General features: G+C 45.5%; 4 protein-coding genes across 10 annotated transcripts; 2 read left to right on the top strand and 2 right to left on the bottom strand.

Annotated features, from left to right (window-relative positions):
• Positions 1-17,317: 17,317 nt before the first annotated feature.
• Positions 17,318-33,188, bottom strand: NANS (N-acetylneuraminate synthase). 2 transcript variants are annotated; one of them, XM_054986668.1, is made up of 8 exons: positions 32,966-33,188; positions 30,986-31,201; positions 29,650-29,749; positions 26,690-26,844; positions 25,243-25,509; positions 22,886-23,083; positions 17,665-17,805; positions 17,318-17,530 (listed from the first exon to the last, which is right to left on the bottom strand). In XM_054986668.1, exons 1-8 carry the CDS (start codon positions 33,095-33,097, stop codon positions 17,489-17,491), a joined length of 1,251 nt encoding a protein of 416 aa, XP_054842643.1. In that variant the 5' UTR covers positions 33,098-33,188; the 3' UTR covers positions 17,318-17,488. The 2 variants fall into 2 exon arrangements, with proteins under 2 accessions (XP_054842643.1, XP_054842642.1); XM_054986667.1 differs by having other exon boundaries at positions 17,454-17,805.
• A 6,760-nt stretch (positions 33,189-39,948) lies between these two features.
• Positions 39,949-41,833, top strand: CCIN (calicin). Its single transcript, XM_054987480.1, has one exon. It carries the CDS (start codon positions 40,058-40,060, stop codon positions 41,831-41,833), a length of 1,776 nt encoding a protein of 591 aa, XP_054843455.1. The 5' UTR covers positions 39,949-40,057.
• A 5,048-nt stretch (positions 41,834-46,881) lies between these two features.
• On the top strand, positions 46,882-66,960 carry CLTA (clathrin light chain A). 2 transcript variants are annotated; one of them, XM_054986314.1, is made up of 6 exons: positions 46,882-47,258; positions 57,771-57,808; positions 58,708-58,825; positions 59,837-59,948; positions 65,360-65,395; positions 66,506-66,960. In XM_054986314.1, exons 1-6 carry the CDS (start codon positions 47,051-47,053, stop codon positions 66,675-66,677), a joined length of 684 nt encoding a protein of 227 aa, XP_054842289.1. In that variant the 5' UTR covers positions 46,882-47,050; the 3' UTR covers positions 66,678-66,960. The 2 variants fall into 2 exon arrangements, with proteins under 2 accessions (XP_054842289.1, XP_054842290.1); XM_054986315.1 differs by lacking the exon at positions 65,360-65,395 and having other exon boundaries at positions 46,886-47,258.
• A 6,617-nt stretch (positions 66,961-73,577) lies between these two features.
• On the bottom strand, positions 73,578-133,013 carry GNE (glucosamine (UDP-N-acetyl)-2-epimerase/N-acetylmannosamine kinase). 5 transcript variants are annotated; one of them, XM_054986329.1, is made up of 12 exons: positions 132,926-133,013; positions 101,287-101,495; positions 97,449-97,900; positions 95,983-96,135; positions 88,259-88,471; positions 87,044-87,131; positions 85,381-85,591; positions 84,972-85,101; positions 82,670-82,891; positions 80,548-80,730; positions 77,960-78,076; positions 73,578-77,106 (listed from the first exon to the last, which is right to left on the bottom strand). In XM_054986329.1, the coding sequence occupies exons 1-12, from the start codon at positions 132,977-132,979 to the stop codon at positions 76,871-76,873; spliced, it is 2,268 nt and encodes a 755-aa protein (XP_054842304.1). In that variant the 5' UTR covers positions 132,980-133,013; the 3' UTR covers positions 73,578-76,870. The 5 variants fall into 5 exon arrangements, with proteins under 5 accessions (XP_054842304.1, XP_054842308.1, XP_054842307.1 ...); XM_054986333.1 differs by lacking the exon at positions 132,926-133,013 and adding an exon at positions 118,099-118,209; XM_054986332.1 differs by lacking the exon at positions 132,926-133,013 and adding an exon at positions 118,200-118,209.
• Positions 133,014-138,464: the final 5,451 nt, after the last annotated feature.

Raw genomic sequence — 138,464 nt, 5'->3', positions numbered from 1 at the left:
ATAGCATGGGGGAGACTTGTCTTGGCAGTAGTATGTGTGAAAAGGATCTAGGGGTCTTAGTACACCACACACTGAATATGAGTCAGCAGTGTGACCAGAAACCTGAGGTTATGGCCTCTATCAACAGAAGTATAGTGTCCAGATCATGCAAAGTGAGGTCTGGTTAGACCTCATCTAGAGTATTGTGTTCAGTTTTGGGCACCACAATTTAAGAAGGATATAGACAAGCTGGAATGTATCCAGAGGAGGGCAACGAAGATGGTGAGGCCTCTGGAGACCAAATCCTAGAGGAATGGTTGAAGGAATGCAATAGGTTTAGCCTGGAGAGGAGACGACTGAGGTGATATGAAAACCATCTTCAAGTACTTGAAGGGCTGTCATATAGAGGATGGCGCGGAGTTGTTTTCCGCTGCCCCAGAAGGTTGGACCTGAACCAATGGGTTGAAATTAAATCAAAAGAGTTTTCGGCTAAACATTAGAAAGAACTTCCTGACAGAGCGGTCCCTCAGTGAAACAGGCTTCCTCGGGAGGTGGTGGGCTCTCCTTCTTTGGAGGTTTTTAAGCAGAGGCTAGATGGCTATCTGACAGCAATGCTGATCCTGTGAACCCAGGCAGATCATGAGAGGGAGAGCAGGAAGGGTTACATCAGTGCTTAGTTCTCGTGGTCCCTTCTTACATGCCCAGGGTAATGTCGATCGCCACCTTGGGGTCAGGTAGCAATTTTCCCCAGGCCAGTTTGACTAGGGATCCTGATGGTGTTATGCCATCTTCTGGGCATGGAACAGGGGTCACTGGATGTGTGTGGGGGGGGGGGAGTTGTGAATTTCCTGCATTGTGCAAGGGTTGGACTAGATGACCCTTGAGGTTCCAGCCGTATGATTTTATGATTCTAAGTGGTTTTCATCGGAGTTATTGCTGAGACACCACAGAGCAAACTGCCTTCTGGTCTCCAGTACCTCCCACACGTTACAAGGAAAGTGTTCTGTGTGTTTTACAGAAGCACAAAATAGACTAATCCCCATTCAAAGCAGGCTTACACCAGTGGCATCCATTTTAAAGCAGAGAAAGGGATTGGTAGCCAGCAATATTTTTTTTCTTTTCCAGAACACCTTTATTTTATTTTTAGAATTGTTTAACTTCCTTTATTTGTACTCCGCTGCGACTATACAAATAATGTAAAGGTAAACACGCCATTCATACCAACAGTTGATGTAAAAGCAAGTACATTCTGCTTTCCAGAATTTTCAGCTACCCAGCGATCCCCAGTATTGTCGAACTGGCATTTTGAGAACAGGAGTTTTGAGAACATCACAACAAAAGACTGCCATGAGTGCGGGACTGGGACTGATCCCAAAATGGGGGCCATGAAGGGTTGCTTTAAATGAAAAGAAACAACAATTGGAAGGCTCCACAAAATGTTGGGAGACTCCAAGCCAAGCATCCAAGTACAATGAAGGCATCTGTTTCAAAATAGTGATGCCTCCTGGGCTCTTCTGAAGCTTCTCCTGTTCCAGTGAATGGATGAAAGGCTGGGATCCGCTCTTTGGGGGAAGAAAGACATGGGGACCAGGAAACACTTTGACTGGTGTTACCGTGGCCAGTCACTGCCAAAACAAACACAAAAAAGCAGGTGTCTGCAAATCAGCTCACCGCAGGCCAATGCTTCGAGTGAGAGGGAGACCCAACCGCACACATTCCCTCTTCGGAGCTCTCACTATTGCTTTGGTTCAAGCTAGAGAGGGAACAAGAGACCCACCTGCTGCTCTGCAACTCACATTGGGGTAAATGAGAGAAATCCACCTTTCCCTGTAGTCCTTTTTGCGTGCCAGAATGGTTAGGTGGGGCTTATCTTGCTGCAGCTGAAGGTTTGGATAAGATAAGAAACAGCAGAAATCTATCATACTCACTTAGCAAGCACTGGAGAGAGAGTTCCCTGCCTCTTCCTGATGCCACTTGAGCTTGCCAAAGGACTTGGGACAGAGGCTGAACGTTCAATGTCAAGCACACATAGAGGCAGGCTAATAAATCAGATACACATTCCTGGACCCCTGCAAAAAGGCTTTCACTGATCATCTGAAATTGGCAGGTCTAATATGAGAAACGTGTTCCAAGGCTGCGGTGCTGCCACCAATGAGGCCCTGTGCTGAACACACAGGATCATAGAATCATAGAGTTGGAAGGGGCCATACAGACCTTCTAGTCCAACCCCCTGCCCAGTGCAGGATCAGCCTAAATCATCTCTGACAAGTATTCATCCAGCCTCTTCTTGAAAACTGCCAGTGAAGGGGAGCTCACCACCACCCTAGGCACCTGATTCCACCTTTGAACTACTCTGACCGTGAAAAAGTTTTTCCTAATATCCAGCCGGTACCTTAGTGCATGTAATTTAAGCCCATTGCTTCGGGTCATATCCTCTGCTGCCAACTGGAACAGCTCTTTGCCCTCCTCCAAATGACAGCCTTTCAGATATTTAAAGAGAGCAATCATGTACCCCCTCAATCTCCTCTTCTCCAAATGAAACATTCCCAAGGCCCTCAAGCCTTTCCTCATAGGGCTCAGTCTCCAGACCCCTGATCATCCTCGTCGCTCTCCACTGCACCCTCTCAATTTTGTCCACATCCTTTTTGAAGTGAGGCCTCCAGAACTGCATACAAAATTCGAGATGCGGCCTGACCAAGGCAGTATAGAGAGGGGCTATGACCTCCTGCGATTTTGACACTATGGCCCCTTTGATACAACCCAAGATTGAATTAGCCTTTTTTAATCTTGATCTTGCTGAAAAGAAAGTACAAGGAGCAAGGCCACTTCATAGATCTGGGGGCTTCCGGTGGTAAATACTGGAGTAGGTGGTTCTTCCACAAATATATTGGGCCTTCTCCCATGTATACAGACTATGTAGAACATTTATATAGTGCCTCTCCCCAGAACTGCTTGAGGCAGCTAACAAAATTAAAGTGGTACAATAAAATCATAACAACAACCAGGGATTTTTTTCAGCAGGCACACGGTGGAATGGAGTTCCAGCACCTCTTAAAAATGGTCACATGGCCAGTGTCCCCGCCCCTTGATCTCCAGACAGAGGGGAGTTTAGATTTATTGTCGAAGGCTTTCACGGCCGGAGAACGATGGTTGTTGTGGGTTTTCCGGGCTGTATTGCCGTGGTCTTGGCATTGTAGTTCCTGACGTTTCGCCAGCAGCTGTGGCTGGCATCTTCAGAGGTGTAGCACCAAAAGACAGAGATCTCTCAGCACCAGTGACACTGAGAGATCTCTGTCTTTTGGTGCTACACCTCTGAAGATGCCAGCCACAGCTGCTGGCGAAACGTCAGGAACTACAATGCCAAGACCACGGCAATACAGCCCGGAAAACCCACAACAACCATCGGGAGTTTAGATTGCCTGTCAGGGCTTGCCGCTGCTGCCGCTGGGCGTGGCACTGGGCGGTCTGCTCCTGACATCATAGGGGGGCCAGGGATTCTGCAGGACCCTGCTCTGTGGAAGGAGGGGCGGTATACCTCACCCAGACTGCCTCTCAGTCCACTCGCTGGCCTGCTCAACCTAGCCTGCTTACCCTCTGCGTCCTCCTTCATCTCCTCCTTCCAGAACTCTCCTCCAAGCCTCCACCCCTGCATCTTACTGCTCTCACTCCACATCATCACTCCTCACTCACACCCACCACCACAGGGCTCTTCCCAGCCAGCTTTTATAGGGGTTCCTTCTACTGTCCCACCCCTCTTCCAGCCTGGTCTTGGGCTGCACCAAGCAGTTGCAGCTGGGGTAGCTGATCTGGCCCCACTGACCAGCACCAGCTGTGCCTTGTTCCCTGGCTGCCCAGCCTCCCTGCCTTGGCTGATTGCTGAAGGCCTGTCCAGCTGCAGTCTCCTGGCTGGTTGCCCAGGGCTTCCTGCAGAGTGCCTCCAATAGCCCCACCTGGAGTGGCTTGGCTTTTGGCAACTCCTGGGCCAGGCTACTATTTTCTAGCTGGGGCGTGGCTTTGGGTTGTTGGGGCTGCTGCTGCTTCTCCTCCTCAGGTAAGGTCTTTGGGTGGGTGACTGCTGGGCTCCCAATCCCTCTGCCCTTGCCCCCTTCCGCCTTGCTTAGTCCCCTTTCCTTCCCTAGGGGAGTGGGACTCGCTGGCCTCTCTCTGTCTCCCCCTGCCTCCTGAGGCCCTGGGCTTTTGCCCCTTGCCCCTGGCACCGGCAGGTTCTGGCTCCATTTGCCCATGGGAGGGGTTGACCTGCTGTCCCCCGGCTGCCCCCTCTGCCTGCCAGTCAGACCGGTTGACCTGCTGTCAGCTGGCTGACCAGTTGACCTGCTGGCTGCCCCCTCGGTTTGCCCGTCAGCCCGGCTGACCTGCTGTTCCCTCCTACCAAGTCTGGGGGCTGGGACCCAGACCCCGGACATTGCCCTCCGCGCTGCTCTCGGCGGCGCAGAGGGCAATCTAAAGTCCCCTGTCTGGAGATCGGGGGCGGGGACACCGGCCATGTGACCATTTTCGCCAAGGGCAATTTAAACTTTAAAAAACTCCCCCCCCCTTGTTCCAGCTGACCCAAAGTGACGTCATTGTGCCGTCTTGAGTTCCACCACTGAGTTCCACCACCTCTTTTCCCAGAAAAAAAGCCCTGATAACAACAACATAAGAATGATCAGTATAAAAACAAGCCAGGGGCATAAAAACAGCATAACTCAACATTCAGCTGCCTAAAATGGGATCCATGAGGCTAGAAGATACCCTTTAAAAAGAGGAAACCCCTCAATTAGAAGTCTGAGTAAAAAGAAACATTTTGGCTTGGCACAGTAATGCCCGCCAAGCATTAAGGGAGAGCATCTAAAGGGGGGAGGGGCACCACTGAAAATGCCCTGTGTCTGGTTTATCTTAAAAGCAACCTGGTCGCCACCACAGAAAGTAATTTCAGAGTGGGAGGAAATGAAATGAATAATGTTCTCCCCATGTTTTATAAAGCAGGGAAGATGCATTCCAACCCTCCCCCCCCTTATAGTAACACCTTGATATGTCTACAAAGCAGGCTGCTGAAATAAGCTATCAAAAGCCCAGTTTGCCTGTGCCACTCCCTTTCACCTGGACCAAAGGGCAGGAAAGCTTCAGGTAAACAAGAGCAAACGTAGCCTTCCACCTGGTTTTCAGATTGGCAGGATGCCACTGGTGCTGCTTCGTTGCTGGCCTCTTAGCACAGTCGGAACAAACTAAACTGGCCTCTTAGCACAGGCATAACAAACAACCTCTAAACATGGGGTTCAGTTGCCACATCATTTCAGTAAAGTTTCATACCCACCCACCCACCCACCCACCCCCCGCCAGCATTTTCTTCTTTTGCAAGCTATATCTACAGAGGCTAATTCCTGATGGGCATTAGACATGGGCACAAATTGAAATACGAATCAGATTTCATGACGAATCAGGCTGATTCGTGTTTCACGAAACGCGTTTCATGGGGCTGCCGTTTTCACGAAATGCATGACTTTGGCGGTTAATTCATTCAATTTGTGAATGATTCGCAATGCCAGACAGGCTGGTGCTGACCCATTGATTCCGTAGGCAACGTAGGCCCGGAATGTCTGCAGACCTTTTGTTGCCATTGGAAACCTCAATCTTAGCTCACATAAGCTTAATAGGCAACTCTCCCTGCCAACTGGAGAGCTTCTGCCCTATACAGCAAGGAGCAGGGGGGTTAATCCCCTAGGCGACTGAGGAGTTGGGCCTTTCGTAGCCATGGGAACACCAATCTCATCCCTCCAAACCCTGTTAGGCAGGTATCTCTGCCAACCAGAGACCTCCTGTTCTGCTCTATGTGAGCATTTCTTATATAAGGCACAGCTCTCTGCCTCGTGCTTTTCAGTCCCAGTAGACAGAGGAAGATGGAGGACCTGTTGCTGGGATTTGGAGCGAGAGAGTGGAATTGGGAGCTTTTGGCTGGATTTGCTGCTGCTTTAAAAGAGACTGAAAAGCCTCTTTCTTATTTTCAGCTCTGGGCCTTGCTGGAGAGGTCGTTGGGTGATGGTGCCTTCTTTCCTCCACCCCACCCCAGTCTCAGGGCATTGCCTGGCTCTGGGTCCTAGTTTGACTACCTTTTTTTCCCTTTAATTTTCTTTGCTTATATTTTTATTTAGGCAAAAAAAGCTCACAGAGCACCGTGATATGCTAACTAGTCACAACGAAACACAAAGAAATTGAATATTCATTAGTGCAAGCAAAACATCATAATACAGCTACAGCTGCCAGTACAAACAAGGCACGGAAAAACAGTCAATTGAATGACAATAAAGTGCAAAGTGCAAAAATACAGTAAATGCAATTTAAAGTGACCGTGCCAGGTACAAATATATGAAAATGTAACAGTCAAACTGGAGATGTTCACAACATGGAGATATTCACAAAGTCCACCCAGGGTACAAATGAAGGTAAGTAAAAGAACATTGAGGCAATGCAAAGAACAATGATTGCAGTAACCACGACGATGGCGGTACCGGTGTGTCCACCTGTTGTTGCCAAGTAGGCCCCCTCTCATGCTTTAAGGCCTGCCATGAACTGTGTTAAAGTTTCCTGCGTTACTGTTTTACTGCTGCACAAAGATTGCTTTGCACGTGTGTGTTCTAATACACGTGTCAGTTTCCTGTCTGCTGTTTGACTACCCTGCTGCTGCAATAGACTGTGTAGTTTACTGACTCCATGTTTGGATAACTGCACAAAGGACTCTCTTCCTGGGCAAGCCCTGCTCAGACCTATATCTGGACTTCCCAGTGTGTGTTTGGACTTTATTACAAGTGTGCCCCGTGCCTGCAGTGCCATCTGCCACGGACTTTGCCTGTTCCCTGCTTTGGACTGTGTTTTAAGTGCTGTTCCCCCTGCCTCCATGGAAGCCTGCCTCATATGGGCCCAAGCCGCTGCTAGCAGCCGGGCGCCTGCCGGGGAAACCTCCAGCGAGCCTGGCTAGGCGCTCCCTGGTCAGTTCCCGCCTGGAGCCTCCCGCGGGCCGGTCGCCGAGCTTGCCCTCGCTACCGGGCAGCCTGCAAACCAGCCCCAGCTATGCCCAGCCGGCATCCATGTTCTCAGGCAGCCAGAAGACCCAGGGAAGAAGACTGCTTTGAGAAGCCATTTCGGCGAAGCGGGCACACCACGTCCGCAGCGAGAGTACCTCGCCCCGCTCTGCATATCTTAGGAGCCGCCCAGGAGAAGGAACTAAGTGCCGACCATCCCAAGCACTTAGAGAATGCATCTCAAAGAAACCTCCGCATTCCAGAGCTGATGACATCAGGACAAGCCCTGTCCGCTGGAACATCCTTTCAGCCCACTCGGATTTCCCCCTCCCTCTTTTGTCCCCTCTTCCTGAGGTGTCACTTATCACAATCTGATTACCAAAGTGGCCCATCCAAGCCATTCAGTAGCCCATTAGAACCTTTGTTTTAATCTGTGAGAACCACCAAGTACAGCACCAGCACCAGGGTACGTTTTGGGGTATTTAAGCTGGTCTCTCAGACCACTCGGTGCTTAGGCCATTCCTATCCAGAACCCCTCGCTGTCTGTGGCTCGTGCCATCCTATCCAGAACCCCTTGCTGTCCATCTGTGGTCCCAGTGCTGGCATTGGGCCACCTCGCTGTTGTGTCTTTGCTTCGCTCCAGGATTGTGAGTATTCCCCACCATCGTTGGGAACCAGCTAATGCGAAAGTCTCTGTATTTCCTACTCTGTATTTCTTAGACCTTGTATGCTTTCTTGTATGTATGTGCAAGTTCAGGCTTACGCCACACTATTAGAAAATACACGTGTTTGAACCTATTTGTAGTCTGCCTCTTTTTCACTAGAGTGTCTGGAATCGGGACCTCCGTAGACATAGGTTAAGATCCGCGCTAATTTTAAGTTACAGACTGCTAAAGCTAATTTCCCCCTTATAATAAAAAGCAGTTCTGGTAACACTGTTTCCTGTTCTCTTCTTCCTGGCAGTTACCACTCTATAAACATTAATGTAAACAATTAACAGCAATGTCTTTTCTTACAAACCCATACACATAACATGAAGTAAATAAAAACTTACATGTAGCAGTTCTATTCCAAGTGCATAGCATAACACATCATCTCCAAATAGTAAAGATTGAAGAGGCAGCCCTGCCGGGCACAAGCCCCAAACATTAATAAATTTGTGTTTCATTGTGACTAGTTAGCATATCACGGTGCTCTGTGAGCTTTTTTCACCTTGTTCTTCTGTGATTCTCTCTGTTTGGTTTTATATTTTTATTTAGAGCATTTGTTCTTGCTGGCTTGTTGGATGAGGGTGGGTGGAGGAGAGCCTGCAGAAGTTTCCCTGCGAGTTTGGCATCTCTGGGTATGAAGGGGGCCATTGAGGTGCCCTGGGTTCTGACGAATCACGAAACCAACAAATTGTTTCACGAAATGGGACAATTTTGTGAAAGTTCATGATTTGTGGAATGCGATGAAACACGAAACGCTCATTTCATTTTTCCCTTTTCGTGCCCATCTCTAATGTGTCAGGTCCAGTGTATATCTAAACTGTACTGACTCCATTTTCTAATGCTTCTAGTGTTTGAGTATTCTCTTCCCAGGCGCACCAGTTCCCAGGCAGCATTCCCACCGGAGGAGACTGTTTTGTCTAACACCGTTCCACCAAGCATTGGCCTTGAAGGAGAGCAGCTTCCCAGGACTGAGAGATGTTGTTTTGAGAACTGTGGGGGGAGGCTGATCCAGATGGGTATTGTTACTCTGTATCTTATGCTTGCTCTTCATTGGTAACAATGATCATGTACCATCCTGATTCTCCTATTCAGGACAGTGGACTATAATGGACCTTTTCTGCAGTAAAGTTTCCTTTTCCAAACAATGGACTTGTGTTTGCTTCTAAAGGGAACCCTGTAGTGAGTGCCTTATTTAGCCACAGTCTGACATAATGGGCATCAGCAGAATAAAACAAGAGTCCAGTGGCATCATAAAGATTAACAAAATTTATTCCTGCTTGTGCTATTGTGGCTCAGCGCTCACTTTATCAGATGCATTGCTCAGATTTTATCATGGGCAGAAGCAGAAAGGTCCTAGAGAAGAGGACTCGTATACGTTCTCCCAGCCCAAATAACCTTAATGCACCAACTGGAATAATGACCCAATGGCTAGTAATATGTAACAACCACCATGTGCTTATATACCGCTCTTCTGGATGGATTAGTGCCCACTGAGAATGGAAAACAAAGTCAGTGTTATTATTATCCCCACAATACAGCTGGGGGGTTGGGGCTGAGAGAAGTGGCCTACCCAAGACACCTGCAGAGTTCTTGGCAGTGGTGGGAGTCAAACCAGCAGAGTGCTCACAGTTTAACCACTATGGCCACGCATAATGGAAAAAATGAGCCAGAATTACACACAGGACACTGGTTTGGCTTATTAAAGCAGCTTCTGAAACTCTGAACCCAAACTGGGAAAGGAAAATGAAATGAATCCCTCCCACTAAAACTCATGTGTTTCCTTTTGTTCCATACCTTCCAGCAGCAGGCAGGCAATGGGCAGTCTTGCCTCACAGAGCAGCAGCTTATTTTCCAGAATAGCACCAATCAAATCCCAAGGGGAGAGAGACCTTATGTTATGTTGGCGGGAAGGGAGAATGCTACCAATGCCCATGAATGCATCTCCCTACCCCACCCCGTAACCCCCCAGCAAATGGCATTTTTTCCCTCCCTGCCAATCAGGTTCTTGCAAGGGGAGACACCCCCCTCCCCTCCCTCCTATCATCTTTGGAAATGTTTGGAAGAGACACTTCAACATAGGCTGCAATTTGAAAGACACTTCCCTGAGAGAAAGTAGTGCACTATTGAATAACATGGGACTTACATCTGAGTAGACCTGTTTAGGATTGCTTCCATAGTCTTTGAATGAGTCAAATGGCAAATCCCTTTCAAAAACAATCCTGCCTGTCCCCACAGCAAAAGGAAAAAAATTGGTCTGTTGGGGGGGGGGGGGGAGCTGTTCAGTCAATCATTCTGCCTGCCTGAACTTGGGCAATGGAGCAGATTGGCAGCGAGAATGCCCTCTTTTTCAGTGGAATGCTGGGCATCAGAAGGAAAGATTTGGAGGGAGGAACTAAAACGAATGACAGGAATGCCCATTGAAAACAATGGAAGAAGCATGTAGGCCCTTTGGATATAATGTAAACCACAAATGCCAATTGACTTCAATTGGCTCCATTGAAATACATTACAGTACTGAAAGGTTGCAATGAAAATATGGCATGGAATTAAAGAATCATGCTCTGACGACCACCAGAGTGGAATGATGGCCCCTGGGACCAGAAACCTGCTTTGGGGCTGGAAAAACAGCCATCGTAGTGGAAAGATGTTCCCAGGTGTCATCATTCCAGCCCCAGAGCAGTTTAGCTGGTCCCATTAGGGAGTTGTCAATCCAGCCCGAGAGCACAGTTCTTTAACTCCATTCCACATTCTCATTGCAGCTTTTTGGTACTGTAATGTATTTCAATGGAGCCAATTCAAGTCAATTGGCATTCATGGCTCCCATTATATCCAGTGGGCTTTCCAGCCTCTCCCATTATGTTCAGTGGGTATTCTTGTCCCTCATTCTAGTACCTCCTTTATTTGTATTTGCCTCTCATTGGGAATGTTCAAGGATACATGAAACCAACCGGCAACAGCAGAATGTGAAGGTAATGTTATTGGGACTACAGGAAAACAAAAAAGTGAACATGAAGTAGGATTGTTTTTTGCATTTGTTGCAGTGCTGTCCTACTTGGGAACACCCCACTGCTACTGCTTCACCCACTGACACTCACCTTCTGTGGGTCTGTTGTTCGGTGTGTGTTGTTATGCTTGAGGGAAAAGCTCAGTGTATCTATTGTTTCGACTGGAAGGGAGACTAATGCTAGTTTTGGTTAAGGACGAAAACGGCTGTCCCAGAGCCACGTTTCCCCACCCCACCCCTGAAAAGAACATGTGTTTGCACATGTGTGGCTAATGTGTGTGTAATGGACCAAAACAACAAAAAAAACCCTCAAATGGATCAGTTCCGAGCCAGGACTGGCTAATCCAGAACAAACTAGTAATGGAATAGGATTATTCTGGAAACCCGCCCCCCCCCCAGAACTGAAACTGAAACAGAAACTTTCTTATGCTACAGCAGTTGTGTAATATGGTTCCTTTGACTTAGCAATGAAGCACTTCTGCGAGTATAAGTCCCAAAGGAATATACAGAGAGCCTGTAGAGAGTAAAAATCAGTGATGAAAGGTTTCTTTTAGGGGAATAATAGGGTACATAAAAGCTGGGGAATTAGCTAGCTAGATTTGAGACTAATTTCAAGCAACGAATCAAGTTACTCAAGTAAAAGGGAGGAGAGGAAGGAGAAGTTGATAATACAGGATCCTTGGATCCAATAAAAAGTTCAACATCAACAGGTCAGTCCACAGGGGACAAAAGCAGGGCCTTGTATCAGATGAAGGTAGACAAAGGTGGTTTCAGGGCAGACACCATCTCATTTTGGAGGATGATTCTGTCCCTAGTTATAGGGCAAACAGGTGAAGCAAGAAAATAGTTTTTCTTGGTTTTAGAAACAAAGGGGGTCAGAGTCAGAGGCCAGGTCGGGACCAGAGGCCAGATCACACTTAAGTAGCTGGCCCAAAAGCAGGCCTGACTTCTTTGTGAGGCAGTGGGTGTACTAATAGCCAGGGCTTTTTTTCAGGGGAAACGCAGGGGAACGGAGTTCCGGAACCTCTGGAAAATGGTCACATGGCTGGTGGCCCCGCCCCCTGATCTCCAGACAGAGGGGAGTTGAGATTGCCCTCCGCGCCGCTGAGCGGGCAATCTAGAGGGCAATCTCAACTCCCCTCTGTCTGGAGATCAGGGGGCGGGGCCACCAGCCATGTGACCATTTTCTCAGAGGGCAACCCACTGAGTTCCACCACCTCTTTTCCCAGAAAAAAAGCCCTGCTAATAGCAATAAGCGAGGTCCAGCCAGAGTTATAAGTGGATGTGTCCTTGAAGGCAGAGAGGGTCTTTCTGTGGCAGTGCCCATTGATGAGATGATGGGTCTGTGATTAATGGTCTGATGCCTGTCGATTGAGAATGAGTTGGTTTTTAAAACTGCACAGAGCATTTCTTTAGAGACCTCTTGGCATGCCCTTTTCATGATAGGCTTATGAAGCTTCAGGGCTGTTCAGCGCTCTTAATTTCCCACTGTGATTTCTTTTTGCCCCACGGAACATGTAATTTATTACTGGCTAAAAATTCACCTTGAACTGAAGGGTTTGATTCCCTTGCTGTTCGTTTCTGACCCTTATCCTATATGGTGCTCAAAGATAGTTGATAAAATTAGATTGATTGGCCTGGACCCAGAAGCTCAGTTTGACATGGGCCCCAACAAAGCAAAAGCTCTAATCACCCAAAGATTAACTGACAAAGCAATACACCCTCTAAGTTATAAGAGCCTAAAAAAATGATTGAGCTATACCGTATCCCCGTATCTTTCGGATATCACAAACAAGAGATGTAGACGGGCTGTTTCAAGAGACGATTTGATGCATTCCCCTCTGCAATTCTATATAGGAGATTCTCTTGCCTGCCTTTGCAGCAGCACTGTTGTCCCTGCTCTAATAAAATGGTTGAGTCTATTATGTATGTACTTTTGCACTGCGAATTCTATCAAGAAGAAAGACTACAAATAATTATTCCACTACTTTCTAGATTTAAACCATTACAATATTATATTGACTTTAGCCCCGAAGCTCTTTGGATATATCTCCTAGCAGACAGCCAGAAAACTGTATCTTACGCGATTGCAAAATTTTGTGTATTAGCACTCAGAAAGTGGAATTGCTTGAGTAAAGAAATGTTAAATGCTGGGAAGTGAATTAGGAAAGTGAGCAAGTTTTATTGTTATATATATATATATGATCTTATCTGTTATGTATTAATTCATTTTAAATATTTAAAAAACATCTCTTTTATCTGTACTTAACTTGGCTGGTCTTTTGATCATATTAAATCTGTTGTATTGTATTTTTGCCCCACAGGCACACATGTCAGCCAGTAAAACTTGGTTGGTAGAGAAGTTTGCTGAACTCCACCTACTGTTTGATGAGGAAGAAGCATTGGCCAAGGGATACATAGATGAAAAGGGCCAGCAGACCCTGAGGAAGTATGAAGAGCAGTCAGAGGCAAGCAAGACTCAAATAAGGACCATAGACAGTTTGTCAGACAGAATCAGACAAATTCAGCTGCAACCAGATCCCCTTTATTTACTAAAGGTAGGCCTGTGTTCTCTCTCCATTTCTGAATAGCATGCTGAAACCCTCCTTTGGAGGTATTCTGCAAAACAATCCTATGCTTATAGCTACTCAGGGGAAAGCACCGCTACTGCATATCTGCATACAAGAGTGTAGCCATTGGCCTAGTCACCATATTTGGTGGGTGAAAGTCAGGCTTGGATAGAGTCTGCACCATTGAATTGCTATAGAAGTTGAACAATAAGGTGGCAAGAATACACCCCTGCTTAACTCCTAGTGGAAAAAAGAAAGAAGAAAACCGAAGCCTATAGTAGGTATCATGTTACATAAAAACCATGTTACATAAAAAACTTTTTTACCAACATTATAACCGTCTATCCATGTTACCTTGTATACGATGTAGCAACCAAACCAATCTCAAAAGTCTGCCTCAGTGGAAACGCTCATAATGGTTTTAATGTGGTGGGTTCCCCATCTATCCGTTGCTGTTATATAAGGTACGTCCTAAAGATGCTGAAGCCTCTTAAAGTGAAAGGAAGTAGATACTACATGGCTCGTATCCTGAAAGGGAAACAGTTATCTCACCGGCAGGTGGGAAAAAAGGAGAAAAGGGGGGGGGGAGCAAAGGAGGAGGGGAAGGGGGGAAAGAAGGGAGGAGGGGAGGAAGAAGGGGGAGAAAAATGCCAGTAGGAAGGGAAGGAAGGGAAAAACGGGGAAGAAAGGGGGGGCGGAATCTGTAGAGCATCCTAACCATCCGTCAAATTCATAAATAACACATAAGATCCACAGAATTATTCAGGCCAAAGGGTGTCAGTGTATTGAGCTTGTATATCCACCGCGATTCCAATTGCAGTAATCTCTGATGTGCATTACTAGAGTTGTGATCTAAGACTGTCAGCACTGACACCCTTAAATCTCTCTGACCCCCATGGGACTGCCAAAAGTGTTCAACCAGGGGGGCCTCCAAGATTTTATGCCTAATGCACGACAGATGTTCCTGGATGCACACCTTCAGGGGCCTGGTAGTACTTCCAACATATAACAAACCACAGCCGCACCTAATTAGATATACTACCATAGATGTATTACATGTTGAAAAGGTGTAAGGACATAGGGATTGTTTTGTATGAGGGTTTGTGATCTCTGATATCTTCATTGCAAATGGGCAGATGTTGCAATTTCCACAAGGAAAAAATCCTTTAGGGAATTGCCCTTCTTTTACCACCATGCCAAACGAAGAGTGCACCAGAATGTTTCAGAGGTTGCCGTTCTTCTGTACCCAATAAATGGTGCCAATTCGCAACCCGGAATATTGGCAACAAGATGCCAATGTTTCTTGATAGTTCCTACAATTTTAGGTGCTAGATGTGTGAAGTCTATCGCCCAATTAATGCGCTGATGATGGTCCTTATGTTTCTGTATTAATAAGTCCGATCTAGCAGTGTTAACTGCTTGTGATCTGGCTTCCTGAATGACTCCAAGGGGGTATCCCCTCTGACGGAATGCTCTATCAAGAATTTTGCTCTCAAAGTTGAAATCTGACAGTCTAGACGCGTTACGTTTAATTCTAAGATATTGTGACACAGGTATGCTCCTCTTAAAGTGGACCGGATGAAAGGATGAATAATCTAGATAAGAGGATCTGTCCATGGTTTTTTTAAACGGACGGACGCCTAGGCAGGCAGATGTCAGTTTAAAGACAGTGACATCTAAATAGTTAACCGAAGTAGTGCTCCCTTGCCACATAAATTTTATATTGGGATCGATGTGATTCATCCATGTGGCAAGGGGTTCAGAGTATTTTACATCCTCCACCAGGGCTATGATGTCATCTATGTACCTTTTGTACCAAATGAGATGCTTAAAGAAAGGATTGGCACTATCATTCAGTATAAAGTGCGCTTCGAGGTCAGCCATATAGAGGTTGGCTATACTCGGGGCGGCTGCGCACCCCATAGCCACCCCTTTGATTTGGTAATAAAATTGTGACCCAAATTTAAAATAGTTACGTTCTAAGAGGATGTCAAGAATACTTAGGAGGGAGTACTGGGATGTTGATCTATCCTAGAATACAATGCCGATTCCACCACTCCCCGCGCCTAACTCCTCTTATAACCAGATCCTTATGGGAAAGTTGTCCTTGTGGGTTACATCTCACTGCCAGATAGTTGTATTCATGTAATGTTTGTATAAGAGCAAGGAGCCTACGATCTATCATAGAGTCTTCGAGTTTTAGCCAGAGTGTGTTACGTGAGATACTGTCAAAAGCCATCCTGTAATCTACAAGGGCTACAAACAAGACCCCATGTGGTCTAGCTGTGTATTTCTCCCCCAGATGGCGTAGGATCAAGCGTTGGTCCAGTGAATGAGATGCTCCACTTGGGGGAGATTGATCCATCAGCGAGTGCATGGCGAAGCCCCATCATCTTAGTCCCTAAGCCAGACGGTTCCATCCACTTTTGCGTAGATTACCGGGGGATCAACCAACTTGTTAAATTTGATGAATACCTAATGCAACAACTTTAAATTGGGCTTACTCCTGGGTAAAGGTAAAGGTAGTCTCTTGTGCAAGCACCGAGTCATTACTAACCCATGGGGGGACGTCGCATCATGACGTTTTCTTGGCAGACTTTTGTTACGGGGTGGTTTGCCATTACCTTCCCCAGTCATCTACACTTTATCCCCAGGAAACTGGGTACTCAATTTACTGACCTCGGAAGGATGGAAGGCTGAGTCAACCTTGAGCCGGCTGCCTGAACCTGGCTTCTGCCAGGATCTAACTCAGGTCGTGAGCAGAGCTTGGGCTGCAGTACTGCAGCTTACCACTCTGTGCCACGGTACTCCCAGGTAAGCATTTATTAAATTTCAGCTTTAGACATCATCCATTTTGTAGGAAAAGTACGACTTAAGATGTTTTTAAACGAACAAACTTTGGTCATAAAGATAGCATTCATTTCTGGATCTCCAGGACTACACAACGATACAAAAGGAAATAGCAAAGCAAATCTCCATAGAGCAGTGGGTTGCCGTGCCCGTCTCATTTAAGCACCTTGCCAACCACTTCAGATGTTTCATGGGGACTCTTCAGTCCATCTTGCAGAAGCCACTCGAAACTCGGCTCAGGGGAGGTACGTGTGAAAACACCGAGCAGTTGACAACCTTCTGTAGAACCATGTGATGCCAACTACTCGTTCATTTGCTGTTAAGAATTTTTGGATATATGCTGGTACTGCAACCAAGTTGTATATTTATATATAAATTTTAAACAAATCCCCTTGGCATGAGATGATCACCCGCTGTATAGGTATACATTTCATTGATTCAGGTTGTGGCCCTCGGTCACCACATGGAGAATTGCCAGGGAGCCTCCTTGGTCTTGCCACTCTTTTGTTAAAGGAAGGGGGAGGGCTAGGACCACAGGAAGGCATTTTGAGGAGGTGGGATTCTACCCTGGGGTTTTTCTGCAGCAATAACCAGCCCTGCTGGATCATTCCAGTGGTCCATCTGCTCCAGCATCCTGCTTCACAGAGTGGCCCCTGAGGACCAGCAAGAAGGACGCAGAGAACTCTTCCCCTTGTGATGCCTCGTTGCACTGTTGCCCAGAGGTCTGCTGCCTCTGGATGTGGAGGTTGTTTCTGAAATGTATACCTATACAGGGGGTGATCATCTCACGCCAAGGGGATTTGTTTAAAATGTATACAGAAATAATTGACAAGTAGAGAGCCAGTGTGGTACAGTGGTTAGTGTCAGAATGAGATCTGGGAGACCTGGGACTGAATCCCCGCTCTGCCATGGGTGCTCGCTGGGTGACCTTGGGCCAGTCATACCCTCTCAGTCCCCACAGTGGTTACGAGGATAAAATGGAGGAGGAGATTGATCTAAGCTGCTTTGAGTCCCCGTTGGGGAGAAAGGAAGGGTAGAAATAAAGAAAATAAACAAGTAAATGTGTGCGTGTGTGTGTGTGCGTGTGCGTAGTGGTATATCTATATAGAGAGAGGTTTTTAATTTTTGTATTAAGCTGTTTTATTACTATTTTATTGAATATTACATTTTTGCATTGTTTTTAACCATTGTAATTGTTGTGAACTGCTTCGAGATCTTAACTGAAGAGCAGTATAAACATTGAAATAATAATAACAGTAATACACATTAATGAATTCCATCAAACACTGGAAATATACAAAAGGTTGTATATTATCTTGATATTTCACATTCCAATACGTAACAAAAAGCACCCCGTTCTCAGTGAAGATTTAAATTGAATTGATATTCTTCTTGAATAGCCTGTAACATAAGCAGACAGGTTTCAGCTTCAAGGTTGCTGTCATTCAAGGTTAGGCTGACAGTTAAAAGTAACGTTGTTTTCCTGTCCGTCCCCCCCCCAAAAAAAGAATTCTACTGGCTGCAGCAGCAAATACCTGCTTCGCAAAAAGACGTTGTCTGAACAGCCTTCCTTTTTGTTTATTTGTGAAGATGTTTTCAGCAGCCTTGACACCACATTGAAGAAGGAGCCAGGTATCTTGCTGAAAGTGAACTCTTGTGTCGATCGGTCGCTCTTTCTAAAATGTAAGTAAATTCGTCGCCTTAGCATGATCTGCAGTTGTGCTTCTTGGTACCTTTGGATGTTGCCAGAATGCTGAGCCCAGGCTTTGATTCAATAAAGTTCTGCAGTACAGTCATTTGTGTACTGGTTTGGGCATTAGCACAAGCAAACAATCATCCCAGACCCTATACAGACAAACCTGCCTTGTAAATTCAGCAGCAAGAGAGATCAGCGACAGAGGGAAGGAGGAAAGTTAACAATGCTTAGGCCTGAACTGTGTCATCAGGAGATCCATAAACAAATCCCCCACAGAAAGCAGGGAGAGATTTGGGCTGGGCCCATGACAAGGGCAGTGTTTGGGGTTTTTTAGCTCTCCCCCCCCCCCCCAACATATCTGCCATGTTTCCAATTCCCATCACTACCTGCACACAAAATGGTCTTTTGCTCTGTGCAGGGACATATAAGGCACCTTCTGACCGTGTGCCAGGCATGCATCATACGTTTGTAATTAATGTACCTGGTGGACACATTTTGGGGAGGGGGGGGGGTCAGCATGTGTTGTGTTGTGCTTGTGGTAGAGTGTTCAGATGATGCTTTCACCACAGGCAAGCCAGAAAACTCACATCCTGGACAGGAAATAGGTAACCCAGTAGTGTGACTGAGGAGCATGTGAATTGAACAGGCCCCTTCACCTTCTAGGTTAGGCAAATGCAAGACTGTTTTTTTCTGTATTTCTTAGGAGCCAGCCTTCTATAGAACATAAATGTAAATCTATAGGCACCACTGAAAAAACAATTAGGATCTTAGGATCCTGGCCAGTCTCTTTAAGATTGGGAAGTTGTACACTGAGGGCAGAATTAGATGTGGCAGAAGGCACAGGGCTGCTGCTTTAAATGGCACCTCTGAGTATACTTTCCTCCCTTCTTCCTAGTGACATTTCCCCATGTGACTGACCATGCTGGAGTTTTCCCAACGCTTGTTCTTAGGTGTGGCTCAGAGGGAAGCATGCATTATCATGATGTCTGTGAGCTTCACACAAGGGAGGTGCAGAGAAAAATACATGTAGATAGGATTTTTAGTGGTAGCCCTGTATTTGACATGGCTGCTTCATCCGTGAGCTCTGTTCCAGAAGCCAGCTCTTTGCAGAACTTGAGTTGCTTCTTTTTACAGAATGTGTAGCCTGTGTTTTTTCCCTTACAGATGCAAGATCCCCCACACTGGAGCTTGAGAGTTTGCACCCCAGGTTGATGTTGTCCGAGGACCGTCTTTCAGTGAGCTCATGCTGGAGGAGACGGTTCTATACCTCAAGTCCACAGAGGTTTGACAGACTCTGGCAAGTCCTGAGCAGAGATTCTTTCTTTGCCGGGAGCCATTATTGGGAGGTGGATTTGCTCCAAGCTCCACAAGGCTGGTGGATTGGGGCCGCTTACTCTTCCATCAAGAGAAAAGGTGACTCTGAACTTTGCCGGCTGGGGTGGAACCGAGCATCCTGGTGTATCAAGAGGTTTGATTTTGAATACTGGGCATTCCACAATGGGGAAAAAATCCCGATACGGACAGAAGACAATCCAGAACGAGTTGGGATTTTTCTGGATTACGAAGCTGGGATCCTGTCTTTCTATAATGTAACATTTGGGATGGCACACCTGCACACCTTCCGCTCCAAATTCACTGAGCCTGTTTACCCAGCACTGAGGTTGTGGGAAGGGACTATAACAATCTGTAAACTAACCTGATGGTGCAAATAAGATGGAACAGATTCTGCACTAACCACTTTGGATTTTGAAAACAAAAAAGTGCAGAACAGCCATTTAGCATCATCCTGCGTCTTTTCCTAGGTGGCAGGTTGTCCGGGAAAGATTGCCATGTGACTGGGGCTCTGTGTGTGTAGCACAGTTCCATTGCGAGAACAGACTTTGGTGCTGGTATGGCAGAATGCAGCATCCTAAGAACATCATTTTCTTCAGAACATGTTTCTAGCTCTAGCACAGACAACAGCAAATGCAATAGTAGTACAAGATTCATACAAAGCCAACCAAACATGGGGTTAGGAGGTCACCCTAGAGCCTACCACGGTGTCTGGTTAGGACAGGTTCAGATCTGTTCTTGGCCATGAAACTCTACCTAACCAAGGGAGAATGATGAACGTTTCTCTGAGCTTTTTAGAGGGTCAGTAAAAAAAAGTGCTAGATATGAAAAAAATGACACCCTTACTGGAATTTAAGTCTCTACCACTTAAGCAAAATCTTCCCTTCCAGGTCAAAATGCTCAAGAGAGTGATAGTGTATTAATTTCAGGGGGCGGGGGTGGTGGTATGTAACTGATACAGAGCTCTTTCAGTGTGGTATCTGTTCCAGGTTGTAAGAAAGCAGTTTATACCCTAAACACATGGCTGAGAGTTGTATTCCATAATGGTGAATCTGTGCACGCACGCACCCAGTGCAATTACTACTTACTATTCATAGTTTTCATGAAAATCAAGAATGTACTTGGGCCTCTGGCTTTATTAACAGGTGATCTGAAATGCTTTCAGATGTTTATGTGACTTAATGAGATCACTGTCTAGCGGTGGGTGGGCAGGGAGAAACAATCTGGTCTCTCAGCTTTCTTGTATATTTGTATTAAATTCTTCAGGGACGGGTTTTGTTGCATGTATGTTCTGCACTGCGTACAGTGGGGCCCAATCTCAGTTGTAATGGAGATGCTACAGGACAGGGTAGCAGCTTTCCTGCAACAGGGTGGCCTCGCCAGTCACATTTTTCAGATTTTGCCTTGGGATAATGATTTAGAAGAGGGGGATGTTTACTAGTAATTTGTCATACGCTTAACAACCATGTATAAAGCAGCTCTGTAATTCCCAGGATCCGGGAAAGATCGGGTGCTAAAGTCACAGTACTCCATTGGCCATTCTTGGCAGGGCTAAAGTCAAATGAGGGCTTGCACACAAGATCTGGCATGGTTCTCTTTGGAACCCACAGTCTTCAACTAGGAGATGCTTATTAAGAGTACTTTATTCTTGAAAACTGATGCACTATCTAGTTTATCTATGCCAAGAGATCCAGCTCAGTTTGCTACTCCAGACGACCTCCATTGACTAGAAAAATTACAGTAGTTTAAAAAAAAATTGTGGAAATCGCTGTTCTTATAAATTGTAGCCAGTGGGCTCTTTCATAGCCAGAGGCCTTCACTGTTCTTTGGGGCTGTGTACTACCACAATTTTAGGAAACTCTAGCATCTTACCAGTCAAATCACAAGGAACCTATGTAAAGATTCTGACAATTCATTCCTACTGTGAACTTTGAGGAATCAGAGGAGGAGCAGCCACATTGTTTTCCTGGAAAGGGCAGGGGGGACACTGGCGAGAGATAGCTATGTCTGATAACCTTAACTGAAAGTTGAATTAAAAAAAACAGCAGCCATTATTTTACAGTCATTGTTAAGGCAGAGGTATTATATAGTAGTCAGTCATCAATCATAAAAACATAGGAAGAAAGATCAGGATTACGCTTGTTTGCCTACCAACAGCAACATCAGAGGGGCTCTGGCGCCACTGCAATCCCAATACCCCTTCTTGCCAACTGGGTTCTGTTTAAAGCAAGTGTAGGATAATCTCCACCACCACCCCTGGCTTTCAAGTACAAGCACATGCTATCTTTGTCGTCAGTGGCAAGACACATGCCTCAAAGCGTTTATTTAGCTATCAAGTCACAGCTGATTTCAAGGCAAGAGATGTTCAGAGGTGGTTTGCCTCTGTAGAGCAACTCTGGACTTGCTCGGTGGTCTCCCATCCAAGGACTAACTAGGGCTGACACTGCTTAGCTTCTGAGATCTGACTACCCTGGGCTATCCAGGTCAGGCCTCAGAGCATACATATTAGAAGAGTTCAGATCAGTTGTTAGAAATCCAGATGGCTCCAGTCTTATTGCACATGATCATCTGAATCATAAACCTCTTTGTTTAGGCTGGCTCTTACGCATGATGCTCAAGAGATCTTGGTAGATTCAGTTTTGCACCACAGCGGCAAACAGCTGCCCCCAAGGACATTTCAGAGTGGAGAGAATGGTACAGGAATGGGAAGGCATGGAATTTGATTATTTTAACATCTGTTTATTTGAACTGTAAACTGATTTGGGTCTCACTGTGGAAACTTGCGGGCATGGCCTTGCCAGTGGTGGCACACCAGCATGTTCTCTCATGGACTGTGCTCAAGGTGGCAGCCATAGTACATGTCCTGACCCCCAATCCCCTCTCTGATTGCTAGAGTAGCCAATATAACCTTCTAGCAAACTGAATCCATTCTGCCTAGTGGATACCAGCTTTTATCCTACCACTCACCTAAGCAAAACTTGAAGATTTCTTTCACCAAGTGGCTCCTTAAACTTGAGGAGGGCTTCACCTTATCAAGCAGAATGGAAGGGTGCAGGCTCCAACAGCAGTGTTACATATCTCAAACAGCAACAACTTCCCATGAAATAATGTAATGGACTCTGGGCTGGTCATTTAAAAGTGTGTTCTATTCCCCCCTCCCCCATCTTTAGAAGAGAACGAGGACTGGAAACTATTTCGGAACAGAGACGGCTGCAGGTATTCCAGCTGGCACATCAAACGCTCTCTTGTTCTGAATTCTTTGAACTAGATGGAGGATGCAGGCTGCCTCCAGGGGGTTGGACTAGATGGTCTGTATGGCCCCTTCCAACTCTATGATTCTATGATAATGGTCTGCATCAATATGAAGTGCTCTACTACAGTCAACAGTTGCCACTCATCCGCTCTGCCTCCCTCACCCAAATATCTTCTCCAAAGCCCTACCTTGCACTTTAGAACACTCTCTCTGGCCATGCTTTAACTTGGATTCTCAGCAAGAAGTCTCAAAATCCTCCATATGTGCCATATTACCCAGTTTCTATTAGAATCCCCAGTACAAATGACAGAGGTGCTGTGCTTGCATTTTTGTTCGCCTGAAAGAAAAATCCCTTGGAGACTGGCATCCCTAACACCCTTCATTCATTCATTGTAACATACAATTCTGTGATTTCAGTATATTGTCGCGGTGGTTTCTGCAAATCGTTCCGAGACACTTGCATTTAACATCTCACTTTTTTCACATGATCTTCAATTGCATCTTCGGTGACAGTTTCGTCTTCATCGATGCTGATCTTGACCTTCTTGCCCACCAAGTCAAAGATGTCTTCTGGGGGATATCCTTTGGGCTCCCCCACCTTGACTGTGAGCATGTCCAAAGTTAACGTGGTGCCTTCAGGGATCCTCACTTTGGCAACAACAGACTTTCCCAACTACAGAAAGATAAATGGGAGATTAAGTCGTGCACGAGTAAACCTGTGGTGTGAGTGAAAGGGGCAGCAGCAGTGGGACACAGCTCCACAGGGAAGGGGCCCTACAGATGTGAGCAGGGCCGGATCTACGGTTGCCAGCGCCCAGGGCAACTGTAGTCAGGTTCTACACGTGCGCGCATAGCATGCACACGCTCCTGGTGCTGCATGATGACGTCACTCCCGTGATGTCATCGCGCTGGGGCGCCCCCCGCCCCCGTGGCAAGCTGGCTGTCTCGGCGCACCACGGAGCTGGCGGCAGCGCGGGTGGCTGGGAGGCTGCCCGCGCCATTCACCTGCCCCACAGGACAAGGGGCGGCTGGCTTGCCGCGTGCCCCTTGTCCTGGGGAAAGGCAAACGGTGCGGGCAGCCTCCCAGCCACCCGCGCTGCCTTTCCTGCAAGCTGGCCACCCCTTGTCCTGCGGGAAAGGCAAAAGGCAGCGCAGATGGCTGGGAGGCTGCCCGCACCGTTTGCCTTTTCTCCAGGCGCGCTCCCGGGGCTGGCAACTGTGCCCAGCACCCCCTCTTTGGCGCGCCAGGGGCAGACTACCCCCCCCCCCCCGTCGATCCGGCCCTGGATGTGAGTGTAGTATAGAGACACACCTGTGCTTCCGACAACTTCCCTTGCACAATGCCACACTCGGAAACAGGATCACGTATACACTAGGGTGACACTAGCTAATATTTTAGACTTCAGTACACCTACCAAATAGATGCCACCCCTGTGCTAATCACTGGACCAAAGCTGGGGTCAGTGTATCTTTATAACGGAAGAGCCAAACTAAGAGAGACCGTCTGCACGATCGAAGGTGTACAGCTTGACATGACTGGTCTTTCAACATGTTGATTAGTAAGTCCAAAGGCTGGTTGAAGCAGATCCTCTACCAGGAAGTGTCCGCGTGAGAGCCAGAGCGCTTTGGGTTGGGTTAGGACCCCGGAAACTCAGTTTCCACACTGCCATGGAAGCTTGCTGGGCAACCTTGGGCCAGTCAAACCAACCCACTGCACAGGATCGTTTTAAGGGAAAAACGGAGGAGAGGAGAACAACGTCAACTGATCTGGGTCCCCATTGGGGTGAAAAACAAGGTATAAACATGTGGCATTCACAAGGTTTCACAATAAGCAAGTAACAAATGCACACGAGCCCCGCTCCCCCACCCCCTGCCACGTGGTTGCTTCAGTGCACTGGCATAAATCTATGCATGGCTGGAACTTGGGTAACTGGCAACAGAGCACCTCTGTCACTTCCCTTTCTGTAAAGCATCTCTAAGAAGCCTATTAATCGGGGGGGGGGGGGATCTTTGCTTGCCGTTCCCTTTGCTTACTGTTACTCTGCAATCTAGCATCCCACCTACTCCTCCAAGACGCTTTAACAAAGATCTCATTTTCTTTTTTTAAAGGGCCATATTTGGTTCCACACTGAGCCGTGCTCTGCTCTGAAGCCACAGGCCACAAATCTGGGGACTAAAAGCATAGAAAAACGTGGCCTTCGCAAATAAATCCTTGTTTTTGAGTCAGTACAGTTCCCATTTTTCCCTCTAATAGGGAATGAGCAGCCAAGAATGAAGCTGGCTTTTCATTTCAAAACCAACTTTCTGTGCTACATTTAATATGGCAAAAAGGCACCTGACTAGACTGAAGTTCTGGAAATGTGCAATTTTACTTAAACATCATCTACTGGACTGATTAAAAGACAGAAGAATTAACTACAGTGTTTTATATGGTTGAAGGCCCCCACAAAACTCATTGATTCATCAACTGCCAAACCAGCTAACAACAGAATTATGGGTTGGATTCATCCAGCATTCCACTGGTGAAAAGGGGAGGAGGGAAACCCCGTTGACCATCCAAAATGGCTGCTCTATGTTAAGAGTTCGTGGGTCCTGTACAAACAAGGGCATTTGGGACATGGACTGTAGTGAGGAGGAGAACTGGAGAAGTTCGAGTGAGAAAAAAATGGCTGGACCTAAGCCTATGTATGTTATCATGCATGTGTTAGAAAGCAACCTCAGTTGCCTTATTGGCCGATCCTGTCATACAAATATTACTGTCATCACTGACCAGGACAGAAGAAAAAATTTGTTTCCCACTGGGTGTTCCAGCAACAAATCAAGAACATTTACCTTTTCATTACATGCCACTTCGCAGGGCAAGAGCTGCTTGATGGGAGACCCCATGGCCTTCTCCACTATACGGATACTTCTCACCAATTCTGCCAACTCATTTGGCTCCAGGGATGCCTGATGGTCACTTCCTTTCCAGGTCTTGTCCAGTGTGATGTGGCGCTCCAGTACTTTGGCCCCCATAGCAACTGCTGCGACAGAAATGGCTATGCCAGTCTCATGACCAGAATAGCCAACAGGAATATCTGGGAATGCTGATCTGTATGCCTGAAAGGATAGAAAACCTGGTGTAAAATGGCCAGTTTCGCAGAGGACAACTACCCATGCAAAGGCCTTTTCAAGACAACAGGATATGGGATACTTGTGCTTAACAAACCACCACTCCCCAAATCAACCGGCTTAAGCTGCGTAGGTCTGGGACCTCTGCTTACAGTTACAGTTAATGCTCAACGACCCTTAACATGTTATCATGCTTGGTGACAATGGAATTAAAAGGAGGCATCTAAGGAAAATGCCTAACCCTAACCCCCTCCCCACACACACACAAAAAGGGGGAAACCAAAACCCAACCCAAAATATACTGAGGATGCTGCAAGGGTCAAGCTACAGCAGGATAAAATATAATGAAAATAAATATTTATTATGTAGTGTATACAATAGAAAAATTAAAAACGTAGGTCCTAATCTCAGGCTATATTCTAAGTCCAAGCAAGTTTTACATAAGCTGTAATATTTTCCAAACACAGTTGATGAACGTGTTGAATGACCAAGATAAGTCCATACGTGTTTCAGCCTCAGGAGCCTTCCTCCGTGGTCAACAATACACTTTTACAAAAAAAAAACAAACCCAAACCTACACATCCAGAAAGCCATATGTATTGATTCTGACCACATGTAGTTAGTTGGTAACTGGCCATTTGATTTCAATTACAGGTTGATGACTGGAAACTTTACACCAGATTATGACATCAACGAAGAGCTTTGTGTAAGTGCAGTTACCATGTGAAGGAATGCATGGCTTGCTTTATAAATTTACATCATACCACACAATATATGAGATAACTACATCTGGTCAGAATTGATACATATGAGTTCCTGGGTGTGTGGGTTTGGTTTTTTGTAAAAGCGTTTGACTTATTATTATAACTTGACCCTTGGAGCATCCTCAGAATATTTTGGGTTGAGTTTTGGTTTCCACCTTTTGGGGGGGGGGGGGAGGTGCCACCAGCAATGAGGCCATTTTCCTTAGATGCCTCCTTTTAATTCTAATATCACTAAGCATGATAACATAGAAAACTTGCTTAGACTCAGAATATAGCCTGACATTAGGTCCTATGTTTTTAATCTTACAATTGTGTACACCACACAAATATTTATTTGATTATATTGCATCTGTTATAGCTTGACCCTTGCAGCAGCTACTGTCCCTCCAACCCCATTCACTGACCGCTATGACCCGAAGGTTGACGTCTTTGGGCTGAAGAGGGTACGCACTGGTGCACTGGAGGAAACAGAAATTCGGGTTGAGGGGTTTCACCAGCTGGTAGACGTGTTGCATTGTGTTCATTGACTGCATCCCACTAGAAATAACCATTGGGCGACCTGGGTGAAATGATCAGACCACCTTTGTGAGTTTTGCTTGGACCCTGTCCCAACTTGTTCAGCCACAGTTCAAAACATGGTGACATTCCAGCTGGTATCTAAACATCCCCCCTCAAATACAGTAAGAGTGGTTTGTTATTCTGACATCCAACTCACAGTGCCCTTTGAAGTCTGGACCCAGCATATCTGAAAGTATATCACTCCCTCCCAGATCTCTGAGATCTGCAGCGGAAAGATCCCTTTGCTATAATATATAAGTTCTATTGAAGGGCCACAGCATGGATATGGCCAGGAATACAGGGAAGCAGTTGCTGGACTTGCCCAAAATGATCACAGGGGATGGTTCTGCTCACCAGAGACAAAGCTGGTCTAGCCTCTCAGCTAAACCTGCCCAAAGGGAGTTTAGACAACCAGAAAAGAATAGCCTTAAAGAAGGGCAAGAAACAAAGGAATAACAGAGTTCTGTGCCCTTGTGTAGATCAGAAGCAGTCTAATCCATTATCAATAGGATAATGGGCTGTATTGGTAGAAGGTCAAAAGATATTCGTAAGCAGGGTTTTTTTTCAGCAGGAACACGGTGGAACGGAGTTCCAGAACCTCTTGAAAATGGTCACATGGCTGGTGGCCCCGCCCCCTGATCTCCAGACAGAGGGGAGTTGAGATTGCCCTCCGTGCTGCTGAGCGGCGCGGAGGGTAATCTCAACTCCCCTCTGTCTGGAGATCAGGGGGCGGGGCCACCAGCCATGTGACCATTTTCTCCGAGGACAACCCACTGAGTTCCACCACCTCTTTTCCCAGAAAAAAAGCCCTGTTCGTAAGTATGAGAAAATGGTACTTGCTATTTTTAAATAGATTGTGTGAAGATAAAAAGTAGCAAGAACCATCTAACTTTACATATTTTAAGAAGTCATTTCAAACACAGATAACTTTGTATGGTGTTTGAAGTTGTAAGATAATTAGTGAGCCACAAATGTGCGTCCTTATAAACACAGGATGCTGAATTGATTGGGAGCTTCTTCTCAGAGGAGACTCCTTGCTTGTAACCTACTTATTTTGGGGTGAGAGTTTTATGGACTCATGTAATTGCTGTTTTTTAATTATCGCTGTAACAATAATGGATGGTATAAATTTTTGTCAATTTAGTCAACGTTAAAAATATAATAGATATGCTTTAATGCAAGATTAAAATGAAAGCTGAAATTCTCTAATAGCATCACTTGTGTACTAGACCCACAGTGAACCAGAAACGTTATAGAGGTGTGCCTTTTGCCAGGAATTAAATGATCTGATATAAAGACAGCTAACTAGATGCCTAGGTTTTCTTAAGCACACACCTGTATCTGAATCAGGCCTGACTAGAATCTTCTAGAAGGACCCTCTAAGTTGTGGCCCCGACCCTTTGGAATTTCTTTGATAGACGGTCTAGCTTACTAAAAAGAGAAGGAGTTTTTTTAAATTCACAATTTTTTTAGCATTTGGGCACATATTTTCCTGACTTTGTTGTAGTTTCAAGGACTGATACAGTTGTCACCCAAATTAGGTTTTAATTGTTGCGAGAAATCCCTCCTGACTGCTATGGTGTAACAAACCCTGAATTCTGCTAGAATTTAGTAGGATTAAAATACCTAGGACGCTTGCGTCTCTCTATTCTCCCCCTGCATTTTCATGAAACCAAAGTACTTGGAAAGTCCAACAAACTTAAACTTATTTCTGAGTTACATTCTGCAAGCAAGCATTACTTGATAACCGAAGCCAGGAAGCATGGCGCAGCCCAATCTCATCAGACCTCAGAAGCTAAGCAGGGTCAATACCTGGACAGGAGACTACCAAGGAAGACTCTGCAGAGGAAGGCAATGGCAAACCACCTCTGCTGCTCTCTTGCCTTGACAGCCCCTTGCTAGGGTCGCCATAAGTCAGTTGTGCCTTGGTGGCACTTCACACACGTTACTTATTTATTCTTTACTTATGCATTTCCACCTCAGATTTCTCCCCAAAGAAGACCCAATGCAGCTCACAATGTCTCTCCCCGCTCCTCCATCTTCTCCTCACAACCAACCTTAGGCCGAGAGTGAGATTGAAGCAAGGTCACCCAGCGGGTTTCCACAGCTGAGTGGGGACTCTAACAGAGATCTTCCAGGTCCTAGTTTCACCCAAACCACTACACCACGTTGGCTCTCCCCACCACCACTCCATGTCTGGAAGAACACTGACATCAAACAAGTTCTGCATTTCTCCTTCCCCCTCAATGGCAACTCGGAGGAACGCAGAAGGATGTGACATCACAGCGTAAGACAATGATGTGTGATGTAAGGGTCGAGGAGAGAGACAATTTGGGGTGACAATTATATACTTACTACCCTAACTAGGCTGGGTCTAATACAGACCCACTGGGGGCACCTCCTTTCCTTCCTCTGAGGCACCAAGCCAAAGCCTCGCTTTTCATCCAGGCATTTAAGTGAGAGTCCATCATTGAAAGTCACTTCTAGCCTGAGGACTATTTCAAGGGTATCATTTTAGGCTGCTGAGGGTGTTTATTTGTATGCTATGGCTTTTTAGGGTTTGCTTGAATTATTGATATGTCTTATGTTGTTGCTTTTATTGAGTTGTATTGATTTTGTTTCATGAGCTGGTCTGAGCAGATCTATAGCAAAGCAGTAGATACATTTTCTAATTAAATCAATATTTCCTCATCAGGTTGGGTACCATGCAAATCAACTCCTTTTCTCACTAGATTATTTGCCAGTCACAACTGGATCTGCAGCCACTCCACTAAATTTATTCGTGCCACTTAAGGGAAAAAAATACCTTTTTTTGCCGTCTTCTCCAAGTAGGGGAAATTGTTTGTGTCTCCTGATCCTACTTTAAAAAATGGAACATCCAGTTCATGCAGAAATTCCACAGCCATCTATGAAGAGAGGCATGATTTTTTTTAAAAAAACTGATAGTCACTCTGTGTTCATCTAAATTGGATGAATGGTTCTTCTTCCACACACTACGACGGCTGTACCTAAGGAATCCAGGATTCAACCAGAAGTACAGAGATCACAGCCCCCCGCAAAAGCAACCAAGAGAACTGTTTTGACTATATCGGTAAAGGCTAATTCAGGAAAGCATCCAGCATCAACAACCAGGCCTTGATTGAGTAGACAGTGTTCTTTAAAAAGCTACCGAAGAGAGAGTTGTGTCTGCTCTGTTGACCACGCAGTGCTAAGAACCAGGACCAGTTTCCACCTGCCTCAGAGGCAGCCATGCATCCCATCACCACCACCTTGGTGTTAGTTCCACTCATGAAAAGCTTTTCTGTATTACAATGTATTCATTGTTTTATTTTGTGTGTAAACATCTCTATTATGCTGGTGTTAGAAGACAGCATGAGAACAAAGAAGCAGAACCAAAGAAAAGAATTTGCATTAACGCAAGTTCTTATTTTGTGTGATTCACATCTGGCGCTAAAGGGTATTGATTCCATGCCTAAAATAAATGTTTACATTCACACAAAAGCAGAGGGGGAGGGCCTCATCATATTCATAAATACACACACCCAGGTCTTTTTTTCTGGGAAAAGAGGTGGTGGAACTCAGGGGGTTGCCCTCGGAGAAAATGGTCACATGGCTGGTGGCCCCACCCCCTGATCTCCAGACAGAGGGGAGTTGAGATTGCCCTCCGCGCCGCAATCTCAACTCCCCTCTGTCTGGAGATCAGGGGGCGGGGCCACCAGCCATGTGACCATTTTCAAGAGGTTCCGGAACTCCGTTCCCACGCATTCCCCCTGAAAAAAAGCCCCGCACACACCCATTATCTTTTTAATGAGCTAATAAGGGCAGCGGGTAACAATGGTGAGCAGGGATAGCCTACGCAAGCTGCCCGCTTTCATTAAGGACTCCTGTTTATGGTCCTTACTAGACAATTCAGCCCCATTCCAGCAAGTCAGAACATGGGGGAAACAGAGATGACAGGAACCCCACTGGTGAGGAGGTAATTGTTCTGTGGAGGTGCTCTCTAGGGATCCAGTAGTCGTAGTAGGGCTGTAATCTCTAAGATATACTTAAAGGGACCATCTCCCCACCAAATCACGCAGCCCTACTTCACAAACAGCAGCTTCTTTTCAACCCTCCCCAGTCCAAACCTGCTTTGCATTTACCTCATCCATGCCGGAGGCTGTGAAAAAAATGCCGATCTCCTTTGCATAGCGCTGCAGCTCCTTGTACTGGTCATGGCTGAACTCCAGGTGGCGCTTGTGCTCTCCGTAGGTTCCCCCCCAGGAGTGTTTGGATGTGTATGGCCTCTCCAGGGCTCTCTTATTGAACTTGTGCTCCAGTTCACTCTTCTGGAACTTGGCACAATCTGCTCCACACTCCTATTAAGACACAACCATTGCACAAGGCCAATGAACATAACGTGCTAAACCTACACATGCATGTACACACGTCCTGCTCAGCACACACAAAAGTAGGCAGCTGGGCTGGTTCATCCCAAACTTCAAACCAAAATGCATGTAACATCTTTCATTCAGGCCAACCAATACAACATATCAGAATGGCAAGTTTTGGAGTTCTCCAGAACTCTTCATCAGGCCTCAATACTGTGCTCAAAAAAAGGTGTTTCTTTCCCTGCCCCTTTTTGTGTTTAACATCCACCCTGTTGAAGAGTTCTGGAAAACTCAAAAGTTTGCACCCTTAATCTGAATAAAAGGCATTACACAGCTTTTGACACCCACACTTGATTGTCTCTCTCCAAGGCAAGCAACAAAGAGTCCTGGGACACCTTAAAGAGGAACACATTTGTTGTGGGCTAAACGTTTTTAAAAAATAAATTTTATTTTATTTTATCAAAATAAGAAAGGATACAGAAAGAAAAAAGGGGGAGGGGAGGAAATAATAAGGTCTAGCAGATTTTACAACTCTTCACTACAAGAGTTAGAATACAGAGTATGCAAAAACTTGATCCTTTTCAATGTTTGTCAATATAGCAATGGAAATTACAACCTTTATTAAATCCAATTACAACACATACTTAACAAGTACCTCCTCCTTCTCACCAGTAATAAAAGTTAGAGATCAAAAAGACAAGCTTTCTTAATTTATTATTACTACAATATTTCAACTTATCTCTTAATATAACAGATTAACATAATTTTATTATGGAAATCATTTCTACTTATCCTTAACTTTACACCAGTATTTCCATATCCTACAATCTATTTCAGCAGTTATACATTCAAACATTTTCAGCTTTTATCAAACTGTGACCTCTTTTAAACTGTGTATATATCAGTGTATATTAAACTGTGTATATATCAGTGTATAATCTGTGTACATATCAGTGTATATTAAACTGTGTATATATCAGTGTATAATCTGTGTACATATCAGTGTATATTAAACTGTGTATATATCAGTGTATAATCTTGTTCAGATTTACAAGCCTATAACATCTCGTATATTCTAATCTTTATGAACAAAATAATTTCCCCATTTCTCTTCAAATTCTCTTATTGGTCTTCTATTTATATAACTCGTTTGGGGCTAAACTTTTTGTAGGCCAGAGCCCAATTCATCAGAGGCGCCAATGAGAATATGTCATCACAGAAACAAGAGACGGCACAGTAGATGGGTTCCCTTTTCCACCAAACCAGTTAAAGCCAACAGTGGTACAAGGCACTAAAAACAGTCTACTGAATTTGCAACCCAATCTTATTCACATTTATTAATTTATACTCCACTTTTTCTCCTCAATGAGGACCCACATTTCACATTTTCCTCTCCCAAATTTTATCTTCACAACAACCCTGTGAGGCTGAGGGTGTGTGACTGGCTCAAGGTCACGCAATGAGCTTCCGGGGCAGTGAAGGGATTTGAACCTGGATCTTCCAGATCTTAGTCTATAATTCCAACCGCTAGACCACGGCTGACTTTCACCGGGCGTAGTCTATAATGTACAGTGGTTAGAGTGCCAGGCTATGACTGGCAAGACCGAGATCCAATGCTAGGAAGAGCATAGATCAGAGCATAGGACAGACAGACAGATCAAGATAGATAGACAGGCAGATAAATTCGTCCCTTCAGCCGTCCCTCAAACCCCCACGGCGCGCCAACCGGCCCCGCCCCGGCCCCAGGCCCACCTTGGCCACGCGAATCATCCGCTTGGCGATCTCGAGGTCTCCCTGGTGATTCTGCCCGATCTCAGCTATGATGAAGCAGGGCTGGTCCCCGCCAATCAGCCGCCCGGGACACAATTCGAATTCTAACGGCATCGCGGGCACCCGTTAGTCGGTTGAGAGAAAGCCAAGGCCAGAAGCGGCAGCTGCCTTCAGACACACGCCTCTCCCTTCGCGCATGCGCCCAGGCCAGCGCCGACGAGCCTCTTCCGCCATTTCCTCCCTCTAAGCCGTCGACGTGTCCAGTTTGGCCAATCAAAGGGAGGCCGGCTCGAAGCAGCACGGCCAATCAGCGCCTGGCTTGCCACAAAGCGGCTGGCCAGGCGGTGGCGCCCGTGCTCCGAGCTCCGCTCCCAAGCGAGGGAAGTGGGACGTGCGCCCCGCGGAGGCTTTGCGCGGGCCGGGCTTGAGGTGGCGCCCAGGAAGGTTCAGCCTCTCAGCGGCCTCGTTTGCCGCACGCCGCCTCGTTCTAAGCGTTTCCTTTCCTTAGCTGTGGAAACCTACAGTGGCTTATTGTGAAAGAAGAAAGCAGAAACGCCACAAAATCTTTAGGTCTGATTGGATTAGCTCTGAGGCAAAGAGAGAACGGCAACCGGGTGCACTTCTCGGAGGCTTGCCAACCTCCACGGGGGGACCTGGAGATCAGGGTTCCCGCCAACGTGCACTCCTGCACTATGGCGCAGGAATTGTGTCAACTCAGCGCTGGAGGAAGAGCCACAGCAGGCGCCCACAAAGCCTTTCCCCGGCCCCTTGCCAGGATCTGGAAGAAGAGCTGTGGCGGGCACCCGCACGGCCTTTCCCCAGCCCCTTGCCTGGCTGGGGAGGGGGGGAGAGCCGCGGCAGGTGCCTGCACGGCCTTACCCCAGCTCCTCGCCGGGCTTTGGAGCAGGGTTCCCGCCAACATGCACTCCTGCGCTATGGTGCAGGAATTGTCACAACTCAGCACAGAGCTTAGAAGCCCCAGCGCATGGCAGGCGCCGGGCCCTGGAGGAGGAGCCGCAGCAGGTGCCAGCACAGCCTTTCCCCAGCCCCTCACCAGGCTCTGGAAGAAGAGCTATGGCAAGGCACCCACGCAGCCTTTCCCCGGCCCCTCGCCAAGCTCTGGAGGAGGAGCCTTGTGAGGCACCCACATGGCCTTTCCCTGGCCCCTACCCGGCCACAGAGGAGAGAGCCGCGACAGGCGTCCGTGCAGCCTTTCCCCAGCCCCTCACTGGGCTCTGGACTTGGAGATCCTTTTATTTTTCATTTTATTTGTTGGATGACCGATGTCTCCTCAAGAGGGCTCTGGAAGGCTCACATCTTAAAACCACCTCTCCAGGAATTACAACTGATCTCCAGGCTACAAAGATCAGCCTCTCAGGAGAAAATGGCTGGTTGGGGGGTGAACTTTATTGATAGGGTTGCCGGCTCCAGGTTGGGAATTCCTGGAGATTTGGGCAGTGGAGCCTGGAGAGGGTGGGGTTTGGGGAGGGACCTCAGCAGGGTATAATGCCATCGAGTCCACCCGCTAAAGCAGCCATTTTTAGGGTTGCCAGCCTCCAGCTTTCCTGGAATTGCAACTGAACTCCAGGCTGTAGAGACCACTTCCCCTGGAAGTTTATACCCTAATGAGGACCCTCCTCTCCTCAAACCCCCACCCTCTCCAGACTCCCCTGTCCAAATTTCCAGGAATTTCCCAACCTGGAGCTGGCAACCCTACATTTTCTCCAGGGGGACTGGTTTCTGTAGACTGGAGAGTAGTTGTGATTCCGGGAGATCTCCAGCCTCTATCTGGAGGCTGGCAACCCTATGGCACAATACCCGGCTGAGATCCCTCCCTAAGCCTATTTCTCCCGAGGCTCCACTTCCAGATCTCCGTGGATTTCCTAACCAGAGCTGGCAGTCCTACAATACATAAAGAAACATGTGGAACATGAATACAATGGAACTTGAGCAAGGCTTTCGTACCCCTTTTTCAAAGGCAGTGACAACATCCAAAGAGGAAGGCTCTAGTCCATGAACGCTTTTACTGGATTGGCCATTATAGGCTCAGGGAAAAGTCCCAGTCAGTCAGTGGCCAGGAAGGGGGGCAGATTTGCCTACACCTGAGTCACACACACACACACACACACACACACCCCAGTTGCTGTGAGCAGGGCAAGAGAGCCAACCTGGTAGAGTACAAGCAACAGCTAGGTAGAGAAAGGTTGCCAGTGCTTCCCTGCCCATCCCTGTGGGGCACCCCCCCCCTGACCCCAGCCTGGGCAAATTTTATAGTGGCTGCAGCCAGGCCTAGCCCAGGTAACTTTCTGGTTGCTATTATACTGGTATGTTGATTTATGCATTATGGGGAGATCGAGGGAAGGCAAATGGCTGCTGTGTGGCCAGGTCTGTGAAAATCCCCACTTTCCTGCCCCCGTAGTACAAAAGTAGGTCTGGAAAAGATTGTAGAAAAAACAAACAGGAATACCATGGAGGTGCAGAAGATAATCAGTGTGGAAAAGCCACAGGTTTTCAAGTTGCATGAATGGCTGCTTAGGCCAGAAAACAGCATGCACACTTTGTGAACCGCTTATATACCGCTCTCCTAGACAGATTAGTGCCTCACCCAGAGCGGTGAATAAGTGAGTGTTATTAGCCCCACAATACAACTGGAGAGCTGGGGCTGAGAGGAGTGGCCACCTACTAAAAGCATCAGTTAATCAAATTTTCTGCGGCATTAGGCAGTCCTATACCTGAGAGTAAACCCTATTAAACACAGTAGGGCTATCTTCTGAGCAGACATGCCTCAGATTGGGCTATAGGAGACACCCAGTAATTTGTAAGGCAAAGAGCAAGGAAAAACATAAATGGTTTGAGTAAGGCCTTGCACCAAAGTCCATATAAGTCCAAGGGTAATGTTACCTAGCGGTTAAAGCTCAATCTCTCTCTAGCTGAATCATCCTTTTAATGATTCATCTTATACAGAAATCTCTGTATATCCTCACATTTTGGGATGGAGAAGCAAAGCTTGCAGATTCTTAGTTTATCTATGTGCAAAAGAGAAGGGAAAATATTTAAACCTTTTAGTCTCTTTTTAAAAACCTTTTGTTGTGTTTTAAAACAAAAGCCAAACACTTCCTATTCCTCTTCATCAAAGTAACTCTCCTAGTTCCTGCCCAGGTAGTCCACCCTACTTTCAGCTAATTTGTAGTTGTGACAAGCTTCCATTAAATGTTAGATACTCAGCTACATACTACATTTATAACCCAAATCAAAGGTGCAATAAGCATTTGGACAAGTGCGATGCTAGAAGGGGAAATTATTTCAAACATGTGAGAACCTCTCTCATGTGACTGTTTGTCTGTTACTATGTACATTTTGTTACCTCTGTATTTTCAACATTTATTCAATAAATTTTTTTTAAAAAAACCTCCTGCATATCAAACTATTAAAGGGATAAGTAGAAGGACCAATTTAAAACCTGGCAACCAGAGAGTGATGAAAAATGCCTTCACTAGCTAACTGGCTGTATGGCAAACTCTGGAAGAAAGCATAGCAGCAGAACCTGCAACCTGGACCACCCAGGGCTTTTTTTCTGGGAAAAGGGGTGGTGGAACTCAGTGGCATAGCATGGGTTGCCAGGCCCTGGGGCAACTCTCAGCAGGAAGTAGCACCACGTGTGTGCATGTGAAGCGTGTGCACATATGCACTCCCGAGACCATGTGATGACTTCACTTCCAACCGGGGGGGGGGGAAGCGTTCAAGGAAGCAGCGGTAGAGGAAGCCCCTCCCCGGCAAGCTGGGGTGCAGAGCCCACTCCTGTTTTGCCACCACTGAGGCTCAGCATGCTGCGAAAAAGCCGGGCGCCTTGGGCTGTGTGAAGGGAGAAAACGGGATCAGGGCAGGGCCACCAGACACATGATTACTATCAAGAGGTGCCGGAACTGCGTTCCACCCTGTTCTGGCTGAAAAAAAGCTCTTTGGCAGCTGCTGCTGCCTGTCAGGAGCTTCTCCCTGCCCTCTAGGGCTGCTCTCCGCCCCTACCTCACCCTTACTGGCTCATAGAATCATAGAGTTGGAAGGGGCCATACAGACCATCTAGTCCAACCCCCTGCCCAATGCAGGATCATCCTAAAGCATCTCTGACAAGTATTCATCCAGCCTCTTCTTGAAAACTGCCAGTGAGGGGGAGCTCACCACCTCCCTAGGCAGCTGATTCCACTTTTGAACTACTCTGTGAAAAAGTTTTTCCTAATATCTAGCCGGTGCCTTTGTGCATGTAATTTAAGCCCATTGCTTTGGGTCCTACCCTCTGCTGCCAACTGGAACAGCTCCTTGCCCTCCTCCAAATGACAGCCTTTCAAATATTTAAAGAGAGCAATCATGTCCCCCCTCAACCTCCAAACTAAACATTCCCAAGGCCTTTCCTCATAGGGCTTAGTCTACAGACCCCTGATCATCCTCGTCGCTCTCCTCTGCACCCTCTCGATTTTGTCCACATCCTTTTTGAAGTGAGGCCTCCAGAACTGCACACAATACTCCAGGTGTGGCCTGACCAAGGCAGTATAGAGAGGGGCTATGACCTCCTGCGATTTCGATACTATGGCCCCTTTGATACAACCCAAGACGGAGTTTGCCCTTTTTGCCACTGCATCACACTGACTGCTCATATTCAGTTTACAGTCCACTCTTACCACAAGATCCCTTTCACATAAACTACTGCCCAGAAGTGTATCCCCCATCCAGTATTTGTGCTTCCCATTTTTGTGGTCCAGATGTAATACTGTGCACTTGTCTTTGTTGAATTGCATCCTATTCACAGCTGCCCACTTCTCCAGAGTATTCAGGTCTTGTTGAATTTTAATTCTATCTTCTTGGGTGTTTGCTACTCCTCCCAATTTGGTATCATCAGCAAATTTAATGAGCAGCCCTTCCACTCCTTCATCCAGATCATGGATAAAAATATTGAAAAGTACTGGGCCCAAAACCAAGCCCTGCGGCACCCCACTGGACACCTCCCTCCAGTCTAATGAAACGCCGTTGACCACCACTCTTTGAGTGCGGTCCTCTAACCAGTTCCCTATCCACTTAACTGTCCTATAGTCCACTCCACAGTCTTCCAGTTTGCCCATCAGAATGTCATGGGGGACTTTATTAAAAGCTTTACTGAAATCCAGATAAATCACGTCAACAGAGTTCCCCCGATCCAGTAAGCTGGTCACTCGATCGAAGAAGGAAACCAGGTTGGTCTGGCAAGATCTGTTAGGAACAAAACCATGCTGACTTCCCCGGATCACTGAGTGGTCCTTCAGATGCTTACAGATTGATCCCTTTAAAATCTGTTCTAATATCTTCCCAGCAACAGAAGTCAGACTTACTGGCCTGTAGTTTCCCGGGTCATCCTTCTTCCCTTTCTTAAAGATTGGGATAACATTCGCTCTTCTCCAATCTTGTGGTACATCCCCAGTCTTCCAGGAGGCCTTGAAGATGATGGACAGGAGTTCTGCAAGTTCTCTAGAAAGTTCTTAGAGCACTCTTGGCTGCACCCCATCCGGCCCAGGGGATTTGTATTCATCCAGTGCAGCCAGATGCCTCTCCACTACCTCTCTGTCAATGTCAATTAGCCAGTCAGGTGTCCTGCCACATTTTCTACTATCTCTAGATGTGCCTGAGTTCTTCAGGGAGAAAACAGAGGCAAAAAAGTCATTAAGCCTGTCTGCTTTTTCTCTGTCCTGCATCAGAGTTTCTCCTTCCACTCCCAACAGCAGTCCAATTGCCTCTTTTACCTTGCGTTTGCGTCTCACATATCTATAGAAGTTTTTCTTGTTGTAGCGAGCCCTCCTGGCCAGACCCAGCTCGTACTGAGCTTTGGCCTCTCTGATGGCTGATCTGCAGTACCTAGTAACCCTCATATACTCCTCTTTAGAGGTCTGTCCTTCTCTCCATTTCCTGAACATTTCCTTTTTAGCTTATTCTGGAGCTCTCTGTACATCCACATCGGTTTCTTGGAGCCCTTACCATGTTACCTCCTCCACTTTTGATCCTGGCCGGGTGAAGGGGGGGGGGGGTCGACATTGTCTCCTGCTCTGCACCTGATTCTGTCCAGGAGAAAAGGGGAGGGCATTGCTCCCTGCTCCATGTCTGATCCCAACGGGGTGGGAGGGGGGCATTTCCGCCTGCTCTGCTCTGCTCCTGATCCCAGCCAGGTGAAGAGGGGTGGGACATTGCCTCCTGCTCTGTGCCTGATCCCAGCTGGGTGAAGGGGGGTGGGCATTGCCCCCTGCTTTGTGCCTGATTTTGTCAGGGTAAAAGGGGCAGGCATTGCTGCCTGCTGCACATTGATCATGACTGGGTGAAAGGGCGGCGGGCATTGCCACTTGCTCCACTCCTGATCCTGGCTGGGTTAATGGGGGGAGCGGGCATTACCTCCTGCTCCGCGTCTGATCCAGCTGGGTGTTGGTGGGGGGCGGGCATTGGCACCTGCTCCACTCCTGATCCCAGCTTAGTGAAGGTGGGGAGTGGGTATTGCCACCTGCTCCACGCCTGATGCCTGCTGGATGAAGGCGGGGGGGGGGGGGGAGCGTATTGCCATATGCTCTGGTGCTTATCCCAGCTGGGTGAAGGGGGTGGGCATTGCTACCTGATCCATTCCTGATCCCAGCTGGGTGAAGGCGGGGTGGGGGAGATTGTTGCTTGTTCTGCACCTAATTCCAGCCTGGACTTCTCACGGGGGCGCACTCTCAGAGGGACGGGCTGCCTCTTCTGGGCTTCCCTCCACTGCAGCGCCCTCTGGAGGCGCACCAGGGTAGGAAGTGAGTTGTTTGGAACACAGCCTTTTATATGGAAGGATAATCCTTACCTCCAGTCAATGCTTCTTTCTTTTTGCACCATGTCAAGCTATGGCATGACTCCCGCAACAGGAGGAAGAATTTGAAAAGACTCTTTTAAAATGCATGTCACTAGTGATTGTGACCTGGCAGCTATATATGATGACCTCACTCCTATGTAGCCAGAGTGAAGTCTTCAACAACTGAGCAAAAAGTCCTCTATGCTGATTTCATCTTCCTTAATTCCAGACCAGTCTCGGCCACGAAAATGAGGATGCAGTTCACAGAAAAGAACCATAACAGCTTCATGATGCAGGCCCTGAACAAACAAAGAAAGAACAAGGAGTTCTGTGACGTGGCCCTCAGCGTGGACCAGAATGTCTTCTATGCCCACCTCAACGTCTTAGCAGCCCTATCCCCCCATATAAGGAACCTAATAGCTAGCAATGACATGAAGACTGATGATGAACTCTTTATTATCATCGATGCCAAGTTCTTGAGCTCTGCCTTGGTGGAACAGCTGCTGGACTATTTCTACACTGGGAAAATCCTCATTTCTGAGAAGAACGTTGAAGAGTTGCTGAAAGGAGCCAAGTATTTCAGTTCCCAGACTCTCAAAAGCCACTGCTCTGACTACCTCCTCAGGTCCCTCAGGAAGGACAACAGCCTATACTACATGTTCCTGGCTACCACGTACGAGTTGAAAGAGGTGGGGAATTCTGCCTACGACAGTGTGCGAGACAACTTCCACTTCTGGGCCAGCCCAGAGGGCCTTGAGGACCTGAAATATTGCCCTCCTCAAGTCTTTGGAAGGCTCCTGAGGGATGAAAATCTTCACGTTCAAAACGAGGATCAGGCCTTCCTGGCTCTCCTTCAGTGGGTGAAACACAAAACACCTGACAGGGAGAAGAATTTTAAGAAGTATTTTGCCTACATACATTTAACCGCTGTCTCCAGCAAGGTCCTGCTTTCTGCTTGCCGAGAAGTGCTGCTCCTTCAAGATCACTCCGGCCCCCTGTCCCGGATAGAGAGCATTTTGAGCGAACGTAAACATGGAAATCCTCAAAGCTTGATGCTCTACCAAAGGAAAGGGGCATTGGTGGACTCCATAGTGGTTTTAGGTGGACAAAAAGAGCAGGGTAAGTTCAACAACGGTGTTTTTGCTTACATTATTGAAGAGAACATCTGGCTGAAGCTCACAGAGATGCCATACAAAGCAGCTGCCCTCAGCGCAACATCATTAGGGAAATATATTTATGTCTCTGGAGGAACCACAGAACAGATCTCTGGCTTGAAGTCAGCCTGGAAGTATGATATGGATACCAACTCCTGGATCAAACTTCCAGATCTGCCCATTGGTCTAGTTTTTCACACCATGGTGACATGTGGAGGAGCAGTATATTCTGTAGGGGGAAGCACGGCACCAAGGAAATACATTTCGAGCATCTTCAAGTATGACGAAGGGAAAGAGAAGTGGGTTCTCGCTGGGAAGATGAGCATTCCTATGGATGCAACTACACTGATCACCAGGGAAGACAGGGCTATTTACATCGTGACGGGGAGATGCCTAGTGAATGGTCAGTTCTCTCGAGTAGGTGTGGTGGATTGCTTTGATGTCCAAACCAGGAACGTAGTCCAATATATCACATTCCCCATTCAGTTCAATCACAAGCCCCTGCTGTCCTTTTCCCAGGAGAACATCTTGAGCATCCAGAGCCACAAAGAGAGTTTGGATATAAACCTGCAGAAAATCAAAATCATCAAGTCCACAAACCTTGTGCCACTCCTGCCGAACAACTATAGCTTGGATCTGTCGCATGCAGTGTGCTCTGTGGGAAAGAACAAGGTTTTTGTGTGCGGTGGCCTCATCTGTTCCGGCAACAAACGTCCCGAAGAGTACTGCATCAATCGACAAGCATACATGTTAGATCAAAGCTTCCGAGAATGGAAGCTGCTTGCTGAGCCACCGGAAGCTCTGGATTGTCCTGCCTGTTGTACAGCCAAGTTGCCTTGCAAGATTCTCCAAAAAACTGTAGTCAATTAATTAGGGAAGACATTAAAAACAAACAGAATTTCTAGCAATAAAGAATGACTGGATTGAATTCACAGGTAAACAAAACATTGCATTTCTAGGCCTTCTAATGTACTTAGGATGGGACACCCACCTGTGAGAACAACTTGAACAAGGTGCAAAGAGGTCAACAAATATTTCAACGATTAGCACATTAAATTATGTAAACTCCCACTTCTTTCAAAATTGAAGACGAAGAGCCAAATACCAGCTTATTCTGAGGCTTGGTGAGGGCAGCAGGCCAGGCAGAATACCATTACTGTAACTTCTCCTTGATACCCGGGTTTGCAGCCTGGTATAGAAAAACACATTCAGCCACTGAATACCGCAGCAATAACTGTCGCACTCTCTGACAAGAACGTATTTCAATTTGTGTGTCTTTCAAAGTTCGCAGCTGGACTCAGCTTCCTTTGTTGCATGTTTTAGGTGTAGGGGAGTGTGAAGAATCCTGAGTTTTTGCCAGGCATGGGAATGGCTAGTTACAGCACTGCTTTGATTCAGTAATAGCAAGGCTTTGTGCTCTGTTTGCAACCAGGCCTCCTTGCCTAAGTTCATTAAATACCATTTCATGGAGGAACAGTCCACTGATACATACAAAGCTTTTCTCCTTTAGTAAAAGAAAAATTGCTTGAGATAAGTAGCTCTGAACTCCCAAAAGGCATTCATCTTGAACACATTTTTTCCTAATTGATTAGCTAACAGTGCAATCTTAAGCACTGTTACACCCTTCTCAGCCCCGTGACATTAATGGGCTTAGAAAGGTGTTAAGGATTGCACTGGGGTGCAAATCATTGCATCACATCCCCTTTGCTCTTGCTGAGTAACCCCAACAGCTAAAGCCTCACACTTGTAAGGATGCCAAGTAACTCTCAGAGCCAAGCTACAAGTGACGAATTACACTTGCCTGGCAAGAGAACAGACTCACGTGTATTCCTTGATCACTATGTGATCAAGTGGAGGGCAAGTGGAGGGCAAGTGAACAGGGAGGAACACACGCGAGTCTGTTCACTGGCCAGGCATGTGTCATTCCTCACTTGTAGCTTGGCTCTCAGACTTCACTGCAAGCAGCAAAAGCACTTTATTGACAAGCCACCAGTATCATGCACTTATTCCATCTTTGCCAGGGATAACGATTACATACATCAAGTAGAAATAGGTTTCTCAAAGCGCAGGTACCTTCTAAACTCCTCCCCCGTCAGTCTAACGGTTCACCGATTTCAGCGGGAAAGCATCTAAGCAGGGAAATAGCAGGAATGATGTATGGGGTTTCACGGTCATGTACGCGCCCCTTCCCATGCCGAAATACAGAGGCCCCTGGTGCAGTTGGGAGAAGCACAGAGATAACAGGAAGAACAAACACTTCCATGCGTAGTTTCACATCGTGGGTAACGTCTGCAGCTCTAGCAAGGAACAGCCTCAGAAGAAACCATAATACAAGCATTAGGCTGCCAGCACATTAGCAAGGTGTGGCTGAGTATGACAGGCAAGGCTTTTTTTCAGCTGGAACGTGGGGGAATGGAGTTCCGGAACCTCTTGAAAATGGTCACATGGCCGGTGGCCCCGCCCCCTGATCTCCAGACAGAGGGGAGTTGAGATTGCCTTCCGCGCTGCTCGGCTGCTCACAACTGGCTGCTCACTATATGAAGCAGGATGCTGTAGCAAGCTGAACACTGGTTTGATCCAGCAGGGCTCCTATTATGCCTCCAAACAGTGATGCTCCAATTATTTAATTAATTGTCTTATGGCCCGCTTTTCTTGCTGGCAAGTTACAAAACATAAAAAACAATTCAATCAGACAGCATAATGTAACTTCTCTTTTCATGGGTTCTATGGGGCTTAGGAAGCAACATTCACACAATTTTAAGCAATAACTTTTCTTTTAAACTTTTTAACAATAAAATACAACTTTAAAAAAAATTAACTCTTAAGTGCAACCATACAAAAAACTCCAAATTAACAATGTCCTTGAAAAGGCAAACAGTTCCACATCCAAGAAGTGATGAGTCCTCTTTCATCCATTCGAAGCAACTGTACCCCAGGCTTCGGTCTTCTTGTTGGGGAATTATAGCCCTGCAAAAATAATACAATCCCAGTAACACCAACCAAACACAAGACACAAACACCACTTTTAATCATATTTTACATACAACATTTGATTACCTTATTCAAGGTGATAAGAGCTTATAATTTATTAAGCTCCCCAGCAAACAGCCTCCTCCTCAGCAGCCTGCCTCTAGCTTCTGACCCCACCCCACTGGGCTAAACCAATTAACCTCACAGGGGTTCCAATAAGACATCCAATAAAAATGCAATAGGTCTAGGATCACACAGTTAAGGAGGAGAATGCTTAAGGCATCACATACTGGGATGCAGAACTGGATTACAAAGGCACAAGTCAATGCAGTAAAAGCAAGGTGATACATACAATACACTTTGCTGTTGATTAACCTATTCCATTATAAAGGTGTCGTTCTTAACCGTTCCATTTGATTACATTTCGAATTCCTTTATAAAAATCCCCTCCACAACATGTCTCTTAACGCACATTCTGCAAAATGATAGAAGTGTGGCGGGGCCTCCCTGATTTCCTCTGGCAGCCCATCCCACAAAGTGGGAGCTACAATAGCCACGGAAGAACATAAGAACATCAAGGTTCATAAAACATATTAAATAAAGTTTTATTTTCAACTGTGGAATTAGACGTATTTTCAAAGCGGCAGCTTGCTCGAAAGGTACCTGAACATGCTCTATGCTGAACCAACGTGGTGTAGTGATTACAGTAGTGTCAGACTGGGATCTGGGTTTGAATTCCCACTCTGTCGTGAAAGCTCACTGGGTAACCTTGGGCCAGTTTTGCTCTCTCAGCTTAGCCTATCTCATAGCGTGGTTGTTGTGAGGATAATAATGGAGGCAGGGCTTTTTTTCTGGGAAAAGAGGTGGTGGAACTCAGTGGGTTGCCCTCAGAGAAAATGGTCACATGGCTGGTGGCCCCGCCCCCTGATCTCCAGACAGAGGGGAGTTTAGATTGCCCTCCGCGCCGCTGAACAGCACGGAGGGCAATCTCAACTCCCCTCTGTCTGGAGATCAGGGGGCGGGGCCACCAGCCATGTGACCATTTTCAAGAGGTTCCGGAACTCCGTTCCCCAGCGTTCCAGCTGAAAAAAAGCCCTGGAAGGAGGGAAGAACAATGTGGAGCTTCCTGTCAGGTCTCGTTTGTGGAGAGTGAAGAGTGGAGAACTGGCTCAGTCGTGCAATCTCTTCTCAATGTGGTTTATCAGCAAAAGGAGTTGCAGACCCACGGGTGACCCGGCTATTGTAGCAAAGGTTCGGAAATAAAACTGATTAAGTTCTGCTTAGGGTTACACAACCACTTCCAGAGAAACATGGCAGGGGCTGAGCCACTACCTTCCTTTAGAAGGAAAAGGAAATGAGACACAGGAAACCTTCTCACTGAAGGCAGCTGCAGGAAAGCCCTTCCTTATTTGGATGAACCCGTAATGCAAGTCTCTTAGGTAAGGTTGCCAACTCTAGGTTGGGAAATTCCTGGAGCTGTAGGGATGAAGCCTAGGTAGGAGGAAGCTTGGGTAAGGGAGGTCAGTCAACAGGGTATAATGCCTTAGAGTTCATCCTCCAAAGCAGCCATTTTCTCCAGGGGAACTGATCTCTGTAGTCTGGGGGGGTGGGGGGAAGAGAATCTCCAGGCCCCACCTCTGGCTTCCTCTGCAGAGTCTTCCTTGTACTGACCCTGCTTAGCTTCCAAGATCGGACAAGATCAGGCTATGCCATACTATACTATTCCCTTCCCCAAAGCACATTACAACATTATTTTTAAAATTCAATATTCATTTATTATTGCAATATTCATTTATACTCCCAATATATTAGCTTCCTGACCGTTTGCTGGCTCTGGAATTCCATTTTCTGGCTGGCTTGTTTTAGCTCTTCCTCTCCAGGATCAGAGATCTACAACATCTTGGGAATTAAAGAAAAGAGGCATAACTGGATAACTATAGTCTTATAGGTGTGGCTGGATTCTTGCTCTTTTCTACCGCCTTGAACTTCTGTGGTGCAAGGCCTTACTCAAATCTCCAACGTCATTCATGTTTTTTCTTGCTCTTTGCCTTACAAATTACTGGGTATCTCCTGCAGCCCAATCTGAGGCATGTCTGCTCAGAAGACCACCCCACCAAGTTTAATAGGGTTTGCTCTCAGGTGTCTCTGCAGCACTGCCTAGTCCTGCAGAGATGTTGGATTAACTGCTGTCTTTCACTTTCAGGCTGGTTCCATCTCACGTTTTCTTCCCTCTGGTCATTGCTTAAGCAGCCATTCATGCAACTTAACAACCTGTGGCTTTTCCACACTGGTTATCTGACCCAAGATCAATGGGAGAGCACTCTTGGGAGGTGATTTTCCCCACAGCGTTGTGCTGCACTTCTGCACCTTCGTGGTTTCCTATTTGTTTTGTTTTTTCTAAAATCTTTCCTAGACCTCCTTTCGCGTTATGTGGGCAGGAAAATGGGGATTTCCCCTGACCTGGCCACACAGCAGCCATCCCCCCCCCCCGCGCCCATAGCAACCAGAACATTACCTGGGCTGGACCTGGCTGCAGCCACTGTAAAATTTGCTCAGGCTGGGGTCAGGGCAAGAGTATCCAAGATCATTTACATGATTTTTACCAGTGTTTTATATCTGTTTTATTATATGTATTTATATGTTGCTAGACCTGCATAACTCTGGCCAGCATTTCACTGCTCGCGTCCCGCCGAGAAGAGAACCCTCCGGGGCAGCCCGCGCCAAGCCACGCCCTCTCCCTCCCTCCTTCTCTGCGCTCCGGGGAAGGGGGCGGAGCGCGCGCTGATTGGCCACAGCGCTTCATCGGCTGGTGAGGGAGGGAGACGAGCGCGGAGGTCACGTGGAAGGGGAGCCTCTGGCCGGTGCGCGGTAAAACCCGCCTTTCCTGGTCGACGATTGGCTCGCGGACGCCCCCTCTCTTCGTTTGATTGGCGGACGCGCGCCGTCGCGCCGAGCGCTTTCCGGGGCCGTGAGGGGAAAAGCTCGACGTGCCGCGAGAGCCGCTGGCCGAGGCCGGAAGTCGCCGCTGCTTGGGTGCCCGTTGCACGGCTGGTTCCGCCTCGCCTCCTCCGCCCGCGGCCGTTGCTTCGGTTGACCCCGCCCTCTTCCCTCGCGCCCATGGCCGAGTTCGATCTCTTCGGCGCGCCTCAGCCGGCGGGCAACGGCGCGCTGGGCGGCGGCGGCGGCGGCGAGGAGGACCCGGCCGCCGCCTTCCTGGCCCAGCAGGAGAACGAGATCGCCGGCATCGAGAACGACGAAGGCTACAACATCCTGGAGAACGGCGAGGTGCCGGCCGGGCTGCAGGGCCCCGAGGGGGTCTCCGCGGGTGAGGCTCGGCGCGGTCACGCGGACGGGCGCGCCTTTTCGCGAGACGGGGCGTGGGCGCGCCTCCTGGGCCCGAGAGGCAGGCCGGCCGGCCAGGCCCTGGCCCGGGGTTTCTCGCCTCCGGCCTCGGCTGCGTGGCCCAGCGGAAGGAGGCGGCGGCGCTCGCTGGAGGCCAGGGGGAGGGCAGCCCTTCCGCGGCAGGGCTTTTGCGCCCGGCCGGTTACCCTCATGGGTTACCTTTCCCCTTGCAGGGCGTTATGAAGGTAGCAGAGAGACTGGTGAATAAAGGCACGTCTGCACAGGCTAAGGAAATGCCCCTTTAGCAGAGCCCTGATGTGCAGAAAGGGCCGTTGAAGCTTTTTACGGGACGGAGCCAAGCAGCATCGCCTGATACCTGCTGCACATTGGACTGATACTAAAGGGGCAGCTAGAAGGACCAGTTTAGAACCGGAGAGCGAGGGGAAATGCCTTCGCTCGCCAACTCTCTGTGCAGCAAGCTGTGGAAGAAAGCCCAGCAGCAGAGCCTGTAAACAGGAGCAGTTGTCTAGTCTCATTCCGCCCTTCATTTTATCCGCTTGGTCTCTTGCCTTTGTAAATAAGGCCTGAATGCAGCCGGATGCCTGCATAGGCTTCTGAGGCGGTAGATTGGGCTGTGCTGCTTTATCTTGCTTATTTATCCCTATAGTTCCTGTCAGTTTTCTCCAACCCCACCCTTTCCCACATTTTATGAGATTGCCTGTATCCATTTAAGGAAAAGGGTGTCTCCAATAGGAATTAACTTCTTGCATCTGATGAAGGCTTTATCTTGTAGCCCAGTATTTGGTCTCCAGACAAGGAATCCTTCAGGGAATGTTTAAGTGGGATGTGAAGGAGGTGACTGTTGTAATAACTTTAGTGCACGTGATCAGATGTTTGTATTGTCTCTGATCCTTATACAGCAACCCTATAAGGTAGGCCACTCTCACTTGGGTAAGTCACTTGAATGCTGGGTGTGATCCTCCTTTGCTGTGAGGAGAGATGAGGCTGAGAGAAGAGGCTTGCTTAAGGGCTCTTAGTGGGTTAGTAGTTGAGACATGAGATCAGAAAGAGGGGCTACCTGGGTCCAGGCTCTTAGCTTCTTGCAACACTAGATACTGTATCTGTTACATCGCAATTCTCACGTTCACCTCTCACTGTAAAATAATCCTGTTTAGACTTTGAAAAAAAATGATGACATTCTTGGTTCCTCCCAGTTTCTGTAGCTTTTCAGACAGGCCGGGCTCTTTAGTTTCACCTTGTCTTTCTCTCTAGACAACAGAATAACCGTGCAATCCTAAGTAGACCTACACCCTTCTAAGACCATTGACTTCAATGGACTCAGAAGGGTGTAGCTCTGTTTAGGATTGCATTGTATGTCTTGTGGTTTCCTGTTTGCTTGCTTTGGTCACACAAAACAGACACCTGGTAACTCATCCATAATGACATGGTGATTTGAGTGGATTAAGACCTGAGTTGTGCTTCAGATGGAAGAGACTCCATGTTCACTGTGCTGATATGCCTAAGATTACCTGTGCAGCTCTGCAGTTGTGGGTTGGAGCATATGCTATATTCTTATTGGAATGATTGAACCATCCCCTTTGCTTAAAATACTGATCATCATCTCATCGAGATAGTTTAATTTTGTGAATGATTCACAGCGGTTTGGGACTTGATGCCCTGTACAAAAGTAGGTCAGTTTGCTTCTCTAGGTGAGAAGCTTCTCCTGTTTGCACTTGGGACACATTTGTATATAATAATGGCATTTGGAATACCTGGGGAAGGGACTGTAGCTCACTGACAGAGCACCTGTATTGCATACAGAAGTCTCAGGTTCAATCCTCAGCTTCTCTAAGGGTCAGGTAGCAGGTGATGTGAAGAAGCCAACCTGAGACACTAGGCAATACTTACCTTGGTGGACCAGTAGCCTTTCAGTGTAATGTAGCTTTGTGTGTCTTATATGACTGCAAAACAGATTGGGACTGACTATGTCAGTCAAATAAACTGGGTTAGTACTGTGGTTCTCAATATTCTGGGCCTTCACTCAGGCTGCAAGTTCTTACCCTCCTTTCTATTGCAAAAATATACATGGTGGCTTGCATCAGGAGGGGAAAAAGGGAATAAAAACGCTAACTCAAACTGTTACGGAGACTCTTCGTGCATACAGCAGGCCTTTCTTAGTGAGTAACCACTGCAATCTTAGGTGTCTCCTCCCTTAAGCACTTAGGAAGGCATTTCATAAAAATAAATTATGGGCACTGGGAGAAGTGAAAGATCTATTCTGCAAAGACGGTTTTGCCAGAACAGGAAACGTGAGACACTGATGCTTCCTGTTTGTTCACACCGTATCATTGAGGCTGCTCTTGTGCAGGGTTGCATTGCAGTCACTTGGGTGTTTTGTGTAAACTTATATGTGCTCTCAGGAAACTATTATTAGGACAAGATAATATTTGTGTGGCTTGTAAGCTGTCATTAAAAGTGCACAAGCAAATATGTATGGCCTGTTTCCACACATGCTGAAACACTGGACCTTAACTGTTAATTCTGTACTGCCCACTAATTCACAACTGTCAGGTCTTGCCAGGTATTTTCCCCAAGCACTTCACTGCATCACTCAAGTGTATGAATTAAAGTTACTTTATTAAAGAAGAATACCAGTATCAAGATGGTCAGACAGGATCATTGGCTGAAGTGACACAAGGTGGCAAAGCAAGATTAATTATAGGGCAAACTCCCCACCCCCAATGGGAAAGAAAGTCCGTTAGGATTTTGGCGCGCTGAGTCAAGGAGCCAGGAGAGGGGAGGAGGGAAGGGAAGAGGTCTGCTCAGTCTCTTAGGAGGTTGGTGCTGTCTCTGCTGGAACTTCAAGGCCACGTTCTCAGGCCGGCCAGGAAATGGTAACCAAAATACCCGCAAGATTAGCAGCCAGGCAGCAAAACAGGTTTCCTCTGCATGTTCTCAGAGGTACACTACACAGTGCACCAAGAAATTCATAACACATGGCAGATATGCTGGAGGCGTATCTGACAACAGCATCATCATTGATTCCCCCCAGCCTGCATAGGACTTAAAACCAGCATTCCAGGCAAGAGAGCTTTGTTTATATGGATAGATATATAACTTTTCAGTAATGCTTTACTAACACAGTGGAGTCTTTTGGGAAGTCACTTGGCAGAACTTTACACAAGGAGACCTTTGCACCTGTTGGCCACCTGCCAATTCCAATTCCTTTTTTTGTGAGTCATGTTTTTAAGTGTTTGGGGGAGAAACTGGCATTTTATCCCTGGAACAGAGTGAGCAATATAATGTCTTTCAGAAATAATTTCAACTTATGGGCTGCTTCAGATTCTCCCCTCCCTTTCTGAGTGCCTCCCAAGGTTTATAGGTTGTCTCCTGTGGCCCCAATTAAGTACTGTACTAAAACACAGACTGTTGAGGAGGCAACCCTTGATTCTCAGATTTTCAAATCCTGGTGTGAAGACCAAAGAACAAGACGTGGCATGTTACTCCCCTTAAAAGAAAAATTGTGTCTTATTATAAATGTAGAAATGTTTAATTTTTGACCTGTGCAAGGGACTGCCTAAATACAAGGATTTCCAAGGCTGGTTTCAGGTTTTGCCATCTTGTCTGACTGCAACCCTTCAGCTGCATCATGCTTGGAATATGGCTAAACTCTCCTTGGGCCAGGGTTCACTGGACAAAATACTTTTTTTTTCTTTGAGTAAACATGCATAGGATTGGGCTGCATGTCTTAAGTTCACCATCAGGCTTTAAAACTACTATACAAACTATCGTCAGAAATAAAGTAACTGAAAAGCTGCAATCCTGAGCACACGTCCGAATGAGAAAATCATGTTGAAGCTGGAACTTACTTCCAAGTATATATAATTGCTGCCTTCCATGTAGATTCATATGAGCTATCTAGACTAGTGATTCTGTAATTTGATTTTTCAGATGTGACTCCAGTGTTCCATGGATGTTAAATACAGTCTTTCCAGAAAAGTGCATAATTTCATTCTTTTACTTCACCTGTAATAATTCAAAATCCTTTAAAGTAAAAATGGGTTTTCCAGTTCTTTGGGGATTGTATATATATGAAATCTGAATAGGCTTAAGTTCTGGGGAAGAGTAGCTTATTTCTAAATACTTGGGAATATTGATATCAGTTCTTTGAATGAGTCTCATTTTGGCATATTTAACGGTTCCATGCTATGCATTTATTTCTCAGTTCCAGAAAAGCTGAATGCAGGCTTTTTCTTCAAGAAAAGTGGTTTTCAGAAACACATTTCAGAAACTGGAATCAGTGAGGCCCACTTTGAAAAGGAAATACTATATTAGCAGCATAGCTCTTTGGGCCAGAGTTGTCTTAGACCACTTTGATCTGGGAAATAGTCCTCCCGTATTCAAGTTTCTCTCATCCTCTTACTGTGGGGCAGATAAGAAATACTAAAATTCCTCTGTGCAAACTAGAATAGTAAAGAACTCAGTCAGATTGTTCAGTGTGTTTTTGACAATTGTAAATATCCTTCCTGCAAACCCTGTTGGTGATAATAAAAGTAAAATAAGAGAACAAAATAACATTCCCAACAGTATTAACTATTAGACAGTTGGTATTTAAATGACAATAATAGTAGACTTGGTAGTTCTCTTTAGGGGAAGGTATTCTACAGCTACTAAGAACTTTGTGTGCTGTCCTCTTCTGAGTTCAGATAAGGAATCTCCAGGGCATCTTAAAATATGGGGAGAGTACACAATGGAGTATCATGGTCAGCAAAAGCAGATGTAGAGATTTGTATGCATGTAATTCTTTTTTTATCATGACCCCCCCCCCCCCAGTTCTTCACATCTATCAGTACTAGAGTGGTTTTAAAACTGTTCCAGCAATTTCTGGGATTTTTTAGTGAGATGAGCTGCAGTATGCCTTCATTACAATGCAGGTATTTCCCTAAAATAGACCGTTGTAGGGAACTATTGTCCTGTGTTTTGAATTATATGTTCATATGATGTGGGGCAACCATGTGAGTCCAGAGGCCCTGACAGTGCTTAACATGAACTGAATGTACCCCTTAGAACATGCTCCCAAATCCTCTGCCCCATGCAGGCTTTTCTTGACAAGTAGGATACGGAAATGCTTCCCTGAAGGTGGCTTTCTTGAAAGCTTATTCCAGTTAATATTGAAGTTGCATTCTGTGGCCTCGGCTTGCAAAGGGTACAGTAACTTTTGTATGCTGAAGCTTAACATTCCAGTGCAACTTGACATTTCGATCCACGTGTTGCCTTTGCATGCCTGTGTCCAGGGCTTCCCAGTTTCGTTCTCCGAGGTGAGTATTCCTCTCTCCTCTGCTGATTGGGGAACGCCAGGCTTCTTCCCAGGCTGGGGATGGTCCCTGCATTTCAGAGGTGCTTTGAGTGCTTTTTGAAACACAGCAACAGCCTAGGCCTGCCCCTTCCCATAGCCGAGGACACAGATATGCTTGGCAACAGTGGCCTGCCAAAAGTGCGCTCACCTGCTTGTATTGATCATTTGCTGCTTAAGTGAGGGCGAAAGCCAATTTACTAAAGCTCTGTGTGATCACCTGAGGGCTATTCATACCTACCATGGGGGCTACTTATCTTTATTACTGTGTTATATGCGACTTTGAGTCTGTTGTTTGTTTTGTTAAATGAAGATGACTTGCTTGCTATGAGCCAAGCTACAAGAGATAAATTACACAAGGAGGAGCACGTGAAGGGAGTCCCAATGTTAGCTGGGAAGTTGAGTTTTAAAAGAGATCAGAAGGCTTTGTTAACTTCCCCTCTCTACAGAGCCAGGGAGGTCACTGCTCAGAGGGTTTGTTAATTTCCTCTTTGCCTCCAGGAAGGCTCTGTCAGTTTCACTTCCCCTTTTAAGCAGATCTCCCTGGCTCTGAGCAGTGATCTCCCTGGCTCTGTAGAGAGGGGAAATTGACAAGGTCTTCCCATCTCTTTTAAAACTCAGCTTCCCGGCTAACATTGCGACTCCCTTCATGTGCGCCTCTTCATGTAATTCGTCTCTTGTAGCTTAGCTCAATGACTGCAAAAATTGCTTGTTGCTAGAGGAAGGTTTTTTTAAAAGTCTGGGTTGCTTTTATATATTGATATACAGCAGATTTATAATTTAAATTCTTCCATATTAAAATAAGAGGTCCTGACAGTCTTTCTTCACTTTGGGCTTAAGCTAGAAGTTTAATTGATGGTGTTAGGTCTGTGATGCATCTACATTCTGTACAGCAGTCCAATTTCTTGCTTAATGCTTTGCCTGCACATGACTAGTTAATTTTGCTAGCTGTTTTTTTTTTTTTTTTTGCACTCTTGTTAATTTTAAGCCCTTAAGCAGAGAGAGCAACTGGGGGTTTCTGGATTTACTTTTTATAAGTCTAACCTTCTGACCTGTTTTCTTCAATTGGCTGATAGTCTTGAAATGTGTAGTGTGTTCCAAACTCTCTTTACTCAGTTTTAATAAAAGCTGATATTTTGGTGGCAGTTGTAGTTCCTTAGCTGCCTCCTTGGAACTAAATAACAATGTGGGGGAAATTACATAGTAAAAACGACATGCTGGGTTAGGAGTGGGAGTCTCTGCCAAGACGCTGGGAGTATACTGTAAGAATGCCAATGACTCATGCTCAGCAGTTCTCAGCAAGGTGCAAAGCAGTGTGGCAGCGCTTCGCTGGAAAGGTGGTGTGGAGAAAGAAATATAGATCTTGAGAGCGTATTAAAATTCTCTGGTGATGGATCCTGAAATCTGTCTAAACTGGAGTATATTTATCATTCACCTTCCCCCCCCCCCCCCACACACACATTAGACCTTTCAGATAAGGATTCCAGTATTTCCCCTGTAACCTCTCTAAATGTTCTTTATTGATCAGAGACGTGGAGAATATGTGCCTCTACTCCCATCTAAAATGTCTTGATATACAAGGCTCCATATGGAGCCCTGTGCAGTCTAACTTTTGACAATTTTCTCCCCAAGAGGGTGTGGAGAAGAAAATCATATGATTTAGGCTTCTGTATGGAGCGCTTATGTCGTGCAACTTTAGGAAGACAGCAGACTCGTAGGTAAGTGTTAGAACTGTGTTTGATTTCTAACTCTTGCTTTCTAGGACTGATACCCCCTCACTTCTTTACACAACATCCTGCCCCCAAAACTATTGTTTTGGGCATGCTAAATATCAAGTACTTTAAAAATGCAGTAAATGCAGTTCATGTTTCTGGATTATATGACCAGCCTGATCTCGGGAGTCCTACACTCAGGAGCCTGGCTGCGTGTAATGCGATTGTCACCCACCCCTCACGTGTCAAGTGTATTCTGGATTGCCACTGGAATGCCTCTTGGCCCTGCCCTTCTGCCAGGGAGCTTGAAGCAACTTTTAGTTCCCCTGGCGGCTGTCAGGGAGATCAAGCTGAGAGACAGTATCCCAGCTAAGACTGCCCAACAAGCTGGTTAGCAAAGCCTGGATATGAATGCTAGCCTCTGTGCCGTGATGGCCCTGGCTCTAAACCACCGCTACTTGACCTCTTTTGAGAACAGCTCTGTGGTGATGAGATAGTTACAGTTACAATAATGTTAAGGATGGAATTCAACCCTTGCGCAAAGAGGAGATGGTGCAAGTGGATCTTCCCTGCATCTCCCAACCCCCTGTCCAGTTTTGCCACCTGGGTTATGGGGGCTGCAGTAGTTTCCTTTCCTCACTGCCACCGCTAAGGCTGGGTGGCACTGCCCACATGGGTCCCCCTAAACTTCAGCAAGGAGTTGGGCCTCCTATTGCTGGGGGGAGATAGGAAAGATCCTGTTTGAGCTTCTTCTAATGGCAGCCCCTGTGGCATCCACCTCCCTCTGACTCCTAAATCTTTGCGTTGGCACTCAGATGGAAAGAAAAATGGTCAAGATTTGTAGTATACTTTTATTTCACTCTTCCTCTAAGGGTCTCCGGGTGGGGTATGGGCTCTCATGCCCTGTTATTCCAGCAATGCTTTGAGGTCGGTTAGACTGAGATGGTACAACTGGCCTAAAGTCAGCCAGTGAGTAGGGAGGGATCTGAACTTGGTCTGCTATATCTGATTCTCTAACACTACACAACTCTGGCTCCCTGCTCTCCCAATTGATCCTGAAGCCCATGAGATGAAAGGGCAGAGGAGGTATTTTGAACCGCACCTTGCACAAGTCTGTTCTTTTAGTCTAGTCTTCATGGTGGAATCAGTCCCCAGGTGGCGGCTGGTCCCATCTCCAAGAGTGCCAGTTTTCAAGTGCCTTTGAATCTGGATGCAAAGTATAGCTAGCTAAGCCACTGGGCTACTTGATGGGCATTCTCCCCCCCCCCCAAAGAATCCACAAGGTTTGAGTATACTGAATACTAAAGCCTTCCATCTTTTAGGTGGCTCGCTAAAGGATTTTTGCCCTTTGTGTATTGCCAGGCCAGGTTAGAACAGCTCAGTGCAGGGAGGAAGTGTCATCTCTGAGCAGGCCTTCCCTTTTGGTGTTCTTTCTCCTATTTGGCAGAAGGTGCTTGCAAAACCAAAAGTCCACCAGTTTTATTACACCACTGCTTACGTAATTACTTTCTAAGCTTAGCTTCACAGATATAGCTGTGCAGCTGTTCTGTTGTCCTAGAGGCTTCATCAGGGATGCCGTGGCAGGAATATTCCCTCCTCCCCCTCCCCCCATTTTGAGGTTACATAATGTTCAATGAGCAAGATTCGGGTCCAGTAGCACCTTAATGAGCAACTAGATTTCCAGGGTATAAGTTTTCAAGAGTCAGGCTCCCTTTGTCAGATATATAACAAGTTCTCCCAAATTACTAAGTGCTGAGAAAGATTGAGAAAGGTTGAGGTGGTGGTGGAAGATTGCAACTAATTATATTTTAAGTAAGCCTTTTCATAGTCTCCTTTTTATGACTTGTCTGACTAATTTACACATGTGGCGCAACCCACTTCAGGTCATCCGATGTCTGGACTCAGACGTGGAAGCTGAAAGGAGCGGGTTTTCTAGACTGCCTTCTTATCAGGCCATTGAATCATTGTAGTTGTATTTTCAAAACTGGCATTCATGAGGGCTCAAGCAAAAGGGCCACGTGTGAGCTTCATGTTGCAAGTTATCGACACTTAACATAGCGTATAAAAACTTACAGATCTGTGTTTCTTCCTGCTAGGTAGTTTGGGGGAGGCAAATATGCAGAGCCAGACAAATGGCAAACCACCTCTGATAGTATCTTGCCTTGAAAACCCCAGCGGGGGTCACCATAAGTCATCTATGACTTGATGGCACTTTCTACCACCAAATAGTGAAGATGCAGGTGATCTCCCACATCTGCACATTTTACATCTTCCTCCCATCACTGAACTTGCACCATTTCTTCTCAGCCCTGGTGATCAGCTGTTGTAGTCTCTACAGGCATTGTGCCTCAGGGCTGCTTGCTTTGGGCAGATGAAACTATGTCTTTCAGGCATTCTTGTATCTGACAGACGTTTTCCGTAACACAAGAAATTGAGTGCAATATCGTAGCTGGGCACTGTCTCCTTTCCAGTCCTGGCCATATACTAGTATAGAATCAGGATAAGCAACAGTTACTTTGACTGATGGTTAATTATTTAGGCACTTAAGCTGCGCTGATAAAATATATATGATGTCAGGAATTGTATCACTGTTTAGTAATACAATTCCTGGTGTCATATATGTTTGTGTTGGTTTGGAGCCATATATGTATCAAGGTATATAAAGAAGATTGTTCTTAGCCTAGCAAATGGTGCTTCATTTCTTTGAGTATACATGGGGGACCTTTGAGATGTGGAAGGGGGAGGTCCTGTCCTTCACTTCCCACTCCCTTGCTGGGCTGCCTGCTTGCTGAGCCACTACCAATGGCTTCCTGGGTCATGAGGCAGATTAGCAGTGGATCTAGCTCTCTCCTTTGCCTGGCACAAGAGGCAGCAGCTCTCGCACACTCTTTCTGTCCTGCTCCCTCTAACCTCTTTGGCGGCGGCGGCAACACCCAGTTATGCTCCCTTACCTGGTTTGCACAAGGATCGACAATATTCCTTTCTTGTAGGGGGATTTAAATCCCCCTCCTCCTTTAGGTTTCACATTGTTCTGCAACTGTGGGTGGTTCCCGAAGTCTGTAGAAGATCTCCCCCTATTTGCTCCTGTCCCCACTCTCTGAGGTTTTTCTATCCGCATGAGGGCTAGGTTCAGAATTAGATTTGTGGTTAAGCATGATAACATTCAAAGTGCTTGGCAACTCTTGTCTTGGTAATCCCCTTTGTTAATGCAGTAAAGTAGGTCAGATTATCCTCAGGTTGTAAGTAGTCAGCTTGTTTACGGTGCCTGAACTTGAAATATGGGGACTTTCTGTCCCACATTCTTGGCCACTGGGCTTGTACCAGTGCTTAAAGGCCACATTGAGGATTTCTTAAGCCTACGTGTGTCCAACTCAAAACAAAACCTCAGTCTTTCAGTTCCTTGCTAACGTAGATCATTCTCATCTTACAGATGCAGTTGATGGAGTGACAAATGGTGATATCTACCAGGTAAAAGGAAATAAAAATGATGCTAAGGGCATTGTAGAAAATGTAATTAAATCAGCCAGTTTGTTTTTAATTCTGCTTTGCATGCTAAATTTGTCTTTTTTGTTGTAACCTTTCTTGGATTCTTTGGGGGTAGGGTAGGACAGAAATGTGTAGAATAAGTAAATCGGGCATCTTTCAGAAGCAGGCATGCACATGTTGGGGCCAGCTGGTAATGTAAAGTTCAGGTCAGCAACTAAATTAAGAGTCTTGGCTGAAGGGCCAGGCAGAAAGAGCCCTCTAACCCCTTCTCTTCCGAATGTGAAAAATGGAGGCACTCTGTATGGTACAGATCAGGTTGGCATACATGTCTGTTCCCCTTTATATGTTTGCAACAACCTGGGAGGTATACTGAAGGGAGAGTAGAGGCTGCCTGAAGGAAAATGTCCTTTTCCTTTGATAGAAGCATTTCATGGATTGGGGATGAACAAAATTGTTTTTAGAGATGTCAGATTTTGAAAACATGGGGGAACTTCTTTTTATGGGGAAGGGGATGTAACTTTGGGGGGAAATGGAAATGCACAGTACTTCCCTATCAAACCTAAACTACTTTTACTGTATTCACAGCATAAAATACTTTGCTATCATTTAGTTACTGTTTGGAGCATTGATAAAATTTAAAAGTATAAATGTTTTCATTTTCTATGTGAAAAGTTGCACATATAGCCAGTGGTTGAGAAATAGAAACTGCTGCACCATATGCTGCCATAGCACATGTATCTTAAACTCAGGGATCCCAAATTGCATTTCAGTATCGTGAGTATTAAAAATGTGTTTAAATGATTTTGCCTGGAATAGTGCCAATTGAACCAGAGTTCTGCCCATTGATGATTGTAATAGGCTTGCTTCTCTCTGTGATTAAGGAGAGCAATGGTCCAACGGACTGCTATGCTGCTATTTCACATGCCGATCGTCTACAAACAGAACCGGAGAGCATCCGCAAATGGAGAGAAGAACAACTGGAGCGCCTAGAAGTTCTCGGTAAGGAAGAGCAGAGTGCCTGGATCAACATCTAATCTTTAATTAGAGCTGCAGTTACAACTCAACAGGGTGTGGAGGGCCAGCAATAGTAACTGCCACTTGATTTGCAGATGGTGGACCAAGACACAGAGGAGGCTGCTGTTAGCTTTCTCTGATTCACACTTTTATTGCTGAAGACTGGTCCTGGTGCAGTATTAATTGCTTTTATTTTTGTTTAAATTGCCCTTATTGCTCTGTGTATTTACTTTGGAAGCTGCCTCAAGAGTATGATGATCTAGTCTTCTCCCCCCCTCCCCAGGGAGACTAGCACCAGGCACTTCGGCTGAGGCCTCCTTCTTAGCACTGAGTTCACTGACCAGTTGAGGCCTATAGGAAGAATTGGACAGAGCCTATGTTCATACTATGAAGGATATTAAAGAGCCCTAAGTCTGTATCTTGCATAAAAACTGTCCTTGCAGTTTGGGATTCTGGTGGTCTGGGTCTAATGCTTTGTTTATGGCTTCAGGGTCCTGAAGATGTATCTTAAGCTACACATCATCAGGCACAGCAGATTTGGGATTGGGAGCATAGTTTTTGGATTCGTTGGTGGCCCCATCCCAGCAGTGGCCTTCATGAATAGTATTCAGACATCTATGCAGCTTGAAGCATGTTACATTCATGTAGGGAGATGGGACCTTGCTTAGAAGACTTTATGGACAGGGCTGGGTAGACATGGCTCTAAATGAAATGGGGGCTGGGAAGAGAACTAGCAGATTTCCCCCACCTGTTTCTCCTGCGTGGTTTAAGTCAATCCATGGGATAATGCTATTGGATGCTTCTGCTTTTCTGCTCCAAAGGATTCTAACCTCATGACCCTGCCCCATTGGGTAGCAAGTTGGCTGTCTTCTGTCACTCTGGAGATGTTTCACCTTCAAGTAGGGCCATGTCTTTAAAGGCCTGGATTCCTTGCAGATCAGAATCACTTGTAGCCAAATGTATGCTTTTAAACCATGTTCTCACCTATCTTTTCAGATGCAAACTCTCGAAAACAAGAAGCAGAATGGAAAGAGAAGGCAATAAAAGAATTAGAGGAATGGTATGCGAGACAAGATGAACAGCTACAGAAAACAAAAGCTAACAATAGGTAAGGAGTTTGTGCCTTCTTGGGATTAACTAAAATGTGGTAGAAGATTAGCTGTTGAATGGTTGGTTTTCTCTCAAGTACAGAGACTGGTGCAGGTGGCTTCTTGCAAGCTGATTTAAATTGGTGGCTGCTCTGGAAATGCACATCCTTTCTTTTCCCTTCTCTGGTGTAATTTATCCTTTTGCCTTATGAGGAAAACCGTGGCTGAACATCTGCATTGATGTAGCCATGAATAATTCTCTCTAGGGTTCCACTTTAACCCTGAATTTCTAGTTCTGTTCTGTTTGTGTAGTATTACTCAATGGAGGGAGGTAAGCTTGTGTTAGAGGGAAGATGAGAAGCACAAACGTGTATTCTCAAGGCTGGCTACAGACGTCTCTGTCACTGTATGCTGGAGAGCAGGATTGTATCTACACCAGAACAAGGTGGTACTTAAGTGGGCTCCAGTCCCTAAAAAGTTTGTGTCAGAATAAAAAACTTGATCTGTTGCTGAACAAACATATGCACAGTCTTGGGGCAATTTAAAGACTAATGCAGTTACCCCTCTGGAATTAAGTCTTGTCTAAATCCTTAGGAGTGATTCCAGGAAACAGATAAGGGCTAAGGAAATCTAGTGTCATCTGCTAACTTCTGTTAGTTTCTCCTCTATTAATATGTAATAGGGAAGGGGCTGTGGCTAAGTGGTGGAGTGTCTGTTTGGTATGCAGAAAGGCCCAGGTTCAGTCTCCAGCATTTCCTGTTACAAGGATAATGGCAGGGCTTTTTTTCAAGGGGAACGCGGTGGAACGGAGTTCTGGAACCTCTTGGAAGTACTTGGTAATAGTGCTTGAAAGTAATATTATTTCAAAGAATCCTGGGTATTTTTTCCTCATTTCCCTCTTGAGAGTTCCACCACCTCTTTTCCCAGAAAAAACCCCTGGATAATGGTAATAGGTGATATGGAAAGAGTTCTGTCGGAGACCCTGGAGAGCCATGACTGTTAAGAGCAGAAGATACTGACCTTGATGGACCAAAGGTCTGATATATTGAACTAGTAACAAAGCCCATTGTGGGCAAAAAAATACAATGGGCTCTAGAAAGGGGAGGGTGGGCAATGCTACCTGCTCCACACCTGATTCTGGCAGGTTGAAGGGGGGCAGGCATTGCCACCTGCTCTGCTCCTGATCCCTGTAGTGCAAATAGAGTAAAACTCCCAGGAGAAAAAAAGGCACACTCTTACAAATTATCAAAAAGTATTTTCAAAGTGCAATGTGCTACTAGTTTGTGACAATTATACAACAGTGCAAATCAACAATTCCACATATGTATGAATGACCAAACCGGCAAAGAACAGAGTCCCAAAATAGAGTCTCTCTCCATGGGTATGTAAACAATATTGTATATTCTTTTGTCTTTTTGTTCTCCTTGTTAGCAGCGAAAAGCAGAACGGATGGAAAACAGATCCATGCCCAATTCAATTCTATGCCCTATCTGGGGCCGGCTCATAAGCTCAGATTTCGTCTGTCACTTCCTCAGGGGCATTGTTTTCTGCTGTAGTCCTAATGGAGACATTCATATTTCCAGAAACCCGGATAGTGGCGGCTGTACATTCTCTCACGCGCCAACTCTTATTTGCACTACAGAACTGTTACGGGAGAAGCCATTGTACTCATCCCTGCTTCTGATCCCGGCTGGGTGAAGGCAGGGGGCGGGCATTGCCACCTGCTCTGCTTCTGATCCCAGCTGGGTGACAGGGGGCTGGCATTGCCACCTGCTCTGCTTCTGATCCCAGCTGGGTGAAGGGGGTGGGCTGGCATTGCCACCTGCTCTGTTCCTGATCCCAGCTGGGTGAAGGGGGTGGGCTGGCATTGCCACCTGCTCTGTTCCTGATCCCAGCTGGGTGAAGGCGGAGGGTGGACATTGCCACCTGCTCTGTGCCTGATCCCAGCCTGGGCTTCCTGCCGTGGCGTGCTCTCTGGAGAGACGGGCTGCCTTGTCTGGTCTTCCCTGCATGGCAGCACCCTCTGGTGACGCACAAGGTTAGGAAGTGAGTCGTCTGGAACACACTTAGCCTTTTATATAGTAGGCTGTGTTCAGTATGAAAAGTTAGTAACTGGAGCTACTTCATAAAGTATCCTACTCCTGTTGAGAAGTAATACCAGAGAATTGCAACTCTCTGCTTTAAGTAAACATAACAAAATGAGTGTCTGATCCTCAACTTTGTCTAAATAGCCTGCTCCTGGACTATTTTAATGATTTTTTAAAAAATTATTATTGATTTTATGTTTTTGTGATTTTAATGTATTTTTTAATGTTAGCTGCCCTGAGCCCATCTGTGGGGAGGGCGGGGTATAAATCGAATAAAATAAATAAACTGTATACTAAAATTATGACCTGCTAAGCTCTGGTTTTTGCCACACTTGGAAAGATCGGGAAAGGGAAAGGGCGGCCTGGGACCTGATGGTTTAGTAAAATACTAAACTCAGGAGATCAGAATTCAAGTTCAGTAGCACCTTAAAGATCAACATAATTTCCGTGGGTGTAAGTTTTTCTGAGTCCAAGCTCACCTCCTCAGTGAATTGGGAGTTGCTCTTCCATTTAAATGGAACTCGTGAAGCAGTGTACCTGAAGTATTACAAGCTAGGGCTCGAGCATACATTTTACCTGCCTTATTTGTTGGGTTTCCCACGCGGGTGATAATGTTTGAATACTGATGAAACTCGTAGACCTTCGTGGAATTGTGAGACTCTCTTAAAAGTAACAGCCACACATTGGAATGCACGGTAATAACATGTTTTCTTGCTTTATTTAGTTTATCTGGAAGGGGATTTCTTCTTAGCCATTTAACTTTGTATCATCTGGTTTACATATTCGGTTGTAATAGTTGTATTTTATTATGACTCATATCTCACCCCAGCCGTTGAATTCTTAAAAAGGAAAGTAAGCCCATGCCAAAGTGGCCAAAAATTATATTTTCCTTGTCATGTTTGTTTAAAAGTTAGCCCTACTGAGCAATTGTGCTTAGAACTGCAGCCTATGGTAATGTGCAGAGGCAAGACAGTAAAATGGCTGCAGCTGGGAAACCCATGAGATCTGCATTGTCTGCTTTATTTCAGTAAACCTGTGTCCTTCTCTCTAATATTTGAGCCAATTGGGTAGGTAGAATATCTGTTGAAGTAAAGGATTCTTCCATCCTTCAGTCACTGATAATTGCTGTACACTCCAGACAGGAAATCAAAGCTGCTTCTTACTTGGCTAATTTCCATGTAGTACTATAGCTATGAAGCTTGCGATAAACTCAAACTGCTAGGAGACAGGACATGGCTACGGCACCACCTGGGTCCCTTTTTATCTAGTGTCCTGCAGTTCACTCATGGGTGCAAGGATAATGGTGACTGCTTATAATCATGGTTAGCAAATTTGAAAGCTAGACTCATGAATCTTTGGCTGTTTTTTGTCTGCCTGCTCTCAGAGCAATTTCCCCCTTCCCTCTCAGCATTAACCATGGCCACAGATGTATATTCTAGCAATGTAAACCAGGTGTTCTCATAACCATGATTACCGTCTCTGGCTCACAGGTGTAGATGGAGAGGAGGGAAGAATTGCACTGGAGGGATGGGGTAGGAATGCAGTTTTTATGTAGAGTTGTCAGTAAGCCTGGAGAAATTTCCCTGTCCCTTTAATAGAGGCTCAGTGTATGGAAATGAACTGCTGGTGATTTTATGGATAAGGGAGTAAGTAGCATTCCATTAAATCTCTGTTAAAAGTTCTCCAAGCATTTGGCTAGTTTATTTTTATGTGGCTTGCTTCCAGTTTGCAATAGAACTTTTCAAGGAACCAACATCACATTTGCAGTGTTCCCTAACAACATAGCTTGGTGACTTACCTTTTTTTCTTAAAGCTAGTTTTCTTGCCTGGGAATGCATCTTAAAATCTTTCTGGTACAATCTGACTTGTTGCCTGCTTGACATGTGAAACCTTAACACTACTTCTGCTGTGTTTCCCGTTGCTCATTCTTCTTTTTTTTTCCCCCTGCCTGCTTGCCGCCTCTATGGACCACTTGCTACCTAGGGTGGCAGATGAAGCTTTCTACAAACAGCCCTCCGCTGAAGTGATCGGTTATGTGTATGTTGCCTAAGTACTGCTCACTTGTCTGGTCCATGATCCGTCAAATTCCGTTCATGTTTCTGACCTGTATGGCTTGCTGGGGGCAGGATCCCAAGATAAGCATATATTGTACAGATGGGGGTTCTCTCCATCATAGTGAATTTCAAGAAAGCATTTTCCAAGATATGGAATTGCATACAAATTTCATCCACAATAAGAAGTGTTGGTGTAGTGAAGGGATCTTGACGCTTGAGGGGGTCAGTTAGGGGCTTGCAGCCTGCATGAATAAAAACCTGTGACACTAGATATTTCCAATTTTAATCACAGTATGCGAAAGAAAGAAAAACACTTTAAAAGTTGGGCTGTGTGAGATTTCACTTTTACATGTTAGGGCTCCCTTTTGGCTTTTGAATTTGATCATAGTTCCAAATGACTCATAATGGGATTGGGATTGTGTAGCAATATACACTTCTGGTCCCCAGAGTGGACTAGTGAATAGTGTGTAGTCCCTCTAGGCTGTCAAAACATAGTGGTAGAAACAGACTTGCTTCTTGCTGCTGGAAGCAAGAGGGTCTGTCCAAAAGGAGCTCCCCTGTCCCAAGGCCCATTGCAGAGGAAATGCTGTATTCAGGGAATTCAGAATGGGGAAAAATACAGTTGGGATTGTCTGAAATGGCTTAAGAAGTTGAATGTCTAGAAGCGGAGAGATCAGCTTGGCCACGGTCCCCCTTTTTTGATTCCCATTGATCGGATACTACCTTGTGGTGGTCAAAAATCTTGCAGTGGCTTGGGGGCGGGGGGGGCGGTGTAGAAGTACTCCTCCTCTTGCAGGAAAAAGTCTCTCTCTGATCTTACATTTCCTGTTCCATGGCCTGTCTCTGTGCTTCTGGGAGGGATATGTGGTGCCAGCTGGCGAGGCCGGTGGTTCTTGCATGCCTGTGTCTGTTCTTACACAACTGGGTGGGGCCTTGTAGGCCAAGGGAACTGGTATTAAAGCTTCCCTGTGCAAGCAGGATCTTGTTTAGGTCGTGGCCAACCAGGATTTGTGAAATGCTGGATTTACAGGTGGTGTTTGTCCTTCTTGTCATTGGAGTGGATGCTGAGACACTCCCAAGTGACTATTTCCTGTAAGGGGTGGGTGGGATGCGACCTACAGTTCAGCAGCTGCAAAATAAAATGGGCAGCATGTGCCCCGAATGTAGACAGTGCTATGAAGTGCATGTCTGGTCAGCTTGACTCACCATCTGCATTATGCTCATTTTCATCTTCTATATCTGACTTAAACTCTCCTTTGTTTTGTTTCTTTTCTTCTCTCCACCTTTAAGCACAAACATAAACCATCCTTGCTACAGCCTAGAACAGTTAAGTAACCTCTTCACTGCCCCTTAAGTGTCTCGTCACATGAAACAGCAGTGTTGTAGTGATCCTCATCAGTCGTGTTTGTAAAAATACAATCATCCTTTGTGACCGGTGCTTAAACTTCATGAGATCATCCTCATTGCTTTTTCTGTACAGCTTGTCGGCGTAGACGCAGGCTGCCATCCCTCCTGTCCCCCGGCCTCGTTAGGGGTGCTTACAGCTTCTGCGCTTGTGTGGGGATGGGGCCTCGCTCCATGCTTTGATTAGCCCTTCCAAAGTTACTCCTGTGCTTGAGCAATATTGTTGGCAGCACACCGGTGCCGAAAGGATAACGTGGATGCTTTTTCAAGATGCCCACAGAGCGCCTTGTTCCCAGATGAAGTAGAGAAGCCCCTGTTATCCTTTTGAGTTTGACCTCCCATTGATTTCTCTGCTGCAGCCTAGACAGCACATGTCCATAGCGCATATGAGCATGAGGGCTGTGTCTGAAAAAGCTTGTCTGCTTCTCCGCCACGTTGGAAATCATTGCCACAGTCTCACATGAGGGCTTGCAGGCCTCTGAAGGGAGCTTTTAAAAGTAACGCCCGTCCCTGGCTCATGTCTTCCAGTCTGGATGGTTAGTTTCTGCTTTATCAAGATTCTTACCTTGTGTCCTATACAGATACTTGAGGGTGAGGTGACAAAGAACGAGCATGCCTGAATAATGTGCATGGTTTTCATACTGGGATATGCTGATGGAGGCCTCTGTGGTAATTCAAATCCCTTGCTGTATAACCCTCCAGCGTCTGCATAGGGCATTTTCAGGCTGTTTTCAGGCTCTCGGAAGTAACTTTGACATTCTGTTTATGTGCCACAGGCCAAGTGAGGTTCTACTTAAACAAAACACCTGTATTCCACCATTTTGCATAGCTCAAGTGATCCCGGCTGCTGTTACTACCACCTCCCCCATGAGGAAGCTGTGGGTTAGAGGGTCTGGGAAGTCTAGAAAAAACGTCTTGATTTTTTTCCGGCATGAGACTTTTTTTAATAAAAGGAAGCACGGGAGCTCTCTGGGTTGGGCCGGGGGGGAAGGAACCTTACTGAAACTGAACATGGTGTTGCATTGCTTTTAGGGCAGCTGAAGAAGCCTTTGTGAATGATGTGGATGAATCCTCCCCGGGCACCGAGTGGGAACGTGTGGCTCGGCTCTGTGACTTTAATCCCAAGTCAAGCAAGCAGGCGAAGGACGTGTCCCGCATGCGCTCCGTGTTGATTTCGCTGAAGCAGGCTCCATTGGTTCGCTGAAAGGGAAGATAAAAGCACATGCGACACTACAAATGCAATACCTTTACTCAGAGAAGCTGTGTTTGCAGTAATTCGATTAATTATGTTTCAATGTTCTTTTGGACCAAACCTCATGATGTATTTAGAGTTTGATCATTGTTTTGTGATTGCATGTTCTTCTCTCCAAACGAGTCCTTCCAGTGTTCCAACTGAGAGGAAACTTCCAGAAGTGTAATCTCAGTGTACTCATGCATTGAGATTTCATTTTCAGCTGTAATGATATTAAAGGTCTGTTTAAACAGCTCTTCTTTTGTGTGGACCTAAATAAAAAAGCAACTTTCCCCCATAAAAGATTGCAGTCATATTACTGTGCTAGTATGTTCCAAGTTGGCCTGTACACTTGTCAATATGAAATTTCCTCCTTGTTAAGGGATTCCTGAGATGGTTCAGTTTCATAGATGATGCTTTGAAGACAGCTTTGTTCTAATAGCTTATCTTGTAGTTGTATTGATTTGTCCCTACATCTACCTCCAGAACAAATCTCTTTATGCCCCAATCAATGCATGCTTATTTGCCCCTGTCTGTTCTGTTGTCAGTACTAGAGACTTCTTCCTTATAGCTGTAGCTTCAGCAGGAGAGGCTCTAGCGGCTAGAGTAAGTCTAGCCATTTAGTAAGGCAGATGGCTGAGGGATTATGACACACCCACCTACATCTGCTAGCTTAATTTGGAGCTGGGTTTTTCCCCTGCTGGTACAGGGGAGCATAAAATGCAAACAAAACCAATAATCAGCCCGTGGATTTACAGGAGATAGATATTAAATGTGAAGGGAAATTAGTGTCTCCTTCATGTGTATGGTTGAACAAGAGCCACAAAGGGGAATTTTTCCCGAAGCTTCGGCCAGCACAGCCATTTGATGGTGAAATGCCACCTGGGCAGTTTCCCCTAAACCTGTAGGTAGTGAGGCTTGTGTTTTAACTTCTCTTCAGGGGAGTTCAGGTGCTTCTGCTGCTCTTTAGAGACAAGGTGAATCAAACTCAGTGGAGCAGTGAATGTTGTTTCCGTGTGTCATACTAAGACTTGGAAGACCTGGGTTCAGATATCCACCTGGCTTTGAAGTACTCTGGATGATCATGTGCCCTTAACGCTCAGCCTAGTATTTCTCTCAATATTCTTGGGATGAAAAAAGCTATCCAGTTCTCATGTTGCATTCACTGAGGAAGCAGAGTGGTTCTGTACTGGCGTCTCTCCTCTTGTGCCCCAGAATCTTCAGTCTAGATAATGGTGGGTAGGAGGGAAAGGTCTCCCAGAAGTGGCTGTGGAGTGCCTTCTAGTTCCTTCAATCCACTTGAAATATAGGGTGGCTGGGGCTGACCAAGTCTTTGTGCAGGTTTTCAAGGGGATTGCTGCTGTTTCCTTTGGTCTGATGAGAATATTCCTGCAGCTCCCTCATGGGCTGTGTCCCGTAGCTTACCTAGCAGCCATTTTGCCATTAAAAGGGAATGGGGCAATGCAGCTGTGTTGGAGCACCACCATGAAGAATGGAGCATCTAGTGCTTCCCAAGATGTTTGCTACTAGAAGTCTGCCACTAGTGGAGTGACTCTGGCCTCTCATAAACCGTCTTTCTCCCCTAATGAGGAAGCAAACTGCACCCAGGATTCCATAACTAGATCTCTGCCTGAAATAGTCCCCAAGCCATCCCTGGCGGTGCGCTTCTTTCTAGGCTCTGTGTCCTCCTCCTCCTCCTCCTCCTCCTCCCTGCCCTGCTTGCAGGGCCAGCTGGGAACTGCATCACAGGAAGGCCAAAATGCTGCATGAGGCGCCTGTATGTATTTCCCCCTTAACTTGGACAAGCTGAGAGCAAGGCCAAGCCAATGTGCTACTGGGAGTCATCCTGCTACAGCTCCTCTTCACCCAAATGTGAAGATTTAGGCTCAGATCATGAGGAAGTGATGGAATGGGGGGATGGCGGAAGTTTCTGTTCAGCCGTCTGTTGGGGAGAATGGCAGGTGTCTGGGAAGAACTAAGCTCTTTTCTACTAGTTTCTTCCAGGATTTTCAGCCTCTTTATAACTGAAGCCATCTTGGATCAGTCCTGGAGCACCCTATAAAGCTCTGAGTCTACTTACAAGCACCACTGCCAAATTCATGGGCCTCTGGTTATGCAAACACCTGCAGGCAGTTCAGCTCTACCAACCGCTGCTTCTATGGGTAAAGCCTGTCCAAGTTCACCATAGTCTAGTATGGCGAACTAGTTTCTTAGGCAGGACACGCCCTTCACAGGTACAGTATAGCATACCTACAGCTCTAAAACTGAAGTGTAGATGCCAATTGAAATTTGTGTTCCTACTCCTTGGGGAGCGAGCTTTGTGGTGAATCCCATGATATGCTACTATCAAGACAAAAGGTTAAAGGCTGCATTCCCATTCATAATCGGGGTTATAAATAATACAAAATACTGTGGCTGAGAAAGGAAGGACCCCTCCTCCCCATGCTCTTCAGTATTACTAGAACTGAATGCAACAGAATTTTGCACAAAAGGGTGCTTATGATCCTGGCTTACCTATGGGAATGGTTCCCAGACCATCCTATCATTTGAAAATTGTTTCTAGAGCTATCCCTTCATTCGTATAGCTGGTCTTCTCCAGACCTTGAAAAACACCCCTCTATCCTAGCCCCTTTCAACCATCTACTGGGACACTTGGAAATCAAAGGGTTGTATCATTGCTGCAGAAGTTCTATATTTGCTTGATGTTCTTCACAATTTTCAAAAATAGTGAACTTAACAGCCATCCTCAACTTGCAGTACCTCCAACACAGGAAATTCCATACGGAGAGCTGAGCTACTGCATAGAGGCAATTTCCTGGCTTCAAGGAGCTCTCATATAAGCTTCATGGGTGTGTTCTAGTATTCTGGCACGCTGAATGTTCTCCGTTTCTTTACCAGGGCAGGTGTTACCAGTACAGAGTCCTTCCCTTTTGGCTGGTTTTAGTTACAATGTTCATGTTCCCAAAACTCATGGGGTTGCATCTAAGGATTTCCTTCTGCTAAGTAAGGAGTCTTGCTTCAGAAAAAGTTTATTCCACAGAAGGCAGAGTCTGTTGGAACAATACTAACGATTTATATACCGCCCTTCAGGACAACTTAATGCCCACTCAGAGCGGTTTACAAAGTGTTGTTATTACCCCCACAACAATCACCCTGTGAGGTGGGTGGGGCTGAGAGAGCTCCAGAGAACTGTGACTTGCCCAAGGTCACCCAGCTGGCTTCAAGTGGAGGAGTGGGGAATCAAACCCGGCTCTCCAGATTCCTCATTTAGGAATGAGGAATCTCAAGACTCCTCATTTAGCAGGAAAAAAGTTATGGGATTCAACCTAAGCTGTCTCTGGTGGATCAACTCATGCTTTGCATGATTGTCTGTTTCTACTGGACAGCCTTATCCTGACAGTTACCAAGATCACAGTGAGTTGTTACAGCAAATGGCTGCCTCATCAGAGAATAACAGTTGCTACAGCCACCCCCCCACCGCCCTTGCTAGGGAGTAATTACTGATAAAAGGCAGTTATACTTGGCAATTATACTGTGGCTTGCTCTAGGAAAAAGATGTCTAACAAAGTGTGAGGGTTCCTTGAGAGCAAATATAGTTTATAGCTAAAAACAAACCAAAACACCAGAGTTCCAATTCCAAGAGCGGGTTATCATATTTGCAATGCTTATCTGCTAGTGACACAATTTAAAGGGAGACTCCGTGGATGGAAGTCCAAGTACAAGCCATAAGAGGCACCCTGCCTCTCATACAGGCAAAATGGATAATCAAGTAGATAATACCTTATTTGAATGTAGGTTGTTGCTTACAACTGTGATCTCAAACTTCAAAACCAGTTTTAGCTCATTCTGGGCAAATAAGTGGGTGTACTTACAATGTTTGAATCCTTAAATTGGGGGGAGGGGGTTGTGAGACTAATACTGGTCACTTTTAAATCCAGACAAGAATGATCACTGTACAATACTATGTAGTGTAACCCTGATAACTTGATCCAAATCTACATATTTGAATTTTGCTTAGGAACTTAGGTTAAAATGACCTTTATTTCTCGTCATATGATGGAATTTTGACTTAAACAGTTTAACAATACAGAGTGTTTATTGTTTAACTTTCTTAATTGAGGTCCTGCTGAAGCTTTCTGCTTGCTCTGTTTTTAAATGATTTAATTGTAAGAAATCATTATTTTCATTGTACTTGGTATCTATCAAACTCTTTAGTAAAATGTTTGAAATTTAGAAGTGGTCTGATTTGTGTCTGGAAGTATTCGTAGAGGTCTGATCTATTGGAAGGGTATTGCTGCACCCTGAAAAATTAGTATTTTAAAGAAGCAAAGTTCACAATAATGAAGACATCCCCCCTCTCCGCCACGAACATGAGAGAAATATTAGAAAATGGCAACTGAGTCTGTTCTAGTAATTCAAGCAATTTTTTTATCTTTATTAGTGCTCAGCAGCACTGTAAGAAATATCTTCTCATAACATCAGATAAGACTATGAAGAAAAAACATGCCTATAAAAGAGTAACTATGACACTCTCAACACCTTACGCTCTGGTTGCTGGGGCAGCCAATAGTAGACTGTTGCCTCCATGTGGGCCTGCTGGTAACGTCCGCCAAGAGATGGTGGGCGGCTAAGTGTGGTCTGGCTGCACCCATCCCCTCCGACTTGGTATTTACCAACGGGGTCCGGGGGCTGCTCCGAAACCGTGGATGCTGTGTCCACCAGTTATGTCCCAAAGATGCCCTCGGGAACACTGGAAACGTGTACGTCGGGGCGAGAGGGCCCGTCTCTGGGCTTACCCTGCTGGGGTACGGTGTCCTGGTGGCTGAAGCCAAGGCCCGGATTTGATGAAAAACTGAACACGCTGGTGTGGCTACCCAGCCCCGGTGATTACTGGACTTTCCTGTCATTGGGAGGGAAGGTGCCCTCTGAACTGGACTGGCCAAGAAAGGTTGCGCACTCCCCAGTGGGCAAAAAGGTTGCACACTAAAGTGGGCCAAAAGGAAGATGGCGGGGAGAGGACTGCTAAAATGCTCCTATTAAATTTGCTGAAAAGGAATTTTCAGCAATCTCTTACTTAGCACTCAAACTGAGTTGCAGCAAACATTCAGGGAAACATCTTGTTCCCTTAAAAGGGAACCTATTAATGCAGATCCTGACATCTGAATAAGACTTCCATACAGTAGTAGCTGTTTCTATTTTTAAATCCAAGCACATCATTGCCCTCTGGGTGGTTATATTTGTCTCTGTTATTTAGTGGCACTTCAGGCAAAGTGTAACTGAACCAAGTCGGGGGTTTGATGAGCAGTGAGGGTCACAGAGAGGTGAGAGGGTCTCTAGCATTAACCTTCCCCCCCCCCCCCCATAATCATACCTTTCCACCCTCTTGATACAACTGGAACGTAAGAAAATCTCTGCTCAATCAGGCCAGTGGTCCATCTAGTCCAGAATCATCTTTCACCTTGGAGGGCCAGCAAATGGGATAGAGGCAGAGGCTTTCCCTTGATGTTGCCTCCTAGCACTGGGGTTAAGTGCCTGTGAATGTGGAGGGGCCCTTCAGTCCACCATGGCTAGTAGCCACTGACAGACCTCCACGAATGTGACTAACCTCCTTTTAAAGCTCTGTGCTTCTGGCTATCACTGCATCCTACAGTGAAGGTAGGGTACGCTCCAGAAACAGTGGCAATGAGACTAGTTTGGGGGAAGGCCGATTTCCTTGGAGAGCTAGGAAACCAGCTATAACAAGAGGTTGCTACACACACACACACCGCTGGGACTATGCAGGGAGAGAGGTGCCTTGCCTCTCTGACAAGCTGCAAGGTGTGGGTGAGATATCCGGTCCCTCAGTAAGCAGTCTCGTGCCAACTGTACATTAAAAACAAAATGTCTCTTGGGACACTTGATTGCACTATATAATACTTGTGGAAGAAATGTCTACTGTTGGGCTGATTCCTGCTGCTGTACTAATATTTGGTCTAACTGAGCTAATGTTGACTGCTCTTTTGATACAGGCCATTGGATTAACATTTGTCTTTGATACCTTATCAATATAGGTTTTAAAATGAGTAGTAATAGGCTTTAGTGATAATGAAGAGGAAAGATAAAGCCAAGTTATTACAGTAGATCTAGAATACTGCATATAACGGTGTTGGACTGGTAGAGTATCTGAGCATTTGCCTCCCCCCCCCTTTCGCAGGTATCTAGAAGCTTGGGCTTGACCCGAGGCACCAGCCAAAGGCCTCATTGCCTCTCAATCTGTGGCTTGCAGCTTGCGGCCTTTTGTGAGCCATCATGGCAGAACAAGTGCTGGCCCAGGCTGTGTTTGTAGCTGTCCCACTGAGTTGCATGTATTATTGTTTACATTTGTACTGTTGTCTTTTCAGCAGCTTTCTCCCACTCTGGAGGCTCAAAAGCAGGAAACAAATATTTAAACAAACAGAAAGACCAATTTAAGTTAATTTATTGGAAACAATGGCAGGACTAGAGGCAGGATGAAGGAGGGGAAAAGTCTGCAAAGTTATTTACTAAAATAGCTAAGGAGATTTTTAGCTAAGGACATTAAAGAATTTTCTCTGTGAATGAGATTGCTTTATCTCAAATAGACATTTAGAGCCCTTAAGCGCATCTCCCCTGACTCTCTGTTTTGGACTTAGATGCTGGCACAACTGCATATGTATTAAATAGGAAGGCCTGTTAATGGAAGACCCAAGGATACATCTAGCCGTAAAAGAAAGTTCATCCCAATGAGACCCTCATTCCCTGGTATGAAAGGAAATAGCAGCAAGATTTGTTATTCTGGTTGGAAAATCTGAATATATCCAAGCCACATGAAGCTTCTTTTGTTCCTCTTGGTGGCAAAAATCACAGAAACCTTCCTTCAATTCAGAAGTTGTTTTTAATAGTATGGCTCACAATGTTGCTGGACAAGGTTGACAGACGGACTTGAGATGGGAACCTTGAACACGGGTTTCCCTTTATTAAATTCTCAGATACCAGAAAGGTTATGGCCAGAAAAATAGCGGAGCATTTCAGTGGAGCTTACAATTAACTCTTAACTTTGATGCTGATAAACAGTGTACAAATCATAAGACTCAACTAGCATACCTTTATTTAAAAAACTATTACAACATTCACATTACAACTATTTTCAAATGTTATGAAATAAGCATCACGTTTCTTTGAGTCGTTTCCTTTTAGGAATTCTCTGTATGTCATGACAGTCTTCGTTCTAGTACCTGCCTTCTTCTCTGTCCAGGTTTCCATTTCTTTTTACTTCATGCCAGGTGGATGGGGGAAAGGGGTGCTAATGTTGGTTTTGTTTTTCTACAGTATTCTAAATTAGCAGTCTGCATACTGATGTTGAAAAATTAAACTTTAACATTAAAAAACTGAGTTCGTTCTTTGAAGAAAGAAATTAAGCAGGGGGAAAGTATGGGGCAGAGGTCAAACAAACTCAGAAGAGCGATTAAAAGAAAAGGATACAAATTTTGCCACGGGCGGAAAGAAATAAAAAGCTGGAGGAAAGAGACAGGCGTCTGGAAGAAAAACTGAATGGAAAAAGTTACAGAGCTGGAATTAAAAACATGGGCAATGAAACCCAAATAAGCCTTGAATTATTCTAGTCCCCAGCCACTGGCACAGTACATTCATTGACACAGTATGGTGGTAAGATTTCCAAAAGCCAGAACTCCACAAAGCCCCCAGGGAACGAGAAACGGAACTCGAAAGCAGTAAGGAGAATACGAAAAAAATTTAAATGAGATCAGAGAAGAAAATCTGGAGGCTTGTCAAAACAAATAGAAAAGAAAAAATTGCTTACATGGAGGATCATTCTATAAGCAGGATAGTACTTGTGAAGTGGGGACTAAAAAGTGCATAGAAACGGAATCCCTTATATTCTTACGAGCATAAATAAGCCTAGAAATAAGCTGGTTAAGTTAATGAACTTCCAAGTATGGGTTGCTGCACTTGGATGCTGTTTAGGGGGAGGGACTGACACAGCTCTGGGCATAAATGAGGAACACTTTTTAAACTTCTAGTACTGCTAAAAGGGGAGTAGCAAAGACAGCGGAGAATGCTTGTTTGTTTGAAGAATTTATGAAGACTACTTTTCTAACCTGGTTTACACTGCAATTCTAAAGAGAACTACGTTAGTAAATGGGCTTAGAAGGGGTGTGTGTGTGTGTGTGTGTGTGACTCTGCTTAAAGTTACACTTTTATTCCAGAGAATGCAGAAAGACAAGAAGAGAATAAAGAAGACCATATTGCCAAACAGTGTGTAAACGTGATATGGAAAAAAATATCTCACACAAAAAGATGGTTGGATGGAATGAAATCTCTCTTACTCCTGCGAATGTGCTAATAGTTTTTCCACAGAAGTAGAGCCATACCTGTTAGCCATACCTGGGGTGGGGGGTGGAGATACGGACCCAGACCCAGCATCCAGGCTCTTTCAAGCCTTTCCCCTTTCAACCTAACAGAAGGCCAGCACAGCCTCTGTTACCTCCAGTCATACCTTGGATCAGGGGGCTTTGCAAGCAAAACAATGGGTGGTGAAGCCTTCTTTTCCACTCATGGATATTTGGACCGGAATGAGAAAGATGTAGAAATTTTAGCCACAAACTCAAAAATAACATTGGCAGACATGGTACCTAGTTCTCATTAAGTTATCCCAGACAGACACAATTCAAGACAGATCTATTAAGAGTTCCTTCCCCCCCCACCCCCAAACCCCATTGTGGCAGACAAAATTATGAGAGGAAGACAACTGGAAACATTCTGAAAAGATAACAGCATTAACCTGTTAGATTTCTGTTGGTGTGTACATGCAGCACTCTAGCCCAGAAAATCCAAAAAGAAAATGAAAACTGGCTGCTCTAAGTTTGTACATTACAGATAAAATCCAACAGGAAGATATATATTATCATATGGAATTGTTTTTACAGTCTAGAATATATTCCTTCCTGCACACAATTGTGTGTGTGTGTATCATATTTTTATCATGAATATTTGGGAGGACTGCTAGTTGGAATCATGTCAGCTTTGAGGACATTGAGATGAAACACTTCACTTTTTTTAACCAGTCTCCTCATAGGTGATTATCACTAATGGCTTCCCATCTTATTCTTTTCAAATTTTGTTCATGTAACCATGTACCAGCTGCTCAGACCAACACTGGAGGACCTAGCAGAGAGGCCTGCCTTCATGGAATGTGTGGCTCTCTCTGCTGGCAAGTTTTGCGTATCGGCTGCTAAAACCTGCACTGCCTCTGAAGGACAGTTTAAGTGTGAGTTTTCACGTACATGTATATAAGCCAAGACTTCTCTGGCAGTCTGGATCAATGCAGATGAATACAACCACTTCTATTTCACTGCAGACAATGAAAAAAGATGAAAACAACTACAAATGAAACATAAAACAGTCTCTATAAGCAAAAATAAACCCACTGAGGACTTGCTCGAAAAAAACTAGGTAAGAACGTGTCCTTATCTCCAAATCAGAAGATAATTAAAAAAAATACAGATGACTGAGGCAGACTGACAATTCAGTCCACCTTCTTCTTCATCTTGTTCTAATAAGCTCTTGGAAGCGACCTTCATAAGTGCACCACATGTTGCTAGACTCTTCTTCCAAATTAGGGTTCTTATTTTACTTCAGCAATAAATAACTGGATAATCTCTGTGTTAATATAGTCTAATACTAACCTCCGCTTGATTACAGCTTCCTGTTTTGGTCTCCATAGAGGAAGGAATTGTTGCACACATTTACAAGAGAGGGTTCATTACTTGTTTAGATAATTTCCTCCTGTTGCAATGACTGGAAAACCCATATATAAAAGAAAGCAAGTTCGTGTGGATCATCTTTAGTTTTAAAGGTGTAGAATCCCAGCATCCACCAGGAATTGCTTAGTATGGCACACTTAATCCATAAAAGGCATACTGAATTACCTCTGAAGCATTTATTCACACCTCAGGTCATGAGGTGCAGAGATGAACATGAGAAGGGAATAGTTCATTTTTAAAAATCAGATAAAAGTGTTAAGGCATTGAAGTATTTGCTACCTTGCCTAAAAATCCATTTCCTTTTAATATGAAAAAGACAGCTCATGTTTTGTAGGAAACTGCTCTTCCCGAAGTGCCAACAAAGCTGCGTTAAATCTCCCATCTTGCCTAATATATCCTGCGTGTAGTATAATCTAGGACCATGCTAGCAGCCCCAAGCAAGGCAGGATCCACCAGGTCTGAGACAACCACGTCCACTGTCTGCACAGAGAACAAGGCCCGCTGATGGATCATATCTTTGACCACACCGACGTAGTGACTTGCCAAGACTCCAGAAAGGATCACAAGCGAGGGATTAATGGTGTGCAGAATGTTCACAACTCCAAGGCCCAGAGCAGTTCCCGCTGTGAGGAAAACAGGGAAGAGAATAAGGGAAAATAAAAGGCTATAAAAAACAACCATTTTTTCAGGAAGTCAAAAAACAGAGGTAATGTTGCCCTTGGGTCATTTATTTTGTCCCACTGTCATTTTTGGCCAGACATATTTTGCAGGTTCCTGAAGCGCTGTAAGAACTAGCTAAGCTCATTCCTCCCCACCCCACAGTCTACAGCACTTCTCCACCTTCTGCTAAATCCTTAGAGGGTGCTATGTGGAGAGAAGCTGTTCATGTGAACGAGCACTGAAGAGGGTTAATGAACACTGCTCCTTGCCCACTGGTATCTCTGCCATCAGGTAACTGGTATATATTAATTTAGTCCTAGGAGGTCATATAATCTGTTAAATTGTGGGCAGCGTTGATGTTCAGAGGATCTAGCAAGGAGCACAGGAAGCAGCTGTCAGGCTGCGCCTCAAGGGACAAGCCCCCCCCCCCCACATTTGTGTCACATTGGAGAACTGCCTGTAAAATGTCTGCACGCTGCTTTTACACAGAGCCAGCCTTTGCATATGTCCAGGGAACTAGGGACCCATTCTCCCTCAGAACAAAAAACAAGTGTTTCTATTGGCATTTTCTTGCATGCATCTTTTCTTGCCTTGTCTCTTCCCTTCCCCCTTCCCTTTGTTGCCTCCATAATGGCAAAACTTAAAATTTAAGTTCCTTGGAGCAAAGCGACTTCTCCTTACACTGTTTTTGTTGCTAATATTGCTCCGCAAAGTGCCATCAATCTGGATGATGCCCTATAAACAATGACAGCCACATCACAGCTTCATCATTAGATCGGATTCTAACAGAGTTTGGACTTATCTGAGCATTCTTACCTGTTCTAATGATGTGGTCGGCTTTCGGATTTCCCAGTTTAGCTGCCTGAATGAGATGTGCAGCAGTTACTGTCTCTTCCTTCTTTACAGACATCCCTTCCACGAACAATGAATCCTCTGTTTGGAACAAAGGAGGTTGGGGGAGGAAACAAGGTAGTGGGTGACCAAACAGTTAAAACTGAAAAAAATACCTCTCCAGGGAAGTCTTTAGTAAAAGGCGTTAAGATTTTTTATGATCTGAAGAGAAACCAGCAAACTATAGGCCCATCAGTCTGCTTAGTGTCATCAGCAAATTATACGCGTCTCACCTTGAGAAATTTAAAATTTGGCTTGAACGGGAAAATCTGATGGCTGATGAACAGGCAGGATTCAGAGAAGGTGGATGTACTACAGACCACTGCATGATCCTCCAGCACCTTATAGAGAAATACTCATCAACAAGAGTAGTATCTTTGTATGTCGCCTATATTGACCTAAAGGCAGCATTTGACTCTTATTTCCAGAGCTAAGCTCAGGGGTAAATTGGAGGCCACGAATATCGATCGCAGGCTACTCTTCCTGATCCGTGCCCTACATAAAAATACCTCCCTAAAGGTCAGGTACAGTAAGCTCGGGCATCTTTCAAATGCTGTTCCCACTTTGAGAGGTGTGAAACAGGGCTGCGTTTTAGCACCGGCTCTCTTCAACCTCTATGTGAATGACTTGGTCAAATCCCTAAGCAACCAGGCCTTTCACCCTCCGATCTCTATTATATGCAGACGATGCAGCCATCTTGTCAAGGACCCCAGTGGGGCTCAGAAGAGCCCTAAAGGCTCTAGTACAGCACTGCAAGGAAGACTCTCTTACCATAAATTATCAAAAAATAAAAATAATGGCTTTTGGTAAGAAACAGAAGTCTAGAACCTCGACCATCAATGGCCACTTGATTGAACAGGTACAAACCTTCAAATATATTTTGGTGCAGTATTTCATGTCTCTGGTTCAAAAAAAGCGCATATTGTCCACGCAGCAGATATTGGGCAAAAGTCAGCTCACAATATACTAAGATTTCTCCGAACAAAGGTCATATAGATCCAGAGGAGTTAGCCGTGTTAGCAAAAATAGAAAAATGTCCAGTAGCACCTTTAAGACTAACCAACTTTACTGTAGCATAAGCTTTTGAGAATCACAGTTCTTTTCTTCAGATGCACGGAGGGTAAGAAGGTTCTTCTTACCCTCCATGCATTTGACGAAGAGAACTGTGATTCTCAAAAGCTTATGCTACAATAAAGTTGGTTGGTCTTAAAGGTGCTACTGGACTCTTTTTGATTCCTGGAAGAATGAGCTTGGAATATGCTAGGCTACTTCTAGAAGATGGAAATCCGACAACTACAGCCTCAGTCACAAAATTTTGTGCAACAGCCTATGAAATCCATCAGATGCTCTCATTATTGGGGTTTATGTAAATACCAACCTTTTACATTACCGTTTTAATTAACTATTTTAATTATTTTAAAATTTTTATAGATTATTAATGATTTTTACTAATAAATTTAACCCTGTAATTTTGTAGTATTTCTTTTATGCTGGTCTTTGACTGTATAATAAATTTGAATTTCAATCTGAAAAAAAATCCATAAACAGACTGATACTTTGTATTGTCGAAGGCTTTCACGGCCGGAGAACGATGGTTGTTGCGGGTTTTCGGGGCTGTATTGCCGTGGTCTTGGCATTGTAGTTCCTGACGTTTCGCCAGCAGCTGTGGCTGGCATCTTCAGACACTGAGAGATCTCTGTCTTTTGGTGCTACACCTCTGAAGATGCCGGCCACAGACTGATACTTTGCTACTTTCAACCAGCTTTATAAAACAAAGGGAATTTAGGCTTGCAATTTTCACATAAATCTGATGCGAACCGTGTGAACACTGAGTGAACTGAATTGGATTAAAACAAATCAATGAGACGTAGCTAAATTATATCTTGAGGTCAGCATCTACATTAAGGGCAACTATAATTCTGTATTGTAAGATACATGAAAGAGTCAGGGAAGAAAGGCTTTACCACAAAAATGTGAAACTTGGAATTGGAAGCTTTTTAAACCTTTTTTTAAAAAAAGAAACACACAGAAAGTCTGCAAATCCCCATGATAAAATACAGGAGCAACCCCAGAGCAATCCCATTCAGTGAGTCTACTCAGGCTGCCGGGCCCCATCTATTTACTCCTCAGAGCCAGCGTACTTGTTCTACCGAGCATATCCCTCTGACATCTCATGGAGTGCAGCTGAGCTTCTTCTGAACTTAAAGAGTTTCCACTGCATAGTCCTGATCACAGTGCATGGCTGGTGTGTGTCTTCACTGGAGCATACTTCTAGACTGGCCTTTTGAACAGGCTTTCCTGAAATCCTCTGCACTAGCTTAGCCACTGGCAGTGCAGACAAATCAGAAAGGAGTGCTTCAGAAAGTCTTGCTACAGCTTTCTCAAGAGTACAACGTTCAATAACGTCTCTCAGGTTATTTAAACTGTACACCTGCTTTTTTTAAAAAAAAAAGGTTGGTTGCATTTTTATAACACCTCCTAGAAATAAATGTGAAAGACAAGACCAGGCCTACCATCATGCAATTTTTTAGCTTCTCTCTGCAAGGCTATTCCGGAAGCATATGCCTCTATACAGCCATGGCTCCCACAAAGACATTCAGGACCATCCAAAGCTACCATGATATGCCCAAGTTCAGCAGCACAAAAAGAACTTCCGTGGATCAATTCATTTTGGTGAATGATTCCTCCACCGATACCTGGAAGGACAGCAAAGTTAAAGATAAACAAAACAACCCCACCCAGCAAATGAGCCCGAGGTCTAAAAACATGGACAAGAAAGCATCTAAACCTTTGCCACAGATTTTGCCTCAGGTGGCCCTTCAGAAGTTGGACAGCAACCAGGGATGATGGGGTCTTCTCTGGAAGGCACCTCAGTTATAGAACAGCCTTCCCAGCGAGAGGTATTTACTAGACTTTATACCATTTTCATATTAAAACATCCACAACTGTTTGTAAAACATTAAAAGAATTAACAAAACTGATCCATATGAAGTAAGCCTTTGTATGACAACATATTTTGTAGTCTGCCTTGGAGAGATAATTAGAATAAATTTTTTAATAAAGTACTTTAACTGCTAAGAGCCAACAGAACATTAAAATAATTTCCCCCTTGCTCTTTAATGCACAAAAGATCAAGGCAATTTGCAGTTCTTCCCCTGGGCAACACAAGGAAATGCTGTTAACAAGATTTTTGCCCTTTGCAACATTTTTCTGTACTTCTTTGGACATATTTTCTGTTCATCCATACACAGGGGAAGGGGTACATTTTTAACCACTGTTCTCAGAAAGGTGCTCTCTTGAAAGGCACAACATATTCTAATGTGCAAGTCACTGTCATGCCCTACAGATAATAGCTAGGGTTTAATTCTTTGAGGCCAAGGAAGAACTTCTTTGCACATCACATAGTAAACAAATGCATGCTACGTCCAAACAGGAGGGATCATGGTCAAAACTTGGCTCCTTCAGCATACACACCAGCATAGCACATCTGGTGGTAGATGTTCATTTGAGACACGTGCCTATTAAGTGTTGAATGCCAGGTAAAAGCTTCTGTTTTGCGCACATACACCAAACACACTGAAGTGACCCCTAAGCTCACCTTCAGGCAGATTCTTGGATTCGTAACCCTTCAGAACTCTACTGATCCTATTTTGCCCCTCTGATATGGTTCAGAATTCTTTATTTTTAAAATTTTACTTCATTTATACCCCACTTCCTCCCCCAATGGGAACCCAGGCAGCTTACTTCATTTTCCTCTCCATTTTTTCCTCACAACAAATGCTGTGAGGTAGGTTAGGCTGAGTGTATGTAACTGGGACAAGGTCACCCAGTAAGCCTCCATGGCATAGTGGAGAATCGAACCTGGGTTGCCCAGATCCTAATTGGTTACTCTAGCCACTCCACCACACTGGCACTCAAAACTATCGTGCTTGACTTTTTGTACTCCGTTTATTTCTTAGCCAATCTTCATGAACAGTAATTAGGAAGAACAAAATCTGAGTCCAATAGCACCTTAAAGACCAACAACATTTTCCAGGGCATAAGCTTTTGTCAGTCAAAGCTCACAAATCAGAATGAAGCTCCATCAGCGCTTATATCTAGGTCAGAGGTGGGAGGGGTGTTACAAAAAAGGCCCAGCTGGAATCAGGATGCAGAGGTACTATGCAGAGGTACTATGCAACTACAAAGGTGAGGTGGAGGTCTTGTTTAATTTATCTTGATCCTCATTTCCTGTGCTCGAAGAAGTTCAGAACACAGTAAAAACAATGTTCAGAGTTTATTACCATTCCTTCCTTATTACTATTGAATGAACCAGACCCTCGGTGATCTCTCTCCTGTGCATGCTGATGGTGCTAATAAACAATAATAATAATTAAAAACTAATAATCTGACATCCACTACAATAGATGCTTGTGGCTACTTGAATTACTACTACATAAGTCTCCAGACTCAATACTTTGTGCAGCTGAATTTTTTAAGGGGCACAGCAAACCGTCAGATTCAGATTATAACTACTAGCATGCAACGTATTTTTGAAAAAACTCATTCTTTTAAGTCAGGAACTACACCAAATGTAAGTGGCTCCTTAAGACTGCAACAGTCTAACTCTGAGCTGGATTGCAAGGATGTAGATACCTGTCCCAGTGATGAGTGTTACAAAGTTTTCCACTCCTTTTCCATGTCCAAATTTTCTCTCTGCCAAAGCAGCACAGTTGCCATCATTGTCCACCCATACTGGCAGGTGCAGGGTGTCCGATATCGGAGTTCGCAGATCAACAGCGCTCCATTCCTGAATAAGTTTTGTGGAATGAAGAACAACACCTTCTCGGGGATTGACTCGGCCACCTGTAGAAATGCCTAAGCCCCAATGAACATAACAAGAAAGAAAAAAACTCATCAAGACCTGGTCATTCTGCAACACTGTTCTTCTAAAGAAAGCCATGGAAAGAATCACATCTTTTTAACTTTTGAACAAGAACAACAAAATAACCTAATACAGTCATCAGTACTCAACCACAACAAATCATGGGCTGATCTACATATTCAGGAGAATGAGGTGATGAAGGGCTAAGGTGGGAGAACAGCTGGTAATGCTTCAGACTGCAGGGGAGGAGTTTCCAGCTCCCCTTACATTAATAATTCCTTGAAAAGAGTGGAGTAGTCCACAGCACATGAATCACTCTCTTTTCTTTTCATTATATGCTTTCTTATGGAGAAGAAAGAAAAATATGGGCGGGGGGGGCCTAGTTTGAAATGGTACAGCTCATTCTACTATTTCAGAATTCCGCAAGTGCAGACCAAGGCTCAGAATGGGTCCCTTTTCCTTCCTTATTACCATCAAGTAGACCAGACCCTCAGTGATCTCTCCCCTCATAAAGAGGGAAGATTGGGGGGGGGGCTGCCTCCCTAGCACTGTGAATGGCTGCAGGTTCTGAGGTCTGGCTTGCGGTTCTCATGTTCCAGCAGCTTAGCCCAGAGTTGGCTATGCATGTGGATCAGACTGAAAGAGAGAAATCCTGTGCCCAGATCCTGTTGAGTGGGGGTTTCTCTCTCATCCACGGTTCTTGCCCAAGGGCAGACACAGCCAGCTTGCCACTGTGCCAGAAAGAAAGCATGATGATCCAGATGCAGTCATTTAACACTGGGGAAACTCAGTTGAGACATGTTTTTTTTATCTTTGTACTGACACGTTAAAAGACACCAGCACAAATATCCTACTATATAAAAGGCTAAGTGTATTTAAGACAACTCACTTCCTACCAGAGGGTGCTGCTGTGAAGGGAAGCCCAAATGAGGCAACCAGATCTCCAGAAAGTGTGTTGCGGCAGGAAGCCCAGACCGGGATCAGAAGTATAGCAGGTGGCAGTGCCTGCCCCCGCCTTCACCCAGCTGGGATCAGGAGTGGAGCATGAGGCAACAACGCTCATCCCCCTTCACCCAGCCTGGATAAGGCGCAAAGCAGGAGGCAATGACCGCCCTCAACTTCACCCAGCAGGGATCAGGAGTGGAGCAGGTGACAATGCCCACCCCCTTCACACAGCTAGGATCAGGAATGGAGCATAAGGCAATGCCTACCCTCCTTCACCCAGCCTGGATCAAGTGCAGAGATGGAGGCAATGCCCGCCCCCTGTTCAACCTGCCGGAATCAGGGTCGGAGCAGGCGGCAATGCCCCCCCCCCCCAATTCACCCAACTGGAATCAGGAACAGAGTAGGAGGCAATGCCCGTTCCTTCTTCACCTAGACAGGAACTGGAACAGAGCAGGTGGCACCCCACTTCACCCGGCCAGGACAGGCGCGAAGCAGGCTACAAGGCCCTGCCCTTCACTCGCTCAGGATCAAGAGTGGAGCAGGCGGCAATGCCCACCCCTCCTTCACTCAGCCGGGATCAGGAGGTGAGGACGTGGCCATGCCCGCCCCCGCCCCCCCCCCCGCCTTCATCCGGCTGAAATCAGTGATGGAGGAGCAGGGAATGCCCGCCTGCCCGCCCTCCCCTTTACAGAGCCCACTGTATTTTTTCCCACAATGGGCTTTGTTGCTAGTTTAATATAACACAAGAGAAAGAGAAGAGACATTGCAAGGAACTTATGAGAGGCTGGCATCACCTGCCTCATCACAGCCCTTTGTACCTCAGTGGCATTTCTGATTTAGCTTCAAGAGGTAATCCAATCATACCCAGCACTTGAAATGCTTCTGTGCCATTAGCAAATTGCTATGAAAAAATACCTGGCCTGGAATTACAGAACCACGCACCAGCATTAAGGTATGCCAATGCATTCTGCAGTTGATGATCATAAATATGCATCACTTTAGGTATTTCCTAAGCCTGTTGCTTTACCAAAAATAGTTCCAACGCTGTTATCTAAAATGTACAATGTTATACAGCATACATTTTTAGTGATTTTGCGAGGGGGAAAATATAGTGCTCATTAAACTTACCCACACCCAGAATTCTGCAATTCAGATTTACTGCTTCTGAGGCAGCCTCTACACACATCTTAAGGATCAATTTTATTCTGTCCTCATAGGTTTTGGGGTTCAGTTGGCTATATTTCTTAACTATTTCACCCTAAGTGAGAGGAAAAACTATTAGGCCTCTGGACTTTTCCAATCACCCTCCTCCTCTATATTAAAAGTGGTTCTCCCCACAGGCTATGTCAAAGAATAAGAGAATACACATGATAGTGAGTGCTATGCAAGGAGAGAGCATGCGTGCAAGTGGGAGGGAGGGAAAGAGACCGACCAACCGACACCCCCTGTCTTCCTTGGTCTTTGTTGTTAAAAATTAAAAAGTCTGCACTACAGTTCCCAGAAGATTCCTAATCCTTGTGTTACAGTTCATATTTACCTTCATGCTGACTATTGCTACCCGGAGGTTTGTTCCACCCAGATCCACTGCCAACGCACTCTGGGTTTCCAAGATATGGTCAATATCTTGGGAGATGTTTTCCTTGACAGGAGGGAAGCAGAATTTCTTCTGTAGGGGTTCTCCAAGGTCAATAGACTTGAGGAACTTTAGGATTCTTGGAACAGCATTTCCATCTCCATATATCTTTGAACTACAACATCAGAGGGTAGTAACTGCAGTGTGTGAAAAAAACTTAGCATACAATCTACGGCACTCAAGCTTGTATTCTAGATACTTGCCAGCACAAAGCTATATCAGAAAACACATCATATGCATTTGTTAGGGATTTCTAAACAGGAATGACTTAAAGGCTTATGCACACAGGGAACATTTGGAATGTGTGTATCAGCACAAATGGTTAAGTGGTCGGGCTCTGAATCAGCACTCTGCTGGTTCAAATCCCACTACTGTCATGAACTCTGCAGGTGGTCTTGGGTAAGCCACTCCGCTCAACCCCAGCTGTATTGTGGAGATAACAGCAACACTGACTTTGATCACTGCTCTGAGTGGCACACTAATCTGTCTAGAAGAGAGGTATATAAGCACAGTTCTTATTATGCTTATGTACTTAATTTTGACAGGACTGTGTCCTGGGTTATTTCCATTTGGCTGTCTAGGAGTATGAGGAAAAAGTATCTATTTAAGAAGACTTTAAAATGAAGGGGCGGGGGGGAGGATTTCATACCTGAAATATTAAACTATATTACTTTGCAAAACTAACTAAGAAAAGAAACAAGATCTCATTATTATTTCCACAGCATTCATTCATATTAGACATGTTACACAAAAATAAGGGCTACAATCCTATGTGTACTGGTTGGGGAGCACACCCATTAACACAGCATTTATAAAGCTGGTGGAACATGCCACGAAGTTTTTGTAGGTTTCACAAAACCTTTCCCAGCATCAGTGTCCATAAAAGAGCTACTCTGTGATAGTCAACTGGTAGACTGTGGGAAGGCAAACAACTGACACTGTACTGCCAGAATTAGGCCATTTGCTTTCAATTTAATCAAGGAAGCCACAGTGGATCACAGACACAATGGCAAAGGTGAAATGTGGACCAGAGAGTGAGTTCCACCCAATACAATGAGACTGTGAATGTGGCAGAGGATCCTGGCTCTCCTTTAATCACTACAGTACATTGGTTGTAGTCCCCTGTGCAAGCACCGAGTCATTACTGACCCATAGGGGGACGTCGCATCACGATGTTTTCTTGGCAGACTTTTATTACGGGGTGGTTTGCCATTGCCTTCCCCAGTCACCTACACTTTACCCCCAGGAAACTGGGTACTCATTTTACTGATCTCAGAAGGATGGAAGGCTGAGTCAACCTTGAGCCGGTTACTTGAACCTGGCTTCTGCCAGGATTAAACCCAGGTCCAGAGCAGAGCTTGGGCTGCAGTACTGCAGCTTCCCACTCTGTGCCACAGGGCTCCTGTACATTGTACATTGGTTTAGCAATACCATAATCTAGCCTAGAGCACTCCTATTGTGAGTGGATGCTGGGGGCAGGGGGGGGGGGGAGAGAGAGAGTTTGTGAACATGCAAGAATATTATCTCTGCTGCAGTGATTTCTATAGCAATTTCTATCGCTACTTACCAAGGATATTGTTTGCCAAACTGGAGATGCAAGGCTTGCAGTATTTTGTCTTGGGTGTCAGCATTACGAACATGAAGGACATTTTCCCCTTGAGAAAGAAGCAAACGAAACCTCCATAACATAAAGTATGCTAGGTCTCCAAGAAATGACATTACAGGAATAAGCCTGCCATGAAAAGTACTCGCCTTTGAATGCCAAAGATGTTTCCAGCGAGCATCAACCAAGATTGGCTTAGCGTGGGAAGGGCCTCTTGCCGCACCAGCACTACAAATGCTGACACTGCACTGGGCAGTGGGCAGAAATTACACCGGCAATCCAGGCAGATATGCTGGTCTCATTCATCAGGACAACTGGGGTCTTTTTAAAAAAATACTTGTTGGCAATGGTCAGTGGGTATGTATTGAGATTAAAATTCACCCCTGGCATGGAGTTTGGAAAACTGTACATGGTCCTTATAGGCATGGTAAAAGCCATCTTAAATCTTTTAAACATTTTACTGTGGTGCAGTGGTCAGCTAAATATGGCTTATGGCAGTGTTGAGGATTCAATTCCATTTGGCCCTAAGCTAGATGGACTTCACAGAACTCGCCTTAAGGGCTGCTACCCAGCAGAATGTACTTTATTAAGGGAGTGGAACAAATAGGATTTCTTAACAAAATGGCTTGGAAAGAAGGAGGAAGAAAAAGGGGAGAGCAAATAGAAGAACTGTTTTTCCTCCCTCTGTCCTCCCTTTTCACATCCCCTCCTCTTACCCACTCACATTTCTCAATTAGCTTCAGGAATAGTCGGAGAGGTAACAGCAACACTCATAAGTCTGGGGATTGAATAGGGTGCACATGTGACCTAGGTTCCTGGCATTTGGATCTAAGAACTGTCAAGGGATGTTCTCTCCCTCTCTCAGAATCCTACCTCTACCTTCCTCTCCCCTTCTTCCCAGCCCCCACTCACGCGCTTCCCTTCTAGATATTAAAAAATCTAGATGTGCCGTGGGTACTGTTAGTTGTCCTGGGCATTTTAAAGGAAAGGCTGGATGGAAGTTCTTAAAATAAGCACAACTAATTCAGAAAGGCAACCTACAGCATTTATGAGGCCCATCAAGATATAGATAGGCCTGCCAACAAAGGACTAATTGCACGCGACTGGCAAAGTGGAGTCTACTTCAGAAAAGTTTTATCCATTTCTAAGGGGCCACTGAAGTGGTGAGTTATACATTACCTGTTTCTCTCCCTATCTGGCGTGTTCCCAGATTGATGACAGGGGTTCCAAACGCCCCAACTTCTCGCACACCACAACTGCTGTTTCCAATCACACAACCAGCATGAGCCACAAGCTGAATGAACTGGTCAAATGGAACATGCTTTACTGCTCGAAAATTTGGGTGATGCTCAACACCCTTCTTCCTCATTACACGAACCATTTCTTTGCTCCCTGTGGGAAAAGTAACAATTGACTACCTGAGGGCAAAACCCCCTGAAATTTGGTAACGGCTCACAGTAATTCTGCACAGCAGTTTGCCATTAAGAGGCAACTAGTGGGGAATCTGGACAGATATTTCTTTATCTTATGGTCCTAGGGTATTATTTGCTGTAGTTGTATTGACATTTTGTAGTCCTTGGAGCTTATGGGGTTGATATCAATTGTATATTTTGTTTGTTTATTTAATAGTAAATCTGCTACAGGCAACGGCTAATTGCAATAAACTCATTACTACTTGAAGAGTATAATCATGACCACAAAGAAGCTGCTACTTGCAAAGCCCTGCCGTAACAGTGTACAGATGGTCCACCTTACCACTTTAGGGCAAGTGGCAGTATTAATGGAAGGGAACAGAAAGATCCACTAAATTCAGTTAGGTTTTTCTGGATTTTAATAATATGTTAATTAGACAATTTTCACTACTAAAGCAAAACTGACTAACCCAATGGCTCTATCACACAGAGCTTTAGTCATACAGCAACCACATTTTCAATATTAATAACATTGAAATAATCATAGGAAATAAGGATCATCAGTTAATCAAATGTGCTCTGCCCTGCCCCTGCCCAGGGCAAGTGGCAGTATTAATGGAAGGGAAAACAGGGTTAACATACCTGTAACTTATGTTCATCGAGTTCTTCTGTGCTGACACACATGGGACTGCGCAGGCGCAGGCCAGCCGCCGGAGAATTTTCTAGAGCTTCTATGGCTCCGAAGGGGCCGTCTGTTGCGCGCCTCAGCGACCGTTTTCCCGCCCAAACGGTCACGTGATCCTCCAGCGACCAACGGCCCCTTCCCTCAGTTCTCCTTTGCCGCCACTTGACCAATACACTTCAGCCATAACACCTTAAAGACACCAATTTCCGTTACAGCCATCACCTTGTCGTGCATTGGAATTCACAGCGGGGTAGGAGGGAGGGTTGTGTGTCAGCACAGAAGAACTCGATGAACATAAGTTACAGGTATGTTAACCCTGTTTTCATCTTCGTTCTTCTGTGCCTCCACACATGGGAGTGTACCAAGCTTCACGCAATAAGGAAGGCGGGGTGAAGTCCAACACAATTTTATTGAACAACAAGAACAACAACAAACAGATATGCATATATACATCTATGTAAACTGTGCAGTGATACATCAGTACCGAATATTCACACATATATACACCCCAATATACACTCTATCACTCAAGGGTACCTAGCAGGTACGCCAAGAAAAATTTTTCCCAAGACTCCCTCAGGAAAAAAGGGAGTGCAGTACAGCCTTGGCCACCGACACATCCTGTTCGGCATTTACATCTATGGCATAATGCCTGACAAAGGTATCTGCAGAGGACCACGTGGCCGCTTTGCAAATGTTAGCCAGGGGCACACCCCTGAGCAGCGCCGAGGAGAATGCCTGGGACCGCGTAGAATGGGCCCTGACATGAAGCGGGCAAGCTAACCCTGCCAGGGAATAGGCCTTGGCAATGGCCGCTACAATCCACCTAGACAGGGTCTGTGAAGAAGCCCTGTTACCCTTGTCCTTGGCCCCAAAACACACAAACAGGTGAGGGCTCGACCGGAATCTCTTCGTCCTATCCAGACAATAGGCTATGGCCCTCTTCAAGTCTAGGGAATGGAGGGCCTTTTCCCCCTTAGAGGAAGGGTGAGGAAAAAATGCAGGTAAGGAAATATCCTGTGAGAGGTGGAAAGCGGACACCACCTTGGGCAGAAAACCCAGGCAGGGACGCAGGACCACCTTGTTGGGATGAAACACAAGGAAAGGAGGGTCAGACCGCAGCGCAGACAGCTCACTGACCCTTCTGGCCGACGTCACAGCCACCAAGAATGCCACCTTGTAAGACAAGACATCCAAGGGGCAGGTAGCCATAGTTTCAAATGGGGGCAACATTAGACGTGAAAGCACCAGGGACAGCGACCACTGAGGCACTGGCGTCGACACAGGTGGGTAAAGGTTGAACATGCCCTTAAGGAACTGGCGGGACTGTGGGTGAGAAAACACCGTAACACCCTCAACTCGGGTGTGAGCAGCAGATATAGCTGCCAGGTGGACCTTGAGGGTGGAAACCTTCAAGCCCAAGCCTTGCAAGTGGCACAAGTACTCGAATACAACCCCTAAAGGGCTGCTGTCAGGCACCACTCCTTTAGCAAGTGCCCAAAGTTCAAACCTGCGCCACTTGGCCGCATAAGCGCGCCTAGTGGATGGTCGACGGGCGTTCAGGAGGACCCTCTGTACTTCGTCAGTAAAAACTACAGGGGAGGAACGATCCGCCAAGCCGTCAGGTGCAGCTTCCTGGGGTCGTGGTGGACTAGGCTCCCGTTTAGGAGAAGGTCTTGCCGAGGGGGCAGACTGACATATGTCCGCTGGGACATCCGCAGGCCACCAGGATGCAGTCCGTCCCGTCCTCCTCTACCTTGCACAGGACCCTGGGGATCAAGGGGAATGGAGGAAACATGTAGTGCAAGCCCTGCGTCCACGTAAACTGGAAGGCATCCCCAATAGAGAGGGGGGTCGCTCCCTGCCCTGGAACAGAACGTGTGGGCCTTGGTGGTTGCCGCAGTGGCGAACACGTCTATCACTGGATGACCCCACATCTGAAAGATCGGCCCAATGCACTCTACGTTCAGTTCCCACTCGTGGTCCAGCAAAGGGACCCTGCTGAGGGCATCTGCTTGGGCATTGTCTGACCCAGCCACGTGTATAGCACGGAGCGACACGCCGTTCCTGATAGCCCACTGCCAAGTGAGCGTGGCTTCCCGGCACAGGGCCATGGACACTGTGCCCCCCTGCTGATTCACGTAGTACATGGCAGTCGTGTTGTCCGTCTGCACCAACACCTGACGATTTCTCAGCAGTGCTGTAAGGGACACAAGTGCGAAACGAATGGCTCTTAGTTCAAGCACATTGATATGGAGGGTCTTTTCCCTCTCAGACCAGACATCTTGCACAGACACATCACCACAGTAAGCCCCCCATCCCAACAGAGAGGCATCAGTGGTAACCGTGACGTCATGGTGCTGATACCCAAAGGGAGTCCCTTTAAACAAGTTGTCGTCAGACAGCCACCAGTCCAAGGAGGAGAGGATGACCCTCGGGATAGAGAAATTGAGGGACGGAGGGTGCAGCAGAGCATCGTACCTCCGCACAAACCAGTTCTGGAGAGGGCGCATACGCAGCCTAGCAAAGGGCACCACAGAGGTGGCCGCTGCCATATGCCCTAGTAAGCACTGGATAGTGCGCACAGACTGGAAACGGTTCCTTTTAAACATGGACACCAGACCCCTTAGGGACCGAGCCCTCTCCAAGGGGAGCAGAGCCTTACCCTCCACAGAGTCTAATAGTGCACCAATGTATGACACCTTGCAGTTGGGCACCAGTCTGGATTTTTCAAAGTTCACCAGGAGCCCCAGGCGTTGGCAAGTGCTAAGTACCAAACCAATGTCCTGCACCAGCCTAGACTCCGATTCAGCCACGATGAGCCAGTCATCGAGGTACGGAAAGATGGTACAGCCCTCTTCCCGAAGGAAGGAGACCACAGGGGCCACACATTTCGTGAACACTCGTGGGGCAGTGGACAGGCCGAAGGGGAGCACCTTATACCGGAAAACCCTTTGCCGGTAAACGAAGCTCAGGTATTTCCTGTGCTCCTCCCGTATTCCCACATGAAAATATGCGTCCTTCAAGTCAAGGACCGCAAACCAATCCCCCTGTTTCAGCAAGGCGATCACAGCCGCCAATGTAACCATTTTGAATTTGGTCACCTTGAGGAAGGCATTAAGGCCCCTCAGATCTAAAATGGGACGTAAGCCCCCATCCTTCTTGGGGACCAGGAAGAACCTAGAGAAGACCCCTTTACAGAGTCCTCATAGGGCAATTCTTCCACAGCACCCTTGGCCAAGAGCGACACAATCTCCGCATCCAGCTTGGCCATAGTATTATTGACAGCTGTCAGGGGTGAACTGCACCTAGGCAGCTCAACGAACTCCAGCCCGTATCCCATTTCAACAATTGTTAAGACCCATGAGTCAGATGTTATTGACTCCCACTCAGAAAGGAGTGGACTCAGTCTGTCCGAGAAGTTCGGGGATACGGCTGGCGCGACCCATCAGTACTGCCTCCCGGCGCCCTGCTGATCTCTCTGCTGGGCCGGTGGCTGCGACGGACGAGGTTTAAAAGGCCGATGCCTCCTCTGCTGCTGTGCAGGAGGGTATGACCGCTGCTGGTAAGCTGGATACTGGTGGTAGCCCGGCCGCTGCTGCTGGTATCTGCCCTGGAAGTGGTAAGGGCCGGACCGGGGAGCATACCGTGGCCTGGAGGTGGGCTTGTCCGCAGGAGCCAGCCCCAAGGACCGCGCCGTCTGCCGGTCCTCCTTCTTTTTCTTCAGGGTCTCGTCGGTCGATTTGGAGAACAGCGAGTCCCCTTCAAATGGCATGCTCTCCACCCTGGAACGCACCTCTTGGGACAGGGCCGTAGACCGCAACCAGGAGTGGCGCCTGAGGACCACCGCCGAAGCCATTCCCCGAGCAGCAGTGTCAGCAGTGTGGCTCCCAGCATTCATCTGCTGCTTAGACAGCCTGACAGCCTCTGTCTGCAACAGGGAGACGACAGCCTTCTGCTCAGGTGGGAGGTCTCGAGTGTAGGATGCCAACTTCTCCCAGAGATAGAGCTGGTAACCAGCCATGATGGTCTGGTAGTTGGCGATCCTCAGGCCCAACGAAGCCACCGTGTACTGGCGCCTGCCAAGCGCATCAAGCTTCCTGCTTTCTTTATCGGCCGGCACAGATGTGTGGCCCGATCGTTTGGGGTTGAATTCCTCGGTAACAAGAGAGGAAGGTGGAGGGTGCTTCACCAACGCCTGCCAGGTGCCCTGTTTGATTTTATACAGCTGCTCTATTCGCTTGGGCGTCGGAGGCTGGTCACAGGGCACCTTCCACACCCTATCCACGATTTCCTCAATACCCTCAAGCATGGGGAAACCGAGGTACGCTGGGTTGTCCCCATAAATCCTCTTGAGGAGCTTGTCCTTGGTTTGGGGGGCCGCCGAAGAGATGTCCATCTCTAAGGCCTGAGCCATTCGTGCCATCTGGTCAGAGTAAATCCGTAGGTCTTCATACGGTGAACCAGTAGCAGGCACCACATCATCAGCGGGCGATGGCTCAGACCAGGACTCCGACTGGTAGTCCCCCAGGCTTTCGACGTCCCCCTCGTCGGAACCGAGCCGGGATCCCTCACCGTGGACCGGAGGTGGAAACCATGCCTGTGATGTTGAAGGCCTCGGCTCCGATGCGGAGAAACCCGTAGGCGCCCCTTCCCACTGACAGTGGTACGACGGGGGAAGGTAGGAGGCCTGGCGATGTCGGGACGCAGTGGACCGGATGGATCGGACACTGTCCCCAGACCGACGCCTCTCGCGACCGACAGCAGGGGTAGATCGACTCCGATGCGGAGAGGGGTTCGGTTCTGACCTCGGCGAACGATGGGCGGGAGATGGCCGACTCAGATGTGGTCGTGGGCTCGGCTCCGGTCCCGAGGAAAACTCTGCCCGAACAGTCTCGAACGCCATCGGATCCGGCACCGGTTCGGAGATCTCCTCTGGTTCAGGGGAACCCAGATGAGGGGAAGGCGTGTGCGGGAGCACGATGACCTCCTCCTGCGAGCGGGACGCGGGGACCGGCGATGCTTGGTCTTCTTCTTCTTTTTAGCTGGTTCCGAAGAAGAAGACCTCGGAACCGACACGCTCCTCGACTTCGAAGGGGACCTCTGCTTCGACCTCTTTGCCTTGATCGGGATCGAACCGGTCGTCGGTTCCGACCGGGGACTCGGTACCAGGATCCTCGGTTCCGAAGCTGGTCTCGGATCCGACCTGGTAGATGACGCGCTCCGGGGCGGCCGCGCTGGAGAGGCCGCTCTCGACGCCGAGGCACTCGGGGGACGCGGTTTCGGTCTCGACCCCGTGGAGGCCACTGAGCCAGCTCTTGATTGCCGTTCGGCAGAGGGGCTAGGGCCGGCCTTGGGCGGAGGTAACGGGGCACCTTCAGACATAACCTTCTGCCACAGCGAGGAATTTAGTCGGGCCTTGCGATCCTGCCAGGCCTTGTTGGTGAAACCCTGGCAGATCCTACAGGCCGACACATTGTGGGTCTCCCCCAAGCAAAAAAGGCACAGATCATGGCCATTGGATTTGGCCATCTTAGTGTGGCATTGCAGGCAATGCTTGAAGAGAGCCGTAGAGGCCATCTTCAGGGGCACGCGAGAGAAGGGTCAAAACAGTCCGAGTCGTATTACCGAGTCCACGTCAAAGTCCAAAGCGAAATCCGAAGAATAGTCGAGGTCAGAAGTCCGAAGTCAAAAAAGCCAAGATCAATCAGTCAGAAGAAAAGCACGAAGCACAAAGCACAGAGCACAAGCTCACGTTCTCTCCAAGCGACGGCAAGAAGAGAACTGAGGGAAGGGGCCGTTGGTCGCTGGAGGATCACGTGACCGTTTGGGCGGGAAAACGGTCGCTGAGGCGCGCGACAGACGGCCCCTTCGGAGCCATAGAAGCTCTAGAAAATTCTCCGGCGGCTGGCCTGTGCCTGCGCAGTCCCATGTGTGGAGGCACAGAAGAACGAAGATGAACAGAAAGATCCACTAAATTCAGTTAGGTTTTTCTGGATTTTAATAATATGTTAATTAGACAATTTTCACTACTAAAGCAAAACTGACTAACCCAATGGCTCTATCACACAGAGCTTTAGTCATACAGCAACCACATTTTCAATATTAATAACATTGAAATAATCATAGGAAATAAGGATCATCAGTTAATCAAATGTGCTCTGCCCTGCCCCTGCCCAGAGGAATCTGCAGCAATCAAAGCCCACCCAACTGGAAATGGCATGGGGACAGCACCCATGCTTGGCAAAAGCCTTCCCTCCCAAGTCACAGAGCCAGTCTACATAGTAGGCCAACAAGCAGGCCTGATGCCTGGGAACCCCGGAGCAGAGCTGGCTCCTGACACTTCAGGGTGATCAGCTGAGTGGGAAGGAGGCACCTGAGGATACTGGCTGTCAGAAGTCCAGCAATGGCTAGAGGTCTCAAGCTGGCCTGCCAGAGAGGAGTGAGTGAGTTGCGTATGCACTCAAAGGTACAGCAGCTGAGGGGGAAGAGCTTGTCTTCTGGGCAGTGCTGGTTAACTGAGAGCATTCTGGATAACAAAGTGCTAGATAACAAAGCTTATACTATATCACAACCAAAAACACTAGCAGCTTTGAATAACATCCATTCAGTTCCATTAAGGCCCACTGACAACATTCTTGATCATTTCTTTTATAAACAGAAGCTGAGAATCAGGACTTTCGACCATGGCTTTTAGTTGGGGGAAGCTGTACAGCCCCACGTACTCAATATGCATTTCACAAAAAGAGATGTGGCAGGTTGCAAGCTGTAGCAAAACCACCTCAGTAAGAACCATCTGTACTCACCAGCATCAATATTTGGGAATAAAACCAAGGTCTTCTTGTTGAAGGAGATAAGGGCATCTAATGTCAGTTCAAACATCTTTATGGAATGTTTAATGTCTGTGGTCACAGGATGCTGTAAAGCAACTATGTAATCTTTTGGTTTCACATCCTCACCTGTGTAAGCAGAGTTAAAAATATACAGATTTTTTAAAAAGAACCTCTCGGGCTGAAGAAGGAACAACAGGTAAATTACTTAATATTTTTCCACTGTAAAATAAGAGTTTTCATTCCAAGGTCAGTTTGACTACTTATAGAATGATCAAACCTCTACACAGAAAAGATAAGATTTAATTGTTTGCTTAAGGGGCCACTGATTATTTTTCAGTATATTCATTTATGTGTTTGGATTCCTGACAACACCTGGTCCTAAATTAAGTGGTTTTCCTAATTTATTGAAAAGAGAGAAAGACAGAAGAATGGACTTCTGGTTGTCTTTTCTACAGCTTTTACAACAAAAAGCAAGAGCTTGCTTCAAATTCTCATGAAAAAAGGGACAGCTAGTTAAACCATTATCTCATAAGTGACTGGAACAAATTTAAACTTAAGAACTTCTCTTGTCAAATACCAAAGAAATGAATCAATTTTTCTGAATCTATCTATACAGGCTTATAATATCATTCTTCTTATGAAATTCAGGGTCCAAATCTCCTATTTTCACACACTCGCAACCAGCCAGTGAGGTGAGTTAGGCTGAGAGAGGAACTGATCTAAGATTACCCAGCAAGCTTTGCAGGTGAGTGTGGGTCTGAACCCAGGTTTCCCCAATCTCAAACTAGATGTAACAGGGATATGCGGAATAGTGGTTAGAAAGATTAGGATCTGGAAGATACCAGTTCAAATTCCCTCTCTGCCATGAAGCTGGCTGGACAATCCTGTCTAGTCATTCTCTTGCAGCCTTACAAACCTCACAGGGTAGTTGGGAGGAAAAAACTGAGGAGTACAGAACAACATATTTATACATATGCCCCCCTCTAAAGTATGGGTGGGAAGGTGGTTTTAAAAAAAAGACTTATGAAGCCTCCCACCCCCCATTGTCAGGCATCTAGGCACCGATACTCACTCCGTAGCTCTTTGACACCTGTGGCTCTTCTGAGTACTGTTTCCTAATATAGAACCTACCCTATGTTTCAGGAAACTGGGCAAGGCCCTCGCTGGTGGGGCTTGTGGTTGGCAGGTGGTTTCCACCTTGAAACAGCTGCTGCTGGAGGAACAGGTAAGCTACAGGCCTCCCTGAGGTACAGACCTCATGCCAGGCATGGAAGTAAATATAGCTCTTTGGGAAGATGGAAATAGCAAACATGGCTCTCTGCAAGAAGCAGAGTGAGAGCCACTGATCTAGCAGGTCACTGTGCAAAGCCAGGCAGCTGGGTTTAGCTGGGCAGGTCCCAAGCGGAAGAGGGTTGTGCCACACACATACAGACACCTACCTATCCACATGCGGATAACGCTCATGTAGTCCTTATTTTTGGCAGACAGCAGCTTATCGTACGAAGGACAGCCTGCCAGGAGGATACGGTCATGATCTTCACACATGGATATCAAGTGCTGCTCGGCACTTCTCGTGCAACACACATGGTAATGAGCTAACTTGGTTATCGCGTGCCTAATGGAGTCATCAATGGTCCCACTAACTTCTCCACCTTCAATGTGAAGAATCCGAATGTTCATTAGGGCTGCAGATGTCGCCAGTGCCAGAGCATCAAATCTGTCACCGTGGACGATCATGATGTCGGGTTTCAGGCGGTTGAGTACATCCGGGAGCTTGACTAAGGCCAGACCCACAGACTCCACCATGGCTGCCTCATCTTCTCCTCGCACTATTGTGTGCAGTCTGGTGTGGATGTCAAAATCGTCTTGCTCAATCATACGGTAAGTGTTACTGGGAAGAGGGGAACACATTTAAACTACAAGACAACACACCAACATACCAAAGTATATTTCTGAGAATAAGGTTAGCGACAGAAAACGTAATTAATTTTGACCCTAGACCATAATTTTTTCCTATGGAAGTTTCTAGAATCTTCTACCAAGAAGCTACAACTGCATTTTTCAAAACTTTACCTGAACACTCTTGAATTTAATTATTAAAGCTAGATTGCTGCTCTTTAGAAAACATCATCGAGAATCCTTGGGATGGAATTACACCTTACAAATAGTTCCTTGATTCTTTTCAATAAAACACAGCTGCTCAGGTTACAATTAACGTGGGAGACCAGCTTCCTAACCCTCTCCCTGAAGGCTTGTTTCCTGCTGAAAATCAGAACATCAATTCGTTTTTTTCTTCTCTTGGGAAAACTTAGAGGCGCATGTAAATTTTCCTTTTAAACCAGGATTAAACCACAGTTTAGAATACCAGTTTTTTCCCTAAGTCCTTTCATCGAAATTGATACATAAGCACCTGTCAAAGAAAACAATGAGCCCTTGCCTGTGTGCTATGTGGGAAGCCAAGCTTAGAATGGATTCAGATGATCCAACATTTCTATTGCTGTGTAAGTGACTAGACATTGCTGTCAACTTCTGAAATTCCATACGATTTGACAAAATACAGAGTGGCAAAGCTCTCTAGTGCTTAATATAATTTTTAAACTGATCTAAAACTGTGCCCCAAATGAAAACACAGTCAACTGCAAACAGCAGGAAAAGCAATAGTTCCTGTTGCACTCATAACAGCAGGAAATGAATTTTGTTGATACAGAATGAAAAGAGAAGAATACAACTTTTATAAAGCTATAGGGTCATAATTTGTATTTATTGTATTTTACTTAATTTATATCCCACCTTTCTCCCCAGGGGGAACCCAAAGTGGCTTACATCAGCCTCTTTTCCATTTTTTCTTCACAACAAACCCTGTAAGGTATGTTACGCTGAGAGATAGGCAAATGTATCCATTTGCATTGGATCACAGGACAAATCTCTTGTACTTGGTCACACACATTCTGCCAAAATAAAAGTGGATGGGAAAGCATTCAAACTCTGATTTTCTGCTAGCTGATGTTATTCTCCTAGAAGGGCACAGCTGTCCTATATAGCCTTATGCATTTCTGCTATATTGACATGATCCATACGGGGCTAACAGCAGAAAAAGCAATGTTAAATTTTGAAACAGGTAAGCACAGCAATAACCCAAAGTTCAAAGATAACCTGATAAATATTGATGGAGATGCAATTCTGCATTGCACTGTGGCATTAGCTACACTACAGCATTTGGCCAGAATACGAGGTACAGAATAAAGGTCAGAAAAACAGGTAGCACTTTAAATAAGATTTTTTTTTTACTGCTGAAGTGCCAACCCACTGTCCAACAAAAACAAACTACTCAGACACCTCAAACAACTATTATATAAAGATTATCTATCACTGTATTATAATCTTCATAAAAACCCTGTAGTCAACTGTACCCCCAAAACTAAGGGCCACGTTCCCCAGACTGTTTACAGAGATTCACCTGTCCCCATACTCAGCGTAATGATCATGCCGTGTTTTATAAAGTATATTTACTGCCTGGAATGTAGCAATCAATTACTCAATTGAATGCATTTTTTATACTTTTATCTCACTTTTCAAGGAAAAATGTTACCCAAAGCAATTCACAGCAGTTATAATAATTGATAAGAGAAGAATGAAAGTTAGGTTTTTTTTTCAGTTTTTTATTAGTATTCTATTGTTATCATCCTATCCTAATTCATATACAATTAGCGATTAGAAGTACTTGCAGGCACTTGCTGCAAGAATAACATCAAGTAAGTAACCTATTTCTAAAACTATGAACTAAACTTGTTAACTACTAGCTAAGATACGTAATTTAAAAAAAAAATTATACTCCAGCCTAATGCAGTGTTGAAGAAGTTACCAACCAAGATTTTCATAGCAGAATGTGGAATTATTTGCATCAGAACATTCTTTTCAAGATTTAAAAAAAAATCATTCCAAGTTTCAGATACACTCTCCCAAATATACTTGACATAGCGGGACCTTTTTTCTCTATGTTCTGGTTTGTTGTTTATATGCAGAACCCAGAAAGAAATTCCTGACCAAGATTTTAAATACTATACATTCCTTCTCTGACTCTGTTAAATTTATTCATACGTTATCTGACGTGGATGCTTCTGTGTCCTATAAAGTGGCACTTTTTGCCTTGGCTGCTAGGAAAATAAGAGCAAGTGCCGTATCTAATAAAGCGCCTCATAATTCTGAGCAGTAAATTTGGGTCTTGCTTGTGATTGGAATAATTTTAATGTTGTCTGTTATCTTAGAATTTTTAAAATATTTGTGGTTGTAAATGTGCTCTATATGTTCTGTCTTGTAAAGGCCAATGGCCATATACAGTAAAATTTATCTACCTACCTATTCATCTTAACCACTTTCCTGTAAATCATATCCAAGTGAATAATTTGGGGGCACTGGGTGCTGTACTGTTCTGGAAGGTGCAAGGCTGTGGAATCAGGTTCTGAACAGGATATCTGCCCATGTAAACCATCTAAGCATTTTAATGAAGAATGGGCTGCAGGCTGAAACAATATTTAGGAAAAAAAAATGGGATGTGAAAGGAGGACTGTGGCAGTTTGAGAATTATTAATTTGCGATTTTATAAAGGGGAGAGAGAAGTAACTTTACCATTAACGGGGAAATTTAGTCATTAATTAATCTAAGCTAACACTATTATTAAGAAGATTGTATTAAAAATAGATAGGTTAAACAGTTAGGAATAGAATGGATATATTAGAGAATTTGAGATACAGAATAATTTGAACATGCTTAGAATAAGGGATACAATATATATAAGATTTAGAAGAATATAGTTAAAAATAATTTAAACGATAAGATGGGTTAAGGGTTGGAAAGCTGTTGGAAGTCAATAAGGAGGGGGGAAGGGTGGGGGTTGTTATAATTTAGGTAATATGGGGAATTTATGTAAAATTTATGTACTCACCAATAAAAAATTTTTTTTTAAAAAAAGAATGGGCTGCAGGCATATGCTGGTGTATATGTATGTACATGAGTCATAAAACTGCACAGAAGTTTCATATAAATGGAAGAGATTTACCCTTCTTACATTTATCCTTTCTCTGGACTGCACCCCTTAATTCTATCCATAGAAGCAACTGTATAAAGAAGTCAAGAGACTCGAATTTGTCCTGAACTAATCCACATGGAGTAATAAAGAGAGCAGAGCCGAGGATACTGTCCCCCCCGCCAATTCTCATGCCAAATTTGATAATCAACAACTTTAAAAAAATGCACAGAAGGCTCAAATTATCTTCATACCCGTAGTCATCTATTAGGTGAGATCCCAGAACCACAACATCCAGCTCAAAGAACTGCGGTTCCGCTTTAATGCCAAACATGATCGGGGCCAACTTGGAGTAATCAGCCCGATTGCAAGTAGCAACACAAACCCGGAGCTTCCGGTTGTTCCCATGCTTCTCCATTACTCGCTTTTGTTTCTGTTTCGACAGGTTCTTGAAATAAAGCTCCTGAAATACAGAAACAATGAGATATATCAGACAAACGTTATTACGCTGGAAGTACTGGGCAAAAGATTTATGCACATGTTATACTTACACCCTTCCCTTACTTCAGTCATTCAACCCAAGGCAGTGCAAACAAAAGTATCATCCTCAGCACAATTATACCGTGCTAAGTCCATTGAAAACAATGGGCTTAGAAGGATCTAATTCACCTGATGATTGTACAGTAGATTCCCAGGTCTCCCATCCAGGCACTAACCAGACCAAGACCTGCTTAGTTTAGCAATGTTGTTAACCATGTATCTTCCAACCACCCCCTGAACTTGGAAAGGTGGGCAATAGTTGGGATAAACTGCAGGGCCTGTTCCAGATTTTAGAAGGCTCTGGGCAGACAGTACATGGGTCCCCCTCCCCTGCCCACCACGCCCCTTGCATATTCCTCTTCCCAGCCATTCACACACATGCCTTTTCCACACTACCCCCTGGGCATCCTTCCCCACCTCCTCTCAGACTTGCAAGCCCCTTCGCCACTCATGCTCCCAGCAGCACACATGCTCTTCCCACAATGGTGTCACACAACATGTGTGGTTGGGAGTGCAGGTGATGGAGGAAAGGCTTACAAGCAAGGAAGTGCATGCTGGAGGATAGCAACTATGGAAGGGTGGCATGATGTGGTGTCCCAACAAAAGCCTTGGATCTTTCAGCTCCCCCACCTGAGGGTATGCGGGCGCCAGCCCTGATAGGCAGACACCAAGTAAATTCCACAATTCAAAGATCTTCCTTGTCCAGGACAAGAAACTGCATCCTTACTATATATACTTGTTCAATAAAAAGAGCATGATGGTCTCATACGGACAAAGTGGATTAGTATATTCAGTCGGTCATCCCCCTCTACCATGGATCTGAGCCAGAAACATTTTACCCAGTTTAAAGATGAATAAAGTTAGAAAAATTAGAATTACGAGATAATTCCTTAGACAGGTAGACTGTGCACTCAGAATTGATAGACTTGGAGACAGACTGTTTTTTTTCCAGTCTGACTCACTTTCAAGGCTCACAGGTTTTGAGAGAGAAAATCATTTAGAAGTAGAGGGATTAAATCCCTGTTCTCCTCCCTCTACAGCCTGACCTGAATAGGAGCTGCGTGTGGCTGTAATGTAACTTTTTAAATGCTGGGAAGAACATGCTCAAAACATCTTTTTTAACCCTGTGTTCTACACATTTCTGTGCTAAAAAAAAAAGCTTCATCACTGCTTTTTTAAAAAGGTCAGACTAGCAGGTTTTCTTAGGCAAGGTCTCCCTAAAATAAACAAGAAAAATGACGAAAAATGACGAAGAAATTCCCTTTAGACTACTGTTAACTAACTAACTAACTAGCTAACTAAAAATAGCTAAAAACAAACAAACTAAAAAAGGCATTCCACTATCAATTCCTTCTAAACAAGAGAGTGCTTCAGTCAAAGCCACCTTTTGAAAACCATTCTAGTTTTTGGGGGTTTTTATGTAGGTCTCTCCTCAGTCTATCACTTTTAATTAACTGTACCTTACCTCTACTAGGCAATGTTTCCAGAATACTATTTTTAAGCCTCTTAACTACTCCCAGGTTTGAAACCTCGGCACTGCACTGAAAAGAGCTCTTTAACTTTTGTTTTTGCAAAGCAGAAAAAGCAACTAGGCACCTGTAGCTAAGAATACCATCTTGACTCCTTCTGCAGCTTCTGACTCCACACGCCCACAAATAGCTTTCAAGAAACAGTAAGAGGAAGCAGTCATTACACACCATCCTGGCTTAGTTACCAAGCCTCGTTTTGTCCTGCCCGACTCTTCCTGCAAATCTAGTTTAAAGCAAAAAGGTTTCAGGCGGCTGTTCTAAGAATGATGCAAATTCCCAGGCACAATTTGCTGGCCTGCTGCTCACAAAGCAACAGCAGCAGAAATTTCCATTTAATTCCACTGGTATAAAAAAGACTTCCCTTTCAAGGGTGTGTAGAAAGGTCACATTTTTGGCTGCACACTGTAACCCAGGGTTTGGCCAACCTACGTCTGAGTAATGAAAAATATCCCAAACTCCTCCTCACCCCTACGCTTTCCAGAATTTTACCAGTTTTTTTTCCTGTCCAAGGTATAGAACATAGACTAGGAACAGAACAAGAAATTAAGTTATCAGCTAAGCATCACAGAGGAAAAAAAATTCAAGCACAGAAGAGATCTTTTTGCAATCTTTTCCTAGGTCTTCTAGAGCAGTGGTTCTCAACCTTTCGTATCTTACATCTTACCACTCTGTCGAAGAACCTGGGTCCCCCACCCATGATAGAAACAAAAAGCTATTATATTTATCATTTACGGAAATTTTAAGGGCATACAAAACTGCAGGAGCACAATGGATAACCCCTGCAGGTAGGTTCAGCAGGAACTGACACGCCAAAGCCACTTGCTGTGGTATTAGCAGAAGCACACGGTGTCCATGGTTACTACTAGCATGGCAAAAGGTCAACGATGGATCATTCGCGGCAGGCAGGGTGACAAGTGGAGACGGGGACTGAGTCTGCAGCCCCTGCGTCCCAACACTCCACTGGTGGTAGACGTACCGCTGGCAACAAGCATTGTTCTAGAGTGCGCCTGAGCGCCCTGGAGCAATTCACAAGCTACTTAGCAGAAGCCCCTGCTGTAACCCAAACCTTGCAACTGGATGGACATAAGTCAATTTTGCAATAATGCCACTGGATGAACATAAGTCAATTTTTGGTGTCTACCCATTATTGTTTTTACTTTTAGCTAGTTTAGCTCCCATTTACTAACTTTCGTTTATTGTAAAGCCTTTCTTGCCCTGAGCAAAAAAACATAAGTTAACTGATTTCAGATTCTGTACAGCCCAATCGCAAACATATGTAGAGAAGGACCTCCCCCCATCACATTAACATGTTTCAGTAGCTTCAAGAAAAGTTGCCTTGTGTATGGAGAAACATAAAACACAGACGCTGACCAATCAACTTTTATAACATGAATCACCTGTACTAGACAGTATGTTATTCAGTGGCATTACCATTATTTTTACATTAGAGTTGAAAATAATTAGTCGTACAGTTGGCTACAAAAAACCAGAAAGCAAATTTCTGTTTCAAGCAATCCTAAATAGGCTAATCTGATTAAACAGCTACATAATCAAAATATTGCCCACTGATTTTTTAATTTGCTAACAGGCAAGAAACTAGTTTTCTCCATGTTTATTCCTGACTTTGGGCTTTGAGAACAGATCATGTACTTTAATTTTTAGTTAACATAATAAAAAAGGAATTCTTCTTACATCTGTTACAAATACCTAAGGCTATGGACACTTCTGTCTTAAGAATCATTTTGTCCCACTTTACTGCAAAGAAAACTTCTTCCCTCTTACTCACAGCACAACAAATTAAACATTTTTTTAAAAGCAAATATTTGCATCAGATTTTCTCCACCCTCTTCCCTCAATACTGAACACCAAGTCATGATTAACCCATCAATTACCTATCCAAATAGTTTCAAATTTCCTCAACTGAAGCAACTAGCACATAACACTAACAGTACGATCCCCACACCCAGTTACTCCAATACATTTGGACTGGAGTAACTCTACAAAACACTGCACTCTAAACGGCTAAGTACTAAATAACACTGTCAAGTGGAGGTTAGGGCAAAAGCTTAAGCCCATTTCAATGCCAAAAAGAGAACGAGGAACTGATCAATCCCCTATTTCCAGTGGCCAGCACTTTAGCCTTAACACAGTGCCGTGAGTAGTACAAAATGAAAAACCCTACAAAATCAAAAAAGACTATTTCCCGATAACCAAGCGAAATGTGAAAATAAGGCAAGTCTACTTCTTGGCGCATATATCTACACATTTATTTATTTTTTGCAGGGAAAAAAGTTGTATACTTTTAAACCATGATCGTTCACAAATCATTCTGGGGATAAGCAAATCGCCTCCTCTTTTACCTTTTATTTTTGTTCCAGCTAGTTATCATGATGATGGCCATTAGAATTAGTTAAACTATTCTCACATTATGTATTAACAGTTTTTAAAAAATAAACATTGAGTTTCTCAATGAGAAAAGCATACTATAAATAACATGAATAAAGTATCAGAATCCAGTAACCCAGACATACATACTAGTATTAAAAATGTCTAGGTGACACAGGTTGCTTAAAATATGGTTATTACTCAGGCGACTTCTTGAAACCTCTGCCATGGGCAAGTCTGTTTTGTACGTACTGGTCTGCTGCACAGATTTGTTTCCATACAGAGGGCTGACCTACTGGGAAGACGACAGATATAAAATAGCTCATCCCTACCCCACTGAAACAGATTTTACTTCCTATGAGGTAGCCATAAGGTGAAATTAATCTTCACCGGAAGATGCCTTCTGACCCAATACTCACAAATCTCATGATGTAATGCCCAGCTGAAACAAAACCCGAGTGTGTATTTTTTAAAATTTCACATATTCTTCACCTGTTACCCTTGCCTCTTCCTCGACAGACTCCTCCATGCCTAATATTTAGAGACAGTACTCTTTAGGACAGTGAAACACCAGCTTTGTTTTAGTTTGTTTTACTCTTTAAAGTAGCATAGTATACCAATGGTGCTATGTTTATAATGTGAAATCTAGGCCAACAGGTCTTATGATTAGAGAGGGACACAAACCAAAATACGAACCAAAGTCCGGCACAAACCGGGGCTGGTTCATGATTCGCTAACTAGCCGTTCATCAGAGCCCATTTCTGACAAACCACCAGGAACTTTCGTTTTTTGGTTCGTCACTGCAGACAGCCTGGTGCCGATCAATCAGTTTCCTAGGCAATGGGGGTTGGGCTTTCTGCAGACCTTCTGCTGACCCTGAAGTGATGTTCTGTTGACCTGGAAGTGACATTTTCATGAACCAAACAAACTGGTTTGCAAATGGCGGCAGGTTTGTGAAAGTTCATCGTTCGTGAAATGCGACGATCCATGAACCTCATGGTTCATTTTTTCCCCCAGTTCATACCCATCTCTATTTATGATTCATATTCTAAATCATGGTCAGAAACACTTTACAAAAGCATTTTTCGTTCCTAATATGAATAGCAAGAAAGTGAATTTAAATTCATCAAGATTAGGACAGAGAGGAAGCAGTTCTACATACCTTACCATATTGGACAGAAAACAGTGGATACATATACTATTGAAAAGGAACAATGGATTTCTATAGTGCTAATGTGTAGAACAAAATTCTGCTTCTGTGAAATCTTGTAAAAGTTCTGCCAAACTAGACTGAACTAACTCAACAAAGCCACCTTTGATAAGTCATCCCATGAAATCTCACAGAAATGGCGCACAAGTTTAGCTAAGCTAGATAAACTATTTCTATCTTATCCTTTCCAGAAAGTTCAGGCAAGTAAGTTAAGACAAAAATAAAATAGAGAAGATAAAATTATTCATTTACTGCTCAGAGTAACAAAATTCCTATAAATAAATATAGAGAAATCCACAATTAAAAAGGTTTTTGAAGAAAAGTGGCTTATGAATGCCAGAAATAAATATGAAATTCCTGTCTCTATTTATCAGGAAATAGCCTAGTGAGTGAATCAGCCTTCTCAACAGATAATACTGTATATGAAAAACAATGAAACAGCGCTATATTTAATGAAACTCTGGATCCTTCCAGGATACAATCCGTCATAAACATTTCAAAACTAAATATGTGATGGACAAAACCAAGATAAGCATACATTATTTATAGTACAATGTTTCAGTTTCTACCTTCACCATTTCTACGTCACCTTTCCATTCACAGAATTACAAATAATAATACAGTAGTTATTAAAGGACTCGACCTGAATGGTCCGGGCTAGCCTAATCTTGTTAGATCTTGGAAGCTAAGCAGGAAAAGCTCTGCTTAGTACTTGGATGGGAGACCACCAAGGAAGTCCAGGGTCACTATGCAGAGGCAGGCAATGGCAAACCACCTGGACACCATAAGTCGGCTGCAACCTGACAGCACTTTACGCACACTCAGACCTTAAAAACAAAATATCAAAGGCCTTCCAGAACAAGTATATGATCAAAAGGTACAAGGAGGTATGTAATGACGGCACCAACTGACCCTAAGAGCACAAGCTCCTGCGGCAAGGAGGTTTCCTCCTCCCATTATACGGGATGGGTCTGTTCAGGGTCTGATGTGAACAGGGGTACTTTAAAGCCTTCAACAGCTCTGATCCAAAAGGTCAAAATCAGCACTTTGAATCATGTAGGGAAGCCAACTGGAAACCAGTGCAGTCTGTATAGAGTTCTGATTTGAATTGCATTGCAGTGGATCCCTATTAGCATTCTAGCAGCTGCATTCTGCCCAGCAGGAATTTTTTGGACAGTCTTCAAAGGCAATCCCACATCAAGCACAGGGTTTTTTCTCCTTTTCTGCTGTCAAGTCACAGCCAACTTATGGCAATTCCATCGAGTTTGCAAGGAACAAGACGTTCAGAGGTGGTTTGCCATTGCCTGCATTTGCACAGCAACCCTGAACATCTTTGGCAGTCTCTCATCCAAGTAGTAACCCTGCTGAGCTTCCCTGCTTCTCTGGCCCTGCTTAGCTTCCAAGATGTGATAAGATCAGGCTGTCTATAGGAGTCTAATATGGATTTTACTAAAGGCATGTATGACACAGCTAAGTATCATCTGTGTACTGATGACACTTCACTCCAAATCCCTGGATGATCTCTCCCAGTAGTTTCAAGATTTTAAACAGCATGGGAACAAGATGGAAATGCACCACCCCAAGCGAGAAAAGAAATCCCCCAGCACCAACTTCTACAATCTACCCTCCAGGAAGGACTGAGGTCAGCACAAATAGTGCCTCCAAGGCCCAGCCCAGCCAAACAGCCAAGAAGGATATCATGTTAACTTGGTACACAGGTAGTTCAAGGTGACTCAGTTATTATGGGGGATGGAGATCTGAAAACAGGACATTCGTACACCTATCTTCAAAATGAGGGGCACAAAAAATAGTTAAAGTATTTCCAGGCCATGAAGAAAGCTGAAATATGGCACACATGTACTCAAAATATAACTGAAAAAGTCTGAAAATGGGGCATTTGTGCACCTGACAGTCAAAATCTGGAATTTAATTCGTATTTGCTAGCTTTACAAAACAAGAGAATACAAAAAGCCACATGGAATGAAATGCTGGAGTACAGGAACTGTTTCCTGTGATAATCTGGGTTTTGAAAGGGGAAGCTTCCAATAGACATCCACAACTGCGTTTGCAGAAAGTGAAGCACTTGTCTGTGCAGACACACCAAAAATATACTATTAATATATTTTTTTTACAAAGGGAATAGGAATGTGGTAAATGGATTGACACTAAGAAGAAGGGTTGTAGTTTAAACTGGCTGAAGAAACAGGTAAGCAGGTTTCTCTTTTCCCTCCCCATTGCCTTGTTTACAGTATATTATACTGTTTTTATTAATCTAATAGTGTAATCCAACTTTATTAGATCATTTATTACCTAAATCTAGTTTTATTGCATTATCCTACAATATAAAAGGCGAGCTGTATTGGTGATGACTCACCTTTTATCCCTGCACAGGAGTACTCGCATACCCCTCCAGAGTGATAAAAACAGTTTGCCAAGGAGGCCCCAGCAGGCTGCTGCGGGCGGCAGGAAGGCCCAGGGCAGTGGAGTGGCCAAGGCCCAGGCCAGGCCTCCCTGCCGCCTCAGGTAGGGTTGCCAGTCCTCGCTCCAACCCTCCACCCCCGCTTACCTGGCTGACGAGGAAAAGTGGGGGCCCGAATTGAGTCCGGATTTGGCAGCTGCAGAGCGCATGAGAGCTCCAGGGCCTGTTGCACTCCAGAGCCCACTGCACCCCCCCCCCCTCAGCAGTGGCCCGATTCGACCTGAATCGGGCCCATTTGGGGCTGATTCAGCCTGCTGCAGAGTGCAGCCAAATCAGCTTTCTAGAGTCCATTGTACTTTTTCCCACAACAGGCTTTGTTGCTAGTACATTATAATGATCTTATACTGCATTGTTTTTATAATTTTGTAATTCAACTTGAGACTCAACAAGAAAGGTAGACAATAAATAAATAGATAATTGCCTTTACCTGGATGGCCCAGGCAACCCTGATTTTGTCAAATTTTTGAACACTAAGCAAGGTCTGCTCTGGTTATTACTTGGGAGACCATCAAGGAAGTATAGGGTTGCTACGCAGAGGTAGGCACTAGCAAACCATCTATGAATATCTCTAGTTTCGAAAACTGCATGGGATTGCCATATTCATCTGTGACTTGATGGCACTTGGCACACTCACAAATAAGATGTGCACATATGGTATACGCACTCTCAAGCACATGGCAGTTGTTCTATTTACTAAGGAAAGTCCTTTTTAGAACATTTCCCTTATGAAACAATATCCCTTGGTCTTTGACAAAGACTCTGGAAATCTCTTTTTATGAAAATGTTGTTAGTGCATACCATAGTTCTTTCGGTTTCAGACCTCCCTCACAGATCTCCAGGTAAGAGCATGTCACCCCTGACAGCCAGTGTGGTACAGTGGTTAAAGTGTCAGACTAGGGTCTGAGAAACTCAGGTTCTATTCCCCACTCTGCCATGGAAGCTGGCTGGGTGACTTTGGGCCAATCACACCCTCAGCCTAATCTACATGGACCTGTTACAAAGATACAATGCAGGAGAGGAGAACAATATAAGCTACTTTGGGTACCCAACTGGGGAGAAAGGCAGGGTATAAATAAAGAAAATATATGGTGCAGACAGATGTAAAACTCCAGTGTATTTGCTCCCCTTAAAAACTAGCTATTAGATTGCTGAACATGCCTGAATTGCACCTATTCTACTCAACCTGATCTACGATGGGCTGTATCATGTGGAGCAGATCTCAGATACTTCGCTAATGAGTTAGGGACCATAAACTTCACCTCTATGTTGCCTTATTTTATATATGTGCTACCTGTGCCCTGACCTGGATACCCAGGTGAGCCTTATCTCGTCAGATTTCAGAAGCTACGCAGGGTCGGCCTTGGTTAGTAATTGGATGGGAGACCTCCAATGAAGACCAGAGTTGCAGAGGCAGGCAATGGCAAACCACCTCTGTTAGTCCCTTGCCATGAAAACCCCACCAGGGGTTGCCATAAGTCAGCTATGACTTGGGGGCACTCTCCTCCACCACTGTGCTTCATGTTGTCTAATGTCAGTCCTAGAATCCCTTATGTTCTGTTTCAGCATTTCTTCAACTCTGTATTGGATTATTGCTAATGCTATGTCTTTATAAACCTACATTGTTTATGAAAATATCCTTGATACTGATCTCACACTGTGAGTACACTGTGTGTACTAATCTCACACTGTGTAATCCACCTTGAGTCTCACTGAGAAAGGTGGACTGTAAATAACATAAATAAATAAAAATTAAGAACTTTATGAAACATTCTTGAAATTTAAAAAAACTTTCTTAATTTTTTAGAAAAGTTATTAAGTTTGCAAACCCCTTCTTCTACAGAAGCATGCACAGGCTAGCAGACGCACAGAAAACCTTCAGAAATGTATAAACTAGGGCAGGGGTGGGGGAAAGGTACCAAAGCTGGCAGTACCAGACGTTGCAAGGACTGAGGTGTGTATGTCCCAATTTTCACTTGTTCACTATGACAGCCCAGTGGGAAGCAGAGGAAAAACTCTCCACAACCTACCACCCATTTCTGAATGAATCTATGAGCAACAGCAAGAGTCCAGGAGTACCTCTAAGACTAACAAAATTTGTGGTAGGGTATGAGTCACAGCTCACTTCTTCAGATATCTGAAGCTCACTGTCAGAGTGTCAGTTTGCTAGTCGGTTCTCAAGCCATAGCTACGCCATGTTCACATGTTATAATCTGTAGCTGTTTAGTTCTCTCCCTCCAGGCCCAGGTGCTGTCCAGGCCGCCTATATCCATGGGAGTGAAGAATTCTTATCAATCCATTCCTGGCCAACCTTGACATCCTCGCCTTCCCAGGCCTTCTAGACAGGATTAAGGGGGGGAGGCTGGGAATGGGTGTTTGAAGCGTTGTTACTTTCATTTTGTGTGTCATTCTCAACAAAGCTTTCATTCAGCCAAGGCTTTCCTAGTCCTTGGAATATGGCTACTTGTATCCTGAGCATTGTCTTTCAATAAACCTTTTGGAATCAAGAAACTTTGTGCTTCTTGCAGAAGGGGGGAGACGAACTCTAGATAACTGGGATTCCATAGTCTGACACTCACCTGATACCTGAAGAAGTCAGTTGTGGCTCATGAAAGCTCCTACCCTACCACAAATTTTTAGTCTTACAGGTGCTACTGGACTCTTTTCTGTCTGAAGAAGTGAGCTGTGACTCACAAAAGCTCCTTGTTCGTCTTCTAGGTGCTACTGGACTCTTGCTTTTTTCTGTCTGAACAAGTGAGCTGTGACCTACCACTAATTTTATGAGTCTTCTAAGTGCTACTGGACTCTTGCTCTTTTCTGTCTGAAGAAGTGAGCTATGGCTCACGAACGCTCCTACCCTACCACTAATTTTGTTCGTCTTCTAGGTGCTACTGGACTCCTGCTTTTTCTATCTGAAGTGAGCTGTGACTCACGAAAGCTCCTACCCTACCACTAATTTTGTTCGTCTTCTAGGTGCTACTGGACTCTTGCTTTTTCTATCTGAAGAAGTGAGCTGTGACTCACGAAAGCTCCTACCCTACCACTAATTTTGTTCGTCTTCTAGGTGCTACTGGACTCTTGCTTTTTCTATCTGAAGAAGTGAGCTGTGACTCACGAAAGCTCCCACCCTACCACAAAATTTCCCACCGCTACAGACGAAAGTCGGCGACTCGTCTTGATCTCTCTCTATGAGTAAGGAAGGCGAATTTTCAGCCAGCGGTAAAGAAGAGGGCGGTGGAGAAAAAGCGGATTTTTAAACCTTTGTGTGTTACGGGGGGGGGGGGGGGATGAGCTACCGCAGTCCCTCAAAACGCAACCATTACCGTCTCCCCCCACCCCACCCCCAAGAGACCTCTTTGCACCCCCCGAGAATGGCGAAGCCCACCTCGCCGCCCGGGCCTTTCCTTCCTCCGTCACACTCGGATTTCTCCTCAGATCGCATCAATCATTCGCCTTCTCTCCCTGCCGTTGCCCCTTCCCTCCATTTAATGCCACATATCAACTCCCCCCCCCCGGCCCCTTACTTCAGCGCTTGCTTCGCCACGCCTCCCTCAGGCCCGGGCAGGAGCCGAGCCGGCCTGCAGGAGGAGGAGGAAACCCCCCGGGCGGAGGCGACCCTCGTCGGCGAGTATAAGCCGGCACGCACGCTCCCCTCAGTAGGCCGCGGCGACGTCCGTGTGAGGCGGCGCCGCTTGCTATGAGGCGCCGCTCTCCGCCGTCGCCACCTGCCAGCCGGTCCCTCAGCCTCCCCGCTGGAGCTCTCCTCCGGGCCTCTCTCGTGCAGCCTCCTCCCTGCGGGGCCGCGGGAGCCCTTCCCCCGTGCGCCAGGCTGCGGCTCTCTTCCTCCCTTCCCCCGACAGGCCGACACGCTTCGGCGGCCTTTTCGAGGCGTTGTTCGTCAGAGGCGCGGCCTGTGGGGAGTCCCGCCGGGTGGGCCTAGTCGAGAGGCCCTCCGTGAACCCGCCAGCGGAGCGACAACCGCTCTACCCCTTTCGCGCGATGTCCTTTTTTATTCCCGCCTTTTCTTCTAGGGCGATGTCCGTTGTTCTCCCTTCCCCCGTTTGAAGCTTCAGAACAAGGCGGCGAGGGAAGAGGGAGGTTAGGCTGAGGGAAAGGGGCACCCAGCGAGCTTCATTTCCCTCACGCCCTTATGAGGGAGGCTAGACGAGCTCGGTATCTGGCCCAGGGTCAAGATGCGTAGCCGGGTAGTCTGTAGCGGTAGAAAAAAGCAAGAATCCAGTAGTACCTTTAAGACTAACAAAATTAGTGGTAGGATATGAGCCTTCGTGAGTCACAGCTCACCTCTTCAGATAGAGAAGAACAAGAATCCGGTAGTACCTGTAAGACTAACAAAATTAGCGGTGGAGTATGAGCTTTCATGAGTCACGGCTCACCTCTTCAGATAAAAAAGAGCAAGAGTCCAGTAGCCCCTATAAGACTTAAAAAATTTGTAGTAGGATATGAGCTTTCGTGAGTCATATCTGAAGAAGTGAGCTGTGACTCACAAAAGCTCATTCCCTACCACAATTTTTGTAAGTCTTATAGGTGCTACTGGACTCTTGCTCTTTTCACCTCATAACACTGCTGTCCTGCAGGTTAGGAGAAGAATGCCTAACCCAAGGCCACCCAGCAAAGCTTCCTAGAAGAATAGGGACTTGAACCCAGGTCTGTGAAGAGATCCTGATGTGGAGTTCTGATATGCTTCTGTTGTGCTCCCCAAGTGATAATAAGCCGTTGATAAGTTGATGCATTATGGTGAACCATCACATGCTGCATTTTAGATTTTGGTTTAACCTTTTGTATTAGAATTATGAAATTATGCATTTTATCTTTTGCGTACTTTTTAAATTTATTGCATCACTATATAATGTTGTAACCTGCCCTGAGCCTGCTTGCACGGAAGATGGGCAAGAAATCTCATAAATTAATTTATCTAATGTTATCCATGTTATTAATTTATCCATGTTATCTAGTGATCATTAACATGTCTGGTTAAGAAGAGCTTTCTTTTTGTCTTTCCAGAATCTAGGTTACCAATCACATTGTAGTAATATGGAAGAAGGAGGAAAAGTTCTCTGTCTTGCCATTTCTATGCCAAAGGTAATTTACTGTGAAATCCTAAATGGAGTTAAGCCCTTCTAAACCTTTTGACTTCAATGGCTTTAAAAGGTGTAACCAGGGCTTTTTTTCTAGGAAAAGAGGTGGTGGAACTCAGTGGTTGCCAGCACAGGGGGCAACTCTTGGCAGGAGGTAGTGCCCCTGGGTACCACAGTATGCGCAAAGTGTGCACATGCACCCAGGACTGCACAATGATGTCACTTTGGGTCAGCTGGAACAAGGGGAGAGTTTTTTAAAGTTTAAATTGCCCTCGGCGAAAATGGTCACATGGCTGGTGGCTAGGGTTGCCAGCTCCAAGTTGGGAAATTCTGGAGATCGGGGTGTGTGTGTGTGAAACCTGGAGAAAGTGGGGTTTGGGGAGGGAAGGGAACTGGGCATGGCATAATTTCATAGAGTCTACCCCGCCCCCCGCCCCCAAAGTAGCCATTTTCTCCAGGTAAACTGCTCTCTGTGGCCTGGAGACCAGTTGTAATTCCCGGAGATCTCCAGCCCTACCTGGAGAATGGCAACCCAACTGGTGGCCCCACCCCCTGATCTCCAGACAGAGGGGAGTTTAGATTGCCCTCCGCGCCACTGGAGCCATGTGGCCATTTTCAAGAGGTGCCGGAACTCCATTCCACTGCATTCCAGCTGAAAAAAATCCCTGGGTGTAACTGTTTAGGACTGAGCTTCCCTCATCACTCCTCACTCATTTTTTTAAAGTACCAGACTCTTTAACATTCCCAAGTAGGGGAGATGCTGCAGCTCATGTTGCCCTTTTTCTGTACTTTTTGCAGCTCTACTAGGGTGTGACTGGAATGGTGCATTGTATTCCAAATACAGCTGCATCAGAGATTTGTATAAAGGCATCATTATGATACTGGCAGTTGTATTCTTGTCCCCTTTCCTAATAATTTCTAGCATGGATAATAATATAATTTCTAGCAATGGATAATAATAATTTCTAGCTCCCTAACACATCTTAGATCTTTTTCCTAGTTATGTCATCATCAATTCAAATGTCATTATTATATATATGAAGATACACACACACACACACACACACACACACAAAACTGAGTAATCAGTTGCTATCTGCAAACTTTGCCACTTCATTTCCACTCCTGACTGCAAACCACAGTCAGAGCAAGAAGGGTCGGTTAGACATCCAAACAACGCTCTGAGGTGCCAAATCAGCAGGGTGGGGGGCATGTGGTCAGGTACATTCCCTTTTTACCAGTGCTGCCATTGCCCAGCTGGGCTGCAAAGATTCTGCCTCTGGAGCTGACTGACCTGGGGTGCCTTGAACTGCCTTTGGACAACAATGGATATTGGCAGGAATCACCTTCATCAAAGGACAGGATCCTTTCAGTTCTCTTTTCCCCACTGACTCCAGCTGCTACATGACTGTTTTTAAAAACTGTCAGGGACCAGTCTGCAAGCCTCTGTGCACACTTACAAATGATCTTGCTGCCAGTGACTGTAGGTTGTCCTGATTAAAATAATTCTCCCTACATGCGTTTTAATTATCTTTTCTAGAGCAAAAGCATTCCTTCCCCTGCTTCATATGCAAATTTTTGCTAAAGACAAGTTCTGTGAAGTAAAAGAGGAAAACCAACCACAAAAATAGTTGGTGGAACCATATAAAGGAAACATGATGCATTGGTATACATTTTGTAGCAGGGACAGGAAATACACTGGACTCAAAAGTAGAAAATCTAGGGTGATTACATGTTTGTTGTTTCTTCAAGAAAATGTTAGTGTTCATATCAATTCTCCCATTAAAATTTCCCTCTAGCCTTGATCTACAAACGCTATTCACTTCATGCATACGTTGATATTAATGGGACTGGTACACTTTCATTATCATACCCCCAAATCTGGAATTTCCTAACCCAGATTTGGCAACCCTACTTAATACTGTAATAGATTCCAAAGTAACAGGCATCTAAGGCTTTCGTTTTGGAATGTGGTGTATTATCCGAGGAAAGTAGATTTACAGATCTGTGGTACAAATTATTTTCAAGTGACTGAAAACAGCTGGTTTACCTCTCAGAGGAATACTATCAAACTCCCAACTCTCTTCTCTTCTGCCTCCAGAGGAAGTAACCAGGAATGTAATAAGGCTCGGTAGGAGCCCGCCATCTTTAAAGGTTCCATGTTTACAGCAGCCTCTTTCTTGGAAGACTGCTCTTGCCTTTGAGTTGGCAAGTAGACAAGGGCAGATTTGATTTAGGGGCCACCAGTCAATAATCATGTCGTTTTATCTAATAGTCAAATACAGGGAAATACATATACAGTTGGATGATCCAGCCAGCTTTTTCACTCCATCTCACCCAATTACCACAACCCCTGTCCCATTTGTTTTTCCACGACTATCCACACTTCTCCATTTCTTCTTCACCACAATCCTTTGAGGTACATTAGGCCGAGAAAGTGTGCGAGTGGCCCAAGGCTGCCCAGTGGGGATTTGAACCTGCGTCTTCCAGATCATAGCCTGATAATCTAATCACTATAGTACACTGATCAGTAAATCACCCTGATAAAAAGGGATCGGTGCTTAAATCTATAATTTGCAATATTCCAGATTAATTGTACTGTTGATATATGCAGATATTGGGATTAGGGTTGCCAGATGGCGCGGTAAAAAAATACAGACCAGGTTAGAACTCTTCGTGCATGCAAGCACGAAATGACATCACTTCCTGAAGTCATCTGCCATCCCTACCACCTGGATAACTCCACAGAGCGAGGGGCAGAGCACCACAGCAAGGCTGGCCCAGGCTGTGGCAGCACTTCTGTCTCTCACCTGGCCAGCCTCCCTGAGGAGTGAAACACCAGAGCAAGGCTGGCCAGCCGGACCAAGTGTCCAGGATTTTAATTTTATTTTTCCCAAACAGTCTATAAGAATATTGGACTGTCCAGGTGAATATCGGACATCTGGCTACCCTAATTGAGATTTATTTTATATATAGCAACAGCTTCTGACACCCAGGACCCATAATAGTCATAACTGCTAGCAGGACATAGAAAATGAGTACATCAGGGCAGGTCATGCCCGGCTCCAGCCCCCCCACCCCAAGCAAACCATATTACTAAAATTATGACACCCAACATGCAAAAAAGTGCAAGAGCACTTTAAGTGATCAAGAGCTGAGATATTAACAAATTTACTCAAACAGAATATTACCATCAATGTGAGGCAATCGCCCTAAAAAATGATACACACAAAAGTTTTTATATTACTGTCGGTAATGGTAGCTTGTATGCGAATTTAAAGATAGCCACCTCTTTTTCTTGATGGTACAGGTAGATAGAGGGTTACCAATTCCAATGCATGTTCCCCCTACCCTCACACTATCCCCTGGTTTGGGCTCCGAGGAACCTGGCAAGTAGATAAAGCCCTAGTCTTTCTTTCAAGTAAACAGGGTATTTTCTTATTTCTAGTCTTTGTCACTCCCTGGCTTCTCTTTATATACCTGGCTTCTCTTTATATATACAGAGTCTGTGCTCTGTATAGCTGAGGTATATGAAAATACTCGGTTGTATTCCACAGCCATGATCCTTAAACGGCTTCTTTCTATTGCCTCCAAAAGTTCATGCACCATCTTCCCGCTACCCAATCCCCCCAAAATATTTACATAGCTGAGCCAGGCCCCTGAGAATTTTGGCTCCCAGAAAATGCCTAAATTGTCTCTATAGTCAGCCAGCCCTTCATCAGAAGAGGACTAGGCTAAAAATCTTTCTTCTAGATATGCTGGCCTTTTACCTGTGGGAGGACTTTTTTCTCTGTTACATACAAACGCTCATGGAAACATTAAAATGCTACCTGCAGCAGGAAGTGGTCCAGTTCGAGAAGGCCTATATCTGTTGATGAATATATCAGTCTTTTATAGTACAGATTAGTATATTTCCAGGGAAGAGACCAACCTTTGGTGTGGTGCTTAATTGCTGCATTGATATCTTTTTAGAAAAGGACAGAGTAAATATTAACTCGGGGCATGTGTGCACAAGACTAATTTGATAATCTGATGCAATTTCCACATAGTTTATAGGTCAGGCAGTGTCATGAGTTGAAAGTTTGTGTGCCCAGCAATAACAGCATACAGGTATGAAGCAAACATTGTAAGCATTTTCTATGACAATACAGTTGCTATTGTCTTATGAGTGATACTTAAAATGTTGCGTACATGCCACTTTTTAAATAGTAATCTTGTAAATGATTGCAGCGCCTGTAGACGATGTGAATATAAATACACTTAAGTTGATGTCCTACAAAATAATAGAGAATAATAAAGAGGGTCTAATTCATATCATGCAACTCCCGTCCCAGATTCCTCCAGAAAGCAACTCCATTGTGGATAAATTTATTGGGAAGCAAGCTTTGTGGTAAATATCCTGCCCCTTTCATAGAGTCCTAATATGTAGAAAGGAGCAGTTGTAGCTTTCAACGGCATGGAAATAAATACTTGATCTGGTAAATAACACCTCATTACATCTCTGCTGGAGGGGCAGGACATTTTTTTTCTCTAGGCAGCTGACAACCCTAAGCTATACATCCTCCAAAAGTTTGCAGTGCCCAACAAAAAACTACAATCTTTGCACAAAGGAGATGTATGACCTATTCTGTGACAACTTCAACAAACTTTGCGTTTATGCATTATTATAATGACCCCCTCTGAGGGCATAGCCTGGCACACAGTACTTAGGATTCCCAGTTGTCCGCTGGTGGCTGGCAAACTCCCATCAGTTTTTCATGTTGCCCAGCAATTGCCAGCCACCAGCAGGTGCATTCTTGGCAGGGCATGATAATGTTACTTTCTGGAGCCCTGTGGGGTAGGTTAGGCTAAGAGTATTTCCACGGCCCATCGTGACCTAAATAACTCCCATGGCAGAGTGGGGATTCAAACCCAGGTCTCCTAGATTCTAACCCAACATTCTAACCACCATACCACACTTGCTCTTGGTTTTTCTCCTTTCTAGTTTTGTAAATGAGGATCTCAGGTTTGTCCCATCATTCTTGTCGCACCTTATTGAGAGAGGGACAGAAGAACCCTGAAGAACTCGAGCCCATCTAGAAATGGTAGAAGACATGACAGGACACCTGGGTGGCTAGTTGACATTGACAAAGAGGTTGTGGAGAGGCACCTGGCTGCACTGGACGACTACAAATCCCCTGGGCTGGATGGTGTGAACCCAAGAGTGCTCAAAGAACTTTCTAGAGAACTTGCAGAGCCTCTGTCCATCATCTTCAAGGCCTCCTGGAGGACTGGGGAAGTGCCACAAGATTGGCGAAGAGCGAATGTTATCCCAATCTTTCAGAAAGGGAAGAAGGATGACCCAGGAAACTACAGGCCAATCAGTCTGATTTCTTCTCTTTTTCTGGGAAGATATTAGAGCAGATTTTAAAGGGATCAATCTGTAAGCATCTGAAGGACCATTTAGTGATCCAGGGAAGTCAACATGGTTTTGTCCCCAACAGATCTTGCCAGACCAACCTGGTTTCCTTCTTTGATCGAGTGATGAGCTTACTGGATCGTGGGAACTCTGTCGACATGATTTACCTGGATTTCAGTAAAGCTTTTGATAAGGTTCCCCATGACATTCTAATGGGTAAACTGGAAGACTGCGGACTGGACTATAGGACAGTTAGGTGGATAGGGAACTGGTTAGAGGACCACACCCAAAGAGTGGTGGCCAATGGCATTTCATCAGATTGTGGGGAGGTGGCCCGTGGGTGCCACAGGGCTCAGTTTTGGGCCTGGTACTTTTCAATGTTTTTATCAATAATCTGGATGAAGGGGTAAACGGGCTACTTATTAAATTTGCTGATGATACCAAATTGGGAGGAGTTGTCATGTCTGTGCCCCATCCATGCCACTACTTAATGCTGACCTGTTGTTTCTGAACCAATGTTTCATGCTATAACTTGATGTCATATTGCCAATGCCATAACGGTTTCCTTTCACAGGCTTATTGAAGCTGCAGGTGCCTTATCTAACGGACTGCAGAAACTGTACTTCTAACCTTGTATACTGCTCACTCCCATGCTCTGCTGTGTCTGAGCTCTTGCTTTCTCAGTGTCTCGACTTGATAGTACAAATATGTGAGACGGTCTCAGGATGAGTTCGCGCCAAAAGTCCTGTTTTACTTTTGGGAGGGGGAAGGAGCAAACGTGGGTGTTAAGAGGAAGGATTTTCCCACAGGTTACCTGTTCTTACTGCTTAGATGCTCACCTGAGTAATTCTATGGACATATCTGTGGAAATGATCTGATTTCTGAATAAAGCCATTTAACCAAGAGCCTAGATTTCTTGCTGCAATGGTACAGGGATCTGTCTGCCATAGACTGTCATCCATAGCCTAACAGGAGTGGCAAAACCCCAAGAAGATGGAGTTAAAATTCAACTTCTGGAGAAGTGGACAGTTGTGAACAGGATGCAATTCAACATAGATAAGTACACAGTATTACATCTGGGCCACAAAAATGTGAAGCACAAATACAGGATGGGGGATACACTTCTGGGTAGTAGTGTATGCGAAAGAGATCTTGGGGTAAGAGTGGACTGTAAACTAAATATGAGCAGTCAGTGTGATGCGGTGGCAAACCGCAAAAATGTAAAGCAACAATTGGTTCCCTGCAAACAACATTTTTTCTTGCATGGGTAACATTTTGGTACAGATTTCATGATTACACCTACAGTTCATGTTGACTTTTGTTTCAGGGTTATTCATACAGCAGCCTCCCCTCCCTTTTCCACTGGAAACATTAAATAAGCTAACAGTAATCCTTTGCGGCTTTGCAACATGTAAGTAATCCCAGAGTTGTATTCTGCAAACTAGGACTCGCTACATAGAAACAGGCAACTAACTGACAGAAAATTTCCCCTGCTGTTATCACTCATAAAACACAAACAGAAAGCACAGCTTGAGATAACACAGGCAAACTTTCTCTGTTAAACAATTTGCCTTACTTTTAAACACAAGTCCTGTTCACATTACAGTGAACGAACGTACAACCAACATATACCTGAGTACCTTGTTCACTTTACAAATGGAACCAGGGATTCGTTCCTGGATAAATGTGGGGTTTAAACCACATCTTCACCTGTACATATGTTGAATGTAAAACATGCACTTACCTGTAACTGTTGTTCATTGAGTGATCTGTGTATGGCCACATGGGGACTGCGCACATGCAGGCTAGCCATGGAGATTTCTGGAACTTTCTAGAAAACTAGGAACGCTCCTCTTCCCTTTGGTGGTTCACATGACCAGGAGGGGCACTATTCCCTTAGTTCTCTCCATGCAGCTTGAGAGACCCTCCCCAAAAACTAGGATTCCAGAGAGTTCACAGCAGGGTAGGAGGGAGGAATGTGTGCCTGCATAGAAGACCACTCGATGAATAACAGCTCCAGACAAGGGCAACCCTGTTTTCATCTTCACCTTTTCAGTCTTCAAGATGTAAGAGAATAAACATGGGCATACGGAGGTAATCTTCAATAGATGTTATGGGAAGGTGTGCCTGAGAAAGAAGCTCAAGGGCAGAATTACAAATACTGATTAACAAATTACCCCCATTCCTTAGATATTTGTAACTCTGAAGTTAATTTGTACATTGCTGAAGACAGTTGCATCTCAAGGACAACTCTGTAAAATGTTTTTGCATTTCACTTTGGTGTTAGTGAAAAAAATGTTTAGGATATTGGCATGTTACCTTTCCAGATAGAACAATTAAAAATAGAAATTAAAAGGGTAATTTAAAAAAAACTTCATAGAACTAACCCCATCAGCAATAAAACCCATTCTGACCCACAGTTAACAACCAATAAAACCACTAAAATCACAGCATCATAGTCATAAAAACATGAAACAGACAAGGAAATATGGCTGGATAATAAGCTTTAACAACCAACTAAGATACGGGCTAAACAATATTCTTTAAAATAAATATTATTGAAATAAAGTCCTTTCTAATGTTGGACTGATAAGATGCTATTGAAGTTCAGCATTTGAGTGTTACGCTTACATTTCCTCTTTATTTATTTACAATATTTATAGTCCACCTTTCTCACTGAGACTCAAGATGGATTTTTCTGTGCATCGCCCGCTCATTTAGGTTCTGACCATACAAGTCTGGAATCTCCTGTTGAGTTTTGACAGTGTTGATGCCTTCGGGCAAGGACAGCCACATTGTTGGGGCAGAGAGGAAGAAAAAGAATCCACATTCCAGCAGCTAAAGGGCAGGGCTTGAGTGGGGAAAGTGCGTTAATTCCGCAAGTAACATGTCTTGAGCTCTGCCCCAGCCCATGGACAGCCAACTTTTGTGACAAATATGCCACAAGACCTGTTGAAGACAAAGAGAGTGCCAGCCTAGTGAGTATGCCGTAGTACTAAGGCTGCCAGTCCCCCACTGGGGGAGGGAGATCCCCTGCTCCCACCCTCCACTCCCTGCCTCCTCTTACCTGGCTAGCAGGGGAAAAGGCAGGGGAATGTGCCTCCTGGGCAATGCAGCACTCACTCGCGCTCTGTAGCAGGCCGATTTGAGTCCCAAACGGGCTCGATTTGGCCTGTTCCGAAGCACAGAAGCACTGCCAGGAGGGTCCTGAGGAGCTCCTGTGCTTCACAGTGGGCCAATTTAGGCCATAGATCCGCCCAATTCAGCGCCAAAATGGGCTGAAATTGGCCAGCTGTGGAGCGTGTGAATGCTCCCAAGGCCCTACACAATGATGACACTTCCTGGAAGTGACATCATCACACAGCCTGGGAACGTGCACACACATAGCACACTCAAAGACATCTAAAAAGTGCCAAGACTCCCACCTCCCACCCAGAGGGTGAGGGGACCTGGCAACCTTACGTAATACATAGTCAGCAGCTTTCTCCCCAAGGTTAGCAGGGATCACCAACCTTGTTGAGTATTTGAGCACTTTTGGAATATGAGAGCAGGTAGTGGGCATCAAAACAAAATGGTTGCTGCGAGCAGTGGGACCAGTCACAAAATGGCTGTCATGGGAGCTAAGTCCAATCAAGCACCCTCCTATGATGGAGGCAGCCATTTCCAAATGAGAGTTCCTTGCAGACACAGAGGAGAGGCCTCCTGAGTTCTTCTGAAGCACCTCCTGCTCCAATAGGCTTGCAGTTTGCTCTTGGGCAGTGAGCCGTCCTCACCTTCAATCTCCAGCCCACAATAATTTGAGGAATCAGAGGGAAAAGTGGGAGGGGGGAAATGGCATCAATGATGATTTTCTAGGAATTTCCCCTAGTCTCTATGGTCTTTACCATAGAGATTAGAGGGAAATCCTAGAGTGCCACCCAGAAGTAACATGTCCTCCTGAAACTCCACCATCCTTCAGCACTATCAAAAAATCTCCTGGCATTTGCTGACACAGGTCTGGTAAAATTGTACCCTACTCTAATGAACTGGAAGAAAATGATGTTTTGGGAAAGAAGTGGGTGATAGGAAACACATTAGTGGGTGCCATGGTGCCTATCAACATCATGTTGGGGATGACTGACTTAGAGTAATTTTGCTTGGAGTCCTTTTAGCTGTGCTCGACCCCTGACCTTCTTTACAATCACTCTGAAGTACCTATTGCAAGTATATACTTATGGAACATTCCCTTAGTGCAAAACCGATGGGTATTCCCAGACTCAGTCAATCCTCCTTTAGCCACCCAAAGCCCCATTCCCTTGGAATGCCACAGAATACCAGCACCTTCCCCAGCACCCCTTTTTTGCTTCTATAACCAAATTACCAGCTGCTTGCATCTTCCACGCACGCAAGCTGCTTCTTCTGCCATAACTTTCATCTGTCCCATCATTCAGGGTTCCTCATCTCTCACTCTTATATCCTTTTTAGGGGGAGCTGTTGGAGTACAGCAATGTCTTGCGTACAAAGAAGAGGATCCTGCAGGGTGCAGCAAGTCCTAGTTAGACAGGACTGCAGGCGGCGTACCTTCTTTCTAGTAAGTTTTTTTGGCCTTATCTGTCTGCAGAATGCTACTCTGTGACCTTTCTTCTAGCTCTCCACACATAAACACTTTCAACGAACATGGTGACCAGAACCAACGGCTTGAAATTCAATCAGAAGAGCTTTTGGCTAAACATTAGGAAGAACTTCCTGACAGTTAGAGTGGTCCCTCAGTGGAACAGGCTTCCTCAGGAGGTGGTGGGGTCTCCTTCTTTGGAGATTTTTAAGCAGAGGCTAGATGGCCATTTGACAGCAATGCTGATTCTGTGAACCTGGGCAGATCATGAGGGGGACGGCAGAATGGGTTACATCAGTGCTAAGTTTTCGTGTTCTTCTTACATGCCCATGGGTAATGTCGATCGCCACTTTGAGGTCAGGTAGCAATTTTCCACAGGTCAGTTTGGCTAGGGATCCTGACGCTGTTTTGCCATCTTCTGGGTACAGAGCAAGGGGTCACTGGGGCTGTGGGGGAGTGGTAGTTGTGAACTTTCATCTGTCCCATCATTCAGGGTTCCCCTGCATTGTGCAGGAGGTTGGACTAGATGGCCCTAGAGATCCCTTCCAACCCTATGATTCTATGATTCTAGCAAGGCAGGAAAATTTATCTTCTTCTTTTCCCTATCCAGTTTGTTAGTTTTGTTACTCGAAATCAGTTTAGTGTCCTGATCGCCACCAAGGCATCCTGCCACCAGAAAATCTGTTCATTGCTTTGGAGCCACATGTAGCAAAGCCTAGATGGCCCCCTCTCCATGTCCAACTACCTTGGGGAGGGGCTGGCTTGGATTACGGAAAGGATGGAAAGGAAGGCACAAAGGACTTAACCCTTCCTCCAAGATGCGTTTGCAACTAAGATCCGCAGATGTATTTACTGCCCCCGTTGCTTTGGATCTTTGTCATTCAAACCCAGTTCTGGAATCAAAGGGACTGAGCAAGGGAAGGGTCAAGCACTCCCTTTCCCAGGGCAAATCACCTGCTCTCCCAGGTTGCTTTGCAATGGTGAAGGGTCTGTTTCAGCTTTGTTATGTACGGCTACATAGTAATACTTAGTTTTCCCCTGAAACTCATGACTGCATTCAATGGACTTTTACAACTGGCTTAAAATACAATCAATCTGTTAATAATTTTTACTATCATTTGAATTCAGTTTAAATGTGACTGCAAATTCTACTGAATGTTCTTGTGTGTTTGCTCTTTACTACTGTGTGTCATATCTTCAGTTTATAATCCACACCCCACCAAAGAATAACTGTCAGACTGAAAGGTTTTGGATCACTCCCAAATGCCCAGAAATAATTCCAGTTGGATTCAGAACTTTTATATTTACAAATAGCCGTGGTTAGAGTCAGTCCTTGATTGGTAATGTTCTGTATTTCACATCTGCCCTGAGGAGATGGCTCTGCACAAAATTAGGAGGTACATATTATGGTACATATTATGGGGGTGTTTGAGGTTTCCTCTGATCATGCTGGAGTCTCTCTACACGAGAAATCTTACACGGGGACGCTCAAGTATAGGGAGATGCAATGTTAGCTGGGAAGCACAGTTTAAAAAGACAAAGGCTCTGTCAATTTCACCTCTCACCACAAGGGTGAGAACCAGACAGAGCTAGCAGAGCATTTGTTAATTTTATCTTCTCCTTCCTGAAGGGGAGGTGAAATTGACAGAGCCTTCAGGGAGACCACAGGCTCTGTATTTTAAAACTACCCTTATGTAGAGAAGCGAAATTGACAGAGCCTTTGTCTTTTTAAACTATGCTTTCCCCTTAACATTGCCTCTCCTTTCAGAGCCTTAGGGGAGGCAAGGATGAAATGAACAAACTCTCTGAGGAGTGATCTCCCCGGGCTCTGACTTTTTAAACTACGCTTCCCAGCTAACGTTGCGTCTCCCTACATGTGACCGTCCCCATGTAGAGAGAGAAAGCCTATGGGAAACAAACACTCTTCTTCACTCTATTCCTTCTCTTGAGTGTCTTATCAACTTTGGATCCCCAATGCAGAGAAATGATCTAAAGGCCATTTTGAGCAGGGGATGTTAGAGCTTGGTTAAATAGGAATCCTAGTTAATATTAACTGCAGCCATAGTTACATTGGGAGTGAAAAGGAGCCCATGTTCTGAAAGAGCAGTCCTGGATTTCTCAACCACAGTTGACTGAGAAGGCATACATTATGCCTGTACCAGCCCTGAGCAAACACTACTAAATAATAATCAGGAGAATTATGATGTTGCAAGCCCGGTTTTGAGCCACCGCATCCAACCTCTTTGTGACAAATGTCAGTTCTGCCTATTTTTCAACTTTTATTATGATCCAGTTTTGTTTTTAATACACACCCAGAGCAAATTTATGTATTATAACCAAGGAACAGATCCAGAGGAGTTAGCTGTGTTAGTCTAAAGCTGCAAAATTGTAAAAAGTTCAGTAGCACCTTTAAGACTACCCAACTTTATTGAGGCATAAGCTTTCGAGAACCACAGCTCTCTTCGTCAGATGCATCTGACAAAGTGAACTGTAGTTTTTGAAAGCTACAAACAAGTTGGTTAGTCTTAAAGGTGCTACTGGACTTTTTACAATTTTGCAACCAAGGGCTGTGCCTCTCTGTCGCAGATAAGCATCTAGGATTTGGAAGCAGGTTTTGTTCCCTGTAGCCATGAATCTCTAAAGCAGGCTTACTCAAAAATTCAATGGGACTCACTCCCAAGTTAAATGTGATAAGATTGCAGCCTGGCAGTGCAATCCTACACAGAGTTATATGGACTTACCAAAGTGTAACTCTGTTTAGGATTGTACAGCCTCTTTCCTACTCAGTGAGAACCCTCCCCCAAACCAGCAAAAGTACTTCATTGAAAAATACTTTTTACTCCATTTAAATGTAACTTTCTGAGCAAAGCACAGACTTTTTAAAAACTGGTGGAATAAGAAACATACCCTATAAAAACACATTTACAGCAATGATGCATGCAGGTACTGTCTGCAATAGTCCATGCATTTTATAAAGATGTGACTTTTACAATGGTCTGGATTGCCCCATAAAGCTGACCAGGTAAATGAAAGTTGTAAAACAACATTCCACACATTATGCAGAGGCAAACCTGATGTAACTTCAACAGGGAGCTGCAGTTGACACACACACACACACACACACACACACACACACACAACTGTAATCAGGGCTTTTTTTCTGGGAAAAGAGGTGGTGGAACTCAGTGGGTTGCCCTTGGAGAAAATGGTCACATGGCTGGTGGCCCCGCCCCCTAATCTCCAGACTGAGGGGAGTTTAGATTGCCCTCTGCACCCCTCCAGCGGAGCAGCACGGAGGGTAATCTAAACTCCCCTCTGTCTGGAGATCAGGGGGCGGGGCCACCAGCCATGTGACCATTTTCAAGAGGTGCCAGAACTCCGTTCCACCACGTTCCAGCTGAAAAAAAGTCCCGACTTTTTATATAATTTTTTTTTATAATATACACTTTTGTTGCATTCATACTATACATTTTAAGGCATGCACCTAAGTATACAGAAAAAAATGTTGCGTGTGAAACAGCATTGAATCATTTCAGTGTGGGAGTGCCATAAAAACACAGAACCAACCCTCCCAAGTCAATTCAGCAAGCACATTTTTTGTGGAGGCAGGATTTGGTCTTCTATGCACAAGCAGCTGGGGAAGGGGATAATTGAAACTGGTTTCCCCACAACTGAATTCCAGCTTGGGCTGCCCATGAAAGCTGTCATCAAAGGGAGGCAAGTAATTCTTTTCGGCAGAAGCACTTGTAACATTTTCCCTGTGCTTTCTAAGGCTTTAAGACTCGCCAAGATAAATGTGTGGTCACCATTATTTCTGACATTTCCAAAGCAAATGTGGTCATCAGAACATTCAGCTGTATACACACTCCACATGTATAGCTTTTACACATCACAAGCACATAAGTAACCAGTTATATGTCTGTTAGCAAAACCTAGTTACTATGTCTAATTCCAAAGGACTGGCCCCCAGACAGATCCCAAAATCTAGACAACGGGGCCAGGCAAGACTGATGGTTCTTTGAACACTGAAATGTGCAGGAAAAACATTTTTTTAAAAAAACCCTTCAAACACCAGTGATGGTGTAAACATTGGTGATGGGGGGGGGGAACTGACTGGAATTCGGGCAACATTGTTGGTTGTTGGAGCAACAACGCCTGCCGGGATGCCTACTTTGAGATTTGCCATGAACTTCAGCAGCAGAAACCAGGGAAAAGAGGGTAGCAACCAGGAGGAACAGGGGAAGAAGTAAAGGAAGAAATGGGATTTCCCCACTTCTAGGTTACTTGCAAGTACCTTCCATCTACAATTTTCCTGTTTGTACATTGAGTTGTAAACAAAGAAGTTCCCTCCCCTCTAGCTTAACACCCCGATACAAAACCAATTAGTAGGACTTCATTCCAAATTATTATTGTAGGACTAGTTTGTCAGAGTTTCATAATACATCTGTAGTGGGTAAGAGGGACTGAAAGATCTCCTCATTGAAGGCTGGTTCACATATGCATATATAACACCTGTTGAATCTCAAATGAATGGTCTCTGTGAGAAACTATGGTGTTTTTGTTGAGAAGCAGGGAACTCGTCAGAGAGTTAGGTGAACTGTTAAGTGACAAAGTAGCAAAAGGAATGCTACAAGAGGATCGGGAGAAGTCTTTGAGGAGGTGTTCATTACGGAAGATATTGTACAAATCAGGGCTTTTTTTCTGGGAAAAGAGGTGGTGGGGCTCTCAAGAGGGAAGTGAGGGAGAAACACATCTGATGCTTCGGGTGAAGCCGGCACGGAGGGCGTTTGAAAGCCCCCCTTCTCCTGCTGCTTATGAGTGGCAGAAGAAGGGGTGCTTTCAGTTTCGAACACCCCGCCGCTGGCTTCACCAGATGCATCTTACAGAGATCAGTTCCCTTGGAGGAAATGGTCATTTTGGAAGGGGGGGTGCAAGTTTAAAAGTTAAAAAGCCCCTTTCTGCGTAGTTTGCAAGCCTTGAGGAAAGGGACACTTTAACTTTTAAACCCCTGCCCTCGCTTCAGCTGGCCGGCGGGGAGCCTCCTGTCAGCTGAAGCAAGCCATGAGGGTTTAATATGCTCCTTTCTGCACATCTTCCAAGTAGAAAGGCGCACTTTAACTTTTAAACTTGCACTCTCCCTTCCAAAATGGCCATTTCTTCCAGGAGAACTGCCTGGAGATCAGGGGGCAGGGCCACTGGACACATGACTGTTTTCAAATCGTGCCGGAACTCCGTTCCACTGTGTTCCTGCTGAAAAAAAGCCCTGGTACAAATAAATACCTGCATTCCCACCCACCCCTTTTTTAGAGAGGACATCTGAACTGAACTGAATTATTAACTAAATTCTAGAGTTAGATGACAAATTTGAAAACTAAAGTAACTGGGTTTAGATGACATATGCACAAAGATATCTGGATATCTGATTAAACACTAAAATCATCCTGCTTAATGGAAGCTTGGAAAGTTGCCACTATAATACCAATTTAAACAAGATCCAGAGGAGTTAGCCGTGTTAGTCTGTAGTCGCAAAATAGTAAAGAGTCCAGTAGCACCTTTAAGACTAACCAACTTTATTGTAGCATAAGTTTTTGAGAACCACAGCTCTCTTCATCAGACGCATCTGACAAAGAGAACTGTGGTTCTTGAAAGCTTATGCTACAAACAAGTTGGTTAGTCTTAAAGGTACTACTGGACTCTACAATTTTAACAAGGGAGATTAAATAAATTACAGGCCAGTTAGTTTAACACCTGTTTTAGGTAAATTTATGGAAAGTATGGTTAAAGATAGAATTATTAATCATATGGAAGAGGAAGCCTTGCTGAGGACATGTCTCCTCTAAATCTAAGTCTTCTTCCAGTAAATTTTTAAACTTCTTTGAGAATATCAACATCTATAGGGATAGAGATGACCCGTGTAATCATGATGCAATTAGATTTTGAGAATGCTTTTGAGAAATTTCCCCACCAAATGTCCCTGGGTAACTTCAGTGAGATCCTTCTACAAATTGGTCAAAGTACAGGAAAGAGAAGAGAGAAGGGACAGTTCTTCTCCCAATGGAGGGAAGAGAGTAGCAGGGGTCCCACAAGAACTGTAGTGGTGTTGGTGCTGGTCACAAATGTCAGAAAGAGGCAGGGCTTTTATTCTGGGAAAAGAGGTAGTGGAACTCAGTGGGTTGCCCTAGGAGAAAATGGTCACTGAGCGGCACGGAGGGCAATCTCAACTCCCCTCTGTCTGGAGATCAGGGGGCGGGGCCACCAGCCATGTGACCATTTTCAAGAGGTTCCGGAACTCCATTCCCCCACGTTCCCCCTGAAAAAAAGCCCTGGAAAGAGGCATGAACTGTAATGTGGAATTCAGTGTAAGTGAACCTAACACATTTTCTGGGGGGAAATCCTAACACATACATTGGAGTGTCAGTTGGCAATATCTATCCAGGAGAGAGATTTGGAAGTTGTGGTGGATCGGGCAATGAAAATATCAACTCAGTATGGCGAGAAAGGCAAATCTGATGCAAATGGTAGAGTGTCCGACTCGGATCAGAGAGGCAGAGGTTCAATTCCCCGCTATGAGCTTGCTGGATGACCTTGGGCCAACCACACACTTTCTGCCTAACTTGCTTCATGTGGTTGTTTTATGAAGATAATATGGAAAACAGATGTAAGCCACTTTGGTTTTCCTTTGGGGAGAAAGGTGGGGTAGGAATGAAGTAAACAGATAGATAATTATTTTATACAGATCTATGCCACAGCCTTATTGGAATCCCATTTATAGTTCTGGTTTCCCCATCTCAAAAAGGAAAAGGTAATGGTAGATAGTTGCAGGGCAGCCATAATGATCAAAGAGTTGAGTGTCTGTCCTTTGGTTTTTTAGTTTAGAAAAGTCAGCTAAAGGAGGACATGACGGGATCATAAAATATACATAGCATGGAGAAAGCGAATAGAGATTTTGTTCTGTGAATCAAGTGATGATCACCCAATGAAGTTCTCATAATACATACAAGCAGGATGGAAAGTTCTTCTTTGTCCCCCTAGTAATAAAGTTATGGAATTCACTGCTACAATTCATGGGGATCATCAACTACCGGCTCAGAGGCATAGGGAAAATGGCTATTAGCTGTGCCGACTAAAGGACGTATTTTGGTGCAGAAGCAGAATGTCATTTAACGCCCCTTTCAGGGTGGCCAAAAAAAGCTATGCCCTTCTTAGAAACATCTGGCTGAGAGAAACAGGATGTTGGGACCAGATGGACTTTTGGACAGATCCAGAAGGGCTGCGTTTAAAGGGCCAGACCCACAACCCTGGGTCCACCTCATTGCACAGACGTGCTCTGGCCATCCCCTGGGGTCCTTACAGTGAACAAGCCATGCATATTTCAGCCAGCTTAAGGAGAGACGTTTTTGGCTTGGCACTCCTGCGTGAAGAGAGGGTGTATTCTGTGACACTAAGCCATGAAGCATTTTTTCCAAACTTTCCAGGGAAACGTCGTGTCATAAACTAGCAGACGGTTTCCCACAGTTTGATGTTTGCCAGGGTGGAAGATAAGTGAATAATTCAAAATTCCTATTAGGGGGCTTTCAAAATAATGGTCAATAATGATTACAGACTGTTGAAACTGGCTGGAGATTTTTTTTTTTTTAGAGACACAGATGGTACTTCAGGAAGCTCTGAAAATCCAGCAGAAAGCAAAGCAAAACTCACATTTTAATCGCTCAAGGCAAAAATAGCTCCTGTTCTCAGATTCTCCCTTTGCCGGGAGGTGAGCAGGGGAAGTGACAAGAGTTAACTGGAGCCCCCAGAGGCAAGGTTTGCATCCATGCTCTGCCACGGCCACACCCTCTCAGCCTAACCTACCTTGCAGGAGTAGAAAAGGGCAAGAGTCCAGTAGCACCCATAAAACTAACAACATTCTGAAGAAGCCAGCTGTGACTCATGAAAGCTCATGTCCTACCACCAATTTTGTCAGTCTTCTAGGTGTTACTGGACTCTTGCTCTTTTCTACTGCTACAGACAAACAGGGTTACCCATCCTGATCTACTTTGCAGGGTCGTTGTGAGGATAAAACGCAGGGGAGGAGAACAATGGCTAGCCGCTTTGAAGACACCCTCGGGGAGGAAAGCGGGGTGTAAATGAATGGGGGGGGGATCCAGGCAGCGCCTGCCCGGGGAGCCCCAGGTTTCATTTTGCGCCGGGCTCGCAGCGCCCAGCTTAGGGCGAGGAAAGTTCTCCGGAGCTGGTGCAAAGCGCACTGCCTTCCCCGAGACGCGCGGGGTCTGAGCGGAGGGCGACGTTGCCGGAGAGATCCGGGAGCCCCCGGCGCAGCTAAGCAACGCGCCCGCCCAGCCCTTCAGCCCCCCTTCCCCTCTCCCCGGGCTCCAGTCATCACAATCCTCGGGCGCCTGGAAAACGGACCGTCTCTGGCCCGCAGGCAGGCAGGCAGGCGGCGGCGACTCAGTCAGCGCCCAGCGGAGCCCTTCTCCCCTCCGGCGGCGTGGCTTGGTGCCTTCCGCGCAGCTCGCCGTGCGAGAGAGGCGCGGGGCCGGGCCGGGCCGGGGGCGCGGGAAAGAGGAGCCCCCCCCCACCCGAGGGCGCCGTTCCGAGGCTCCCCGCCGCCCCCGGCCCCCGCCCCGCCCCCGGCTCCAGAGACAAAAGGAGGCGCCGGCTGGCTTACGTGGGGACCGCGGGGACTCGCCTGCTCCCAGCGCAGAGGCGCGTTGCTGCCCATCCCGCGGCGCCGGCTCTCGGGGCTCCTCGCTCGGGGCTGGAGGCGCCGAAGGGAGACCCGGGCGGGCACCTGAATGCCATGCCCCGCCGTACGCCCCGCCCTCTCGGAAAGCCCTTTTTTTGAAGGAAAAAGGGGCGGGGGGAGGATGTCCAAAGAGAGCGAGCGAGCGAGCTCTGACTCATTCAGCGGGGCGCCTTTCCGCCGCTTGGTAGATGGAGAGGAGGCTTTTCTCTGTCTCCCTTGGGGCTCAGGTCATCTCTCTCCTTCCTGATCCTCACGTTGCTTAGTTTATCTTGGGGGGGGGGGGGACGTATTCGCCGCCTCTCCTGGTCAAAGCCGCTGGCAAAGCAAGAACAAATACGATGCGATATGGTACTTCCCCTCTAGAAGTGCAGGGCAGAAAAATGGGAATTGCAGGCACGTGTCTGTTTAGAAATAACGCCTGTCTGGAGGAAAGGAGCTACAAGTCTCTCTGCACAAGTCACACCAGTAGGAGCAAGTGAAAAAAATCTTACGCTTGTTCTCCTATTGTGGATACACTGCACTGCTGGGGAGACGGTAGGCTTGAAGGTAAGGGCTAAGCTGCAAGTGACGAACGACACTGGAACGGCAGGGGAACAGACTCACATGTATTCCTCCCTGTTCACTTGCACTCCACTTGCACTCCACTCGATCACACAAATCGAGGGAAGAATACATGTGAGCCTGTTCACTTGGCATTCCAGTGTAACGGCCCTTAGTCACTTGAGCATCCCTTGTAAAATGTCTTGTGTAGAGATCTAGCTACAGGGAGAGATGCAATTCTTATTCCTACATTAATCTGACTCATTTATATGTTCCTTTAGAGCAATCAGTATTTACCTTTTTAAAATACTTTTCTTGACCAAATTGATTCTCCAGATAATTCACTATAGAATAGGTGTGCTAGATAGAGGAGAGGTGGTGAAAATTCTTGTAGGCTAGGAAGTAGCCTCAGGAGAAGATAAGGTTCTCTGGAAAAGTCAGTAATGCTAGGAAAAGTGGAAGGCAGTAGGAAAAGAGGAAGACCTAAAACGAGATGGCATGACTCGATAAAGGAAGCCACATCCTCAAGTCTGCAGGATCTGAGCAAGTTTGTTAATGATAGGACGTTTTGGAGGTCTCTCATTCATAGAATCGCCATAGGTCAGAGATGACTTAACAGCACATAACACACACAGGAAGTAGGACTTGGTTGACTGAATTGGTTGCTTACAGTTAAATCCTAAGCAGAGTTACTCCAGTCTAAGCCAGTAATTCTTCTTAGGATTTCACTGTTAATTTATTTGGGGGGGGGAATCCCCCATGCCCATGGGGACTGGTTCAGTTTGATAGGTGGCAGGGTCTTTCATGTTAGATCCACCCATTTGCTCAAATACTATGGGCTTGTTCAGTTCTATTATGTCAAGCCCCAATCCTGTGGCCAATGCTGGGGTTATTAAGTCCCAAGTGCAACCAGAGTCCGCCCTGAGCCCACTTGGTTGGGGAGGGCAGACTATAAACCCAAGTAAATAAATAAATAAATAAATAAGTAAATAAATAAATAAATAAATAAATAAATGAGTCAATTATTGCCTGCACTTGTACATAGGTTCCCTTTTTAGGGTTAACTAAAGTCAGTGGTAGGAACAGTAGAGCTCCTTTCTCTCTCACCTTTCTTGGCGGTGCTTTTTGGGGGACCTGCTGGCAGGCTCTTTTCACGGCAGGTCTTCCTTGTTTCCCGACAGCTGCTCAAGCTGGGTTTCTGTCTCCTCCTCAGGCAGTTCAGTAGCTTCCAAGCCAGTTTCAGGGCGCCCACGTTTTGGCGGTGCTTTTCTGCTTAAAGTTTTAGGTGGGCCCACTGCCCTCCTAGGGGGCTGGCCTCTTCCTACAGGTTCTTTCCTCCCGTGGCATTGGGATGCAAAATGTCCAGTGCCTCCACACTGCACGCACAAGCCTTGTCTCCAACGTAAGGCTCTTTCTGATTCAGGAGCAGGGTGTCCGGGCCCTTCCGGTCCTCTCCCTCTGGGCATCAAGGGCAGTCTACAGGCTTTTGCTGTTGCATTCACACAAGTTTCACTACTTGCTCACGATTTTCGACCTCACACGCCAACTGGATCCATCTTAGGATCGTCTTGCACCAACACTTTGGCTAGCAGATCAGCAGCAAGCAAGCCTTTATTGGCATATATATATATATATAATATAAAATCTTAAATACAGAAATGAGACCATACAGAGTAAGATTAAGATTACAGATAGAAACAGGACAACAGTGTAGCAAAACCAGTATAGGATATTACTTGTCAGGGCGTATAGCCGTAGCACTGTAGAGAAACTTGGCTACTATTTCAATTATTTCCCCATCTGGGTTGTCAAGCAGAAACTGAACCTTAAAATCGTCAGAAAACTCTGAAAGTTGGGCTAATATAGGATGTAGAAGATCCTGGAATGGTGCCAGATAAAAAGGACACTGGAGAAGAACATGGGAAACAGTTTCAACACAGTCCATCAAACAAGGACAACATCTGCTAGAATAAGGAATCCCATGAAATCTACCAGATAAAATGGCTGAAGGAAGAACATTAAATCTGGCCAGAGAAAAGGCTCTACGCAAATTGGGAGCCAAAAGTTGGTAAAGGTATACTGCTGGGAAACTTACATTAGGGACAATCCCCAAGTTTAGGGGAGAACAAGTTCTATTAGCAGAACTATAGAGAGTTTGTAACTCTAATTCCAAAAGACTGGAGTTAGCAGATCAACATTTAATCCATTACGGAAAAACTCAATTTTAATCCCTTCATGATAGTCCCGTACTTTGGCTGCATAGCGCCTAAACTCGGCTGCGTATTCATGGACTGGTCTCTGCCCTTGCCTTATTGTTTTTAGCTGTGTCCTGGCCCTCTCTTCATCCAGAGGTCTTCAAATTGGGCTCTTAAAGCATATACAAAGGCATTTAAATCATATAATTCAGGCACTCTCATTTCATAGAGGGTTACATACCATTCAGCCGTGGGCCCCCTTAATCAGGATCCTAAGTGGCTCACCCTACTATGTTCATTTGGGAACAAGTGCCCCCAGTCCTGGAAAAATTCCATGGCTTGTACAATGAAGAACTCCAAGTCTCCTGGGTTCCCATCAAATCGGGCCTCTAACTTGAACCACCCTTGTGGCGCCCCCATCGCTTGTGCAGCAACTCTTTGGCCTCCCCCTTGTTTTGGGATGGGGACCATTGCAAGATCCTGATGCCCTCGGCCCCCTGGTATCCCATGAGCCATTTGGTATGCGGCATAGTTCCCATGGCCGACTGGAGCATTTTGTGGTGGAATATAAAGGGCCGGTTGAGGCTGCGGTGCTTGGACCCCCAATTCACTTGAGGGGGGTATACCGTATGACCCCCTGAATAGGGGTGGCCAGTTTGGGGTCCCGTTCCCATTGGGACATAAGTCACCCTCGTTGTCAAGTGTGGAGAGTGAAAGGTGGGGGGTTCCTGGTACTGAGAGCTCCTCGGCAATCCGTTCCCAGTGCAAGTGACCTGCGCCATTGTGCTCGTTACTATGGGCGGAGTTGTAGTTACATATTGTCCACTTTCCAGCTGAACTGTTACGGCCTGCTGGGTCATCAGTGGGGAAAAAGTTACATGCAGCGAAGTTCTTCCAAGCACATCAGTCCCAGTAGTTTGTGCTTCTGTTGCGGGCGGCGCAGCTCTCGGCATGATTCACCTTGCTTCTGTTCCTTCCATAGGTGGTTGTTAGGTCCTAGTGACCAGCACAAAGTTCCCTGGCACCAGCACCAAACTTCCCCTCCCCGATGCACTGACAGGAGGTTTATGCCTGGGTGGTAGGGTGGGTCGTCCCCGGCCGGAGGGAGTCAATCCCATCGCGCCCCACATTGCCGTAGTAACTGGGGGAGCTGTATCCAGTCCCTGTGGAGGTGCTTGAGGCAGGGGCAGTAGTTTTGACCGGTCCACTGGTTGCTCGCTCACGAGTTTAGGTGGTTCCGTAGGGATGCTCATCGTTTGCAGCCTTTGTGCAGTTTGCCTCAATTCACGTCTCATCCTTTCCATTTGGATTTCAAGGGACCGTAATTCCACCGAGTTTTGAATGCTCAGCACAGCCTTTGCAGGGGGACTCCATGGTGGGGCAGTTCCCAGATCCGTGGTTCCTTCTAGTGCAGGCAGCTGCGGCATCTGGCCCCCTGATGGGTTTGTTAGCCCAGCCACAGCACCCAATTCGCTCAAGTCCCAGGGGTCTACAACATCCTCAGGTTTGATCCCCTATGCAGTAATCCTTGGGGCCCTGGCATTTGTATATCCTTCAGTAGCTTGTGCATGACTCGATACTCGCTAGTCTTAGTCCACATGGGGTCTATCGGTACACCCCCTGTCGCACCCATTTCCTGCACTGTTGGGGGGGGGGGTGTCTATAGACCCCAGCATAGGCTGCTCAATTTCTTCCTCACTGAGGTACTCCTCCGTTGCAAGGGAATGATGGCAGTACAGTGTCCCTCTTTTCCGCTGTATCTTCTCATCAGCGGATAGGGATCGGCGTGGGGCCCATTCCTGGATGTGTGGTTGATTCCACTGGCTATAGACCACCTCAGCCTTAGGGATGGCCCCCAACTCTCTACAGCTCCCAATATCTGCTACATTTCTGCTACATTTACATCCATTAAATATTCCAGCCTCAGTTGAGGTGATGGTATCAGTGCTTTAGAATGTCCTCCAGGATTTGCACCTGGTCCCAGCCGGATGTCTGGGCAATTAGTAGAGTCCTCTGGCTCCGTGGTCCTCGGGTTCAACTTCATCGACATGCTGCCGGTAGTCAAACTCCAGGGGCATCGGGTTCAGAGGAAAAAGGGGATTCCTGCCAAAATGTCAGTTCTAGGACTGGCAGTCCATGACAGATTGATCCCTACACCCCTCACGGCAAGTACTCCAGGGTCTTGGTTGACAAGGTTTTAATATAGAGATCCATTAAGTTCACAGGTCCTTCAAAGATGTATAGGAATTGGCAGGGATGAGAATACAAGCATATACACTTTGATATAAGGAGCAGGATTCCCCCTCCCCTGGGGCAGTTAGCAAAAAGGCGCAAAAGTCTCAATTCTCATGAGAAACACAATAGCTTTGTCTGGCCAGAGAAAGCCAGAAGATTACAAGGAATTCGACTCCCTCTGTCTCTTGCGAAGAGTTACACTTTAGTACAAGGTCAGGAAGCAGGCTTCAGAGATAACAGTCTCAACATTAGTACTTTCGTTTTTAGGCAAGCCTAAGATGGCATGAATCTAGTGGTTACAGTACATGAGCATAATAAGAGAGCATGTGGATACACAGTATGATCAAATCAATACAGGGAACAGAGAACATATGAATGGCATGCATAAATGGTATGCAGACCTGACAAGGTATTTACATTACAGTGAGATCCAACTGTCGTGTCAATCAGGCTTTTAGGTGTCATATATCCTGGGAAATGTCATTCTGAAG

This window comes from Eublepharis macularius, chromosome 8 (assembly GCF_028583425.1).
Source record: "Eublepharis macularius isolate TG4126 chromosome 8, MPM_Emac_v1.0, whole genome shotgun sequence".
Classification (NCBI taxonomy): Eukaryota; Metazoa; Chordata; class Lepidosauria; order Squamata; family Eublepharidae; genus Eublepharis; species Eublepharis macularius.
The sequence above is the reverse complement of the archived record's forward strand: the minus strand, read 5'-3'. Positions and strand labels throughout refer to the sequence as shown.

Bases quoted from the DNA above. Each gene is read 5' to 3' on its own strand.
- NANS (XM_054986667.1), bottom strand. From the start codon at position 33,097: ATGCCGTTAGAATTCGAATTGTGTCCCGGGCGGCTGATTGGCGGGGAC. The intron at 29,750-30,985 runs GTAAATGCAAAG...CTCTCTTCATAG, and splicing joins CAGCCTCCGGCATGGATGAG to ATGGCTGTGGAATTTCTGCA. The intron at 17,806-22,885 runs GTGAGATGTTAA...CTTACATTTTAG, and splicing joins TTGAAGATCATGTGAAAAAA to AAAGAGCGACCGATCGACAC.
- CCIN (XM_054987480.1), top strand. From the start codon at position 40,058: ATGAGGATGCAGTTCACAGAAAAGAACCATAACAGCTTCATGATGCAG.
- CLTA (XM_054986314.1), top strand. From the start codon at position 47,051: ATGGCCGAGTTCGATCTCTTCGGCGCGCCTCAGCCGGCGGGCAACGGC. The intron at 58,826-59,836 runs GTAAGGAAGAGC...CTATCTTTTCAG, and splicing joins GGAGCGCCTAGAAGTTCTCG to ATGCAAACTCTCGAAAACAA. The intron at 65,396-66,505 runs GTTAAGTAACCT...CATTGCTTTTAG, and splicing joins CCTTGCTACAGCCTAGAACA to GGCAGCTGAAGAAGCCTTTG.
- GNE (XM_054986329.1), bottom strand. From the start codon at position 132,979: ATGGGCAGCAACGCGCCTCTGCGCTGGGAGCAGGCGAGTCCCCGCGGT. The intron at 96,136-97,448 runs GTAGGTGTCTGT...CTGCTTACACAG, and splicing joins CGTTATCCGCATGTGGATAG to GTGAGGATGTGAAACCAAAA. The intron at 78,077-80,547 runs GTAGGCCTGGTC...TGTTCCAAACAG, and splicing joins AGCTAAAAAATTGCATGATG to AGGATTCATTGTTCGTGGAA.